A 110751-nucleotide genomic window follows, 5' to 3' on the forward strand; every position below is an offset into this window, starting at 1 on the left:
TCTTTAAATATTATCAAAGGAAAGGGAAAGGGAATAAAAATATGTTCAATGTGGGCTTATGAAACCAACAAGGGTCTTAGTGTTTGAGACACAATACAGAACAGGCTCACCCTCATTCTTATTGTCCAATCATTTCACTTTTACACAGAATGGTTTTTCTTATTTCCTAAAAGCACAGTGTTCCTCAAATACAATTTTAATCCAAGTATTACATTTTTTTTGTCCAAACATGGCTTTTTAATAATGTTTAGGGCCTTGAAGGTGGCAGTTATAGTTTGTTTTCTATTTTGCCAGTTAAGTTGAAATTTTTTCTATGAAATATACATTGGCGATCCTGTAAGTTTCCCTGTAAACCTCTCATTCACTTTGTCCCTTTTTATGTGTGAACCAGATGTTTGTAAGGTATGAAAAAGGGTTCTCCTTGGGACACTTTTGAATAAACATTTTAATACAACTTATATGATTTACATTCAGCCTCTTTCTTCTCAGCTCATTGTGCTAAAAGATGACATCATGGCAAACCAGCTTACAGCCAGCAGATGGACACATTGAGTTGCATCAGTCAGAGCAGAATACTGAGGGATGGGCTCTCCTTCCATGTGTTTTTTTGCTTCCAGCATGCAGTTAAGCTCTCCATCTACTGCAAATATGTCCAATACCATTATTTTCTGCATTAGTTTTGCTACTTCTCAACCCTGTTTCCCAGTTTTCCCAGTGTTTAGTCATGCAGTTCTATGAATTGCGGAGTCTTTTGAATAAAAACACACAAACACGCTCCCCTGACACTTGGTTATACTTAAAGGGTCCAGAAACATGACTTTTAAGAAAGTGCAAATAAGCAACTGTTTGGTAAGTTCACCATATGAACTTTCATATACAGGGAGCATAACATTAACCTCTGCAATTTAATGCAATCCAATACAGTAGCTCTGCCATGAATTCTGTTTTTAAAAGGGGTATAATTTATCAGTTATACGTTAAAGCAGGTCAGATCAGAGAGGTGATAATTCTAATATGTGTGTATTGAGGTCAAGGTGGGTATCCTGTTTAAAATGAATGAGCTGGCAAAAACATAAATTCTCAATGGTTATGTCTGATCAGTGTACATGTAAAGTCATAACATGTTTTGTCAGAAGTTGTTTTTGCTGCCCCCAAGTGACCAAAATCGATTATCCCAGGTTTAAAATCAAAATTCTACGGTTGTTAATATATTTGCAACAAACTTTTTGAGATTTAATCCACAGTAACCGGGGCCTGTACCACCTGATTGGGCTTCACTCAGGTTTCTAACCAGGTTAGATCACCATTGTAACCATCATATTATGCCTATGGCTCTGGAGCAGGTCTTAGTACATTCAAGTTTAATACAAGATCCTTACAAGGACAAAAGAGTTGAAGTAACAAATACAGTTTGAAAAGTATCAAATAATTTTGCTGCTACAGGCTTTAATATCTCACAGGTTTTAGAAGAGAGCCTCTTATCAACAGTTTATCACAAACCAAAACAAAACAAAATTCACAAATAAAGCTGTATTTCAATTGCCAAAACATTATTTAATTCCCAACAGGATTTCTTACAGGGTCTATGATTCTACTCTCTTACTCTGTCACTGTAGCTCAGATTAACATTAAGAGACTTTGTGATGATAACTGGAAACTAAACCCTGTGGTGTGTTTTATAAGAAAAATACTGATAAATATTTCCCATTATTAAAAATGAACACAGCCTTTGGGCTATTTTTTTCTCTTTGCTTTGGCAGCAGTGACAGTCTGAAATTGATGTAACTTTTTAACACAAAAAACAAACAAAGAAAATCTCGCTCAACAGATCCCTTATAATAATAATTCAGGGACAGTAGATCCTTGGCTTCACTTCAACATTTGGAAATTATTTGTAGTGTTATTACATTGTCTCATTCTATATATAATAATTTTTCTAACATTTTAGTCGTTGGAATATCACTTTGTTCTATCACTACAACTGAATTTACCCACAGATATGCATGTTTATGTACCTTATATTTTTTCTGCCAGATAACCCAATATAACCAGACTATGTTTAGCCTCCTTTGCAGTACAGGACCATGGAAACATAAGCAAACAACTCCACATTACTTCTTCATTTAAATTTTACTAACCCTTGTCTAGCTGGACAGTAATTTCACATTGTTTCCAAGTGAATCCCAACCAAATATAAGAGTAAACACAGTACTAAGGTACAGAATATCTCAAGTTAAAACTTTATCAGAAAAGTGGGTGTTCACTTTAGGCTCTGTCGCTCACAGAAGCTGGTAAATAAAGAGGCTTTTTGGGGCAAAAACTAAAAGTTAGTTACAGATTTTCACCTTATTTACCTCATGGATTCGCAAGTGTTAACTTCAATGTCCAAACAACTGACTAATTTTATTATGTAAATCATTAACAGAGTGATCCAGGGCTGAATATTGTGGACTCTCTACAGTCAACACAGCCTCTAGGGATACCAAGTTTTTGCAGTCCTGCTAAAAGAGCACAAGGTCGTCTTGATTCCTTGGCTGAAAATGGCCGTTTATTTATTTCGAGCTGGCTGCTCGGCCCGCTGGAGAATTTGCTGGCACCCTGGAGAGCCGGTACTTGCCAGATAACTCCTACACACTACTACTGTACACAGTCAAATGAAAGGGAGGGAGGGGTGAGTCTGTGCTCTAAACATCTTCTAGTTTCGGCTGACTCCATTAAATAGGCCAGAGTGATGCTCTCGAGATAGCTCGCAACACAATATGTCTGAAAATATTTTAATTATGCAGGTGTGCAGGCTTTACTGCGAACAGAAATCAGGCTGCTCTTGATTACTGTCACCATGAATCTGATTTGAGAGTTTAGGGCAAAAAAATGCTTCGTGTGATGCACTATTATGAATCAGGTACTAACAGTGGTTTGGCATTATTCAAATCATATTCTGCAAATCATTTTACAAGTCAAATAATTTGTTAACATGTCAAAATGCAGTCTCTGCTCGGATGTATTCCACACTGTAACAGCTTGTTTTTCAATATGGCCACTCTCTACACTGTGTCCATCAATCATTTCTATGGGGAGGAAGAAGATGAATATTCCTTCTGACTGCGCCCCAGTATGTGAAAATATGAACCTATTTTTATATGACTGTATCTAAATACGGCTTAAACCTCTGTTTAAGCCGTATTTAGATACAGTCCTGACCTCCCTCAAGGCCACAAAGTCGAGAGAATCGACAGCGTGATTCATGGGTTCACAAGCATATTCTATTCTTGGCAGTGCTGTGGTCTTTCACCATGATGCCATACTTAGTCTGTGAACATATTGTTGCTGGATGACAAATTAAGTTTTGTCTATTACAGGATGGCTCGGAAAGCAGGTGGTATGGGAAAGAAGGATTTAGACAGTAACAACACGGGGTGTATAATATACAGTATTCTGGACAATAAATCTAATTCTTTCCTGTGCCCAATGGAAAAATACAGATTTACATGCATAACATCCACTGATTATTGGTGTCTTTTAAAGATAATAAAGTTTTAATTCCTTTACACCTGGAGGTATGTTTTGTGTGAGTGTTTTCACAGTCCATGTGTTGCTCAACGCAGAATACAGTTACACCAAAAAAAAAACCAAACATTTCTTCTAAAGACAGCAGCCTTTTGTGACCAAAAATTACACTATGAGATTAGTTGTGAACAAATGCTGTAAATTAACAAACTTGCCTGATCTTTGTCGCCATCTCTTCACTGCAGCCATCAAACATGGTAAATGGTAAACAGTCACTTATATATATATATATAGCTTTGTTATCCAAAGCGCTTTACAATGTTGATTCCCACTCACACACACACACCCTGATGGTGGTGGCTGCCATCACCTGACCCACCAGGAGCAACTTGGGGTTCAGTGTCTTGCCCAAGGACACTTCGACATGTAGCGGGGGATCGAATCAATGGCCGTCCATGGTCAACTGCCTTACCAACTGAGCTACAGCCGCCCCGTTGACTCTTAAACAAGTCAGCTCAAACCCGCTACGAAGCAGTGTAAAAGTGAGGGGAGCTACAGATTCAGGGGAAAGTTCTTTTATCACTTTGACCAACTCTATTCAGATTATCATTATTAAAATAATGATTATAGTATACATCAGTTTAATATTGTCTCTAATACTTTAGTTTGCTGCAAGCACATATGTAAAGGAGTAGAAAAATTCTAAAGAAAGCTGGATTTATTGACGTCAATGTAAGTTTTTTATATTCCTTTTTATTTTTTTTAACTACTTTTGAGAAACATTACACAATTTGTAGTTCACTTTCATTTCAGGTTTTCTGTGAGGGGAGACTACATTACATCAACAGCACTTTAGTCCCAGAATGAATGAAGACTGCAGCTGTTGTAATGATGTCATTTTTAAAAAAATCACACACGCCATTATCAGGGCTGGTGGAATCAGTGCTCCAAACACATCTGAAGAGACTATGAAATGACTAGAGCTTAAAGTGACAATGGTTTCATTTCTTTACCCACTAACCGTTGAAGTTTCTTCTCGCTTCAGAGCTTGGTCATCTTGTCACGCTCTGTCACCTCAGCCAACACTCCCTGCAGCCTTTGACCATATGAAACTACACTGCAGTTTCCATCCATCTACCTTTAGAGAGATGGCTCAGTAACTGGTAATAACAGCCAATATGACAAGCTGGTGATTTTCATTATTGGAAGTCACCCACTTGAAGCTGAAGCTGGTTCCAGCTCAGACGGTGTTGTTAAATGGGGCAAGCTATGTGCCTTTGACTCCTCTGGCTTCTATAATCTTGGTCCAAGTCCCCGACTGAGCTGGAATCGCTTCAGACAGCGACATAACTCACGCCAACTTAGAGGAGACTCATGACTGATGGAAACAGTTTCTTTGCCATCTGCCAGCAGTGTTCACTACCGATGGAACAGAAGAGCGAATAAATACAGACATCCACAGTCACTGACTGCTCTACCTGGACGGCTGATTCTGATGCATCATCCTTGATCTCTGGCTGCTGTTTTTTTCATGTTGAGGAGTTTGGAAATCTGCCACGTTAGCGACACTTGCAGGTAAACAGATGGCAGACTGATTGCTGTCAGATGTTGGTTGTCCAAGTTCTGTTTAGACAAAGAACACCACAGCTGAAATGTGGGGCTACTAGGATCTATTGAACAAGTAATGTGGATTTAGTTGATCCTCCTATTTTAAGGACTATGTAAATCTGTACCTTGCTTTGAACATGCTTTTAATTATACCGTTTAGCCTCAAAATGTAAACATCACACTGACTTGTTACCAACTTTTCTCAGGACAAGTCCAACATTCCCTCTTCTTTTGGTTGGTTCTGCTCTTTTTCTACACCTGCGGTAAGTACGTGTCTTTAGCATCTAAATGATCCACTATGGCCACCAGCTTGTCACTAGTAGTGCACTGTGGGTTTTTAGCATTTTTCTGCTTAAAACAGTTGCCATTTGTGGCTGAAATGAGTACGGAGAGGGTGAACAAAAACAGTAAAGTAACGAGTATTAAAACCAAAACAATGAGCTAAAAGATGCTAAAATGGAGGGGGGGGGGGCAGCAATGGGCTCATCACTTGCGAATAATCCCTTTAACATTATGTATCATCACGCTGACTGTCAATAAAGGATAATGCAGAAAGACCTGATTATGTCCTGGCTGCTGGTAGGCCGTAGGCCACATTACTTGATGCCTCAGTCTTACATGTCTCCAGTTTTGGGAGACAACAGATAATGGGAGCATCTATATGTGCAGTCTAGTCCCTGACCTGACACATAAAACGATTATTTTCTGTAAAAAGAAGCTTAAAGTAGTCAGATTTAATCGGCATCCCATTGTGTCTAATAACTGCACAAATCCAGACATATTATTAAGTATTTCCCTCCTTTTATGTTCTTTCCACCATCACCCCGACTCCATCTACCACCAGAGGGCTCAAAAATTCTCACTGGGGCAGGCTTAGACCATCCTCACAGCGTTCTGCCAGCATCTGCTTCAGTCTCAGTCACACAGTCATCACAGTCTGCATACAACCTTACTAATAAATAATATTCATTGTTGTGGCAAAGTCTGGTTTAATGTGTCTAAATGATGTAAATGCTCCTTTCCTCTTGTTCAGAATCCAGATCTGAACTGGCTTGAAAGGCCCATCAGTTTTCTGATCCTCTGATGGTTCGCAGTGGTTTGGTGAGTAGCACTGACTAAGATTTGCCTTTATTCTGATGCTTTGTATCAACCCCACTTTCCGACTGACTGCTACACGTGAATCGTTTTCAGACATCAAAAGCCTCAAAAAGCCACAGAGGTGGCGCTGCCTTTGATCCAAGATGACACTGTGACTTTTTAGCTTTGGGATGGCATTTGGACACTTTGATTGATGTACAAAGCGGCTAGTCAGCAGATAGGGAGACTAAGTACGGACGTCACAGGCTTACGTAACACTGTTTGTTAACTGTTCATTATTTACCAAGCTACGGAATTACCAAGGCCACAATAATGACCACATATAATGTGCCGAGGCCAAAAAGTATCCACCCTACATGAAGCGTCCTTGAGCAAAATACTGGATCATTTCCACTTTCACAGGATGCTTCTCTGCAGCTCAGTAGAGCATCAAGCACAAGGCTGGAAAAACCTCAATGCAACAAGCTCTTGTCTGTTACTATTCAGACAAGAAACCATATTGTGTTCTATAGTGCACAAAAGGAGAACCTATAAAACCAGGTTCAGTCACTGTTTCATCTTTATTGCGTTTTTTTATAAACTGATTTATGTACCTGATCCTCTCAAGTCCACTTAATTCATTTATTGGCTTCGAGAATGTTACCTTTTGCTCTGGAAAAAAGGGTTTGTGAGCAAATAATAGAGATCAGATAAAAAGCAAAACATACCTTTGAAACAGCTTATGAGACAATAATGGTAGAAATTTGATGAATGTTTATGCTGGAATATAAATCTGTACTGGATGATGAGTGTGTCCACAGAGTTATGCTGTTTGTCTTGATGAGCATTATGAGGTCAAGAGGTTGCCATAACGGAGACTTGCCTGGCTGATTTACGGCAGCAGACACAAATGAAGTTTGATCATGCCTGGAAATTAAAGATTTGGAATGTTTCCCAAAAGCCATGTCTCACTTTGAACCCTAGCCGCCTTTCAGCCTGAATCCTCCACCACTTTTCTTTTTTTTGGCAGCATGAGTAGGAATGCTGTATGCTGTTTTCCAGAAAACATGGTCAGGTTTGTACTAGATTCTCAAAGGCAGAAAGGCCTCTCTTGACTAAATGCAGGGTAAAGACACTGTTCACTGTTGTCTGTAACAAAGGCAAAGATTTATTCAAGCCTTTATGGAAAATGACTCTCTGTCTCTGTTAATACCTTTCACACTAATATTCTGCCGTGATATCCATAAAAGAGATGGCCACTCAACTCATACATTTTACATTAGTGAGCAGTTGCCTCTGGAGGCCTGTCCAGTTATTCTGGGTGAGCTCCTCTGGCGCCATATGATGGCAACTGAAAATGAAGAGGGCGTCTTTGGCTACTAGGCAACTGCAGCTTAGTGCCAACCAGTAACAGTCCACTAGGAGTTGCAGATAAGATCTCAGCCTCCCCTAATATCACTAAGTCTTGTGTTTTTTATTAAAATGTGGAAATTACATGTGCATGTAATAAGTGAACAGTGAGCCGGCTCCTTCTTTCTAAAGAATGGTTTCTTGAGTCAGACATTAAAGCAGATTGGTGCGATCAGCTGCCAAAGAAAATAATGCTTTTGATGATGCTTTTATTTTTTATCAGTCATTCAGTTTTTTTAATGGGAAGACTTAGCAAAACACTCAAAGTCTTAATGGCCACACAATGACTCGCACCAATTTGAATGAGACATCTACAAGAATGAGACAAAGTGATGGTGGAGCACAAAAGATGGTCGATGGATGGTGGTTTTATAAAGGTGGCGGAGAGGGATATCAGTACGTCGAAATGACTGGGAGGCAGAGTGTGGGCATTTTAATCACATTTTCCCACCACAGCCTCACAAGTGACAGCTGAGACAAGACACTCTCCATCCCCCGCTATTAACACACACACACCCATGTCCGTCAAAGACGTCAGCCTTTTGTTCTGAGTTTTAACTGTATAATTTGTATCATCTGGATCTTTGTCTTCATGTCTTTATGGCTAAATTTATTCATGATTACATATTCAATTACTCCTGTTTTTGATTATTACTCAATAGTGTTATCCAACAGGTCCTGCACGTACTTTCAGACACTATTTTTACAGCACCCTCCTGTTAGGGTGACGGTAAATGGTTTCACAGCGAGGAGGGGGGGTTAACCCTGTGCACTGTGTTGACATGCTGCAGGCGGTGGCCTGTTGAATGTCCAGCTGAGCCAGGAATGTGGAGGCCCTTTAGGTGAGGCAGCACTGGGTTCTTCTCAACAGCTACAGTGGTGCTAGTGCTACTGGTGTTTTAACATCACGGGATTAACTTCATGTCATAGTTTAAATCATTAAAGTACAATTATCAGCCATAGAACATCCAACTAAAAACCAAAAATAGTACACAACCAGATCAGTAAGTAACAGTGGGAGGGGTTTAGTTCAGTGACAGGCTGAGGATCAGCATAATGGCAACAGGCTAAGCTGCACCATTTGAGGACACTTTCTCGTCAGGCCCCAGTGGTCTCCAACTGATTTATTGCTGCCCCTTTGACCACCTGTGTCTATGTTTAGTTACACTAACTTTTATGAGCTTGTTGAAGTGAAGGCGTGCTGTGGCACTGTTGTCGGAGCTGGATCCAGACACTTGGACCAACCTCTGCCACAACTTTACATTATGCCCTTCCATAGGTTTGGAAATATTTGCTTAGATTGCTGGGAACCCTACAGAGATAGGCATGTGCCACACAAATACTGACATTCAGTGATTGTTTTTTTTAGGCTAACATAGCTCACAGCTGCTATTGCTCCAGTGCTACTATTCTACCTGTCCAAAGTGGATTCTAAGTAAAGTAATTGGGTAAATTGACTGAAGTGCTGTTCAGATTTGACATACTTGTACTTCATTTGAGTCACATTTCTTTATACTCTACTAAAGGTTTGATAGTATTGTGCTTTTAATAAATGTATTTTTACAGCTACTGTTAATATAAGTTAACAAAATACATTCTCAATTTAAAAACATTTCAAAAAAGTTGGGTCAGGGGTAACAAAAGAATAAAAATGTAGTTTATTCCCACGAAGAAGAAGATAAAAAAAAAAGCCTCCCAGATAAGCTGCGTCTATTGGAAATGAGGCTAAGGCGAGGGTCAGCTGGAAAAGACTACAAATAGTTCAACTATTTAAAAATTTCTCATTGCAATTGCAAAGAATTTAATCACCTACAGCTCATAATATAATTCAAAGAGTCAGAGAATTAAGAGGAGGTTCTGTATGCAAAGGGCAAGGCCTAATACAATGCAGACTGGCTGTGATCTGTTGGCCCCTGTGCAATACTGCACTGAAAACAGACTTGGGTAGTGGAAACCACTATAGTGGAAATCAATGCATTGACTCTTTTAGGCAAAGTTTAGTGAAATCCAAGCTAAAACTTCTCCAAGTGAAAAAACAATCATGTATGAATAAGACCCAGAAAAACTGTCTGCTCTTCTGAGTTTGAGCTATTTTCCTCCATGCTAAAGAGGACAGGGACTATCTGACCTGTTATCAGCACACAGTTTAAAAGGCAGCAGTTGTGACTTGTGGCGGTGCATTAATGCACGCAAAATGGGTGACTTGCAAATCTGGAAAAGTGCAATTAATGATCCACAATACATACATTTTGAACCGACATATGCTGTCATACTGTGGATGTCTTTTTTTTTCTGGAGAGGCTATGCTTACAGCACTACTTCCTCTATAACTGTATCATCTCAACATGCTAAACATAATTCAACAAGTTATTAATAGATAATGATGCAATGCTCCCGTGATAGGAGGCGATGCCTTTTAAGTTCAGGTCAGGTTGGGGTTGGATGAATAAATATTCTGACAAAAAACTCTAGCTGCTCAGTGAGCTTTGAAGAGATGGAGGATAATTTTCAGAGCTATGTGGAGCTATAGGTGCAGACAAACCCTTTTATCTCACTGAGGAGGCATGATGCTCTTTCAAACACTGCAGGCACAGTCTCATTATGCCCCATGCTCATTCATAATTTACACAGTGTGATGGAAAACAATTTAACCTACAGTATGTGTGATTTACCTTTAGTATTTTAAAATAAAAAATGTTAATAAAAACTTTTTCCAAACTTCCTTTTTTTAATATTTCTGTGCATCACTCCTCTCCAGCTCACACATGCAGTACTATAGATACTGTTTGACACTTTGATCAGTAAGTGTTATTACTGATTAATTAATTATTTAAAATAACACTTTCTTGTAACCTCTGGCCTATCAATAGAGCCCCAAACTTTGAAAAAATCTTCCCAGAAGTCATTCAAGAAGCCAATTTAAACACATTTATTAATAAACCTGCAATTTCCCAGTAGTCAGCTGTTTTAAGATCTGTTCTCAAATTTATTGTGTGAGCGTATTATTATTATTGTTATAAAGTAATTTTTGTATCCTTGTTTGAAATAGCTTATTTCTAGTCTCTGAAGCGGTTTCTCAATTTTTGTTAGAAAGTTTAAATTTTAACATTCAGTATGTCTATGAGTATGTCCATTTTTGCAGCATAAACTCTTGGAGCTTTTCCCCCTCTGCTTATGAAACCTTTAAACTTTATCTAAGCTACACAAATTGCTCTTTTCAAAGTAATTTATGTCCTTGAAAAAAGTAAACAATAGAAATATATTGCTTTGCTTACGGTTTGTTAAAATAAACTGTAGATCTGACTGAAAGAAAAAGACCAAAATCTCAATTATTAAACTCTTAAGTATAGTAACAAATCCTACTTTTTCTACCTGAAAATTAATTAGAATAAAACAGCATTTCAAAAATGCAGTACTCTGTTTTGCTTTAAATACTACAGCTGAGTGCTAGAGATAATCAGTCAGCTTATGTAAAATAGAACAATATATCAGAGCTCATTATCTACCAAACAGGTGAGAAGACCATTAAAGCAATAATAAAGCATCCTATATCAGGGCTTTACCCTGGAGAATATGTTCACTGTATGTGGAAGCTTTGCACCCACAGTCTCAGATTTCTGTCCTGCCCCCGACTCATGAAAAAAAAAAAAAATTTTGGCCTAAAGCTTGACGTATAGGGTCCATATGGTATGGTTTACACTGGGGGAGAAACGTGCTCTCTCTCAAACTAGCTTTCCATTAAATGCATTCCTTGCTAACAGCCTGATAACAGCACACTAGTAGGTCCCAGCACTCCGATGATGTGACTCATCACTCAGGTGTGTTTACAGCCTATTACACAAGAAAAAGAGGCTTCTCTGGAGACAGACTCCGAAGCTTTGTAACACATGTTTCAAGCTCCAAGAAAAAGTCATAGCAACTCATCCTCTCAGGCATTAACTCACCCCAAAGTGTCACAGATGATGACCTTTTCAAACACGTGCTTACACTTACATAAACGCACAGGGAGAGAGGCAGAGATGGGAAGAGTGAGATGGTGTTCATGTTCACGTGTGAGGCTGAAAGGTTTGAGGTAAGCCGTAGCCATCAGCACGGTCATTTCACTTCACACAGAACCATCAATTACATCCCACCTGTACTGCTAAATTAACTGCTTTAGTGCAGCAGCTGCACAGCCAGGAAAGACAGTTATTTCATGTCTTACACAGCCTGACAGATTAGAGGGATTCTCCACAGCTTATTTAACTAGTCTTGTTTCGTTCAATACAGACATGTCTTTGTCCATTATTCTACATGGGTATCATTAATGTGATGAGTGTACAGTTTCGTCTATAAAGTGGATACATGAAACCTGATCACTACACTGCTTTGTGTACAGTTGACACACATGAACAAACGTGTAAGTCTGCTCTCCATTGCATTCCTCAGCACAGGTAAAATAAACACATGCAAGTTTTCTGCAATGACACCATCTCAAACATTTTTATAGCTGCTCCTTGATGGTATAGTGTCAGACATCTTGGGACTACAGGCATGAAAATAGACACCTCTGCTACACCTGTGAATTACTGAAGGAGCAGAAAATAATCATGGTATAACCAAGTGAGCAGAGAGCTGCGAAGCCTAAATTAGCCAATTCAAGTGCGATCTGGGCAGAATTTGGTGGAGTGATAGGTGGAGTCTTCTCCTGTTAGCATGTGTCCACTCTGTTTATCCTTGAAGAACACTTTCAGAGCCATTTACTTCTCACGACTAGAAAACATCAGCAGACCAAAAAACGTGACAGCAATACTAACGTCACTTCATTTTATATCACCCAAACAAAAGGTATTTGGGAGTCATTTGATTGTGGACACAGATATGAAAACCTATTCTGTGTGAGAAATGTATATTTTATTTCCTTAAAACGTTATTGCCAGTTGACATTTTACTGACTCTGGGACAAAGCTTCTCTGTCACAAGGTTGCAGACCCCATCAGTGCATGATTGTCCTCAGAGCATAGTGCACATAACTGAAGAAAACATATGCAAATGGAGAAATCACAACCAAATTAAAACACATTTTTAATGTGACATCACAGTTGCAGCCTAATGAAATGGTGCAGAAAACCAAGCTAAATAGAAAATCTCTGCAAGATGCAAAGAACAAAAGAGAAAAAAGACACAAGCTAGCTCACACTTATGAATGGATTACTGAACAGGCCTAAAGCCTCAGAAACACAATAAATTCAAACCTGACACAACAGGACACAGAATGACTACACAAAGACATAAAAATGTCCACACGCAAATACCACGCAGACCCAATTTTACAAAAATAAGAGACAAAATCAAATAAAAACATTGGTTTACTATTCTTTCAGTTCCTAGATAAGATGTGGATGGTATTACACACAATTTCTGGCCAGGGGGCTGTTGTTTTATAGCCTAAAGTCATTAATAATGGTACTGAGCACCTGGAAGATGACAGGAATGTCACATTCCAACCAGTGACCCCTGACATCCTGATCTCCTTGCAGACACATTTCTTCACTCTTTAACACCAGACCCAACAAGTATTCTCATAGACTGTCATGTCATATCACGTCACTTCACTGTACAGGTTTTTCATCAGACCTTTTTATATAAAATCGCATATTGACAACAACTTGTTAGATAACTGAATTGTTTCTATGTGAATTCTGAAATTAAAATTCTATATAGTTGAGACTGTTGATTGGACAGAACAGGTAATTTGAAGATGTCCACTTAAGCTTGGAAAAATGTGACATGCACTTTCCACTATTTACCTAGTTTGCTAGTTGTATTTTTATATTTACATTTACATTTACTTTTATTTTGGTAATAACCTGATGAATGGTTGTTAAATTATTAACTCTCCTTTCTGTTTTTGGTCTACCATAGCTCTTGGGAATTTAATAGTTTATCTGCTACATTAAATGTTCTGCTGTGTTCGCCAGATAGTTGCAAACTTCTGTCTTTTGTTTAGTACTGAGCAGGTAGCACACTGTTTATTATAATGACTTAGCTGTTGCTGTAGAAACAAAACTGATGAGAGCACCAAGAGTCATGCAAAACTGTAGATGGTAATGTAAAACCAAAACAGTGACTTAAGATTGAGCAACAATTCTCCTATGGGGAGACTCAGTGGTAAGTCACGGAGTCTCCCCTTTCACAGTACGTGCTCAACTGTCAATATAAAAATATTGATTAGAGCCATTGTAAAGAGTCTCAACCATAAGTAATTATTTAGACACATTCACAGATTAATCAATAATGAAAACAATCATTAACTGAATCCGTAGCACTGTTGCAAAAAAAAGTGAAATACACCTTTTCACCTATCTGATTTTGACAGTGCTAATGCAGAAGAGCGGGAAGGAAGTATCATTATTGCGTTTGCTAAGCCAATTTCCTGAGCTTGGGTTCTATCCATCTTCAATGTGAGCTGAGTGTTCAATCTGCAGCTCTGGATGTGGTATCGTGTTACAATGCTGGACTACATCGATGTGATGTGACGTCTGAGTATTATATTGCTGCTAAAGTGTAGGATTTGCTGTAATATTTTATGGGACTACAGAGGCTAAGAAATAGATTTCTCTAGACTAAAGCATCTCTCCTGTCCTCGGCCTGTGATGTCTCTCTCCGTCTTTCACCTTCTCCCCACCACGCTCGTCTCACCTCTCCGGGGACAGCAGGCCCAGGCAGACCGCCAGCTGGCGGTGCCCCACTGGGGATGGCAGCAGGGACACAGGGAGCACGGTTAGATGTAGTATCAAAGACAGCAGGGGCTCCAGGGGGAAGATTCTCCAGAGATGTACCAACATGCCACACCTACCACTGCACTTACAGTAATCCCCTCTAAAGTTTCCATACGGACTGCTGGCATTATTTTTTTGTGCCTCTGTGGGGATTTTTTGTGAATGGTTACATAAATCTTTGTATGCAAGCGTGTGCGGGGGTGATAATGATGTGCAAGCATATGTCTGGGTATACCCAAGATATTGCTCTCAATTTCTTCTGTGTGCATCTATGTGTGTTTCTCATGTGTGTGTGTGTGAGTGTATTACAGGAAAACAGTGACTAATGTCTGCCCTCTTCTCTTCCGTAAGCTGATCCGTCCCCGAGGCGAATGAGAGGGCACCAGCTTTTCTCTGTTCAGAGATGTTTAGAAATACTGTAAAGACAGCACATGAGCCTCTTTATTACAAAGCAGCCACACTCTGCAATCATGAACTCAATGACGCCTATGAACAGCCGCTGTTTTGGGCAGTTACAGCATCTAGCTCTGGGTGCTGTAAGGTTAACTTGGCGTCCATTACCCAAGCCGCAACATCCAAGGGAGATGACCCATGTAGTGCTCAGAAAACACAAGCTGAAACTGGTAGCGAAGCATTACTCATCCTGTGTAAACATTGAAACTGTGGAGAGTCGAGGCAACACAGACACACGTTGTAGGAAAACAATGCTGATACAGTCACAGTGATGATGTAATGAGTGTGCACTGTGTATGACAGTGGGTGCTGGTTATGATAATAATTTAAGATCAAAGACACTTTAAAGAAAAACTATAGGTTCTTTGTCCCAATGCACGAGTGCCCTTTCTTGAATAGAATGTCAGTAGTGCTTTTCTAGTGCAACAATATTGTCTGTGGATGTAGACAGGGTCACAGAAGGTGACCCTTAATTTACCACTGTCATAATGAGCACAGTGTCTGCTGCATACATAATTAATCAATCACTGTTTTCTCCATCGATAACAGCACGACCCTGGCCCTCACCTTGCCTTTGAATGGTGGTTGCATTCACTTTGTTGCTCACAATCGCCGTGTAACATGTAGCACGCTCACAGATAGGCGCAGGAGTATGGGAGGAGATCATATGTGTTGCATGAGAGCCAGTGGTGGATAACTCAGCCATTATCAAGCCACACGAGAGTTAAGCTGGTTATCGCAACTCTCACATGGGGGATGAGAGTTTTTAACCAGTTATCATGATGATCGTCTCCTCCAAGATGCATTTAGAGAGCTGCAGACTTAAGGGGGAAAGGAAATGTCAAGTAATGTATGATAAAATTCTGCAAATATACCTTTGTTGCCACGCTTTCTAGCAACACACATTCATCTTTAGCCCAGTACGAGGTGGTTGGAATAACAAGAAATAAAACAGTACACAAGGGTGAGAAACTAGCAAAGGGAAGATCTGTTCACTCTATTTTTAACCCAGAATTTTAATAAAACATTCCCCCAGCGCCCATGAGCTACCGTTTTTTTTATCTTTTTTCTCAATGAATTCATTGAGTTGAAAGAAATTTAGGCAGTAGAATGAAAAATGGTGCATAGAAGGGGCAGGTTGGGTTTGGAGATTAATATAACAGAGAGAGAAGTGAGGATCTCTCTTTAGTCCTCACTGCATATTGAGGATGAAAGTGATGAACAGTGCTGTCAGTGTGTAATTACTAATTCCTCTAATGAGTAAGATAACACATTGTGGATCTGTTGTGTAATTCACTTTATGTTGGATGTGTACAATAAGAGCCAATTTGTGTCCTCTGCAGCTATAAATGATGTTGTTTTCCACTTCAGACCCATTTTAAATAAAGTCTATTTTATGCACTAGTTTGCACTTAAATATATAAATGGATAAATCCTTCTATCACCTTGATGAAAACGCTACAGTCCATGCGCAAAACCAAAATCCAAAACTACACACACGCGCACACACACACGCGCACACACACGCACACATGCTTCAAGCCAGAACAAGCTATTTGCCTTATTGGGAGAACTTGCTCTTCAATGATGTGCGCTTACTCCATTTAAAAACGTGACTACTGCGAACGGACCTCTGTCCTGTGAGGCGAGTACTTGTGTGGGACAATTGATTTTTTTATTTTTTTATTTTTGCAGTAGGTCGGGGAGGTGATGTGGGTGCTGCGCTTTTGTAGCTCAAAGGGGGCTCGGGGTTGTGCAGATAGGTGATAAACAAATATGTGACAGCAGCAGTAGCAGTGCTCTTCCTCTGTGGTGTGTTTGCAGTGTGAGAGGCGGTGAACTACAGGAGTTGTTGTCTCGGCTCCTCACTGCCCAGTTTGACGGCCTGCCTGCGTCCTCGGGGAGGAAGAGCTGCTGTAATTGGTTTCTCAATGAAGGATCATCAGCAGCTCCCGGGAGGGTTGGTGGACTAGCGTTGCGCTGCTCCATCAATCGCCCTCTTACCGGGTTTAAAAGACCGTTTTGCTCCTTTCTTCTGATAAAAAAAAAAACAAGTGGGCAGTGAAGAGGATCCTCGGAGCATCATCACCCTGCGCGCATTTAGAAGCGGATTTGTGTCCGTCCTCGCAAACCCGTGCGAGTCCTGCTGGGAGTTTAATCATTTTGTCCATAACGCGGAGAATCGCTGAAAAGTTGAACGCAGATTTTAACATGAGTGACCTGGAGGACGACTTTACGAAGATCCTGCTGCTGAAGGAAGAGAGGATACGAGACTTGGAGAGGCGCCTGGCGGATAGGGAAGACGAGATTCAGGAGCTGAAAAGAAAATTGCACAAATGTCAGTCTGTTCTGCCCAGCGCTCAACTTATTGGACCGAGGACCCGCAGGGCGCAGGGCATCTCCGCTGAGCCCCAGACGCACCAGGACTTGACGCGGCAGTCGTTTCGGAAATATGCCAAGTCCGACTGGTAAGACTGTTTCAGCAGGGGCTGACTTAACTGCTCTTCTACGCTTTGTGACAGTTTTATATCTCATCTAAATGATCTTTCTGAGTGTTGTTTTTTCACCAAATGTGTGCCATCGACGGCATAAACACATGTTATTTTGAATCCCAAGTCTTTCTTTAACAGCAGTGGGGCGGATTCTGTCTCTACTTTGAGTCACACTTTTTTTTATTGTGGCACTTAGGTGACCTGTCTCCACACAGTTGTTTCTGCCTGGTTCATATCCTGTCTTTTTTTTTCTTTTCTAAATGAGAGATGGAGACGTTTGCCATGAATGGACGAGCACTTTCATTCTTGGGGCCGATGACGCAGCTCAAAGACGAGCTTCGGAAAGAGCTTCTAATTGATCAGATCCATCATGGCAGTCCCACAGGACACAGGCAGGAGGAAGTGAGATGCATTATTGGCTTTTAGTAGCTGGACGCTGAGGACCCGAAGTGCATGTCTGAGGATATTTAATACTCCATTAGAAAACGCTTTGTTTGACCATATGCTTCCTTCATCACCTTTAGGTGCTCGTTTTAGATTCACAGTAAGGTGGTGCTGATTCTGAGGGTTTCACGTGAGGCCTGCACCTGATTGACATCAATTAGGTTCCTACTTCAACTTAGTTTCAGTCTGCTTGATTTAGCTGTGATTCAGCTGTGAACAAAAACTTTCTCTCTTTTAATATTCTTTATCTTGTAATTTGTTTTCATCGCCATTTCTACTTATTGCATTGGCATCACACCACACACTCGCAGAAATGATTCTGACTCTATTAATGCAACAGGGAATGGGATTAATCTGATTAAGACCAACAGATAATTTCCAATCTTCATTTGCGTCAATAAACTGCAGGCAGGACAGGTCCCTATTTGCACTCATTAAGTGATGCTCAACCTTCAGACATAAAAGTCTAAAAGAAAAGGTCTGGAGAAAGAAAAATGAAACATGATGAGAATGAGGTAGAGTATGGTGGTCATGAATGGCCCTGATTAATTGAGAAATACTGACTAAAAAAACCTTAGAAACCTATGCTCATCAGCTGAGTATTAGGGAACAAATAATCTACCTTTATGTGGTCATATGCAGTGAAACAGAAGTAAACTTCTTTGTGTTTTTGAAAGGCACCGGCGAGATGATGTGATCTCTCTCTATGGTGCCAGTTTCTGGAGGAGGGCGTTCACCTGGGCCGCCGTGGGGTCGGAGATGCTGTGACCCCCATTAGTGTCGGGACATGGCACCGACCAGCGGCCCGCCCAGCTCATCGGATTACCGCAGCATGAAGCAACGGATCCTCTTTCTATTGATCTGCATAGGAAAAGGGCTGAGCTGGATGGTTAGAGAGGTGAAATTTAAAGCGCAGAGGTGCTTTGAAGGACAGTGGGAGGGCCTTTTTGATGATGGGAGGATGCAGGGATGTAACAGTGAACTGCAAAAAGCCTGAAATTTCCACGCACCTGCAGTTTCCTGATATGAAGTAAACTTTGCGGTTGCCCAAGCTTTTGTTCCCTGCACCATTCCCCCATCAGAGATGAAAGAAAATGTGAAGTAGCTCACAGGGAAAAAGACATCGTGATGTTTTGGGTGTCTGCATTTATGTAGAAACTTGAGAGCTGGACGTTTGTTGTGGCTTAAACATGTAAATTGCTGTTTGTTAACCGGATGTTCCTCACTGTTACTTTACCACATATAAAGTGTCACCAAACGCTGGTTTTGTACAATTCGCACGTGGTGGTGCCTGAAAACAAGTGTGGCATTTGAACACTTTCACGTATTTCACACAGGACTGCTGAACATGTTAATATTTGCAATAAGAGAAGTGGTTTTTTTTCACACGGTACAAACAATCTCTTTCTGTAACACATTGATCAAATCACCTATTCGTTCAACAACAGTGTGTATTATTTGGATCTTTTTTTGCCTGCAGAGCTGAATATCCTGCTAACTTGTGGTTGTTGTTGTTGTTGATGATGCTGCTAAACCCACCACAAGAGGGCAGCTGTGATCTTTTATTAAGCCACCTGCCTCCCACCAGTGTTTACATGTTTTTTGCCAAGAATAAGATTCCTTTCACTACCACACACACTAAAACAATCTATGCAGCCAAAAGTTCAATCCGCTTTTTGTCCTCACTGTCAGCCTGTGACTCCCCACCCTCCCACCACAGTAAATATCGTTTTACCCTCAGTAACTCCTCATCCTATCAGATTGTCCTTGGCAGTTTATCCTTCTCTGAGTGTGTCCAGAGCGTGTGAGGCCAAATGTTGTTCGCAGAGCTTCAGATGACTCACTGGGATAATGTGGACAGACACCAACGGTGCTCAGAGTCCAGACAACACAAGATTAGATTAGGAATGTGGAGCTGCTGTGGGGAGTCATGAGCCTCAGTGGCTTTTGTATTTTAATGTCTGCTTCTTCTGTTTGACAGGGTATAAAAATATCACCGTTTACCTTTGGCACCTCCACAGTCTCCATACTGGAGTCTTCACTGGACAGGCATTTTGGTCAAAGTGGATTTTTATATCTACTACCATTGTTTAGAATTAGAATCCCCACCAACAGATTCAGATCTTTGATATCTGCGCATTTGTTCATGTTGGCAAAATACACAAGTAGTCAAACACAATCCAAACAGCACAGCGTAATTTCCCAAGAGATAAAAAAAAACAAAACGGGTTATTTATTTTACTTTCAGGTTCATTAAGTTTCCATCACCTTCAACTTCCATTAAGTCTCCGGCGCTCATCTATTTGTAACTCAGCAGCCTCAAGGCGAGTTACTAAGGTATGATGACAGCCTTCTCACTGGCACACTTGCTTTCTCACCGAGTGTCAATTTTTCATGAGAGACAAGCGCAGCTCCCTCTGGAGTGGCAAACTGCACTGTACCACAGATTCCTGTAGGCGCCCTTCTCACCATGCGCTCTCTCCGGGTCGCAGCCTGACGCACTCGGGGAGGACGGTCCTCTGTTGTCACACTGGCGAGGGAGGGCGGGAGAGAGAGAAACAGAAAGAGAGAGAGAGAGGGGGCAAACTTTGCATGATTGTGACTGAGGCGCATTATGGGCTCACCTAGGCTATCGCGTTAACCACAGAACATACCTTCGCTTTAATTCCCAACATCTGCTTGTGACGGACGACGGCGAGGTCCCCCCCACCTCAGGAGTCAGGGGCAGCATCATCTGAAGCTGTTCATGTTGGATAAAGTTTATGAGCAGCGTGGCAGAGGAGCGAGGATAAAGACTCGACTGCATACCTTTCGATAAACTTATTGGGAAGTCGCTCGTCGCCACCAATTGAAATGGGCACCTTGCGCGACCTCCAGTACGCGCTACAGGAAAAGATTGAGGAGCTGCGTCAAAGGGACGCGCTCATTGACGAGCTGGAATTGGAGCTCGACCAGAAAGACGAGCTTATACAGAGACTGCAGAACGAGCTGGACAAATACCGCTCCGTTATCAAACCGGCAACCCAGCAGGTCCACAAGCAGAGTGAGCTGCACGAGCAGCAGCGGACGAAGAGGCAGGCGATATCGGCAGAACCCACTGCCTTCGACATCCAGGATCTTAGCCATGTCACCCTACCTTTCTACCACAAAAGCCCACAGTAGGTGTTAAATTCTAACCCATAATATTCAGGTTAGGTCGATCAGTTATCTGTTGCATGGACTGTTAAGCTCCAGTTGGAGTTCATTCACCTTTTGTCATCAGCTCATTCCTGTGCGTAATGTGATGTGCGGAACATCAGGTATAGCACCTGTAGCACATATGGCTAAGGTGCTGTTCTCTCGGTAACCCACACACACACACACACACACACACACACACACGCACACTTGGTACAAGGAAAATATAAATGAAAATGCTGTCTTCAACAGTGAAGGTGAAATGGCTGTTTTCCATTGAAAAAACATTAGTGACAGTGACAGTTATCAGTAAAATTATGAGCTTCCTTGTGATAAAAGGCTGAATGTCATTTAGTCTGATCACAGGCTAACATGAAGGAGAAATTAAATGTCATCCAGTGAAGGGGAATTACATCGTCAGAGAGCTGGTGGCAACAGTTCTGTGTAATGTACCCTTATTTTATACAAGCAGCAATTCAGTGACAGGCAGTCTTAACAGGCTCTCTGTGCATGTTTACCCTTGTCTAGAACTAGTCTCTCTCTCCATCTCTCTCTTTCAAACTCTTTAGCAAACACATCTCTTTTGCCCAACTTGGTCTGCAACATCAGATCTGGCTCTCAAACTGGCACTAAAATAGCTCTGTGCTGTGAAATAATGCAGCTGTCTGTTGAATTTGAACATAAAGGTTTTATTATTATTAACCAAGACACTTACCTCCCTCGTGGACAGGAGGAATATCTACTCCTACTACTCTGTATCTACTATATAAACAAAATACTGATTGAATATAATCAATGCATTTTCAAAACTAAATACACATTTGAAACAACAAGAGAGTCCAGTCACCTAACATGAGCATAATGTAATGTTCCAATTTAAATTATTGATTTTTTATCCACTACATTTGTCTCCATCGTGATTCTGATGCTTAATCCCTAGGAGGAAAAAAATGGCCTTCAGACAGATACTGTAGATCTGTAGTGTCAGATGTGTCATTATTCAGTTGACATGCAAGCAAACAAAGCCCCAAGGGTTTTATCAAAGAAGATTCCAAAAAAATGAAGGAGGTTATTTGTCTGAGTAGAAAAAAGGCCATTAGTCTTTGTTATACCTGTCATCTCCATGTGTGGGGAGAAACACAGAAAGCAGACTCCTTTTGTGTTTTCCCTTTTCTTTTGTCTCACTGTCATAAATTCATCCTGGACACTGGCTTGGAATGGCAGATGAGGAAAACACAATAGAGTGGTCATTTCATTATGATAATCATCCCTAAACCTTTTACTGTTTATGCCTACTTCCATTAAGAGATTTTGCAAAGGGGCTTTTGGAGACGAGAAGAAAACGGTATCTCCAAAACTCTTCTATTCCTGCATTTTGCCTTCTTTTTAACTTGCACTGTGTGAGGAGTGAGACATTTTCACCAGTGAAGAGTTTCAGTCGAATCATCTGTCAATTATAATGAGTAGTTTGAGATTTTTAAAAAATGGGGGATGTGAAAATTAACTTCTCGTCACCAACAGGTAGTTTTAACTTCCTTTGAAGACTCTCATTTAAATCTCCGATTTCCTGCAGTGCATCAGCTACACCTTTTCTAAGCATCTATTATAATCAGCTTATGCATAAAAGAAAATGAATGAAAAACATACGATCGAGATGCAGACCACCTACTGGTGAATAGCAATGACTTGAGCACATTCTCTTATTAGTTCCGTATTATCATCATCATCATTTTTACTTGAGCAAAAGTTCATGTTTTCTTTAGATAAACAGCAATTCAGTCAAATCTAAATTATTTTGTTTTGGTGCATCTCTTCCAGTTCAGGTTTTGCTGGGGCTCAAACGATGATAAAGAGCTTTTCTTTTGTATACAATACTTAAATGCCCTCATGGGAAAACAAGAGTGCAATTACATTTTAATTTTGTTTTGGTTACTGATGTGTAGTGATAATGCCTTTTGGATTTGGCCAAATGTTTATGTTTTTCTTTCATTTTCCCCCACTTCATCTTCTTGACAAGCATTCCTTACACATACGCTATCCATCCTTCTCCCCCTGGCTGCCTCGTATTTCTGTTCGCCTCTCCCTCTTTTCTGCCACCCCTCATCTTTTCCCCGTAAAAGAGCATATTTTCTCCTTTTAAGGAAGGCTGAACTTGCTCAGCCCCAAACTTCACTAGTGGATAAAGGCAAATATATCATCCTCACAAAGGAAAGGAAGGCAGATGTTTTTATAAGGGTCTGCTTGGGAGACGTTCCTCATCAGAGGCTTGAGTTGGGGGTCTCGATGAGGGCTGCAAAGGCCAGAAATCTCTTGGGTGTCACAAAAGCAGGGTCAATGAGCCACATTTCCAGAGGACTAGAGGTCAACTTTGGGAAAATAATGTCTTTCCAGTTGGTTGCTGTTTGTTTAGATAATTACATGCAGAGTCTGCTGTGTCAGCGTAAAATAAAGGCTGTTTTTAACAATTACAAACTTGAGCATTTTACACCTTTATTATGGTTTACTTCCTAAAACCTAAGGAGATATTTCAAAATGGAAAACACATTAGGATCTTCATCTGCTGAGAAAGAGAGCAGGGTTTGGGAAAAAATCTAAACATACTGTCGAATGGGAATATTAAAATAGGTGTGATGTCTCAATCTCTTTTCAATTTGCAGCAGTAGCTTGTCCTGAGTCTCAAAAGCAGATTTAAAAAAAAGATCTACCCGGGAATGCCTGGATAATACTCGTTGCTCAGTTGGAAGCAACAACTGCACCATCCTCGGGTCATCAATTCACTTAACCTCCTGAGACTTTGGATGATTGCTAACCCACTGTTTCTACTGTTTTCAAACAGAGGAGAAGTTACAGAGATTAGTATATCAATTCCAAAATATAGGGTTAGGAATAACCCTGGAAGTAGGACAGTATAGTACTTTGATTTATTTGTGCTTTTAAAAAAGAAATAACTTAAGTAAGCTGTGTTTAAGAGCAGACTGGGCAACTACTCAACTGAGTAATAGTGGTCTTTAGTAATTCTTCACATTTTCCCACAAGTATGTCCGACACTAACAGCAGAGTTGTTTGGGGATCCACTGGCCTTTAAACCCTAATTAAAAATTCATCACCCTGTTGCAAAATACATATTATGAGAACAATGTGCCGATATTTTAGCATGCTATTTGGGATTTAAACCGACACTAATCATCGAGCTGATGGTGTAATAATGATGCACTTGAAATCTGTAGATGCTGGCCAAGGTTGAAATTTGTGTCTACATGCCAGACATTGAAAGCTGCTTTTCAGCCTGAGATTGGCGTCTCTCGCAGCTTCTGGAGTTTTTTTGTTTTGTTTTTTATCTGAAGGAGCAAGACTGTTCTCAAGTGTCTCGAGATTTAATATAGAGGTATTCATGTGACCTCAAAACATCAAAGTAAGCCCTTGAAGAGAAGTAAAACATTGGCAATAAAACATTATCTTGTGAATGTGCAGAGGGGTTCATAGAGCTTGTTGTTTCAAAAACACAGACATCAATGAGGCACCTTTCTGGAGGACTTTTGGAAAATAATGGATTTGTAGTTTAAAAAAATTAATCTTGGGCACAGTTAATATTGTATCACGGCAAACATAGAAGTTTTAGTGTTTGTATAGTGTGTTTTGTAAAAGACTGCTGCGAGCTGGCAGAAGGGCAGAGGAGCCTGTGTAGAATGGGTGCACTGCTTCATAAAATGCCCTTCAGGTTATTTGCCCTTTCAGCTATAAGCTCGTCAGGTGATCAGCATCAACAATGCACCTAGAACTCAGTTTCTGAAAAGGGCATCAAGCACAATACGGCACGAGGCAGTTCACCAGTGCCTTTGAATCCTACTAGCAGGGGATAGAGTGTGCTGTCATTTTTATGAATTAGGCTACAAAAGCTTCCCATGTCAGTAGGAGGGGACTCTTAGTTGGATTAACCCTGATACATATTATTAACCTCATTCATCCAGCTGACACGCTGTCAAAACCAGCCCCGCGGCACTCGGTCGAGCAGCTCAGACTCTGCCGATGACATGCTTCAATGAATGAGTGATCTTGACTCACTGTTCAGGATCTGGTCTGCCTCAGATTTCTCTCCTGTCCCTTGACGCCTTCTTTGTGTCAGAGAGCATCAAACTGACTCTCGCTTTGACGAGTTTAAACTTCACTGCATTTGGTGTGCGCTTACCTGTTGTCAACACTTGGATACCATTTATGAACAAATGCCATGATACTTTGAAAGGATACGTTGACATAATACCCCCTTTCAATTGCCTAATTCTATTAGCCTTGCTTCTTCTTTTAGCCTGCCTGACAAAGTGCTCTTTCACCTGCACAAGGAGCTCCACCTCCACGTCTGCACATTGGCTTTACAGTTAATTACATTTTCTCCCTTGCTTGCAAAGTCATTGCAAAAGAAATACTTAGCTGTGGAATGCCCTAATAATTAAGCAGTCTGGGGGCCAATTAGGCTTTCTGAGGACACCCCTGATTGGAAACAATCTGCTTCCACCAGACATGGCTTTTAGTATTTCTTGACTTGTTGCAACAAGGAATAAAAGGTTTCACCTTAACATCTTTGAAATTTGGACATGTTTATGAAACGCTTTTGTGCAACTTGAATGAGACCTTAATTGCCTTAGAAATAAACAGCATTCCTGCCTGGTTGGCTGGCTGACGTCTTTCTCTGGATTAGGGTCTAAGCCCCTCTTACTCATTTCTCTTTCTTATTCTCTCTCAATATTGGAACAGATGCCAGTAGTTTAAGACTTTGTCCAGGTCAGTTCTTGTACTGTATTGGGCTAATTGTGTTTTACCTTGTCTGCAGGTCCAAGGATCTGATCAAAGAGGCCATTCTGGACAATGACTTCATGAAGAATCTGGAGCTATCACAGATCCAAGAGATCGTGGACTGCATGTACCCTGTGGAGTATGGAAAGGATAGCTGCATCATCAAAGAGGGTGATGTGGGCTCACTTGTCTACGTCATGGAAGGTAAAAGCACACATGCTCAAATACAAAATGTCTATTCTGTACAAATCAATTGAAAAAAATCCATGGAAAGGAAGCAAAATAACCCTAAAAAGAGGTATCTGTAATTACTCTTCTCCAAATGATTCCACTGGATCTGCAGAGCGGTATTTAAAAACCTCCTCATGACAATGAGGAAAAAGACATGAAAGGGCATTATTGATGCAGGATGATGATCTAAACCCCAAAACCACTCGACAACACATGACGTCATGACATCACCGTGTGTTTCTAGTTTGAATGTTTTGCAATGGGTGCTGGCGAAGCAGTGTGTGAAAGCTCTGATGACAGTAACAGGAAACATTCCCTCTGGTGATAAGGGGATTTTTGACTAGTCATACTACAATAAAGCCTTCAGACAACTATTATCCGGGACAACGGATTTGACCTCAGCGAAAATGGTCCAGTCAATGCCTATAAAATAACCGATATTAATATAGTGTACAACATTCAAGCACGTAATACAAATCAACATGTGAAAAATGTATTAATTAATATGGCTCAGTTAAGTTCACTCAACATACAAGGGAATAATAGGGATTTAAAATGTTTTAATTTGTTAATACACTAACAGAATAAAGAAATCAAAGGCTACAAGCTTGAAATTTGTTGGTTGGTATATAGACGGTGACATTTAAAGGTTAATATTTTCCTAAGAAAAATGCTTATATTGATTGTTGCCCTTATTTTCCATGTCCTCCACTTTGATTATTGGGTTAGTAAAGCATTTCCTTTACCCGCATTCAGCCATATATGGCTAAGAATGAATCTTGGACAAAATTTAACTGCAAATATGAAAAAAACTATTTAACTAAACTAGGAACGACATTTTAGTTTAACACAGCCTTTTTAAGACCATAACATCTTAAAAATGTTGAATGGTGGATTAATTCCACAGACCTTATACTATTTAACAAATATGAGCCCATAAACTAAGCCTACTGTTTAGCAGCACGTTAACACTGCCATTGCGAGCAAGTAAGGATGCTGACAGATTGCACAGAGCTTATAGAATGATGGGCTGTCCCAGTACCTGTTCATGTGTTCGTGTTCATGTGTTAGTTCCTCCTACACTGTTTTCATTGGAAGGACTTATTACTGGTAGCCTGCAGGAAGAAGTTGGAATTCTAAAGTGGATTACATGTAACTGAGACAATGTAAATAACATGCAAAACAAAATTGTAAATCATGCAACAGTGACCTGGAGTGAAAGCAGTACAAAACCAGGAATGAAAGAAGAGAGAAATTTGAACCTACTATCACCATTAAGTCCAGTTAAAGTTGGGAATGAAAACAGGAAATAGAAAAGGTGACGGTCTAACAATCTATTTTTAACTGAACACCAGTCACTCGTTCTTTAGGTAGTGAATACATTTTAATCTCCCCCTGTAATAAAGGCCGTGAGAAGATTGTATCAGTGATGACTCGTCATGCTAGTTCACAAATGAGGAAGTGTCACGCTGATATGATGAATAGGTTCCTCTTGAGCGCAACAGAGAGAAAGAAAAGATACAAATCTGTTGGAGAAATAATTGTTGAGGGGCTTTGTGATTTCCTTTCCGACAGTGATGGAGGAAAGAATTACAGTGTAACTAGAAATAGGGCTTCAATTCAACATCAGTCATATGCTACTAATATCAAATGTTTGCATGATTATTTTCCATTGTGAAATCCCTATGGCGAGCCTAACATATTTATCTTCAATAAACACCATCTAACTCTTTCCTATTACACTGTTTCCATCCTTTCGTGTCCCATTGTGTCCCTTGCCTACTGTCACCCTAGCTGTCCCTGTCTCGACTTGTCTTGAAACAAAATAATAAATAAATAAATAAAACTGTTAGCCCACATTAGCCCAAAGGGCGATGACTTTGTGCCAAGGTCTGTGGAAGCCCATCGTAGCATGTGACTTTTTAATCCCCGTTGACAGGATGTCTGACTGTTCCATGCCAAGCCGAACACACAGCTGCGTCCGCTTAACATTGTTCATCATTTTCCTAAACAAATGAAGTGTTGTATCGTTCCCCCTTTCAGACTTGGCAAGCTGATCATTAACATATTACCACTGGGCTGACGTAGTTTGTCATGTATCATGTAGTCACACTAAACACAGGTAAAGTACATGGATACTAATACTGGTTGTTAAAACATTGCTTTCACTTTAAATGTTCTGGAAACCTTTAAGCAGGTTCTAACTGACTTTATCCCAGTGACAATCCAGACCCACACTACACGGCCTACCTCGCCCCCCTGTTTAAACAACCTCGGAGCAGTTAGCCATTGTTGGTGGTGCACCTGATAATTAAAGAGCAGAAAAAACAACTGCAGAAGTTGAATGACTCCTGGCTTGCTGCTACAATGAGGCTGCCTGCTTGGACGAAGCTGCTTCAATGATGTTTGTTGTGTTTTGGTTGCATCCTCTGGGCTGACACTGACAGTGGTCCTCTTTAAAATACTGATTGCAACTGTTTCCATGGAGATGAGAAACGCCTTTGATTGGCTGTGTTGTGCGTGAAGATCTGTACAGGTGCCTAATGATGATAATAACTAGTATAATCACATCCAATTACCATCAAGTATTTTCCTGACAGAGAAACCCCAACGATTTTCTTTCATAGTAATCATTTAACTTAATCTAATGAATTTGTGGATGCTAATACAAATAGGCCCTTTAAAAACACGTTGCAGTTGGACACAAGAGTGTTGATACTTTTAAGAGTAAGCTTATTAAAGCTGTGTAATAAAAATATTTGCTATATTCTAAGTTTAACTTAAGATTGAAATCCAGTTGTAAGAAGGGAACTATATGCTACATCTATAAGGTACATTAGGTATAAAATTTCCCACTGCTCAAGCAGATGCTTTTAGATATAATATTTAATTTTGTCAGCGGTCCAAAGCCCAAAGCCATTCAATTTAAAATCAGAGGAATCCAACAAATAATCCCTTTATGAGAAGCTGTAACCACAACTCTGGTTATTTGACCAAACAAAAAAATGTTCCAAGTTACATTACTTGTCATAGACCAATTGATGATTTAATGGTTTGGTGTTGTTATTGGAAAGACAAAATCAGGGATGTGTTTGTACGTCCTAACTTAATTAAAGTTTAAAAAACCTTTGCACTGTTAACTGGTAACTCGTGTCACTCCTGACAAGGTTTTCTGTTCCAGTCTTTTCATTTATACATGAATATTCACTTAACTACTACTGTGAGAAACAAGCACATTACAAAAAGCCTAGTCATAAGAATTCAGGCATGTGTGACAGTTCTAAATTATGTTTATGTTTTTTTTGTTATTTTATTTATTTTAGGGAAGATGTAGTCATCTGACTTCACTGTATATTTATTAATTTAACTAACTGTAAGGCAGAGGGCAGCCAAGGTGTGGACAGAGTAGTAATATTATAGTATGAGTCAGCGCCAAACCCCAAGTGTTCACAGTACACTGACAGTTTTTGACAGGCTACCATATTCAATGCAACCATTGATGCACTGTAGAGCGTTTTATTCAGGTGGAGGTGCTCAGGGATTTGAGAATATGCCCCGGATTTGGCATTTTCCAAAAACAAATTAGATGGAGTCCCAATTATTTTATTTGACCTGCTGTTAGATAAGGAAAATATATTATTTTGACAGACTCCTCTAAGAAGGTTTGAGGTTTAAGTGGCATACTTTAATGTTGCCCTGTTTTGAGGCTTACACAGAACCACTCCTGATAGTCACATTCCTTTTTCTGGTGCTTTTACCAAGATATACCTCTGAATAACAATGAATACTGATGTTTACACATTGTGGCTCCATACTAGCTTCTCAGTATGAGGCAAAGAAAACAAAAAGATAATTTTTGACTTTCAAGACGTTTGGTAGACGTGGTTGTACTGTATGTTTAGGCATTAAACACTGATCCGTTTGCATGCATCTCTAAACAAATATAAATTACATTTGAAAATGAGATGCACATGTGCATTTTTACAATTCAATTCATGCCATATTATATCCTGCGATAATCCTCTTCTGCTTCAGCTTCTACTGTACTAGCACCTTATTAAATGTTAATAAATATTACCTTGCTATCACTTCGTACTCTACCTTATATGCTGGGTTAGTAAAACTTGATATCAATTACAGACTGTACTAGGTAGTGTAAAAGTATAAAGTAGCCACCAGGCAAAATAATCAACCGGCCAGTGGGTCAACAAACCGGTCTACTACCTAATCTCTAAGAGACAAATGAATGGCCCTGCCTGAGACCCTGGCAGCTGTTACGGTTTAAAGGAATCATTCTGACACCGTGGTATTCCCACTGACTTCTTCAGAGGAAGGCTTCCTGTGCTCACTGACCAATGAGGTGGAGTAAAGGGAGATTGGCTCCTCTATCATCTTGAGCACAACGTTAAGGTGTAATCAGTGGGGGCACCTGAGTGTGACAGGTGTGGACACCATATGAAGAGCAAATTAGAACTATTAGAGTAATAGTATGAGACGTGATCCTTAAATACTGTAGCTACTGCTGGAAGTTAATTATTTGCTGATCTTTGGGATAATAAGCTGATATAAATTAGATAAAGCATTTGGGTTACAAAAATGTGAGTGCACAAACCCAATGCACAGTATTGTTGCCTGGCAACTTAACTAATGCAGAACTGAAATTGTTGCTGCTGTTGCTTTCAAAGTAGCATCTTGGGGGAAAAAGGCTTCGCAAAATAAAAATGTTGAGACTGAAAGATTTTTGGTCGGATTGGCTGCGGAGAATACAGCTGTTTTACAGGAGCCAATTGTGGGCCAATAATGAACTTAACCCACTGCTGAGGCTTAGAGGTAGCTCATCTGCTACTATCTCAGAGAACTCAATTTCAACTAGGTAAGATAGACTGTGTGTGTGTGTGTGTGTGTGTGTGTGTGTGTGTGTGTGTGTGTGTGTGTGTGTGTGTGTGTGTGTGTGTGTGTGTGTGTGTGTGTGTGGCTTATGTAACATGCCATGCAATACCATTATTACCACTAGATTGACTCATATATAGCTGGCCCTCTTCCAGGCCATCAGCTTCCATGATAAGTCTAATGAGGCTCTTGGAAGGTTATTAAGGCAAAATCCTAGGGTCTGTAATTGGAATGACATTTGAAAACTCTAGTTATCACACACACCTATCAAAATGAACTGTCAGGATCAGGGCGTAGTGTTGTATGTGGCCACTTACATACTGCATGGTCGCCACTGAAATTTCAATCCCCTAGTGACACAGAAGCAAGTAAAACTATGAAACAGCATTGAAAAAGTTGTACATTGTTAAATGAAATAAAATTATAAATACATTTCTAATGGCTAAATGTCACAAAAAGATATACCTTCAATTTCTTACAGCTTTAAAAAACTACAGTGTGTGTGCCTGTGTGTGTGAGTGTTTGTGTTTGTGTGTGCGTGTGTTTGTGTGTAAATCTTTTTATTCACTTCACTGTCAGCATTGTTGTTGTAATAGATTTAGGCACAAAAAATCAATTATTTTGAAAGAGCCTGCAGGAAGTATTTTTACTTCCTGCAATCTTGCGATTTGATTTCTAATTTAAAGCTGAGATCGTAACAGTGATTAGCCACATGCAAAGCCTCCATGGATCAGTGCTGCCTCGAAAATAGATTTTCTTTTTTACTCTGGAAAAGCAGAAAAAAAGAGAAACTGTAGACAAAGAAGTAAAAGCTAGACGTGTTCTACTACACACAATTCAGATGGATTATTGGCTTTTAAAAAAGCAGGCAAACCTCCACCTGCATTTTCTAACATACAATAGACTAGTGATCAGAAATACTTTAGTCTATGAAGACTATAACTTCAGCTAATGTAACATTACCTACACTCAGGTCTGCATCATATCGCCTGAACATCAAGTGAAAATTCTCTTTGTCTGGCAAGTGTCTTTTTTCATTTGCCCTCAATGCCCCTAAGCTTTTCCCTTTGTCACTTTCTCTCTTTAATTCACTCACTTTCACACACACACACACACACACACAAACTTACACAAGTTATCAATTGAAAACCTCTAAGTATGAGACGAAACCAGCGACATTCACATTTACCTCTGACATCCCTCTTCACAATTTACTTACCATCTTTCTCTACATGATCATCACATTCGTTTCCCTTTTGCTTTTCACCCCCCAATACATCATTTTCATTCAGTGTTTCTCTTTATACTCCTTGACATTCTATCGTTTCACTGTCTTTTCCTACTCTCAGCTTTATTTGAGATAAGAGCTGATTCTCATTTTAACTACTCAGAGTAAGAATTAAATGAGCAATTTGTGAATGATCCCTGAGCCTTTATCCCTTTTGTGACTAAGCCTGCTTTTGAGAGTTCCTCATCTGGAAAGACAGACAGAGAAAAAGAGATCATGACTGTCATATGCGAGAAATTTTATGCAAATGTTTGATGCTTCATTCTTTCCTTGGACTAGTATTAAGACATTAACTATACTAGGCTGTATTATTGACAATTTACGAATATTTGCGTGTGCGTGGGGGGGTGAATGGTGGTGGTGGGGGGTGTTCTTCATATGCTTGGAGCAATGCAGAGAGTCTGCAGTGACTGGATAAGCTCAGTGTTCACTGAGGTTCAGACTGAGGATACAAGATAGAGCACGAGTAATCTGTTCTGCTACAGTGATGGACAAATTCCATCCTTCACCCCTAGATGAGTACACACTGTATACAGTACATATTCATGTGACATAGCTGCAGATATAAAGAAAATATTGCACATATTGGTTCAAACAACAACTGATAGCAGTGCGACTGTGTCCAGCCTTGAAGATATTGAAGTGTAGCTTATTTACCTGAAGAAGTCTGAATACCATGTGCAAAGGCCAGTTTCATCAATCTGTGTCACTGGAGTGAAGGTTTACAGGTCCTTGAGATAAAGGTTCCTTTAAACTTCTCTTCTTTCACTACCTTTTATTGAGCCTCCTGAGTTAAAAGTCATCTCTTTGATCTGTTTTTGAACTTTGATTGCCTTTACCAAATACTCTCAATCCCAGCATGGGAATACATTCTTTTTGTGTAGGGTACAAATTACTGTTATGAGCTGGCTTACTGTGTGTGTGTGTGTGTGTGTGTGTGTGTGTGTGTGTGTGTGTGTGTATCTGTCTGCATAATTCTGCATACGCTGAAGGAACATTTCACTCTTTTATTTTAATTATCTCAATTTTCTGAGACTTGAAAAAAGGCCTTTTAAAAAAGTTTTTTAAGAATGATCTAAGGGATTGTGAAAGGCTTTCATGAAACAAGGATGTTAAATTCTCGGCCACTGAGATCTGAAAAAATGGAAAATTACAAAGGTTTTCAACTCACTATGAAAATACAGGAAATTGTTCCATGCATGGTAATGTCCATCTGCCACCAGACTGAAATATTGCAACAACTTTTTTAAGGCTTACCATGAAATTAGGTTTAGATATCCCTGCTGCCCTGAGGATAAATGTCTGTAATCCCCTAATTTTTCCTGTCACTGGATACAATTTCATGCATCTAGTGAAATATCTCATCGCCTAATACAAGGATTATTGGATTGACACAAAAGCTTGGATAGATACATATTATGACACGTATCCTCATAATGTATGTCTCCTGTTTCACCACAGACAACTATTGGATGGATTGCCATGGAATCTGTTTCACACGTTCATGTCTCCCCCCAAAGTTAATTAGAAAGTCTTGCTGATCACTTGAAAATTAACAATATGAATTTGTACTTTGGTTTATGTCTAATGAGTGAAATGAGTGCTGCCATTTTGCTTTGGTTTGCAGCACAGACTAAACAATATGTCAAACATCAGCATATTAGCATTTAACTCAAATCTCTGTCTGAGGGCCTTATACAGCTGCTTGAGTGACTGGAGGCCCTTAGTCTTGTTGTGTAAGTAAATACATACACAATTGGTCTAGCTAGCAGTAAAATCAATGTTGTAATAATCCAATGAATCCAAATTTTCCTGTAAATGTCTTCTAATGTCTGTGGTGATAAAGCAGGCTACTGAAATGAGAGCAGAAGTGAGACGGAGCCATTATTATAGTGCTTTTCATGCCATATTAATTTGTATTCTGAGGCTGAAGCTGTCTAATTAAGTCTGGTCTGCATGAAAAAAAAGGCCACAGTATGTGCATGGATGCTAACTGCTAATTACAACTGTGTGATTTGGTCTGTGAATACAAAAAGATAATTTTCACTGCCCCCTGCTCAGGCTATCAATCAGCTTGTCAACACTGGAACCATAATCAGCGTTTGATGACTCGGAGAGTTGCAGTCTTATTATACTGTTTTAATGAAAACAGAGATCGGAGAGAGTCTCCAGTCAAGGGAATTTAGCTGTCTTGTCTCACTTCATGTCTTCCTTTACTACTTCCACTAAATGGAAGTAGCCTTCAGTGTGAGCCTGAAAGGCAGAAAGCAAGGAAGGCATGTGGCACTACAGTAGGTTTTTGCCGAATCCATGTCTCCAAGGTAAAATGATGTAAAAAGGATGAAACCAGCTGTCCTCTGTATCCTGTAGACACACTGTTAAGTATATTTCGTCTTACAAACTACTTGTACAAAGCTGCAGGATAATTTTCCATCGTGCAGATGGTAAGGAGCTTTGCAGTGTGCCTCAGGTGAACGGGAAAAAGATGTGAAGCACTCTCATCTCAAATGTTATGATGCACATCACTGCTCACCTATAGCATCAGGTGTCCTCCCTTGTCTTCCTGTGTCTCTCTCTATCCTGCTGTCCCTGTTTTTATCCTCCCATTTTGTCTTACTTCTTTCTCACCCAACTTCTCTTGCCATGTTCCCCCTTTTGTTCCCTTGACTTTGTTCTTCCTGTAATAAAAATGGGATACTTTTAAGAAGAGTGTTTGACGTCAGTTTGTTTTTAGCTCTCATATCCAACCCGCAGAGTACTGCATGAACACAAATCTGCCTCTTCTTGCTGCTCTTGTCAAAGAAATGGGTGGCAGCAGTGTTTCTTGACAAGACCGAAAACAAAGGTGAACAGAGTTTACTCCAGCCATAACAATTGACAGTTGTTTCACTCTAGTCTGTCTGATATTTGATTCAATTGTAAATCCTGGATCTACTCCTGTGCTCTCACTAGTTTGCACAACATCATCATGGATTTCAGCTGTGCAGTACCGGAACAACAATCTCCTTTATCCAGTGTCGTTTGGTTAAAGTCCTGAAGCAGCGAAAGACAACACAGAGTGCTCCTCAGATTTGTTGACAAAAAAAGCTGATAACAGTCAACAAGCACATAGTTTGGAGATGATGCAGATGTGTGGCTCTGTGGAACAGGGAAGGAGGACTTGGGCAAACACCAAACAGTTTTCTTTGTCTATCTTAGTTTCTTTGCCTTGAAAAGGAGATTCAGAGTAAGTGGGATAACTAAACCTACTATTGTACCACACAGGATTAGCTGTGACTGCAGAAGAGACGTGAACTGACACTCTTGTGTACTCACATGACTATTTTCAATGCTGCTGTCTAAGGTGATGATGGCTGAACGTCTTTCAGCGTTCCTCTGCACCTCATCGACCCACTACACCCTCATCGACAAACTACAGCCTCTGACATAACATACAGTTTAAGCAACATCTCTCTTAAGTTTTAACAAAAATGTACATTTATATGTGTGTGCAGATGTCAGGCCAATGACCCATTTTATCACTCAGCTAAAACAGATTTATAAATACTGTTACACTGTTAACCAGTACATATTCTTGTTAAATGCTACATGCTGTGATTGGAGCTAGTGGATGCCAGCCACCTGTAGTGTATGGTAAAGGTTAGCAGAATGGGATGTGGCCGTCTGCTGCGAGTGACAGACTCACATCCTGCTGATGCCCATTTGAAATACAGAACACCAACAGTGCTTGGTGGCAGGCGCAGAGGTAACCACTCACTGTCTGACAGAATCTTTTGTTGTTTTCCACAAGTCAAAGATGTTCTTTGTCCCTGTTTTGGCAGCAACCAGTTATCCATCATCATACAGCATGTATTGTTTCCGTCTGCAGTTCTACAAACAGGGATTCCCTTAAAAAACAACACTCAGTGTTTGTTATTTCTAGTGCCAGCATGGTTTGAATTTAGTACAAGTCTTTCCCAGTCTGAGCCATCCTCTCTGATTAATAACATAACAGCTTGTACTGTCTCTCCCTCAATTTCTGCATTTGTCTTTTTGTTGTTGCTGCTGGTTCCATTCACATCTGTATTTTCTCTAGACTTAATTTGGTTTTTAGTTGGAGATAAAAATAATGCATTTCTTGCACACGCTTGAACACTGCCACAGAACAACCAGTTTTCACTATTGAACATAATCACAGTTGTGTGATCGGAAAAAAAGATCACTGAATAAGGTCTGCCATTAATTAGCCTCTGACTCAAACTATTTTTTTTATTTCCCTTGAATATTTTCTTCTCTCAAAGTAAAGTTGACTGCTGCAATTATTTTCAATCTGATGTCTGCTCAAATTTTGCATAACAAGGAAGCTTTCTACTTTTTTTGAGAGGTCAAATTGTGTTCTTTGAAAAACAAGGTGGAAACACAATTTACTCAGAACTGATGCAAATATCAAAGGCCACCATTTCAGGTTTATTTTAATCAAACTGTTAATAAATTCCAATTTATGAGATCCTTCCAATGACTTCTTTAAAAGAATTGAAAATTAAGAGGATATGGTGATTTTTTTTGAAGTCTGGAATTTTCTGAACCCATTTCAGTCCCTGTTGAATGGATCCCACGCTTGACTAGAGGAGATTTCAGCATCAGTCTTGTTTCTCCCATGGCTTTTTTTCCTCTACAAAACCTTCAGCTGCTAGAAAGAACATGACTATTTTTCTCACAGACATGTCATTGCTCATTTAAAGTTAGCATGGCCAACTCGAGCCCCCTACCACCTATTGTACACTAAAGCGCTCGGTATAATGACCTCTGTTTTTGGCCAGCGTGATGAAACGATGTTGTGTTTGATCGAGCATCATTGTTCCTCCATTGTTTTTTTGTTTTTTTTTTTGGGGGGGGGGGGGGGCTGCACCGGGTAATCTGATCCCTAATGGCAGAAGAACAAGCTCCATCAGGATGAGATGCTGCTGACTGTGTGTTATCCTCTTTGGGATTTGAACTCCCCCACATCCTGTTTCTTGATGTCCACTTTGTGCTGCTTGAGAAACATTAAAACTGTCGATGGACAGGGAGGAGGAAGAATTTAACAGTATCCTGTCTCTGACCCCTGAAACTGCTTTATTATTCAGCTTTATTTATAGACAGTTTAATGACTTCAATGTGAAAGACTCCACGTGGACTATAACAGATGTTCTTTTTCTCCTAATCTATGCATTGGGGGTGGGAGTTATACAAAAAGGTTGATTCGTTATAAAAAATGCTTTCATGTGTAATCTAATTGTGTTAATCATAGCTCTAGAGTTTTGACTGGAGACAGACAGTTTAAATGACTCCTTAGAAGGAACACATTTATGTTGCTCTTCATCTGTGTAGTCTTTAGCACCAGGGTGAGATAAAGTCAACTCAAAAGACACCATATGATTTGGAATGCAGCCAGAATCACATCTAATCTTGAGCGAGAGTCAAGTCTGCTCCAAGGTCTGTCCTGATGCCCTGCTTTGTGAAGCGCACTACTGTGTGCATTCAAATGATCAGCCATTATTACAGCTACACCCCCTCAGGGGAGGCAGACATGCTGTGATACATCAATAGTGAAAACCCTAATAGCAGTTAACATTATACATGCAGTATTTTAAGCATTCTGAATTTTTCAGCTCTTTTAATTTCCCCTTAGACAACCCAGTGCAGCTGTTAAAGGGCATGTACCGTGCTTCATCTTATCGACTACCCAATGAGAGTGTGGGTTTGTCTGTGTTGTCGTTTGAATAAGATTTTAATAGCACTTGCATATGAGAGGTAAGCTTGTGTCATAAAGCAATGTGATAAGGGAGGTCTGACCGAAGACCAAAAAAGCGGAAATTATATGTGCTGTGTTTGTGTGTGGATAGATTCATGCAAACTTGTGAACAACAGTGAAATAACATCTTTCTTAGAATTTTAATACGTGAGTAATTGGATTACTTAATTTCCCTCATAGCCTGCAGTCAGAGCAGTTTTTGCCAGTTTTTCATGTTTAGCTGCCTTTGTCCTTACATGAACTCATCCACAAAAAACTGCTCTTATTGAATCACAGACCGCCCTTCATTGCACTTAATGATATTCTGGGCTTGTGTTCTTTTGAGGCAGCAATGATACAGTACGTATAGACACAGACATACTATATGTATATTGAATCTGGTTCTGTGTTTACATCAATGTAGAGATTTTTTTTCCACTCCACTGATTCCTACTGAAACTAAAAGTCCAAACACTGTTGCTGATGGATTAGAACTTCACAACAACAATTTTTACTTTGCTCATTGAAATATAGTAAGGCTTAATAGGGACATCAGACTCTATCAGCGATGAGAAACAGTTACCTTGTTCAGTCAGAGCTCAACATGAAACCCTTCTACAACTGATTAGATGAAGGCAATATACAAAATGGGTGCTTTTGGTATGCACTTGCAATTCTCAAAAACTGCAACAAAAACAAAACAAAACATGGCAGCTTTTGCAAAACTACAGGCAATTTTCATCTCAACTATTCATCATCCATTCTCTGTCTGCGGGAGCCAGGTTTAATAATTTGCAACAAAGGGCTTGGGAGTGTAGTTTTGAGAGGTAACGGGTCACATCATCATCTCAACACCACTCACAGTTCACTGATTAGTCTGACACATCTATTGATTTTCAGTGGCTGTTCTCCAGGTTTAAATCTTGTATTGAACTGAGTCAATTAATTATAGTCTTTATAGACTTTGTTAGGATAGACCTACACTAGAAAAAATTATTTCTACCGTCAGTTCATGTGACATTTTGTAGTTGTTCTTGTAAACAAACATGAGCTTTTCATTTTTTCCAGAGAAAAAATCCTGATGTGCACAGGAAGTGATCCATTTTGTTCTTATGACAGCAACAAATATGAGCTTAGTTGGAAGCTGTAAAAAAAATAGAAGCAAAAATATAGAAAGACACAATTTACAATGAGTAATTTTTATGTCATGTTTTTAGGGTGACTGTCTGTCTGTCTGTCTGTCCATGCTCTTCTTATGAACACGACATCTCAGGAATGCCTTAAGAAAAGTTATTCACAGTTAACATCAGCATCTGCTTGGATACAAGGATGAACTGATAAGCTTTTGATGGTCAAAGGTCATGGAAACCGTGAACCCATGCCGGTCCCATTCCCGACAACACAATAACTCAAAAATGCCTGGAGGGAATTCTGTTACATCTGGCTTAAAACATCTATTTGACTCATGAGTGAACTGATTAGATTAGACATACTAAACACATACATGTAAACTGCAAATAGTGGGTGGAAGTATACAACTGCAATGTAGTAACTGTAGTTTGTGTGAATACTGAGAACCAAAATGTTAAATTATGATGGTGCTATATCAGTACCAGAATTTTGGGTATTATTACTTTAACTGAACATCTTTCTGTCTTCTTGAAGCACTTTCATCTGAACAACACTGCTTTGTGTTAAATAATTCTTTATTTGATCAGGCAGTTAGTTTAATATAAAGTAACATATGTGCTTATCAGATTCAGACTTAAGATGTATCATAATCAACAGTCCTGTGATTAGTCTGTTTAATCACTGGACTTGAAATATTTGGAAGAGGGATTTAAAAGCGCTATTTATTCTGTGTGTACTTTTGAATCTAAGAATCCTCTTTTTTAAAAATGCGAAAGCAGCTTTTAATAATGAAATTTCCATCCTTCTCTTGTTGTTTCTTCATTCGAGTCGAAAAAGAAGATAGTGTCACATGGAGGCTCTGACACAAAAGAAAGGCTGTTAAACAGGAGCACTGAAAACAGCAGGGAAGAGGACCATAAGATGGTAAAATCTGAAGTGCATCACACTTCCTAATGTGAGACAAACAACAAGGTGGAAAAAGGAATTAGTCTTGAAACATACTGAGGTTTTTTTTTTTTTTTTTGTGAAGGAAGTTCATGGCCTAACCTGTCAAACCATTTCCTCTGTGGATGAGTCACCTGCGCTTATCATCATGCCATATTTCATCAGCTGCCTAGAGCCGATTTTACCTGTTTTGTTTGGGTTTTTGCGCTCTGTGAATCTGTGAGTTATGCTTCTGCAGAGGAATGCTGACTGTCTCGAAAAATATACATCCTTGATGAGGCTTGTCTAAACCCAGTGGCAGCAGACAACCTCCTGTTTGACAGGAGCGAAGAATCGCTCACTCTCTTAAAGAAGCAAAATATAATTTCCTTGTTGTGCACATTAGACACGTTCATGTGTATGTTTCTTTGCATGGACTCATGGTGAACTAGTTTATAACAAACCATGAAAGAAAATGTAGAACAAATTTAAAAAAACATCTGTTTCACCCGGGTGACAGTGTAAACAAACCTAGAAAACTGTGAAAAAACTTGTAAGACTTGGATGTGTTGATATAAATAAACATGCCAATGACAAGATAGACAGAAACATTATACGAATTTAGTTTCCCAAGCTTTACCATAATATTGTGCAAATATTATAGTCAATTTTATCCCAAGACAGTAAAAATAAATACATTGATAAACATAACCTCCTGACAGGATATGTTATAGTGAAAGTCACACTACAGTACATTTCAGTGCAAACATATGTTTACTTTAAAAACTTTGATCTAGATGTGACCGTGTGAATCCAATGTTTTGTCATCATAATACTTTTTGAACGCCTCAGTCCTGACAACATTCAAAAATTTTCTCATACCCTACTGTATACTGTATTTATCTACTGTGACAGTCTCTACCTTAGGGCATACTCTACTGTGGCTGTGAATTGTAGATTTAAGTAGATTTTTCTCAACTTAGTGCTGCTGCATGGCTATATAACAGCACTATGCACAGGCCTTGGGAGGAAGCCAGTAGCCCCTGGGAAATACCACATTCCAAAATAATCTTCTTTTTTTCTAGCCCACTGAGTCAAAAGCACACTGGCTGGGTGCCCCCCGAAATGTAGCGAAAGCCTTCAGCGCATCTATCATCCACTCCATTTCATCAGTGAAACTTTGTTTGCTGCACATTTAGACTCTCACACTTTGGTAATCAGACAGAAAAATAACTGAGTATTTTGAATAGCAATATGCCTGATTTTGTACCTATATTCTTGTGCATGTTTCAGATGGGAAGGTGGAGGTGACGAAGGAGAGCCTGAAGCTCTGCACCATGGGACCAGGAAAAGTGTTTGGAGAGCTGGCAATTCTCTACAACTGCACCAGGACCGCCACTGTCAAGAGTGAGTCTCCACAGACATCTGTAAAAACATCCAAAGTGCTTGCATGAGCCTGTGTTCAATATCCACATTCCCCAGGTGACAGATAATGTCTCCACGTCCGACACACACACACTCTCACCAGTCTTGTCTTGCTATAGCGGATCAGTGGTCTTTCTGCCTCTTAAATTATCCGTCCTGCTACAACACAGAGAGATGGTCACACTGTCCCTGTATGAATAGGTGCATGGAACACAGCGATAGCATTGTTCCTCTGTCATGATGAACCCCGCCACCCCATCCCCATAACCAGCCTGCTTCTACACAACACTCCAGCTAAGTGTCTTGTGAGACCCCCAGTGAGCTGAATGTCAAGGTTTACTGCCTCTGCTCTCTCATGTGTCAAAGCTCCAACTATGGAAAATGCACAGTGGGTGAGTAGGTGGTCTATCAGACTGGAAATCTGAATAGCCCAGTAGTATATGGAGACAAAACTGAGTAAGGACAGGACAGATGGTCTGCCATGCACATTTGAGAACTAGTGTGTAATAAGAGAGCGGTCAGAATGAAAAATATGTGTTTATGTCAGGCAGGAAATGGGAAAGAGTTAGAAATGTGTTTTTGGATAGAATAATAAATTGACAAAGGTAAGACGAGATAAGCTCTGATGGGTTAAAGTGTCCATGTGCACGTACAGCAAATGTTGTTTAAATTAAAATAAATGAATATATGAAGTGTTGCGAATAGCAACGAAGAATATACTGCATAATAATTCAGTATAATCACTATTTACCTGGTAAATAATTCCACACTTGGTGAGCGTCATCATTTTACCCGGTTTGGGGTGAATATATTTGTGAGAGCCAGGTGTGAATGAATGCGTGAAGAACGGGGGCCCTGTGGGCCTGTAGACATGGTCCGGGACGTGTCAGTTCAAGTGTGGAAGAAACTGTCTGGACTATTGTGGCAGTGAGGTTGTGTGACCCTTGCTGACCCCTTTCATGTCCCATAATGCCCCACCACTGACCAGCCAACCTGACAGAACTCTCAGTCCCCGTTGTCATGGTAACAAGTGCCCACAGGGACATGAGCCAGCTCTTATGGCATAATATATCCCCCTTCCCATTGGCGACAGGGTGTCTGTCTTTTTCTTTTGGTGCCTGCCACCTGCCCACAGGCATGTATGTCCCATCAGGGTCTTTACAAGTGGACATCAGTGCTTTGCTGGTGAGGTGGCTGCTTAATAAAAACTCTACATGGGACAAATGATGTAATTGTACACATGGCCTAAAATGAGTTTACACTAACAGGGTCACTTTAACTGTCTCTGAGGGTCGCTGTCTTCATTTTAACATAGTTCTCTACACAATATATATGAGGGATTTAAGCTGGCACGTTGGCTACTAGAGTCAGTCATTTTAAAGCTACAATATACAACACAAGCCGGTGCTCAAAACCACATCACTGTGCTCTGTTGTGTTGTTGTTGTTAAGAAAAACTGACAATAAATTAAAATGCTGCAAAATGTACTTAGAAAGCAGAATAAGTTTTAAACTCTCTGTTTGTTCAGAAGCATGAGCCTCACTCAAAAACTTTTAGAAGAGAATATCTCTGCACTGCTGGCAGTCTGAGTCACAGATAAGGCATTAAAGGAACCTCTCCACATTTAAGTTTTGGGACATATTTCAAGTAAAATATATTCAAAAAAGTTATGTACTTTAATTTAATCTGTGTGTTGAACCCTGTACAAGGACATATTCACAGTGTAATTCCATTTTACATTGCTTGGTCTCCTAAGTCATATGCATGAGTAATTATATCTTGGCAGGAGTTTGATGATGAACCTGCTAATGTAGACTCAGTGAAGCTCATCCTAAAACTGTGTATAGTATCCTCTCTTCATCCCTTGACTCAGCAATAAATTACAATATAATGACATTATTGCTATCTGTGATAATGAAGAGATTATTGAAATCTGTCCCCCATTAAGAAAATTCACAGTCATTATGTGCCTTATCATCATTTAGAGACAATGTGTGCAATTTGACTTTCTTCTTCACAACTATACGAGATGTAACTTGAAATTAGACTACCAAATTTTGCGAATGAAAAAAATTTAAATATTTAACGATAAATATTTAATGATAGTTTAAAAAGCTTCAAATATTGGAGTCCAACTGCTTATAGTCTCGAAACACCAAATGGTCCAGCTTAGCCCATTTACTTTTAATTAGTGGTCACCATTTGCAAAGCATAGAACAGACAGACTTTTAGTCTTCGCATTTTATCTTTCCTGTCTTCCGGGCATCATTTGGTTTATTTTAATTTCAGAACATTAGAAAAATCACAGACTTGAAACTGGCTTCGTTACGGTAATTCATCAGAGCAAGCATTGTGTCTGCTCCTTTGCCAAATCAAGCTGCACTTGCAGTCTTACCACAAACGAATAACATGACTCTGACAACAATAAGCGCAGACATAATGTTCACTATGAAAGATTATATATCACAGACGTAATTTTCAATTCTCTGCAAGTTGTTTATCAAATGGCACTGTTATAAATAGATCATGGAACGCCTGGAAAAACGGAAAAATATAACCTGGAAAATGGTTTGAAGAAATGGAATAAACATTATCTGTGACTTATAGTAAAATCTAGAATATGCAAAATGACAATACAATGCACAAACAGAAGCACAGTGAAACAAAAAAGCATTTTTTTTTCTTACCATACACCTTAACAAAAATCAACTGTGTTGGATCAGTTTTTCTGGAAAGTGTTTTAATTAGCAAAATGTGTAAGCATCAATCCAATTACTGTACACAAGTTATATGGATGTATAGCAATGCCTAGACATAACTGGAGCGTTTACTAAGGAATACAAAGACTGGTTGAATTCTTGCATTTGCATCATGAAAAATTCTTGAAGGTAAAGAAAAAATTTCTCTGTTTATAATTCCACCACCCTATCCTCCATCATACGAAGAATTAAAGTGTGTGCACTTGCTTCCAGACAGAAATCCTGTAAAGTCCTGCGCTGACTCAAGCTTTTCAAGTAGTACTTAGTCGCAGGTTGTGTAGTACCACCAACAAACTCCACAAATCAATATGTTATGTTTAGTTTTGTGATACACTTAAGTGTAGAGTTATGGCCACTGTAGGGGTTTGGCTCTGCCAGCCTTAGCAAATGAGCTGGGATTTGACATGCAGCCTGAGAGAAAAATGTTCTCTCAGTTTACAAAAAAGTCCCCTTGCCCTTAAATCAACATCATATCATTTTCACAAGAGGCAAAGATGCTGGCTGCAGAGTACAGAGGGTAGAAGCAAAAGACAAAGGGAACAGGTGATGAATTCAGGACAGTGGTGACAGCAAAATGAGTGAGCCACCTCAAGGGAAGTGAGACAAAATTGGTATTTCTGTGTCTGCAGACAGACCAGAGAGAGGGATAGTGGCCTTCTGCCTAAAAATACTCTTTTATACAATCAAAGTGTCACTGTTTCATGAAGACTTGACAGCATAACAGGATGCAATTCAGCATGAAGCGGCATGAAGCTGTGCAGCAATTGACTGAAGTAAGCATTACACCATCAAATGACAGCAGCAGGAAGGAGATAAACTTAAAAAATTTAATTATTGTTGTGGTCCAGTTTGAAAATGCCTATTTAAGCTATGTAGTCATAAGCAGGTAGTTGCTAAAAATGTAAATCATGTTATGAGGGCTTACAATAGGCCTGCAACTGACAACTATTTTCATGATTGAATAATCATAGTCATATTTTTAGTTGTGTGGTTTAAAAACAATGAAAAACTACTGTCTGTATGCACTGTCTTCTACTGTCTGGCATTATTTCTTAAATCTGACTCAGGCAATAGTCAAAATACTTTAGTTTTATATATTTTAGCTGCCAGTGGATTAAGCAATTAAATAATTGATAATTGAAGCAGGGTTTGATGAACACAATTCCTTACAGGCTCATCTAAACTGATGAGAAGTCAGTCAGTGCAACTAACTTGATCTAAATGCTAACTAATCACAAGCAGATGCTATTTTCTGTCCTTACTCATAAGCATACTGTTCAGCAGCAGCTCCAAATGACGTCTGCATTATTCTAACCAGTTGTCTCTTAGAGAGCGAGGTCACTGCCAGTCACTACTAACATAATCAGTGAGACTGATTATCTGAGCGCACCATCTTAATGATAGTGGTTGAAAAAGCAGCCTAAGTGGTCACTGCAGAAACTGTGCTTTTAGTTAGAATCATAATTGTCATTGGCATGTAGACGTTCTGGGTCACCTAAACAGACTCCAGGTGTGGTGGACACCAGCATGCATTTGAAAGGAAGTCCTACTTCACTGAAGCCACCAAGGAAATGCACATGATATGTAAAAACACACGTTTCACAAGCAAATCTTCCTGTAAATCTCCCTCACACACATGCATGGAGAATTTTGCATAGTGTAAAGAGTTCTGACACACTTATTATGTCATGATGATCAATGTCCAACATAGCGTCGCCATTTTAACACTGTCACATCTCTTGTTTCACACTCCCATGCATACCTATTTGTTTAGAGGAGTGACTGGAAATTAAATGATTGGGGATTAAACACAGAGCTGTGTTTGCATAACAAGTGAAAGAGCAGGTAGTTTTCTCCTTTTTTGTATGAAAATAAAAGTGACTTTTACAGGTCAGAGCTAAAAAAAAATAGTGGATTGTGTTATTATTGTTAGTAACCTGCAAAGGCCACTCAATACTGTATATGTACAGTGATTTTTTATTTTATTTCAAACAACCCATCAGACAATTACTACAAAAATGTAAGATGGTGAATTGCATTTTGAAAAAATTTGAAGTGGCTTAGGTAATTTGTAATTATGATATACACTGTCTGGCCAGTGGCCACTTTATTTGGTACACCTGACCAATCTAATGCAACCCAATACAGCAGCTGTGCCATGACTTCTACTTTTACAATGTTATAATTTCTCGGTTTTTAAGTTGAAACTGTCAGAAAGGTGATAATTCTACTGTTTTTTATTGAAGTCATAGTGGGTAGTGGAATGGTACTGGACTGCATTATAAGGAAAGGTGGTTCTAAAGTTTTGGCCCCCTCATTTATTTTAAATAGGGCGGCCAAAACATTAGAACCATCTAAGGCATCCAAACAGGATTACAAATTGATGAGGCATAAAAACCAATAAACCGCCAAGAAAGGGCTGTCACTCCAACACCATAAAACCACACTGCAAATGAGAATATACAGAAATCAAAATAAATATCTAAAGGAAATTGGATACGTGGTGGAAACATTGAACATTTGCCTCCTACTGTAGCAGTGCAGCTAGCAGTTTCAAGAAAAGTCAAACTTGACCAAAGCTACTGAAAGGGGGGAAAGAGACATTGCCTAAACTTCAGTAACTCCAAGATCATAATGTCTCATATGAAAAACAACAAATAACACGGTCTCATAATTGTTAAATAATAGTCAGTAAGATTAATTTATTTGGAACATAATGATTACAGGTACAGGATCCAGTGATGTGGTGTATATATCCGATGAATGACTGTATGAAAACTAATCTACACATATACAGACTGTGTATCTGACATTCATCTCAAATTGACATTTCTTTTTTCCTAATATTATCCTTAATTTTAATCTTATCTCTTTCATAGCTAACATAGCCCTGACAAACGAATGTAAACACAATTCATAAATCCTATTATTGAAGATTTTTATTTTCCATATGTTAGCTGTGCAAGCCCTGGTTGAATCTATTCTTGAATGTGCATGTTGGGTCACTATGCACTGTGCACCATCAAATTCTCCTAGTCGCTTTTTTTCCCCCCCTCCATGGTGGAGCATTTGGTCCTATGAGGTTTGTCTACTGAATGCTAGAACCTTCTGATGACACTCTCAAACACACACAGGCAGCACAGACATGCATAACTATGTAGTTTCTGACGTGCGCACTCCAGCCTGCATTTTGACAGGTGCTGTTTTAGAGGTGAAACTGTCTTTCACCCCAGCATGCTCCAAAGATTAAACACGACAGCCAGAAGAGGCCTAATGTCTGGCAAAGCTATACAGTCGGCAGTCAGACACACACAAACAGTGATTTTAGCTACACAAGTATCACAGTTTGGTATAACAGAAAGCAAGTTAAGCCACAAAAGTACAGCATTATTCTGTAGATTTCCTTGGAAGGTCCTTGTAAGAGAATGATAGCTCGGCTGGATAAAAAAACCCTTCCTTCCGCTGGGAGTGTGCAAACAATCGTCTGTCTAATCAGTCTAAGAGAGGAAAATGTGCAGGAGAGTTTGTGTTAATGTGAGAGAGTGTGTGTATTACGCTACGTCTGCTCAGTCTCAGGAATCACCCTGTTCACAGTGACTGAGTCTTGTTTTGGCAGAAAGAGAAAAGTTACAGATGTGACTCTTTGGAGAACCAGAAACCCAGCTAAACATTATGGCTCGTGCAGAAAGCAGAGAATGGCTGTGTTTGCGGGAGACTGTGGCCTCTATGCCTCTTGCTCCTTTACTTTTGGGTCCACTTGGTGTCTGTGTCATATTTATTTCCCTGGTAATGTGGTTTTGTCTGTGGCTACTAATAGAAATGTCTACTTACAAAATATTCTTGTTATATCTCAACCTTTTTTTTCCTGATCATGAAATGTGAGATGACCTTCAGCTTTTACCCACCAGTATGATTCCACAGTATCAGCACATTGTCTCCTTGGTCCCTTTCAATCATAGGTACTGCTTTCATGTTTGATATGGTCCATAATATAATGCAATATCTGCTCTGCATGCAGGGTAAAACAATAGCTTTTAATTTAGTATGTTTCACTGTGATTATAATCAAATTAATACAGGGTATAAAAGCACCCTCCTAACAAAAGTCATTCTGTCTGTGCCTCTTGAAAGCCAGGTTGAGTACTTTCAAATTGCACTTCAGACATAATAATTACTGTAAATTTGGTTGAATGTTGCAACACAAATACAGTTATTGGCTCTTTCTAAACTAGCCTTTTCACATGCTAACACCGGAAATATGTCATCTGTGTTTTACCTTAATTCCAATAATTACTGACCTTTACCCACTACATTAGCTACATACATTTAGCATTCACTTACACAGCAGTATCTTGCTGATGATCTAATGAAAGCACAAGTATTAGTTTGTAGCAGCACCCCCTGCCTTGGTCCTGCTTCCAAAGAGCACTAATAAGCTGGGTATAAGTGCTACACTGTTCTCTTTAGTCAGCTGAATAAGTTATCTAACATGAAATGTCATAAATGCAGTCATTCGTGGGGGTACCGAGGCCACTATGGTCTCTGCCTGGAGGAGTCAGTCATTCTAGCAACATTTACCTTGCTACAAGCTACATTCTTGGCGCAGGCAGCCCAAAGACAAACTAAAGTGACAATAAAAGAAATCAGTGACAGTACAGGTAGAAGATTTAGCACATTAGTCCCGGTGTTTGTCAGGTTATCTATATTAGTGTGATTTTAATGCATTCAGTATTTTCATAAAGCACATTTGTATATTGTTTGCTTATCTCTATTGTTTATTTCCATTAAATAATGTAGATAGTTCAAAACAGTGTAATAATCCTTTTATTCAGCAGACATTAGACTGAGTAGTTCCTCTAGGAAATTGCTGACCCCTTTTCTTAACGCAGCCTAAACTGCCAGATTTCAAGGCACTTTTAACACTTTTACAAAAAACATTGATGGTGCTATTTTTCTGTTTTCTGGTCTTGCAGAATTCATAGCCAATCGGTTAAGTTAAGTGTTGCAATCGTGACATCATGTCTTCCTGCAGGGACTGACTGATATGCAAAAATATGGCCAGCCATCTATCTATTATCTGTACCTTCACATCCTGTTCAGGGTCGTGGGGGGCTGGAGCCTCTCCCAGCTGTTATTGGTTGAGAAGCATGGTACACCCTGGACAGGTCACTAGTCTATCTCAGGACAAACACTGAGAGGATAATGTGCATGAGAGTGTGTGTTAATGTGCAAACAACCAGACAGACGCCCAAGCACCCTCACATTGACACCTAAGAGCAATTTAGAGTCACCAATTAACCTAACATGCATGTGTTTGGACTGTGGGACGTAACTGGAGTACCCGCAGGAAAGCCACGCAAGCATGGGGAGAACATGAAAACCCCACACAGAAAGGCTGCAGCCGCCAGGGGATTCGAAAGCATTTAGCTTTTCTAAGTAAGAGAAAAGCCACATTTGCTAAAGAGCGTATACACTGTACTGCTGAGTGAATGGACAGATGACCTCAGATTGCTGATGGACAGCGATGTCTCGAGTATTAGGAAGAGATAATGTATACAGTGGGGGATTTAAAACCACTGCAGCTATTAAAAGAAATCACAAATTAGATTCACTGAACCCAAGGTGGTTGGGCACAGACCTGAAAACTATCATTAGGCAGGGCAGGTCTGTGAAGAGTTAGAGATAAGGGCTATTAGAATCAGCTAGTGGGTGCACTCTTAACATAGAACACAAAGGCACCATATAATCTTCTCTGTTTACAATCTTAGGCTATTGACAATAATTACAAGTGCAACCAAAAGCAGGGAAATAAAAGACAAGCTAGACATAAAAATGCAAATGTACAAACTGAGAGAAATGGCAAATGGTTGAAACAAATGTTTCTATGGTCATGTCACAGAGGAATGCAGACAAGCAATTAGATAAGCAAATAAATAACGTAACAAAGAGAACTGAAACTGCACTACAGAAAGGAGCATCATTTGCTAATGATTGCTTAAAAAACAAGGCTCACAAATGTGCATTTCGTTTCTTGTGACTGACATCTCTATAATGATATTTTTATGTAAAACAAGGCATTCGACTTTCAACCCCTTGTGCTTTGAGCAGACAGCCAGGAAAGCTACATTGCCATCTTTGGATAGTTTAAAAATGTTGAAACAGAGAGAAATGCTTTGGTAGAATTACAGTGTATATGTTTATGTGTTAATGGTTGCATGAGTGTGTGTGTGTGTGCGTGCGTGCGTATTTGTTTATGTGCATTTGGACTGGGGGCCCCTGCTGCTGCTGTTGTTGTTGTCCTTATTCTCAGTTGAAGCGCAGGTGTGAGCCCTGAGCGAGCAGCTCTTCTGGGGCTCTAGACATCTTGAAAGGTTAAAGCACCCAGAGAGAGGCAACCTCAGACAGCAGCAATGTACAGCCAGTCTGTCAGTTAGTCAGTCAGTCAGTCAGTCAGTAAGAAAACAGCCCTGCAGGTGTAGCTTTAAACAACTGCTTTTCATTGGAAATTTATGCTAATAGTATCACATGAAAATATGAAATGGATAGCAATATGAACATAAATTTTACTGACAACTTATTATGGTGTGATTAGGGGGTTTCTACTTGTTTTGCACTACCCTGAGAACATTTCTTTGTAAACCAGTGTACAAACATGGGAATATTGCAAGCAACAAAGGCCAGGACTGAAACCATGGTTGTTGTGGCTAAGCATCTTAACCACTGGACTACCAGATGCCCCTATTATTCTTACTTCTGTTATAACCTGCTTTTGCTGCTGGTCAGGTTAAAAAGCTGATAAAAACTATCTATAAATGTATCCAAAATCATTCAGACCACCTTTCAAGACATATTCTAACAACGTAAACTGAATCCATCTGCCCAACTCTAAGTGCTACTAAGTTGGAAAGTGCTCTGTGGAGTAAGCTTCTACAAGGTCTTTCCCCTGCATTAATGGCAGTTTTGGCTACAGTACATGGGAACATAAATGAAAATGGCTCTTGTTCTTCCTGATGCTTAAGAGTAGCACCAGCAATTTCAACACATTGCAGTAATAAAGAAGGGTCCTTAAACTGTAACATGCATTTGCAGTGTTTAACTGAACACCGACCAGCTCAAGAAATAAAAAATCTCTGTGGGTAAGCGTGACAATCTGTATAGAGTCAATAAAACCTTTGTTTCATTTGTAGTTCATAAATACAAATCCTCCATGTGCTTGGTTGAGATTGTGGACAGTTGTTATTGCTAACTGTTAACTGTTTTAACTAGACACTAAGCAGTTACAGATGCATTAACAACACCCTCTGGAGATGAGCAGGGCTCGGCTGAATTTGCATTCAGCCTGGGGAACCTGTAATGATAATTACAATCTGGCGAACAAAAGCACATATAAGTGGCTAAGCAGAAATGACTTACATACTTGACTGTTTAAGGTGCTATAGGTTTCATGAACCTGTTGATCTTTGAAAGCTATGTTATGCAACTTAAGCATTTGAACATGGGATCAAAAATTCAAGCGACTGCTGTGCCTCCATCTGCCTGTTCCACTATGCTCTGCTATATTCTGCACAGCTATTCAGTTGACAGACATAATCAAATTACAATGAATAAGAATGCTAAAATACACATACTTTAAGCATAAATACTTGAAATCCCCTGCTGCCAGTGCTGCTCTGTAAGTCTAACTTCAAAGAGGCATCAACAATTTTTCTCCACTCTCCACAATTTGATAAGATTTGGAACATTTCTACAATAAGGAAATAAATGAATGAATGAAAAAAAAAACACTATACTAAAGCTTTAATGTGAAAGCAATTTTCTAAGGGAGATGTTTCTTTTTACAGTGTAACATAGCCTTGAGTTTGGATTGATGAGTTTGGAACATAATGTGCTACATACTGTATTTATATAGAATTTAGCTTGATTTTCAGGCGCAAAGATCAGAAAAATGTGGTCCATTGGTCTTGGACACATACCGTGTAGCCGTTAGTAGCAAAATTGTTATTCACTGATGTCAAACTAATCTGAGAGAAGGTGGGACTGACCTTTCATCCAACAATCACAATCACTGTTATTTTTTAACTAGTGAAAATACATCCTGTACAGAACATTCTGTATGACTGACAGTGACTGCAAGGACAGGATTGGAAGCAAAAAGCTGCTTTATATACATGGCTTTTTTTCCCATTTGTAGAATATGTCGGGGAATAGAGTAAATAATACCGGCTAATGACTTATATATACTGTGGCACTGTATATTTCTTGCAAACAATTGCCTTTCCTACTTTCATTGCAGTTCTCAAGGAACAGTGTGTCTAGCTTCTCACAGCAGAATAAGGCAGTGACAAAGCCTAGATGTTTGGTACCATAGGAAAATAATAAGAGTGGCAGGTGGAAAAGCAATGGAATTTCTATTTGCTGAGTTTCATCCCCCCAAACTAACTTAATTTCATGCCCCATGAGAATTGGATGTGGTGATCCATGTCGTAAGATATTTTATTTTTTATTTCTACACAGTAATTCGTTAACCCATTATGTATATACTATAGGTGCTTAGCTTTGTAGGCTACTAAACACTTGTCCAATCAAGGCTGACAAATATTATTTGTTGTCTGAATTATTTTGATTGGGAAGTGAAGATTTGGGGAAATGCAACAGCTTTTCACCACATGCAACTGTGGTAACTGCTGTGAGTGGAAAATATTCAACAATTTGCATTACAGGAACAGATACTGCAAGACAAATATGTCAGCTTATGTTTTGCTCATTTGTCAACATTTTGTGACTTTGCAGATATCACCTTTGTCGACATTCTGAGGGTCGTACAGTCCTCAAAAACCCAAAACAAAAAAAGTACTTTCTGCTAAGAATGGCAATCAGCTTTTTGTATAAGCAAACGTTACATTGGCAAAATTCCACATCTGTAGGTGATGACTGGTAATGAGGACAGGCAAGTGTGTGAAATATGATTTTTTTTTTCCTTTTACTCTTTTACACTCTTACTGTTAGGAGTAATGAGTTAATAATGAATGATTTTGGATACAGTAAGTGTGACTTAAACTGCTTGAACTATGCTAGTATTGGTTGCCAATAGCAACAGCATATTAAACTGAAACTAACTGCATGTGGCAGAGTAATAAGACTGTATATGAGTTGACCAGAAGGTTGGAGGTAGGAGAGAGGATGGAGTCTGCACAGGAAAAAAGACAAATATTAAAAGACTTGCGTAAACATATTATACTCTTGAAGTAATGAATACAGGTTTGATTTTATATCTGAAAAATGCCAGTTTTTCCACTCAAGACTTTTGAACACTGAGGAAAATATCTATAATCTATGGGGGTTGGTTTGTTTATTGTTGGTGCACGTATACATTGTTTCCTCCCATAATGAGTAGTTTCTCTATAGATTTCATAGACACTAAGCTTCACATTGGTCTCCTGTAGAGTACAAAGGCTTCCTGCAAGAATAATTGCCGTTTCATTTACAAAAAAAAAGGCATACACACATATAAGTACAGTGATTATGCATGCACATGCTGGCATGAAGTCACTTGCTCACACACAGTCAGACACAAAAACATGTATTCATCACATTCGGGCAAAATGATGGTGGGAAATATCACTCCAGCATCGCTCTGTATTTTTGGGTAAAGAGATTTGATGTTTTTGCCTCAGTGGGTTGCAGAACATCAGCTTTGACTGACAGAAGGCCTTATGTGATTCAACAGTGGCACAACGAGTCATTCTTTCTTACTGTCAGAGCAGGAATAAGAAAATACTTTTGTAGTAATTTTAGTGTAGACACTGCTAGTTAACTCATTCACTAGGATTCTATCTTGCGATATTACATCAGTAAAAGTGTTTGACAACGTGTGACACATGGTTTTACATTGTTCTCAGGATATCTGACTTCCTGGAAAATCAATAATTTGACAGATTTCAGTGTGTGGTTTCAAGTAGTCCACAGAACAAGCATTACAAAGAAAGGTGATATGTGATACAAACTGGACTGCGGCCTAAAAATAACCCACTTGCTGATGAATAGCAAACACACTTCATTTCCTCCATTTGATTTTCTACCGCCGGGGAGACTGAAATTTATCAGGTTATTCAAACTGATTTCCTCTGTGGCAAATAGTTTCAGGTTGATTGTATACAGTGATGAGGACAACAAACAATTAAAATGTACCTCGTACACCGATGAGAAAGAATCTTTTGCTGAAAAGTTAATTTATATCCAGCAGATAGTGGAGAACGAAGATGTTTTCATTGTTCCTTCATAAAAGCACTTGGCTTCCCACAGACGTCATCAGCTCAGATAGGGGTACTTACGTAATGACACGGGAAATAAAATTTGTTGAAAAGAGGAGATGAATTACTTGTAATGAAAATGTTCTGAACAATATATAAGCCTGATTAAAGGCTGTTTAAAAAGAACACTATGTTAACAGTTTTCTCAAAATTCCTTTGGTATAACTAACTGCCCTTTTCGTCTGTTCCTATTCATCTTGCTGTTTTTTAACTCTTCCTTACTTTGCTTCTTGACCACTGATCCCCCATCCCTCTTCTCTTCACAATTGCAGGTGAAACCTCTTTCATTAAAGGTGCTAGGTTTTATGAAGGCTTTAGTGTTAAAATTCACCACTTGAGTTGCAGTGGCAGCCTACCCTCTCAGCTTTGTGTGTCTACATTAATGAACACTTTTAGACACATGAAATGAAAATACATGGTATTTCACCACAAATGCATTAGCATTTGCCATTCTTATCTACTCTAAAAATAAAAATACTTTCCCACTAATGTAAGGTTTGCCAGTTTCTCCATTCGTTTGAAGACTCTGTTGCTCTTGGTCCATGCGTTTTGTCCAGAATGTAATGTCTCATTGAATATTTAGTTCCCCCAGGACTTTGTGGACCTTTCTGTGATTGTTGTGCCCTAAAATGCCTGATTTTGCAACAGCTGTTTTTTGCTGAATTGTAATGCATAATGCAATATTTTAATGTTTTTAAATGCAAAGTCACACAAAATTCATGGGGGGTTGGTTGATCTTTGGAGAGAATGACTATTGAACGGATAGCTATGAAAGTCTGGACAGATATTGGTTCCCTGACGATGAATTATACTGACTTTGGAGATGTTATGACTTTTCTAATAGCACCACCATAAGGTTGACATTTGTAGTTCAGTATGAAATCGCTCATTTCTAAGTACCTCAGATAGCCGCAAAGGTTTCTACAGATACTCACATTCTGCAGAGGATTGATAGTAATTTCCCTTCTGTGTTTTTTCACTAGTATGTTTTCACCTATCCTGTGAAATCTCTCAATACACTTAAATGCGTGGAACAAAATTTAATTCACCGCTCTCAGACATGTGCTGTACATTCTTCGGTGATTCAGACTTTTCCTCTGGCACCACTTTGGTGTTGACATTTGTGCATTTAACTATCTCAACATCCATAGAATGTATTTGCTGTACAGTTTTTCGCAGAGAATAAATTGGAAATAACTTTTCTCCTGACATACCCTCTACCTCCTCATCTGTTCTGATTTTTATTTTGTTTAATACTTTGTATAATTACGAATTACCTGCAAAATTAATATACGTATATTGTCAGTCTCATCAGCTATATTTTCTTTTTAGCATTAATTATCAAATGCTAATCTAACACATGCTCTACTAATATAGTGGATGTGGTAAATATTTACCCGCCACACATCAATTGGCAAGCATTTCCATTGTGAGCATGTTAGCATACTGATACCAGAATTTAGTTCAAGTGTAGCCCAGAGCCACATGCATGGTTGTAGTTTTGTTTTTCCTCACATTGTTCAAGGTTACAGTACTGGTAAAAGCAAATACTCTTTGCTGTTACAACGTTGCCTATGATCGCTGATTGTCAGCAAAGAAAGCATACCTCATGTGGAGAAGCTATTCTTTAAATTATGAAAGAGGTAGATGCTAATTGAGCGTATGGTGAGGTCTACTGAATTTGACTTTATAATATTATGCTCTGGCTTCTATAAGACTTAAGGATCCCTGCTCAAATTGACCAGGTCTTTAAGCTGGAAGTTATGGTCTGCACTTATATAGCTCTTTTCTACCTATTGTCACTCAAAGCACTTTAAAATACTTCTTATTCACCCATTCACACACTTATGGGGGACCATAGGAAGCAACTAAGTTCAGGTTCAGCATCTTGCTCAAGGACACTTTGACATGCGCTCTACCTTCCTGCACCACAGTCGTTAGCAATAATATTAGCTTTGTGATTGCAGATTTACTAACTATAGATGTACCACTGTCCTTTCAGGTGAATGGAATACTTATTTAAACCAACCAAACTCATGAAGTCTAAATCTGTACATGTTTATGATGAATGTCCAAACAAGATCAGCTGTAATTGATGAATACAGGGTGGGAGGGGGGGTTTGTTAATGTTAGAGATGAGTGGTAAATGGTGTTTTTGTCTTAGGACTCTTTCAGACAGAAAGCTAAAAGCACACCTTTAGAAATATTTCTCTTCTAACTGCCTCGGACAGGAAGGTATCAACTGAAATGTAACAAGATTGTCCGGTCTATGCTCAGACTAAGATTTATGCATTCAAATATTATGACTCCCACAAATCTTTATTATTGTTAATTATGCAAATGGCTAGTGGCTTTTGAAATTAAACTATTTATGTCACCACTGTTAAAATAGAAACACACAATAGAGAAACAATTCATTTATCTTTAAAACAAAATATGGGCTATGCTCTTTTCTCCATCTGGCATAGTATAGGTGAAGATAGTGGGGGGATGGAATGTGGGAGGATTTCTCAAGCAGCTGCTGCTCCAAATCCATGGACTCCTGTCTCCCACACGGTGCGACTATTGGCAGAGCTGGCAGCTGGAGATTACATCTGATTAAGCCAGCTAGTTCTCTGTGTTGGGAGTCACTGAAATGTGAAAGCTGTCAGAAAAGCACATGCTACATAACCCTAACTATAGACATGCAATGTTCAGTTCACAATAATTATGTAAATTCAATGTTTTAGTTCTTTAGAGCAACAATTTTAAATAGTTAAACGTTTTCCTACATTTGTTATTGTCCCTTTCAACCTTACTAATAATAAATTTAATTAAATCTATAATTATGAAAATTATTTCTGTAATGTTTTGCTTTTCCTTTATGCATTTTCTGTGAGACTGCCTGGCATAAATGACCTGTCCTGCTTTCTCACGCTCTAAAGAGCTCATCCAGATGTAATCAAACCTGGCTGATGTTATTAATGACTTAGGGGGGAAAGAGATTACACTCTTTCGCCCTGGAGGCCTGATAGCATTGCTCTTTTAACACTTTCTGAAACCAGACACGTAGGGAACCTCCAAGGAGGTTAATTCAGGTGGCTGCCTTTTTTTAGCATGTACAGTATGTGACCAGAGAATAGTTTTTATTTTCATTTTATTCGACTTTACAGGGAAGAAACTCACTGCCATTTGGCTTCAAATGACGGAACAAATCAAAGGAGTAGGGGAGTCACAGGTTGGACAGTTTGAAAAAATTTATGGAATAATGGTAAAAAAAAAAAAGCTAAACACCCTCAAACCCAAATAATATAACAATTTCAAAGTAAAAATTCTTATGGTGGGTGCTCTCACTAATTAGTCTAGAAACGCTAACTCTAACAGAGCTTTATAACCCCTGCTTAATCATCTATAATTGCTAAAATGATAAATCACAGTCAAGCACATCCTAATAACTAACATGCTGATTATATTTCTAAGGTTATCTGACTAATTTCCTTTACTGTGGGACAATAATTTGATTACCCCCATAGAAAACTCTACAGTTGGGAAAGTGAACAGTGAAAATGTACAGTATTATGCGATGCAGTTTTTTCTCCTCTGGAAAACAAACCTACAGGCACATTACAGTAGACATGTAACACACAAAGTTTTCACTGCATCTATGAGACACTGTGGTGAGAGAATCAGTGAAAGCTTTTTTTCCGTATTTTCTGATGAACACTATATGTATAGGGACATAGGGACATTTATTTTTTGACCTTTCGGCTTATCCCGTGAGTTCAGGATCACCAGAGCGGATCATTGTCATCATGTAGATTTGGCACAGTTTTTACACTGGATGCCCTTCCTGACGCAACCCTCCCCAATTGTTTTTTTTAGCATGTACAGTATGTGACCTGAGAATTGTTGTTATTCTCATTTTATTGGACTTTACGGGGAAGAAACTCACGGACACTTGACTTCAAATGACGGAACAAATCAAAGGATTAGGCGAGTCACGTTTGACAGTTTGAAAAAGTTTATGGAATAATGGTAAAAAAAAGAAAAAAAAGCTAAAAGCCCTCAAACCCAAATAATTTAACATAGAGTATATGTTATATTATATGTGATATATGTTATAATACCCCATAGAATATTGCATTATACTGTGTTATTACTGTGCGCAAAAAATATTTCCTTCCACACTCACTCATCAAAACTTAGGTGAAATCTTTATTTAAACAACATTTTCTTGTTGCCTTGTGGTGCTTTTGGAAAGGAATGTATTTTCAGCAGAACTTTATTCTTCAGCAGAACAACCATGGGTAGGATTTGATTAATTTTAGACCTCAATAAAACGTAACGCTCACAACAAAAATTGCTGTTGCAGTAACACAGTATGAATGTTTCTAAACCCCACACTTCCTGGATGTAAATTGTCATGTACAGAGCAGAAATGTTGTTGTACTCATCCTATATTTATATAATTTACCGGGCAAAAAATAGATTACAAGAACAAACACACATTGAGCATTTGCATAATGTCCCAGGCTGAAATTCAGTTATAGCGAGTTATGACTGAGGCAAATGGATGGGTGACTCTTTCAGCGTATACTTGCCTTTTCCTGTTAGGAACATTCATATGCATATAATCTCTCATTGTTTTTCTCAGGCTAAAACACAGATCCCCTCTTTTTGGCCTGACATGGTAAGAAAATGACCTAACCAGTTTAGGCAGTATTCACAATCAACACAATTGATATATATCTGTAAATAATGGGGAGAACTTAAAGGAAAGGATTACAATCATTGCTTCAAGGTGAGACAAAGAAATCATAACACGCAGCATGAAGGTGAGAAAGGATTACATTCAGTTTTGGTGGTGGTTTCACTGGCAAAACAAACAGTAGTCAGCAGACTGTATATTTATTAAATACAAGGAGTAAAATTCAAACACAATTCTGTCAGTTAACACACTTAATTGCATATACAAAAAGCAGTAATCAAATGTTTGAAGGTTTCTGAGTGAAGCTGCCATTTTCACCAGAGAATTTTAATGATTTCTGACTGATTTGTATGTTTCGCAGCTTTCTCGTTTATTGTCATTTGAAAATGACTGGTGGGCTGTGCAAAGCATAGCAGAGCTTAAAAATAAAATACAAAATAAGTGCATCTGTATCAAGAAGTCCCAGTTACCAATAAATCTGAAACCTGGCCAAAAACTACACCACGAAGACAAAAGAATGCTCCAAGTAACTGTAAAAGTTTATTGAAAAGCAGCACACAGGGGATGGATACAAGAACATTTCCAAGTCCCTTTGTTGTCGAGATAATTCCATATAATTTTTGGACTGTGACTATGCAAAAAGTAGTGAGAGGCCACCAAGACACCCATGACTCAGGAGTTCCAAGCTTCCACAATCAAGATGGGAGAGTCTATACATTAGCGCAACTGTTGATCAGGTTTTTATCAGTTATGGGAGTGTGACAAAGAAAAAATCAAAAAATCAATAAATAAAAATTCAAATTAAATCTTACCTAGAGTTTGATGTGTAAGACCCTGAAGTCAAATGGAGCATGTTCCAATGGTTTGTAGCAACCAAAATTTAGCTTTTTGATAATCTAGTCTGATTATTATCAGTCTGATTATTATCAGACTAGATACTATGACTGGTGAAAAACCTGGGCAAAAGTTGTTTGCACAGTGTCTCCCATTTCAGCTACTTAAGGTTGTAACTCCTTTACCTGAGTCACAGTTGTCGCTCTAGCACGGTCACTTAATTTTTGTGGACTATAAGCAGCTCTAAGCAGATTTACTCCAGTATCATGTGGCTTAACTGTTCTCCCAGGGAAATTCAGTGACTTAGAAATGTTGTTGTATCCATCCTGATTTCTGCTTATCAATAACCTGTGTTCTTTTGTCATCACGGCATAGTTTTTGGTCAGCATGATCTGATTGATCATTAACTGGACCTTAACTGGATCACTGCACTCAAGAGGTCTCCAGGTAAATAACTGTGTGACTTTCAAAACCCGCTGGTTGCACCAGCGATGATTTCTCTGATGAAGATGTTAAATAAATTACTACTTTGTAGAGATCTGTTTTCACACTGACTGTCTTTGTTCTGCACTTTTTCCCCCTTTCAAAAAATCAATTCAATTCAATGTTTTCAAAAAATAAAAGATGAAAGTTCCGTTGGGGGTTGAATACTTTTTAAAGGCGTAGTTTTAGCCTCTTTTGGGTTGCATTAAACTACATACAGTATGTGTTTTTGTTTATTTCCTTTATCCCCTGTATACTGCATGCACCTGTGGGTTTCATGTTGTATGCATTTACAGTTCAAGACTCAAAAGTGTAGCGGTGGAGCTAATGGTCGGCATCACTTGAGCATTAAAACAGTCATCTGCACCCTTGCTACAGGATAACAAGCTCCCTGCGTCTCGCTGCAATTTAGTCAAGCCTCCAAATAATACATTTACCTACTGTGGTGCCCCATACTGCTACTTTCTGCTAAAACACTCAATTGCACACAACATAGTGGGCAATGACGTCTAACCTCCCACTCTTGTTGCTTGGGGGTCAGATTAGAAGACTGCTTTAATAAATTCTACAAATCTACCTCCATACACCAGGTCTGCTGAGTCTTCAGTGTATGCTGTGGTGCAGTCATTTGGCCATATTATCTTTCCAGAAATAACTGTTCTGATAAGGCACAACATAAGTTAGATATGGTTGACATGTTTTAAAATAACACCTCTGGAATGCTTGTATGATTGTTTGGCTTTAGTAGTCCAATGCATTGTTCCATTAGTATTTTAGAGTGTTACTTGTCCATGTTTCATAATATATTAATTGCTTAATGTTTATTTGGGATGCTTATATCATATGTTTTATATCCTTCTTCTGTGAGTGTCTCTGTGCATGTGTATCCTGTATGTGCCCAGAATACGTGTGCATTCTGTGTATCCAAACAGCTGTGTCTGCATACATTTTTATCTCATGCTTTGCATTCTGGGGTTCCTAGTCCAAGAAAGTGTTTCCAACTAAAAACAGCATGGGGCTGTGTAATGAGGACATTTCTCCAGTGGACTGGCCTTATTTTAAAATGCTGTAAAACCATTGGTCTGCAGAGAGGAAGTTTTCTGATGTATGCGGGAATGCATCACGCATTCATGCATGTGTATGCACAGTACATAAATAAGAGTATGTGTACAAACATGTTTGGGTTCATGAGGCACATTTAAGTTCATAGTATTTACCACTGACAAATCCAAAAATATTTCTCAAGAGCTGCTTAAAATGTGGCATCTGCCTTACTGTTATCCTGAACCAAACTTCATTCTAATAGCTAAAAATATGTATTGCTGAAGAGAAGACAATTGGCCAGAATATGCAAACATATCCTCACAGGGACAAAAGAAACAACAACCCCATCTATTAACTCGTAACTTTCGTAATAACTTTCCTATGTGTGTGTGTTTGTGTGTGTGTGTCTCTCCACTGTGTATCATGTGGGAGAAAATATGTCAGGTAAAGTATTTGAACACAGCTAAGCTAAGACTGATCACGTGACCTGATTCAGCTGCTTTGTTACCATGGCAACGATGGTTTTGAACGTGCTGAGTCACTCACATATGCTGAAGACAGGCTGTGAAATGCTCAGACTTTGCCTCACAAAATGTGAAAGTATTAATCCTATTAACAAAATAAAAAACTGTGAATAGCAGAAGGCTTGAAATGAAGGCAGGGTGGCGATTTTAAAACAGCCCCAATTGTGAGTTGAGGAGAATTTCCGGACCTCCGCTATAATAGGCTCCAATGGGAGATTCTCTCTGCACTCTCTACCTTTCCGGCCAAATACTGAAGGAGTAAGTCCTGTCACTATGAGAGTTACATGTCCTGAAAGAACACATAATACCTACGTTTTAATGTATAATTTGTTGAAGAAAGATGATAGTTGACTGAAGAAGAAAGAGAAGGAAAATAAGTTGATAAAAGTTGAAGTTGAGAAGTAAGAGTGCGTGTGATGGAGAAGTAAAAAAATCACATAAAAGTACCTTAAACTAAAACTGTGATTATTTAAAAAAACATAAAAGATAATAAGTCCTCTGATTTGCTAAGTTTGAATCGTCTCTCTCGGCTTCTGAAGTATGCCATACTAGGTTTTTTTTCAATTAATCAATCAGTCAATCATTTGTTATTGATTTCTCGACAAACAATCAAAAAATCCTGTCGAACTGTAACTTATTCTCTTTTACATAGTGACTATATTTTATCACTGTAAATACTTTGTTAATAAAAAAAAGTCTTCAGACAGTGTGTTGTACTACTACTCATATCCCCTTGTCACTACCTTTTATATTGGCTGCTTACATTGAGTAATAGAAAAAAGGAAGAGCCTATTAGCATGGAGTAAGGCAATAAAGCAACATATGTTTACTGGAGTCTGGTGAGCCTCAAAATATTACAAGGTGTCCCTACACAGCATGTGGAGTGGGACTCCCCCTGACACAGAATAATAGATGAATCCAACACATTAGGCAGTCGAGACAAGTCCTTTTCTCCTTCCTTAGTGTTCAGCTTCTCATACATCTCATCAAATGCCTTTTCCTTCGCTTTCACAACCTTTCTTGTGTACTTTCCTCATCTCTCTTACTTTCCCAATCCTTTTTCGCCTGTCTCTTTCCTCTTATGCTTTCCTAAACATCCTCATTCTGCCACCATGTCTCTTTGTCTCCCTTTCTATGTTTGGATGTCACACCAAATACATTCCTAGCTGTCTCCCTCACCACAAGAGCTTTTTTCAAAGTGGAGTACTTTTTTTACCTTTAATAAGTTTTAGTGTGTACTTGTTACTTCAACTCGAGTAATGGATTCGAAGTGGTACTTCTACTCGTAGTGAAGTATTGTTTTAGGCAAGTAAAAGTACACTTTTACTTGAGTGCTGCTGCTTTACACTAATGTGAATCCTGCATTTGTACTGATGATTGTGACTTCTCTGTTAAAACAGATGTTTATCACACTCTATTTACTTCAAGTTTTATCATTTGGTTATAAAATATCTATTTTCTCTTTATTTATATGTAATCTTTTTTTATTCACCACAAAAAAACAAACAGAAAAACAGTACAAATCACACAATACAAAACATAACAGCATAACAGTGTGACAGACAAAAAGACAAGACATGTGTTACCTATGTACAGTGTATGTTCGCTTGTGAAGATGCAATGGGGTTGGAGAAGTGAGGAGTGAGGTAGTGAGGGGGTAAAGGAAAGCTACAAACTACTACTAACTATTAATAATATTGATATTAATAACAACAATAATAATAACAACAACTATAATCATAATCAATTGCTACTGCTAATAATAATACTAATTATGGATATTAATAAGAGTGATGGTATAATTATAAAGCTGAATATAAGTATAAAAGATATTAAAAAACTGATGAGCAAACATCCTTAATAAGCTGAACGTTTTAAAATTTGAACTTTGTTCCATAGGGAAAATGGAAATCAGAAGTAATAGTATAATAATAATAATAATAATAATAATAATAATAATAATAATAATAATAATAATAAAGATTAGATTATCATTACTGTTCACAGTAGATGAAACCTCTAGCAACACGTATTCATGCAGAGGTACTCCTTTTTTGACCCTTATTTGATGTATTTTTTAAAACAATATTACTATATGTCCCTGTAGCCACAGGGCTCCTTGGGGATCTCCAGATTTGCTTTTGGGTCAGACTGTAGATTTTCTCTATCTTCTTTCTTAATATTCCTCACCATCTGCTGCACCCCTGCACAAGAGAGGCACTGAAGTTGAAATAAGAGCCTCTCTTGCAGAAGATAATGAAACTGACAACTGATAGAAAAACCAGCGGTTTTAAATGATCATAAACTCCCATTAACAAAGTCAAGCACTGAATCTTGAATGCAAAATCTCATAATATACAACTGATAATCATACAAATCATAGCTCAGTTAGATGGAATATGGACTTTTGATATGTTTTGTTATACCGTTTCTGCACCAACGACCCAATTTCTTCTGTGAAATGGGTTTGAATGGAGAAACAAAATGACATTCAGTTCTGGGTTAGAGGTCCATTGCTCTGATGAAAATGCACCTTGCCTGGTTTCCAACAGTCTGATTTATCAAGGGAAACATAATCTGATCAAAAGTGACTATAGAGGACCACAAAGAGGGCATGGTTAAGGCTCAAGAATCTGAAAATGGCAAGAAAAAGAATTTCGAAAGACCCAGATCTAAATCTGTTAACAGCGAGGTCTAAAAAAAGAGAATTGAGACATGTAGTGTAACAAAGATGCATGCTGGGCATCTCTGGCACTGACTGAATTTCATTTTGTCCATTCATATCAATGGAGAATTACTACAGCAGCAAATGCCACTCTCCAAAGACAAAACTTTGTCTTTCTGCCTGTATTATGATTTTGTCAAAACACTTGAATGCTCTGTCTTTTGTGTACAAATGGGACAACCTGCTACATTTACATAGCATAACAACACATTAACCTCAATTTAGTCTGTTAGCAAAGAGAATAATATTTTGGATTCGGTGCTCAGTGCCAGCACAGATTGCAATCATTGGGGGAATAATTATTGCTAAATTGCTTCAGGAAATTGTACAGAAAAATATAAAGATAGCCATTTGTGATGTGAAAGTTAACACAACTGTTGTCACGTTGTCAGATAATTGTCCTTAACCCAAAGAGCAATCAGTGACTCAAGGGCTTAAGCTAATGAAGGAAAAAAAAGGTTAAAAAAAAAAAAACTTTGTCAAGTCAGGCTCCTGACCTTAAACCAATTAAAATGCTGTAGCATGACTTGAAGCAAGCCATCCATGGAAGGTATGCCAAAAATACCAATTAACTAATACTGCTGAGTAAAGAGTAATTGTGCAGAATACCTCCTCCCACCAAGCCTTCAGCAGCTACAGGAAACTGGGGTGATGGTCATTGCCCGTAAAGAATAAACACATTTCACATAGATTTTTTCCTACCTAGTAATTTCAGTTGTTATACAAACTCACTCAGAATTTTCTCCCTCATATCACATGCAAAGACCAGACTATAAATCTTTTTATATTTCAAATATAATATGAAATACTTTAAAGTTTAAAGAATATTCTCTGTATTTATTCTGTGCATGCAGAAAGCAGTAATGTGTTGCAGGGCATATACTATGCATATATGTGCTGTTTTAAAATACGAATTGTTTGGAGGTAAAAATCTAAGAACTATATTTTATGATGTGTTTTCTTCTTCCCAGCCCTAACAAATGTGAAGCTGTGGGCCATCGACCGACAATGTTTTCAGACGATCATGATGAGGACGGGCCTCATCAAGCACACAGAGTATATGGAGTTTCTGAAAAGGTGAGAAAACTGTCCCAATGACAGACAAATGGCCTGAATAGGGCTTTGATCTACAATGCAATGAATGAATTAACAAAATGAATTTAGGAGAATATGTCTGAGCTGACTCTTTGCGCCTCCTTTTCCCCAATAAATTATATGACTGTGTTCATTTCTGGTCTCCCATTAAACGTTTCATTAATCCTACTGCAAATATACCTTGTACCCTTTATTATCTGTTGTACCAGAGAGCCTTTATACCCTAACCACTTCTCTATAAAGAAGCTTATTATCATTTAAAAGGGCTACAGGCTCTTTTTTTTTGTTGGCCTTCATGAAGTATAGGATAAAAGACTCATCAAAAGACAGAGGGAGTGCATTGTGCAGTGATCAAGATGCATGAGATGCAATTACAGTATAAATCACTCTCACCCCATCGCTGTTCAGCCTGTTTTTTTTTTTCCCCATCAACTTTGGTCTTTTTAAAGACGAAAATTATATCATATCTTCCCTATATCACATGCACCACTCCATTTTTACACAACTTTGTTTTAGGGTAGAAATATAGAAATTGTATGTACACTTGTATGGAAGAGTTTGGGCAAATTACACATTTTGCTGATTTGAGAAATAAAAAGAAAATACAACCCCTGTAACAAATACTAAACTAAAAACTATGGCACATGCACAATCTTAGGTAGACAACTAAATTGAGTTCTTACTTTCCCTTTAACATCTGTTTAGGCCTAAACTATTGGTTTACACTTACTCATCTTTAAAAATAAATTCAAGTTCTGGGGGATTTTTAGGCTATTTGCGCCATCTGAACCTGTTTCTTTAGGTAGGTCGTGGTGGATTTTGATGTATACCCTCCCCTGCTTTGTAGGCATCACCTAATTTTAAGATTTTCAGCCAGTTTCTAAGTGGAACCCATGGCTCTTGGATGTTACCAAGAAATGTGAGGATAATATGTCAGCTCTGTAACTGTCAAAGGCTGACCATTTCTAATAATTCATCATCTGCCTTAGTGTAAACGCATCAAGGCTGAGGACTTAATGATGTCCTGAAAAGGTCCTAAGTAAGAGGACACCCAAATATGTGGACATGCCCCAATTATTGTAAAATTTATAAGTCTTTATTATCCTTTAATTATCCTTTCAAAATCTTTATAAAGCCATCATACAGCTCACAAAAATGAAAAACTATTCATTTTTAAGCATATGAGCACACAAATGTGGTCAAACCAAATATTTATGTTCAACTTTAATTTAAACACCTTCACTGGTACTGAACTTGCTTCTTTTGGATCTAGTTTGAGTAATAAATGTAGATGAATGCCATTAAAGTTTCCTCTGAATTCCCTACATTAAAATATCTCCCTACTTCTAGCTTTCAAATATCTCCAGATGGCATCACTTGAAGGAACCTTCAGTCCAGATTTTGTTGTCTTGTTGCAGTTTGTCATAGTCAACCTGCTTTTCCAGACCTCCTCCAGATTATATTATCTGAACTCCTAATCATGAAAAACTTCTCCAGGTGTTGTCATCTGGAGGAGTTTTTTTAGCTAGAAGCAGAGAAATATTTTAACACAGGGAAAGTAAAAGCTAAAAGTGGGTGAAGTCGCCCTTTAAGAACTAACTGCCTGATAAATCTGTGCCATTGAACTGATCAGTTTTTCTAGAAATTCAAATGATGATGCTCTTAAATTATTCATGCATGTAGCTCCCAGGTGTTAAAACATCTCAAAATAAGTTAAACCAATATTATACATTTTTATTTGGACTTCCTTCTATACGGACAATAGCTTGTCATTTTAGTGTAAATTTGAACTAACACCGGTTAAACAAAAACAGCTTTCCTTAGAAACTCATGAGTCTATATTTGTCTTCAGAAAAGAATGTTATTCACTACAAGATATAGCCAAGAAATTTAAAATTTCTTTAAAAAGGTGTACACTATAGTCTCCAGAGACATACTGCTACTGGACACAATCAGGACGGTGGTAGGCCTGAGTGCGCATCTGCCCAAGACAATAAGAAGCAATAAGCCAAGTACTTATGAGTGACTTGCATTGTTGACAAAAGAGAAACCAATGTGCACATACACCGGGTAGAAGATTCAGGTCAGCTACCCTCAGGGGCAGAGTTGCCAAGAAAAAAACCACACTAAGTTTGGCGAATTGGAAGAAAAGGTTGCAGGGGGTCAAGATGCACAAACAGTGAACTTTTAAATGACTGAAATAAAGTCTTGTGGACTGATGCGTCAAGTTTGAGGTGTTAGAATTCAACATGTCAGACGAAGAGCTCATAAAAAAACTGATAGATGACAGCCTTACACCATCAGTGAAACATGGAGGTTGGAAACATGATGATGTGGGGATATTTGGCAATGGGAGAGTGGGCAATCTGCATCGTGTGCAAGGCATTTTTAATCAGCATGGATACTACTCCACACTGAAGAGGCATGCCATTCGCTCTGGGCAACCACTGACTGGGGATAATTTTATTTTTCACCAAGCCAATGATTCTGAAATGGGTTTTGTAACAATTATCTGGAGAAGAAAGTAGCTGCTGGAATATTGGCTTGGCCACCTCAAGCACCAGACCTGAACTCTATTGAGTTGTTGTGGGAGAAGCTGGACCGAAGAATAGGGGAACACTGCCCAACCAGGACAGCAGGCATTTGGGAAGTATTCCAGATGGCCTGGGAGCAAATCACTACTGAGCATCTGCAAAACCTGATCAGTAGAATGCCACAGATTTATCAGACAGTTATTGCTGCAAAGGGCAGTTTTTTTATATTGGATGTTAAAGTTTACATGCACATTTCATTTGATCATTTATCTGTGCTCAAATATGCTTAAAAACACATAATGTTCTTTTTTTATGTGTTTCAGGATCTATTACAACCATTTGATTGAACAAAACCAACAAAAGATAATAGAAAAATACGTTTTTAGGTGTTTCTAAACCTTTTCTTGTGTCGTTCTCAATAGATAGATATTTTTATGTGTCTGCATAAGGGATCGTATTAACTTTAAATCAATAAAGCACGCACACCTGTGTTGAGTAATTTGTCAAACAAACAAACAAACATTATAAATCAGGCTGTTTTACCTTTTTTATGGCAGGTGGACACCACAGAGAACCTGACTAGGTCGTATGCCTGTAACTTCAAAACAGCCTATCTGACTGTTCCAAAAATAACCCCTATTTGTTTCCTGATGTGCACCGTTTACAGTAAAGGTTCCAATTCTTTTTTTCCTTCTCTTTTCGGCCTTCTCCGATACGTTCAGGGTCGCCACAGCAGATCATTGGTCCGTGTATTGATTTTGACATATTTCTTTCCTTCCTGACGTAACCCTCCCCATGTTCTACCAGGCTTTGGAGGAGTACTTGGCACCGTGCAGCTAGGGATGAGGATGGGTGGTTTGGGGTTCGGTATCTTGCCCAGTGACACTTCGACATGCAGTCGGGGATAGCGGGGCACGACCCTATGGGTGGGTGGCCACTCTACCAACTGAGACACTGCCGCTCCCAGTAAACAGTAAAGGTTACATTCAGCAATAAATCTAACTGGTAAACATTGGATCAACAACACAGTTTGGTAAAACACGCCCTTGCTGTTTATAGCTCTTTTCTTACTTTCAACATTTTCACTAGATCAAAAATTTATCCAGCACTTTAACATTATTATTTTCAGATTTGCAATAGAGCGTAACACAAAAGTGTACAGTACCCTTTCAACAGACTTTAAGGCATACATTATCAAAAAAAGTAAATCAGATATTAGATCAGGTCGGATAGGAAAAACTATTAATATAATTTTCCTGTCATAGACTGAAGCTATTTGTGTAATGGCTTTGGCTAAAAAAAGACAAGAAAACATTTCTTATCTCTTTCCTGACTGAGCCTATGCTGTGTGGCAGCTCTTGACTCTCAGGACCTCTTGCATAACAGTCTGAGATATGTAAATATTTAAGAAATATATGTACTGCTGGCTTTGGGCTCATTTTATAGGTTTGGTTTATAAAGGAGTATCTAAGGTGTAAATCCGAGATAAATAACATTAGCATTTTTTAATCAAAATATGATTATTGGTGTTCATTTTACAAAAGAAAAAACACATACTGCTCCCTGTTCATTTTCTACCCACTCTTCAACTGCTACAAAAATATATATTTGCTCTCACAAGTTGTGGATGATAAACACAAATGAAAGATTTACAGAAAAATCCCAGACTGTAATCCAAACAGGATGTAAGGGTGCCTGTATTATAAATTGCTCCAGGAAGTTACTTCAAGGGTTGCATCTAGTAAACTCACTACAAATATACACATTGCTGTGGATTAATATTTGCAATGTTGGTGGGCCCTTACTCAACTCTCTGCTCCTTTCCAGTTTAGATAAACGTATATCTATAAACCAGAGAATACAAGCACATAGTTACCTGGCCAGTGATTCGAAAAAAGGCATGAAAGCTGTGCACAGGAAAGCACTGAACAAACCCCTTCCTCAAACAAGTAGCCATTCTACTTGCTCTTCCAGGTGTTGAAAGAAAGAAAATTGAAAGAAAAAAAAGACAAAGGAGAAAAATTAATTAATTAAATTAAATTAGCTATCCAGCGATATGATAATAACTGTAGCAGGTTAGCTAACCCTGTCAACAAAGCAACAGTATAGGGATCGACCCAGGGGCTAGAGCTTGACTTGGGGGTTGAGTCAAGATGGTGTAGATTACTGTAATAAAGCATGGAAAAAACGTGTGGTGTGAGGGGTAGCTGGAGAAAGAGAAAGAGAGATGATATGGGGCGATAAGCCCTTTGTGCACTAGCACAGGTTCATTTTCTCCTCTCCTTGATAAACATTGAGCCAGTTTTATTTAGTTGGCTCGATAAGAGGAAGATAGTGTTCACTGAGGCTGCCAGGAAGCAAACAAAACAAACATTAGAGCCTCATACGGGTGTATTCAGCCTTAAGATCTGTTGTCCTGCTGTGTAACTACACACCTTTACCAGTTTATGTTGAAATATTTACATTGGCATACTATATTACACTCAGAATACAGATGACGTGTCTTTGCTGCATATGTTTATGCAGTTCACTTTAATTCAGAGAACAGGTTTGCTAAATATCTGGTCGACTGCTTCCAAGAGAATATAAGAAATGCCGCTTCGTGCATCTTTTTTTATCTGACAACTTAAAGGTATACAACCAGTAATATATTTAACATGTATAAACCTATATAAGCATGTGTAAAAGCCCTTTGTTTTCATTCTCCTGTAGTGTCCCCACATTCCATGATCTTCAGGAAGATATTCTAAGCAAGCTTGCTGATGTTCTTGAGGAGGTAAGCATCAAGGTCACAACTAAGCAATGGCTAATCTACACATCTTAACAGATTTGTATACATTCACTATTTTATTGCCATTGGAGGAGGGAGTAAGAAGTGAAATGAGGACATTTTCCAGAAAATGTGCACCCAAAGCAGCTGGAGATTTATTGTGGGCTTTAAGGGAACACTGTGAGGACAGTTGGGATTTCAAAGCAATAGTTGATCTTTAATGTGCACTCAGTGTGGTCATGTTGAACTAAATGGTCCACCTACGGCGGGACAGGTAATTGCATGAATTTGTTTAGGAACTCAATATACGGCTGCCAGAAGCCATTTGAGGTTTCAGAGAGGTCAAACAATCTAAGCAAGCAGGGAACTTCCTAATGCACTTTATTTCTTGTTGCAGGGTGACATCCATTTTGACATGTCGGGATAGTAATGTAGTTCTAGTGCTCTTTATAAAACAGATTATGTTTCTACCCTCTTTTTGTTGCCTTCAAAGTTTAGCATTACTTTAAATGAATATGATAATCAGATGTGATATGTAATTTGTCATAGATGGACCAAGATGTGCAAAATCCCTGGTATGTTACATTAACATCAGTTTTACAAAAACCTTTTTAATTTTGAGATGTTTCTAAATATTACATTTCCACCCATCTGCACGGCACTTCGTTTGATGTTTTTTCCAGCATAATTTATTTCAGCAATCATTCTCATTTACACTTTTTAATGTTTACTGATAAAAATTTCAATTTGTTAGACTGCATTAAAATATAGTTCTTGCCTTCTCAGTGACACTGTCTAACCACATAACCAGTATGTAACTAAGGGCATGATTCTTTTGCTTTAAAGAAAATATAGTTTCTTACTCTACAGAACCAGACCACATTGTTTTGTACCTACTAAGTCAGATGGTATCAACGTTAGTGTAACATTTGTACAGTGAAAATGCACGAGGTGCCGAAAAATTACTAGAAAATGTAATCACCACCAACAACTTGGAAAAAAGCTGACCTAAACTTGATATGGTCCTTCTTTGTTCTGTAATGAGAAATGCAAAAACATAATCAAGGTTACATACCACCAAAGGCAGGACATTGTACGTTAAATACAACATGACATCACCTAAACAGACAAAACAATTTAACTCTATAGAGTCATAATATGCAACATATATACCCTTGCAATGCTTAAGACATATTTTGTAAGAATGTGAATGAGCATATGAAACTTTTCCTAATATTGTAAGCACCAAAATCCAGATTTACCTACTTAATACTCTTCCCCAATACTATTCCCCCCAGATTAAACTCTCGAAATATCCATAGGTGGGTAGTGAATAATATCATCAAACGTTTGTGTTATCTTGAGGTTCAACAACTGTGGCGAACTTAACCTAAGCCAATTTCAATTTGTACAAGTTGCTAACAACCAACTAATGCTACATCCCTGGCAAACGAAAATAAAGGAGGAAAGCCAAATTTTTTGTTATTTACCTGGTTACTTTACAGTTACGGTATGAAAACACGTGAAAACACGTGTTCTGAGTGTTACATCCTGTCGTGGTGGTTTTCGTCTTTAAATGCGCGTTATTATCGCTTCGCAGTGGAAGGAGACGCAGAAGGAAATAGCTGGATCGACGTTCCCTTCAACCCGGCTGTGTCCTCGTGAAGCATAGGATGACATAATTCTCTGTCAGCGAGCATAAATCTAACTAGCCCTTTGTACCTTGTCGGAATTCTTGGAACGCTAATGTTGCCATCATCAAGGCGCACAAATTCGGATAATGCGATGCAGTCGAAAACAAAGCAATGCAACATGACTGTATAATGTTTCTACTGTACATATGGTTAAGTAACCACAGAGCCACTTCATCATTTTTACACGTCATTTAGTAGAGCATTTTTCCATCGTCACAATATAACCGTTACTGTTGCTATGGCCATAGACGTGTCTGTAACTTGGATCGTGGCCTGTATAATTATTACTTAACAGCATGGTCAGGAATATGTTACTTTATTTAAAGTATAGCATGTACCTATTATTACAACATGCAACAACTTTGCTGTAACTGAGTAAAAGTAAAATTGGTGATAGTGTAAAGAGCTTCCAATTTAAAAAAACAGCAGTGTAACAGTGTAACTCACGAGAAGCAGTTCAGTACATCAGTGACTCAGTTGGCTATTGAAGGGCAGGAAAACCAAGAAAAAGAATTCTTTGGGCTTACACATAACTTCCTTTATAAATGAGGACAACTCTATCAAGGAAAAGAAAGGTTTGTGGGGAAAATACACTGGCTGAAGGAGGCAGCAATATATGTCACCCACAAAAAACAATGTCAGAGACCAAATAGAAAAGTCTAGAGAGGTGGTAAAACTGTAAAGGGGAACTGTGGCTAGTGGAAGTAAGCACAATCTTTGGACTTTTGAGAGGGAGTGAGATGATCATGTATAACTTACCTGAAATATTTGTTGGGATGTAAAACAGCCCTGTGTGATGATGGATGATGTACCTGCCATGACCTCCACTCTTATCAAACAACCCTCACATTGCTGCAATGAAATCCTCTTTAACCAGAGGCATTCGAAAGCTGCAAACTATTTTGACAGCAATTAAATCAATTAGATAATCATTTAGTGTGGGGAGAGGCACGGCAGAGAAGGGGCACAGCTAATAGTAATGATAACCCTCTGAAATATAAATGTGTTGCCTGACATGCTGAACATGCCCGTGAAGGTGCACTGATTGTGTTTGCATTATTGGCTGAGGAAGCTATCGTTTTGAAATGGATTGGCTTAGCATTAACCCGCCTCACAGGTAACACAATGGCAAGTTTGAAAGTGACAATAAAAGAATTAAACAGTTCCTTTAATGTATTTTCTTTGGTGTCAATACAATAATCAACAGATTGGTGGTAGTTGGTAAAGTTTCTTGCATTTATAAAAATAGGTTTTACCTTGTATGTGCAGCGGTTTAGTAAGATGGCGATGCAGGGTGATCTAAAGATTAAATAAAATTATTTATTTTTTATAGATAGGTTTTTAAGACCACATTATATTAAACTTTAGCTCATACCAGCACCTTACTGTCAGAGAGAAGTCCTGCTTCTGAGTGACGAATGAAGACATGAATCCTACACACAGTGTGAATCAATATAAGGTACCTTAAGTGATGTAAGGTCCCTTTTCTGAGTGAAATGGTATGAAAATCAAAACCTAGTTGGCAGTTATCAAGCACAGGGTGAAATCTGCTTATAATCTCACAGAAAAGACAGATCTCTGTCCACAGTTGTTTGTGTATTTTAGTGGAAAATTGAAAACCCCACCAGAACTAGTATTATGAAAAATGGCTGGTATCCAGTGGTCCTCACTGGAGGTTTAACAATGACATTTTCTGCTCTAATTTTCTACATCGTGACATTACATAAAATCCACATCTACCACATAATATAAAATTATATCACATCCTTCTTCTGTCCGTGTTTTCTTGGACTAGACGCTGAACCCCAGGTTGCTATGAGAATGTGCATGTGAACGAGATGCAACTTTTAAAGAACTTTGCCGTAGAATAGAAAAGCTTCATATAAGTGCGGTACATTTACATTCACTGAAGGTTATTTTTAACACAAATATTGAAATACTTTTTTCTTTATATGTTTTAACCTTGTGTAACCACCACTAGTGCAGAAAATAGCTTTAGCACCCACCATCCTGAAAAGGGTTTCTTGGTATAGAAATCTTATTGATGGACTTGTTTCCTGTATTACCTTTACTCTTAGAATGGAGCTGTATTTGCTTTCTAATTGGATGCAGTGCCATTCATTTATTCATTCATTTTCTTTACCTGATTATTCATATTCAAGGTCACAGAGCATATCTAATCAAGCGGTGGGTGGAAGGCAGAGAAACACCTTGCTTGCCAGTCTGTGGTATTAAAAAGAAAACACATCTAATTGTGATTTATTTTACAGCACCCAATTCAGCCTTAGCGTTAGTTCCTCTGAAGACTTTTTCTCTCTGCTGAGCGTCTGGTTTCAAATTTGAGAATGGTGGAAAATAATCCTAATTTGCTTGGATTTCTCTTCTCTTCTCTTCTTCTCTCTTCTCTTCTCTGACAGACACATTATGACGATGGAGAGTACATCATCAGACAGGGGGCCAGAGGAGACACCTTCTTCATCATCAGTAAAGGAAAGGTGAGAACAGCGCCTCTTGCCTACAGCGAAAATAATCACCACTGACATCACAGTGCAAGGTAACATGGCACACATGGCAAAAGACACCTATCTTTGTAGCAAAATAGTAGTTTTGGGTAGAAGGTGGATGTCACCAATCATTTTTGGGTAGAGAGGAGAGACAGAAGCTTAGTGTCTCTCATCCTCTCTTGCAGCAGCAATAGAAGTATCTAGAAAGGAGAATGCAGTCACTTTCATTTCACCTTTCTGTCATCAGTGCTGGCTTCCAAGCTGAGCACAGATGACACAGTGTCCCGTCCAGATTCAACACACTTGGACGAATTTCATGTGCTTGTGTTGTTAACATGTTTTGATGCCTAGATGACTGCTACCCTTCCTTCTCATTTTCACCATGTTTCTCATCCTTTTCATGTTCCTCCTTCCATTCTTCCAAATAGTCCAATTTGCACTCTCAATCTCACTTGCTTCTGTTTCTCATTCTCTCCCTCATCTTTAATATAGATATTTATCAACCATATAATTCTCAGTATCTTAAATCCACAGTCTTTTTGGTCTACATTCATGAAATGTGCATATAAGAGACTGTGGACGAAGATTTAAACATGGCTTACAAAAGTGGAAACTTGGTTTTATTAACCAAAAATTCCCTCTCAAGTTCTAATGAATAAAACATTTTCTAGCATGTTCAGGATGTGTCACTGTAAAGGATGAAGATACATTATGTTTGCTTTTTTACTATCCTTTGACCTCAGCTCATTACACACTGTCAGCACAACTACATTACACACAAGAACGCTCAATGCAGACATATAGACAGACACCCCTGACCTTTCTGTGTAGCGATTTCCTCACCTCTCACTTTGTCTCCATCTAGACCTCAGATAGTACACTTTGTCTATAGAGGAAATTGAAGCCAGGTTTGGGTGTCACAACAAACACACAAACAATATAATTATCCTACACTTTTTACACCTTCTCTAAGTCCCCCTGCTTTTTTTTCAACTTTTATTACATCATATTAGGTCACAAATAATTATGCTGTCACTCCAGGTGTATACAGCATTACAGTATTGTGGTGACAAACAGACACACTGCTACACCTGTGCAAAACAAATGGATCAAGATAAGGTCCTTCATTAGGTAAAACAACTGTCTCTTCTAAAAGAATAGTGTCATCAGTCAGATTTGTAAAAGCTTGTGGCTCTCAAATGTCATGTGGCTAATGAAGTGGTCAGTAACATCCCCCGAATCCACTGTGTGTAGCAGACTAACCATGAAAAGAGATATCAATCACACCAGTGCTTGTCCCGTGTGTAATAGTGTGATTTACTTGCCATCTTTAGAGAATATTTACATGTCAATTTTTGTTGGAGTACTGTGTAAATGAAATGCTCTCCAACCTAAAACAAACAAAAATGTTTTTTACTTGACACAGATTTTAAATAAATAAATAAAGTGAGGGAAAATACAAATGGTCTTTTTCCTCACTTTTATTTCATCGTTCTTTCTGTCACCCTGCTCTTCTTTTTTCAACTCTCGTCCCTCTACATTTTCATTTTTTCACCAGGTTAATGTGACAAGGGAAGACTTGCCCAACGGAGAGCCTGTCTACCTGCGTAGCCTTGGAAAAGGCGAATGGTTTGGAGAGAAAGCACTGCAAGGGTAAGATTGTTCCTAATAACACTGCCACTTCCAATTTAGATCTCCTCTTCACCCATTTCTGTCTTCACTGGCTTGCTTTCTAATTTTCTCCTGCAGCCTTTTTTTAATATCCTTCCTCTTACTCTTAACATGCATCTATTCATTTTAATGTGCTATCAATCAACCCAGCCCTTATCAGTTCTTTTTTTTCCACCAGTCACTTGTTGACAGTCATGATAACTTGCAAAATGTTTGGAAATGCTTAAAGCCGGGCGCTACACACTTTCAGGCCTAATTTACTGTTGCTGTTTCAGTTCCTTTTTTCGGACACAGACATTCTGTCTGAGAACCTAAGAAAGCTTGTTATGTTTGAGCTGATCAAGAAGAATGAATATAGACTGGAATACAAATCCAAATGTTTTAAATCAGATGTTTTGGGTTTTTTTTGTTACTAAAAACATGATGATCATTCCTCGCTAAAAGTACAAAGCACAGTATCTGAAGGCACTGGTATTTTTCTTCCAGCCCCCCCTTGCAGAAAGTAAGCAAATCTATTACAGTGACACACTCTTCTCTACAAAGCTCTGTTTTGCCCAGATCAAAAGGGAAAAAAGTGTCGTTCAAGTGACAGCGGAGATCTCTCACAACTACAGAAGTGACGGCCGTCTGTGCTATATTTTGCACGCAGCTATGTAGCACAGAAAAATTATAGAGAAGAAAAGTCATATATTGATAGTGGTCTTTTTTTATTGACATATAGAGTACGCCTATATACTTCTTTTATTTAGACAATATTATCTATGTTTCTTTAATTCTTTTGTCTTCTCTTTTCCCATCTTGGTTGCCACTGCATCAGAATATCAAGGACATCTCCATGACTATAATAATGAATTTTCACCCTCCTTTGTATGTCTTTTATGAACATCTGTGTGATAAGTGAGCATACTTGCTTTTACTAACACAGCCGCTCCAAAAAAACAAGTAATGAGCTAACAAAAGCCAAGCATGCACAGCCCCCCACATTACAAACATCTATACAATGTAAGTCTATGCCAGGAACATGTATCCTGGCTGTAACGATGTCCTGAGCCAAGTTTGAAGTAGCCAGGCTGTATATATTATAAGGATAAAATGATTCATGGCTACTGCTAACATTTGGTGCCATCTAAGAAAACACATACTTTCACTGAAAGAACACTTCACTGTAATAAAAATATTTTATATGGCTTCTGGCATTATAGACCAGTGCCCTGAATTTATTTTTTTACCCTGCTGTTTGTCTTGTCCTGTCATAACTGTGCGCTTCTGTGAACAGTTATTAAAACTGTGCTAGGGTTAAATAATTTGAAGTTTGTTATGTCTATGAGGGGTCAAGTAGAAATAGTGAGACATATACACTCAGGAGGAGGAGCATCTGAGTGCATGTATGCAAAACCAGTAGCGTCAACATGATAAGATATCGCCATCTTGTGGTTGCTGAATGTGAAAACTGCCTCAGAATAACTCAGAAGCTCTAATCTCACCTAAGGATTATATAATAAACAAATGAAAACACAAAAATTGAAGATCCAGTATCCTGTAATAAAAAGTGCAGACTACGTGCTGAAAAGCACACTGTAAATAATTAATTTTTAAAAGGAATACTCTGGATGCTGCGTGTGATGTTCAGTTGAACAGCTGGAAGTGCACAGATGGTTGTGCTTTCCCCATATGTTGGCGATAATGACTATACGATATAAAAAATGACAGAGCATTGAAATGCATGTTGGACATGTGAGGCACAAGAAGCTTGATCTCATGTCAGTGGAAGGAGTACAGTATTTGGGTTTATTGAAATTTTAAGAAGGTTCTGTTTGATTAATGACAGCATGACACAAAGTACTAATTTATAATGGATTTAGCAGCTAAGCTACAATCATGTGGAGTTTGAATTCAGTCATGTTATGTTAGTGTTGTTAAAATACAGTGTGCAGCTCTTTAGAGCATCCTCAAGAGCATCTTATATTTAATCAAGAAAACATATCGTTTCTACATCCCACTACAACACATTGCTCTCCCCACCCCAGCATCTGCTTGGTATTGTTAGCATCTGTTGTCATGAACTCCTTTTGTCTTGGAGTGTCTTGAGTGAGACAAATCAATTTAACTACACCTTTGATGGTCAAGCATGTCTCGTAAATTTAAATGATTGAGATGCTGGCCATCTTCGAACCATGCTTTTGATCAGAGTGCTTCTAGAAGGGCCTATCTTTCTAATTAGAAGTTAACCGTGTGTGTCCTTGCTTATGAAACTCAATAGCCCTTACTCAAAGGCTACTCTGTCCATCTAAAGATGTTGCCTTTGATGTGTGAGAACAACATATTTAAAAATCAATTTTTAAGTCTATATTTAAGTCTGTTATTTTGCCAACCACAGTGGCGTGTAAGAGATTGTATGTGTATGTTAAAGCAGCGGAAGAACTATCAAATACCATGTTTTCTTTAAAGAGCTTGTGTATCCAAAGCTGTGAATAAGTACTAAAGTGTATACTCATCTCTTGCCACTAGGTGGATGTTCCAGGAAAGGACAGATCTTCAGTCTGAAGCTGTTCTGTGGACATAGCCAACAACATATCTCATGTCACATTCTCCCAATTTTGGCCAAGCGTGAATTTTCAGTTGAGGTGTAGAACCTTCAGTGGCACAGACAATGTGCAACCCGACCTCTTCTGCTGAGTTTGTTTTTTGCGTCTGTGTACTTGTGAAACTGTTAAAAAACTGTGATGTCACTAACAGAAATGTGTTTAAGTGTCAGACCACCTTGAAACCAACAATAGTCCTCTGAGATCACCAAGAGAGCCTTTGTTATTAGTGTGAGTGGGTTGTCTCAAGTACCAATGAGAAAACTTAAAGAAGCCAGAATGTAAAGTTTATCTGGTTTCAACACCACCCAGCAGTTTTGGTTGGTTTTTGGCAGGGTTTACAACTGTGGAAGGTTACCTACCTGCTCAAATTTCTCCTGTTCTCCTGCTTGTGAAAGAAGCAGTAAATCAAACCCCATGTGGCAGAGGATATGCATGAAGGTTTTAAACGGTGTTAGCAGCATAGCTCTAGGGACAAGCAATTTCTCCAGTCTTTCTATCAGCCCATCGCTGTAGCCCATACTGAACTTAGGTCAATCATTTGTGCATGGATTGACTTAATATATTGTACACACATTTGAGGTCCCCGGATGATGTAACTTCTTCTCTTGCCACCATGAGGTTCACTTTTGTGGTAAATTTAAATTTGGTGCACACATTCCTATAGCCTTGAGGATGAATTTTAGTCAGTGGTGGCAGAATCTTAACTTTTTATAAACGTTCTAATCAGGATCAGCTACCTTGCATTTTCGTGTTTTTTGAAAATAAGCAAACATTAAAATTTATAATATTGTCATTGTAAGCGTGTTAGCTTGCTGATATTAACTTTGAGCTCAGGCTTTCGTACACTAATGGATCTGTGGGCTTACAAATATTTTTGCAGCCAATGCAAAGGCTGAGCCAGAATCAACAGCTTCGCTGGATGGCTCTGCTATCAGAGATTGTTACAATGGCTTCACCCTTTCCCTTTCATTCAAAGCTAAGACCTCAGTTTTTCAGTATCTTATCTTCCATTAGTCACTGCTTTAACTTCTGCCCCTTTACTGTTAATCTGTATATTTTACATTGCTGCTGTATAGATACCTTCTGTAGACAGTTGGGTGCAGAGGTTTGAATCCCTTCATTTTGACATTTAATAAAGAGGAAAATTAAAATCTCTTTTTAGCAACAGAATAATTCAGTTAGAATCCCCTTATATGCCATTTCAATGTGAGCTGATGCAAACTTAACCCTAATTCTAAGATAATGTACACTCAGCTAGTACAAATGCTCATTAATGATTAGAAGTAAATGATCAAGTGTATAAAATAATTAAAATAATGAAACTTATAATTTGACTTATAAGATTTAACTTGAAACAAATGCAAACTGTTGCACTTGTTGAAAAATATTTGTTGCTGAATGTGCATTAAATATTAAGTTTACTTTTTTGACATCTAAAAAAAAGAAGATGCAAACATTTGCACCCTACAACTTTGAAAACATTTTTTAAGGCTGTTTGAGAAGTACTTCTTATAAGTGAATTCCATGTTTAAATTGGTCATACTCTGCCATTACTTTATGGTTGATGGGGATTATGCAGAAACGTTGGAATGTCCTTTAGTATTTTGTTACCAACATGTGTTGTTAACATGAGTTATATACACAGCTTTCTTAAGCTAAACTGGTTGTTGTGGTCAATCAATAATGCGTCTTCTTCTAGCCCCAGTACTGATGCCAACTTTAATCCCCCCTCATTGCAGCACGTAGCTACTGCCACAGTGTTAGCATTCAAGTGTGCGTTATTTTCATAACCCCCCTTCCCAGGACACCAGACCGCAGTTCAATTACCAGGTTCATTTTAACCATCTATTGGAAATCAACACCATAGGCTCCCTCCTGTGTAAGTCCAAAAGACATTCCAGACACATGCAGCTGTTTTAGTGTGTCTGTACTTGTGTATGTTCGTGTCTATTTTCCAATTTCTTGTTGCGCTGCAATTAACAAGTGCAGAGGCTTAGTAGATGACTTAGGCTCAGCAGTGTGCAAATGAATCATTCTGAGCGATTACGTTTCACATAACATCACTAGTATCAACACAGTGACACTAAGTTATTTTTCTTCAGTTACGCTCGAGCAGCAAGGGACAGGTGTAACAAGCTGCTCTCTATTATGAAATCCTTCAGGTCTCTTAAGCATGATTCATGCTTGCGTAACTACAATTTCAATATAGCCTTTAGTGTTGTTTTGTTTTGTTAAATCACCATGGTTAGTAAATGACACAACAGTATACACTTTCTTTTATGAGACAAATTACCTCATGTGACAGGTGCCGTCTTTAACTGTAGCTTATTATCACTGATGAGAAAACTGCACATCAGTTGTATGTGTGTGTCTCTGTATGTGAGAGGGTCTGAGGACTTTAGTTTAAATACATAGTACCATTAGAAAGGGATCTATAACCTGTCGAAGCATAATGTTTGGGGTCAAACTGTGAACCTTTGTGCTTTTTCTCATTCTGGAAACACGTTAACATGGTCAGTGACACAAATTACATAAAATTTAATTTCTCACCTACAAATAGTCCGGATTTTAAATTTTCCTTTTTTTTCTCGCATGTCACAACTTCTTTTTCTCTTCTGAACCTTCAATTTTTGTTATTATTTTCAGGTTTACGTACAACATCATAGATTGTCAATGTTGTCTCTGAATATTGGACGCAACTTATGTATTAGGCTAGTTAGCTTAGTTAGAAAGAGTGTTCTTTTTTTAATCCTTGGCATTCTTGAATAGCCAATAAATACAATTTGAGAAATGTATTTGTATTTCTTTAGATAGATGACATGAAATAAAAAAGAATCTTCCCAAATTACTCAAAATAGCCAGGTAAATTTGTAGAAATGGCAAAATAGCTTTTGAAAAGTGAATACAGCTGGCAGATTGTCACTGGCAAATTTGCAGCTGGCACGTTATAAGCATTTGTGCCTCAACAGCCCTTAGTAGAACAAGTTGACACCCTATTCAGCTTCTGAATATCTGAATAATCAACTTAAACCAGTGTTATGAGAGGCAGTCCTTGCGTTTATGACCTACTTATTTCCTTCGCTTCTTACTTAATAATTTGCAATGAATATCAGTCACCCTCCTATGTGAACACACAGTAAAAAACTTGTGCAGTGTTAACCATTAAGGACTCATTCCCACTGATTGTCACTAATGAAGAGTCAATGTGTTCCCCAAGCTACTGTAATTATAAAAAAATTAAAAGCAACAACTGTGTTGTTTATCACAATGTCCTCATCCAGTTTATCCCATATGTTGTTCCTTTACCCAATAACCTGGTTATTAATACTGATCTATTTGCTTATGTTAATGGCATTGAATGATGTTGTGGACTTACAGATGAACAGGTGGTGTAAGGTTTGCCAGAGTATTGTGATAAGAGCATGGATGAAGGTCATAAGAGTTTATTCGAGGTGAAGGGAATACTGTATGTGCTCTGCTAGCCAGGGGGCCACATTGGTCATTTGTTAATATGTCCTTTGTCCCTTAAAAATACTGCCCTGCTCTACTCTGCTTTCTTCTCTTCTCTTCTGCAGTCCTAACCTTTCAGATTTTGTTGTTCCCCCACCAGCTGCAACCTTTATCCAAAGAGGTCAGCAGAAAATGAGAAGTAGAGTGTGCATGAAAGTGTGTATGTGGGGGGTGTTGTGAATGTGTGTTTTTGGATGAGGGAAGGCAGAGGGAGTTGACATGGCATGAGGTGGGAATTGTCACCTCAGCTTATTGAAATAGGTTGCCATATGTGTGAGTGCAGATCAGACACAGAGAGTGATTGTCAGTTGTTTGTCTTCTATTAATTGATGCAGTTCTTTTAGAATCCAAAAGAGAAACTACTTTTGCTTGTTCTCCAATGGGACATTAGTCCTCCAGAATAAGGCCTTTTTTCCCTCTTTTTTGAAAAGCTGGGGACTTGAAACGATCTGCTTATGGGACATCCCCTGACGAATTGCCTAAGTCTTTCTGTAATATTTTACAGTAAGAGTGGATAACACTACAACTGGATTGGAGACTTACACACAAGTACTACAGACGTGTCTTTTGTTAGAGGGCTGCCCTGGGCAGTGTGCTGGTTCAGAGTTAGAGCTTATCGCTGTGGGACTCTGTCTGCGAAAACGTTTTACAGTTAGGAATGGATTCTTGGGATACAGACCCAGAGGATTCATGCGATTGGGGCGACTCTTCTGAAGAAGCATCATCTGAAGAAGATGAACTTGAGGCCAAATATAAAGAGTAATGCCAATCATGCAGAGATGTGTGTTGCCTGTTGAGAGTGTCATTACGTGCTGGTGCTGTTCATGGAGTGACAGGACTTGAATGAGATGTTACTAATGTTCAAATGTTTAGTCTTGACTGGTTCCATTTTCCCAACTCTGCTAAAGAATTTAATATTAAAAATTATGTAAGCTGAATCGAATGTGTCAATTTTTCTTTTGTGCCTGATTCATTGTTTAATCTTTTTTTCCAGAGAAGACATCAGGACGGCCAATGTCATTGCAGCAGAGGCTGTTACCTGTCTAGTCATTGACAGAGAGTAAGTATCCATGAAATTAATTCCTACAGAACACAATGACCTTTACATTGTCAGTGCTTTTTGTTTATTAGCATTAAATAATAGCTTTGGAAATTTCCTAAATTAATCATATTTTCAACAATACAGACTGTAGAAGCTACAATGGATTGAATTTACAAATTGTTGTTGTCTGTTGTCAGTCTGAAACCTGGATTAGCTTATTTGTCTGTACCACAGACCTCTGTTGTTGTCCAGAAACTATTAAAAGCCAGACACACCACTCCACTGCGTGAGCTGCTTCTTCATTCATGAGGGATAAAAATATTTAAAAAGTATTTGCCCCAAATGCTCCAAATCACCATAAATCCACCAAGAGATCTTGCACATGTAGACTATAGATTGTAGAAAGTCTGGATGACTCATATGCTTTGTCTTTTGCAAATAAATGTCAGACAAGGTTTTTCATGGAAAAGCCTATTCAAGTATAACCCTAAATCAAAGTTCAACATGAACCCACTTCAACACCTCTTGGCACACATTTGAAACACACTTTCTATTTTCCAAATAAACATAATCAAGATTCTAAAGACAATGTCAAAAATATCATATCTGAAGAATTAGGTTATGCATTTGCTGGATCAAGCTTAATAAAAAAACTACATTCAAAATCTTAAAAACACATTTTGCTCTAAAACATTCAGCTTTTGCTGCTGCAACCTTTACTTTTAGATTATGTTAATTTATCTTGGCATACTTTGGACAGCTGTTGCTATCCACCTGATGCTTTGGAATACGTTTTTACGTGTTATGTGTGATATGTGTTACAGTACATTTTACTTTTTGCTGTTAAGATGGACTTGTTACTTATAGCTACAGTAGCCATACGTCAACAAAGGTTTCATGGTCTCGCTTTAAATAGCTTGCAGTGAAATTTAGGAGTTATATAAGACAATAATCAATTGTCATCACATTAAGTCTGTTGATTGATCCAGCTTATATATGTTCAAGGCTCAAATAATTCCCATGTGGATGTTTTTTCACACACACAAAAAACACGCTAAAAACTTACTTTGAACTTACTGTGTTGAGTGAAGTCAACAAGGCAGGTGGAAAATGTAAATCCTAAATCAACTTGAGTAAACCATTTATATTTAGGTTGGATTTGTTCAGGGATGACTAACAGGGGCTATTTTGTTCACTGATGCCTGCCAGGAGATTATTAGATAGCATAACCATATTTTTCAGCTTCACATTGTCCTTTACACTAATCTCAGCTCAAGCATTTGCAGCATTCTTCTTTTATTGCAGTAACATGGATTGGTGTGTTCTTTCAGTGTTTGCCATGTTTTTATAATAAGATCATACTTTTAAAATATTGTAGATCCAAAGTTTATATCAGGTCACAATCTAAGTAAATGGTTACTCCCTGAGCATCTCTATCATTAAGTCATGTGGTGAGAATGGAGACAGACGGTTTGGGCGTGGAGAGAAGATGGTATCATCTTACCCAGGGCCTCCCTCTTGCCTCAGGGAACATAGTGAGCACAAATGGGCCATCGTCAGAGCTAGTAGAGAGGATAGTGAGTGAATCATGAAGCACAGGTGATTACCACTGCCTTTTATTCTGCCTGTCACAGCAGCAAGTAGCTACAGTAATGTTCTCACAGCTGACAAAACTAGCATGTTGTTTGTGTCACCAGAATCCGGCTGGTTATGGTGCAGAGGCAAGATTGTTAGTATGTGTGCGTTCAAGAAACATTACAGCTTGAGAGGAAACATAAGAGCTGTGCTAGAGAAGAAGGAGGTGGTAGAGACAGTGGAGCAGGGAAGGAGAATGAAATTAAGTGGCAGGGAGTCACTGATTCTGTGCAGTAGATAATATAGGGAGTCAAACATTTCAATAAAAGCTGAGCTCGGGAACAGTCCCAGCTCACAGGCATTATGGTCTCAATAGGAGAAAACATCAGAGGTATTGCATCTTCTGGCTGACAGTTTGATGATCCTTGCATGAAAACAGTCTCAGTTGTTCTTCCAGGATGTTTGGAGTCTTTTGCATAGGCATTCATACTTGAGAGAAATGAGTGAAAGCGTAGTACTTATTTTTCATGAACCAGATCCCCCCACAAGTTCAACTTTGGAGAATTTTAGTGAGTTAAAAAATAAATAAATAAATAAAATCTCCTGATAATATGGTCTGTATTCATAAACTTAACTAATCAAGTTACCTTTTGTAATTTTAAATTTGCCTGAAAAGAAGGTGGTTGCACTGTCTCTTTCAGTTAAATACTTTTGATAGTCTACTAAGTATTAAATTGATAGAAATATATTCATGTATGTCTCCAATATCCGTAGACTTTTTTCACTCAGCACAGTATGTTTTCTATTCTATAATTCATTCATTAAAATATTTATACGCAGCTTCTACTTTTGTCTTTAAAATTCCCACTTACCCATCTCCTATCACGCCGTTTTACACCTCTTCAGTGTAGCTGTGTCTTCTCAGCTGTTCCGAGTGATTTTTAGAAGCTTGTCTCTAAAAGCAGTCTAATGAATATTTAATATTAACCGGCAGTGGTTTTTATGATGGCCTGGCCATATATTGCACCAGCTTTTTATACAGTTTGCTTGCAGTATACAAACTGCTTTATTTCCCCTAACCATAAGCTCTTTATTCATTAAAGGTGGAGAATATGTGCATTACTATAGGCTGAGAGGACTGTATATTCCTGTATAGTAAAGTAAGCCAGAAGGTATTTCGTTATAACATTTCCTGTCTGTGTTACAGCTCATTCAAGCACCTGATTGGTGGTTTGGAGGATGTGTCCAGTAAAGGCCATGAGGATGCTGACGCCAAAGCCAAGTAAGACTATTAGAAATTGTTTTTCTGCAAATTAATTAAAATAGTTGCTTTATGGTTTGGGCTTGATTTTTATCTTAATCAGTTCATTTTCCAAATTAATTTTCAGTCTCAAAAAATGTTAATGATACTACAATATTAAGAGTCCTCAACAGCTCAAACATTTCTTAAAGAAATACTCTCCAGGCCAGCTATTAATGCATGGTTGCCTTTAGGTCCGTTACATAAATAGACAATACCTGGGTGGCAGAAACTTGACGCTATGACTTCCCTCTATATGTGGAGGCATTAATATGTACTTTATTTATTGTCACTATGGAAACAAGAGAATAGTGTTGTAGAGAGGACAGGGTGCCTTGGCAGTGAGGTAGCCATCTTGGGGTTTAGACAGCCATGAACTGACAAAATCTGATACCTTGCTCTCTTGATGCTATGTTGTGAGTCATGGTGAGGAGAAACAAGAATACAGTAATGACAGTTTACAGCGAGCAAGAGAACAGGAACAACTAACAGAAAGGGAGAGTGTGAGAGAGAGATAGTTGAATGGATGGAATGAAGAGAGACGGGGGAACAGGGAGGGCGACAAAGCGGAATGGGCTTCTGTTCGAGCCTTTGAATTTGTAGCTGGCTGCTGAGAGTGTCAGTCGTCTTTGCAAGTCATTGGCATTTAGTCAGCAAAGAGCAGAATATAACACCAGTTATTGTGTTTAACACAGGCACTGAGGAAATGAAAAGGATGTGTATAATGGGGATGTGCAGTAGCTTGCCTTTGGTATTCAGCCCTGCCTCACTGATGAGTGCAGGATAGGAAGAAATGATCACTGTGCATTCACTTCCAATCCCTTGGTTTTTAGCAAAGTCAGTTTCAGATTGATGTATGCAAATAAGCTACAAATAATACATAGCTATTTCTATCAACCTCGTTCTCTACTGAACCTCAACTCAAAATGGAGACATTTTCCCTCCGGCAATCTACTATCACATCAAAGCTGTTTTCACCCTTATTAAGGTAGCTTTTCCTGACGTGCACTCTGTGCGTGTCATCTATTGCTGGCACTCCCCACCCAGCAGAGCACATTTGTTTCTTGGTGAGGAAAGCCTGAGTCAGGATCCCACAGTGATAGAAACTAGTATCTCTAATTAGTTGTAGCGAATGAGCACCATGCAGCAGTAGTGTAACTATACACAAACTACAGGTACTCTCTGAGGTTGACAGGTCTTTTCTTCAAAGTCTACCTCCCTGCTATGTGCTATATGTGAATATTGTTTTGATGCCACAGGTTCTCTCTGCAGGAGAAGCCTCACACATTATACAAAGGAGAACGCTTACATCCGAATACGATTTCAAACTGTAAAAACATCTGAAATTATCTTATTTAAATGCCCCGGGACACATTTATATAATTAGTTGCAGAAGTCCTCAAAAAAGTTGTGGCACACTTGTCCTGCCTATGTTGCACACATCTGACCCAGAACTGCACATCCCTGGTTTGGGTCTGGCAGGGTTATTCCTGATGTCTGTCTCCCCTCATGTCTCCCCTCATCTTTATTGTTGACTGTCTTATAGGCATAAATATACTTACAATGTACTTATGGGTCTGCTTTTTGTTTTACGTATTTTTAAATTTCCCAAATCCATTACAACTATCATTAAAATATCTCTGGTGTTATATTCATGATGCATGAATACTTTAAATCTCCACTTACTGCTGATCATGGCCCAAATTCTTTATTATTGAAATTTGGGTATTCAATATGACCTGGTATGACTCAGTATTTCTATATCTGTTAATCAAGTGTAGATGTTTAGTACACAAGAAATACTAGTAAATAAAAGTGTCATTTAATGAAAGTCAACTTTAAGGTCAGAGATGCTTTTCTCTCCCTTGAGTAATGCTAGACTAAGTCGAGCCACAGGAGAGGAAATGAGGATAATGGCGCACGCGCGCACACACACACACACACACGCACACACACACACACGCATGGGGATTGCATCATTTTTCATGATCTCATCTGCACACTGATACAGATTATCTCCCACTTGGGTGCCTGCAGAGAACAATTTGCATCATAGGGCTGGTAAAGGTTTCACCATATAACAGTAACATGTTATTTTAGCTTCATACAAGGAATCTCAAAAAACACATACTCTGTAACTAACAAGGGTTATGTTGCTGTTTTGAATGTAGCTGACCTCTGTGTTACGTTTCATTCAAGGTCAAGGTTTTGACTTCTATTTAGGGTGGATGTATGGTTCCAGTTGCTGTTTTAGACATCTAGTTTTTCCAGCTGTGTGCATAGACAAGTGCTGAATTTTGAGTATTTATGTTGCTGTTGAAGCAAATATCTCTGCTATTCATTGGCTCCCAGAAAGCTCACTATATGTGACCTTGAATAAAAACATGTTTTTCCTGAACCAAAACTATTTGAAACAATTTATTGCAGTGAACAAATAAGTTGAACTGCTGGTTTTTACTAAATCTGGTAACTTAAAAACAAATTCATCATTGCACAGAGTGATATATAGGTTGATTCCTTCATTACCTATTAAGTAGAATAACATCATTCTGTGGTATAGCTTTAAATGACAAGGAGTTTTTTGTGCATCAGATTATTGATACTTCTAACAGAGCAACGCTGCCACCTGCTGGCTAAATAAAACTACTGTTAAACCTAATTTACAGACTCTTACAATGTAAATAAAAATGATCCCCTTTCCTGATCCTTTTATATCTTGACAGAATGTACAAGACCCACTTCAGTAACTTGAACCAAACACATGTCCGCACATCGTAAATTTTATGTGCAGGTTTCTTTGTGTGCACTTGTAAGTCCATGTATGGATATGTCAGTCACCCTGGCCTTATCAGTAATCCTGTCCCATATACTTTAATTTATATATGTATTCTTAGTTCCTTTTCTTTGTCCTCTTCTTAAGCAGAGTGCATTTTTGGCATTTGGGATGTTTTCTGGGATGGCTTTCATTTGATTTGGCATGGGGGAAGTGAAAGGATCACCAGCCAATCTCACATGATAGTAGTATTGCCTTTACACTCACAAATAGACAGTGACTGTCCTGGTAACCCGCTGTGTTTCTGAGAAACACCATGCTCAGTAACCTGCCAACACGTGGCACCATAATGCCCACTGGCATGCAGCTTATGGAGAAGGTTTTATTGCTCTGTCTGGCAGTGTAACGGATGTTTGGCGGATCTAATGCAATTCCCTTTCCACAGCTCAAATTGACATGTAAGCTTAGGATGAAGTAAGGCAAAAGAGGGACATCTCATTTGCCATTGTATTCTTCAAAATCAAACCCGGAACACTGCTCAGAAAATGAGTCATTGTTAAAGTTTGATGTAAATAAACATAATCCCTGCTGCTCCACTGCTGACTTATCTATGCAAGTCTTCCTTCCAGCGGTATTTTTGACAAATGTCTTCTGTTGGCATACAACTGTACTATTTTTGTGTGAGAAAAGGCCTGATGTTGAAGCGATAGTCTGTTTCAAGTGACCCAGAAAGGCCTGTCCAGGCTCAGATCTGTCCTAAGCCCAATGATCCAGAGATGGAGCTGATGAAACACTGTCTGGATCAAACAATAAGTAGAAAAAACACAGAGTATCTGGGGATAAGAGGTGGACATGTGGAAACAATCTTGGCTGCCAGCATGTGCAGGTCAACAGTGGCATGTTGGAGTGTATGGTGATAGAGCCAAGGCATGTCTTCTGAGCCAGCTGAGTAGTGAGCCTTATCAAGTGACGGATGTCCCTTCTTTGTTCTTTCCTATCAAGAGTGGGGACAGGCTGGGTACAGTTAGTCTCTGTTCAGAGGTCAGAGTGGTTTGCCAGGGGGCTAAACTCAAACACATCCTGTTCTTGTGTTCATATTTATACATCCACATCCTCAATAACATCCTCGATAGATTACTTTGAGTTAAATCCTCTAAGATTTGCAAACAAATGAGCTCAAAGAGAGACGGATATTTTGTCTCAGGTTGTTGAAAGTGGATTATCTCTTCTTTCATCCTTCATCTCTCCTCTAATCCTTTTCCCATTCTGCCTTTTCCCCATTTTCCTGGTACTACAGGTATGAAGCAGAGAATGCTTTTTTTTTCAACCTGAACCTAGCTGACTTCAACATCATCGACACTCTTGGGGTTGGTGGCTTTGGACGTGTTGAGCTGGTAGGGGTCACTGCACTGTGACGTTAACAAGAATGATTTCTTTCTTTCTTTTTTACATCCTCACAGCTAGATAACAGGATGATCAAACTATTGTGAAGGATGGCCTTTATATGTCAGTTGATCTTCTGACGGCAGGTTCAGCTCAAGAGTGATGAGAACAAAACATTTGCAATGAAGATCCTGAAGAAGCGGCACATTGTGGACACAAGACAGCAGGAGCACATTCGTTCAGAGAAGCTCATCATGCAGGAGGCCCACTCTGACTTCATCGTTAGGTACACTCTGCGTCATAGAAAGGCAGTATATATAATTAGTTGTATATGTCATATGGATCAGTACTTTATTACCTCAGGGCCAGTAGGACCTGGCCTTAATTACCAGAGTTTTCTCAGTGTAGCTTGCAGATTCTATCGTATTAATAAAGGATTCCTCCCACATTCAGGTCAAGTATGTTGTAAACAATTTGCTTTATGCTATAAGTGGAGATTGAATTTGAGTAGGAGTGTTTGTGTGTTTACAAAACGCTCCAGGGATAATTTGTGACCTGTGCAAGATGTTTTTTCTGCTTTAATTTCTGTGTATCCTCAAAGAGCTTAGCTTCCTTTGACCCTGAAAAAGAGTATAGTGTGTGTGTGTGTGTGTGTGTGTGTGTGTGTGTGTGTGTGTGTGTGTGTGTGTGTGTGTGTGTGTACACATTTGCTACACATTTCAGATATAATCTAATTGTGTGTTTTCAGACTCTATAGAACTTTTAAAGACAGCAAGTACCTCTACATGTTGATGGAAGCTTGTTTAGGAGGAGAACTATGGACCATTCTTCGGGACAAGTAAGCTCTATTTCACCAGGTCAGCTGTAACAGAAGTGTTTCTGTTAATGCTAGTGATAAAATGATTGATTACTCCAATGTACAAAATTACAGTAAATGACTGCACTGTGCATCACTGTTGGACACTACATAATGCAGCCAGACTTTTTCTGTGTGTTAATATGCTGATTCTATTCTGCCTCCCTGCTGTGTGTTCAGGGGATTCTTTGAAGACTCAACCACCAGGTTTTACACAGCTTGTGTGGTGGAGGCTTTCGCCTACCTGCATTCCAAAGGCATCATCTACAGAGACCTCAAACCAGAGAACCTTATATTGGACCACAGGGGCTATGCTAAACTTGTAAGACATCAGTATGAAAGCATCCAAAAACACGTCTAAATCACATTGTTTTGTTTTGTTTTGTTTTGTTGAGAAGTCTAAAATTGCTTCTCATATTCTTATAACAATGAAATCAAAATGATGAAATCCAAATTGAGTGTTTGCCTCATGTTGTGTGACCATGTGTGAGGCTGTGAATAAATATAGTAATTGAGGTTAAGTTGGGTTCTGTGTTTTTTGGAGTATGACCATTCCCTTACGCCCTCTGGAGAAGCTAGCTTGTAGTTTTTGGCAGAGCAGCTGCTCAACTCTTTCTGTCCATCTATGCCAATCACATACAAAACTGCACTGTTGGGAAACAGTTACAGTATTTCCATCTTCACTACTTTTATAAATGAGACTGAGTATAACCTGATGATGATAAGGACAGAACAAAATCTCTTTTTTGTTCCTTTAGGTGGACTTTGGCTTTGCTAAGAAGATTGGGTTTGGAAAGAAGACATGGACCTTCTGTGGGACGCCGGAGTATGTAGCACCAGAGATCATTCTGAACAAAGGCCACGACATCTCAGCTGATTACTGGTCTTTAGGAATCCTCATGTTTGAGCTCTTAACTGGCAGGTACACACATGTCTGGGCATAAAAACCCCTTTGTATTTCATGTGGTGACAGACACAAAAAACAACAATAAATAAAGACAAACTTTGAGAATTACTTCAAATGTGAAACTTTAGCACATACGCATTTGAATGAGAAAATAATCCATACTAATGCTCTTTTTACTCAAAAGTTTTATTTTTCCTCTGTCATGTAGCCCTCCTTTCTCCGGCCCTGATCCTATGAAAACCTACAACATCATCCTGAGAGGCATTGACATGATCGAATTTCCAAAGAAAATTACCAAAAATGCTGCCAACCTAATCAAAAAGCTATGCAGGTATGTGTTGATGCCTCGAGCAGTTTAACTCAGTGTTTTATTTAAATGTTCTCGATGCTGAATCATCCAGTGTTTTTTTCCTACTGCAGGGATAATCCTTGTGAAAGACTGGGAAACTTGAAAAATGGTGTCAAAGACATCCAAAAGCACAAGTAGGCACACTTCTAAATGAATATAGTTCTCTTATTTATGAATTTCACTGTCCAATTCATTGTATTTATGTTGTTTCTCCTTTTAGATGGTTCGAGGGCTTTAACTGGGAGGGTTTGAAGAAGGGGACATTGACGCCTCCCATTATCCCAAATGTAAGTGCACACTAACGCCCTTTACATGCACTGAAGTTACCAGGTTACTCAGAGAGACCGGCTGTGTAGGGGAGAAACTGAGTTAACATGCAGTTAAGAAACCAGATTACTGGAAAGCTGCATGTACATGCAGGGGAAGAGTAATCTGATTTCTCCTCTTAGGGAAGCATGGCTCATAGATTTGAACTGTATTTTGTTCTGACTTTCTGTCCCTGTAGTTAGCTGCAGGGTGAGAGAGGAAAAGAGACAGGAGAGAGAGGCATGGCTGATACACAAAGCTAACTGAACAAAGAAATCCACGGTGGAAAGTAACTTATCCAGGTCTCTAGCACTTTGAGTTGCTTGCCTTGTTGGAGCTTTTGACACGTATATTTTCAGAAAAAAAAAATACCCCCCTCGTACATTTTGCTTTGTAATAGATCTTTTGTAGTGTATTTAAAATACATTTGTTGTAAACTTGTGTAATGTATTTTTCTGCCCTTCTACCAGGTTACATCAGCTGTTGACACAAGTAACTTCGACAGCTTCCCTGAAGACAACGAGGACCCACCTCCTGATGACAACTCTGGCTGGGATGTTGATTTTTGAAGACTTCCCCTGCCCTCAGAATTAAAAGGAACTCTTCTTTTTTTGGCCTGGAGGCCATCTTGAGGAAATGACTGTGTTGTAAAAAAAAAAAAAAAAAAAAAAACTGCATTAAGAATGAAAGAGAGGATGCGGAAAAGAAGATAATGGCAAACCCTCTGGGTCACCGATATGCCTTTATTTCACTGTGGCTGTGGGTCAAGCATTTATAATGGGACTGCTGTAGCACTTTGTTGGTCTTACACTCAGTTCTAGAGGCAAAGGCAAAGAAAGTGCAGGGATGCACGCACACACATAAAACACATCAGAGGCTGATGATGAAGCCAGGTTTTCCCCATCACAGGGAAAGATTGTGTGTGACTGAATATTCGATAGTCTACATGTTTTGGTTCTGGGATAACAAAGCGTATAAAAAGTGTAATGGTAGTCTGCTCAAACGAGAGTACGCTGGCGACTGATATGTATTTTTTATTTGTCTCTGCATTATTTGGTGATCTATTTGGTGGACTGGTGGACTATGAGAATTACTGCAGTTGCTTCATGGTTGACAAGCAGCTGCTTGCTGCAAGCTCAGATAGTTTCCAGAGATTTACACACTACAGTTTGCAAGTTAAACTGGTTCAAGTGCTCAAGACTACCCTGAATGTGACCGATTTGTTAACGTCCATAAGCTGTAGAGTATGTGCAGTACCTAGTATTTGAATTTACAAGTTACATCTCTCACACATGAACACAACCAAGCTAAAATCAAATACTTAGTACACTTTATATAAGATTAACCTACCTTGAAAAGCACAAGCTGTGCATTCAGTGGAAATAGACGTGACTCTTCAAGTGCCCTGCTTAAAATTTATTGAACCACACACCGACACACATGAAATGTCAGCTAGTATTTCCAAGAAGCAACGTGTCATTATGCACTTAAGACCATTAACTGAGAAAATCAGCAGTTATAGCTAATTTTAAGCTTCAGAAGATGAAGTAACACACTTTTTTGTTTTTTAATACGCTTCTAATCACGCATATGAATGCTTCTGTACCCGCATATTTAATTTAGATTTTAAATCACCCAAATGCCTCTTCCCATTTAACCAAACCAGGTGTCTTCTGTTCACTCCTGTATATTTCTGACATAACTGTGAACATGGTTTCAATGTCTTTGGTGCTGTTATGGATAAATTATAATAAGCGTTAGTGAGATGACAGTACTGGTTATTGTTTTTGTATAGTTATTTCTTTGTGCTTGATTTCTTTGTAATGTACTTGACTTCCTTCTTTAGAAAATTGGGGACTATTTGTAATTTTGAGTGAAAACGTGTTTGATATCACTCTACACCGTGCTATGTTTTGCTCAGTGGTATCCTTGAGGTTTTTAAACGGTTCATCATTACAAATTAACAATCATCTTCTTCTGAGGCACAATGTACTACATCCACTTTATCTTATGAATAGGTTGACTCATCATTTTGTGACAACTTTAAAATCACAGTGAAAGAAACAAAGGAGGGTCATATTTTGTGACAACTTTGAGCAGTAGCACCATGACCTCTTACCCAGCTCATCACCTCATGCCCAAAAATCAGAAGAAATGTAAGTGCCTTAAATCAATGGCATACAAATTTTATCATCACAAGACCTTTTTGATGCTGCATGAACACATACACACCTCAAACAAACGTATGTGTGCTCTTAGATGGCTGTTTTTCACCCTTTGTTATAGCTATTAAACATATTAATCAAAATGAGAGAAGTCATTTGACGACTGACAAAAGTGGATATGAAATTATTTCCTTAGATTTTTCAGACGGGAACGTTTCTTAGCAGTTAAATGATGGCTGCAATTCTTTCTCTACATACAGTACCAAATGCTGTGATCTTCTAGAGTCACAACTATTTTGACATAAACTAAACCCAGCTCTTAGAAAACTCCAGCTTCAGTCATGAAATCCCAGCCTGTAGAGTTGGCAAGAATAATTTACAGTTTTGAACATTGCACAAATAAAAAAAATCAATATTCTTGTTTACCACTGTTGACAATCTTTGACTGTTTAATTCCATTCAACATAACGTATTGCCATCCTAATTCTCGTTTTATTGTTTGGTTCATCTAAAGTTGAACAGCTTAACTCAATATTCACAGACACCCATTTAAATGGCATAAATCCCTGTTGATGGAGAGCTAAAAATGTTCTGTAGGCATACCATTAGTATTTTCCTGTACTAAGGGCAGGTTCTGTCTATCACAAAGCCTTATGTATGTCATCATTTAAGAAACCACTGGTTTTGAGTCTTATATTGACTGACTTCTGCAATGTTACCGGATATTTGCCTTGTGTTATGTTGTTTATTCTGCTGTAAATTGATTTTGCAGTGCAGTGTGAAAGATTTTTAAAATTATAGAGTAAAAACAAAAATACTTTTGAGTGGCGTTTCATTGTTATTTTTAACAACTCTGAATGGAAGCTTGGGCTGTGGCCACGTTAGTCTGCTATTACTGCCACAAGAGGGAGCTGCAGGTGACTTTCTCAGTGCCTCAGCCTGATCTGAACCCGTTTAGGTAGCCTAAGATCTAATAATCAGTCCTAGAATTAATGTCATCCATTTAGTGGTAAGTGCACATGATTCAGCTTCTCTGGTCTCAGTGTTATTCGCACAACAAATCTGTTCGGGGGACAGGAGAAGGCTTCAGCCATAACAACAGGGTGACACTTCAGCGAGATCAAAGAGGATCAAAGTGCATCAAAGGAGCTTCCCTTACCAGCGCTGACATTTAGTAAAGTGGAGATAAAAGCGATACTTCAAAAGATATACAGCAATTCAAACGCGCAAAGTGATACGGTGTGTTTGTCCAGAGCGCATCTCTCTCGCAAGCTCACTCCCATGCACGCACAGACCATCTCACACTCAGGCTGCAGGATGACCAGCAGATGACGTCCAAGCGCCGAGAGTCTGTCACAGAAAAGCATAAAGGGCTCATCTCCATCGCACACACCTGAGCGCTTCTCTCAGTACTTTGGAAACTTTGCCACATGTGACAAATGGACAAATAATTACTGTTAGAATTAAGTCTCTAACCCTGACCTTTCCTAAAACAAATGCTGTTTTATTCCCTTCTGTGACTTTAAAGCGAATCTTGCCAAGAGATAAAACACACTATTTCACAAATGTTAGCAAATGCTGAGACAGGTTTAGTGACAACGATGAAGTGACCTGTTTCTACTGGTGTATATATACAAGGCAAATGAGCTACTTTTTAATTTAATTTGAACATTTGAAATGACATCTGCTCCCAAATGCTACTATTGACATGTCCTGCAGTGGGGGAACCCAAAGGGTCACGACAGATCAGAGATGCCTTTAATCTCCGAAGTGCCAGTCAAGCCTGAAAGGCCTCTCCACGGAAGTCCATTAATTCGGTAAACTTTTCACACCCCTTAATGGTCTGCATATCCTACACATTGATGTCCGACACTGGTGTAATCAAGCACACTTTGGAGAATAATTGCCTCCTTTGCAATCAGAAGGATCAAATGAAGTAGTTAATCGAGGCAAGAAACTTCAATCACTATCTTCGCACAGCCAAAGGGCAGTTAGGCTACTTGAATGTCAAAAGAAACTGGAATAATCAAACAGCTTTTAAAGAGACGGGTAACGAGGACACCCACACAAGTTTTGTGGAATACCTGAGGTTTCAGTCCCCCCCTCCTTTGTAGCCTAAACCATTATACTTCAAGTTGAATTACTCCACAGTGAAATGAAAATCTGTTAATTTATTTAGATTCGTGGTATCAATATTTCGGAAAAACTAATTTTAAGTTCAGCATTGATCTAGAACACATGAAAACACATGGCAAAATGAAACAAAGCAGAGTAAAGTATACAACTGATTTGCCATGCTGTGCCTTAAAATATTAAATAAAGCATTAAAAAAAAAAGGCCTGATGAAGTTTATTCATTTTTCTGTTCAATAAAATGTGATTCTATATTAGTTTTATACCAGCAAAGTAGATAGAGCAAGTCATCCTTGTGAGTATACTCTATTTCCAGTAAGTGTCTCCATTAGGATTGCAGGTCATTACCATAACACAAACACCGTGTAACTGCACGGAGAATAGATGGTCATTTCCGTACAGTGGGGCTCTCTTTGAAATTCCACCCTCCGCCTTTGTTGTGCACGGCGAGGGGCGGGAAGACAAACAGGTCCACATGTATAAAGAGATCATCCCGGGACTGTGAGGCAGGAGACTTCCATGCGTCCTGCCCAAACCCTCAGGAGACGTTTGGATTCAAAATTTAACTCCGCTTTGGACTTTGTCATTCGCTGTCATTGTTCCAGGGAAACCAGGAGGAATTTTTTAATATTTATTTTTCTCAGATATTCAGAGGAGAATCATGCAGACACCTTTGGCGCATCGCTTCTTGGCTGTGTATCTGACGCTGTTTGGATACCTCGGAGACGTTTACGCGGGAACAATCCTGCAGAACTCCAATGCCATTAAAAATTTGCCCGGTGCTTCGCCCGGCAAAGGCGCGGACACGGTCAGTCCGAGTCCGCACACCGCACTCTCCGGCAGCGTAGGACACAAATTACCCGGAGACACCTTGCAGGTAATTAAGTTCCCTGTGCGTAAAAGTCAAACCTGTGCGCCACAAAATCCCTTTACTTTGTGTACGTTTTACAAGTAATATCTCACTGCCCGAATAACTCATTGCTTTTGTTTTGTCTCATAGCAGTCAGGTGTTTGCACAGATGATGAAGACTGCGGAGATGATGAATTCTGCAACGACGCCCGAAGCGCCTGTCTGCCCTGCCGTAAGAGCCGGAAGCGTTGCACACGGGACTCCATGTGCTGCGTGGGAAACCGATGCAGCAACGGTGAGCAGACACAGCCCATGTTAAAAAAACACGGACTTAAAGAAGCTGCTCACACTGTCTTAGCTGAATTGCCTGTAGTCAGACTCTTTGCATGTTTACACATTCTAATATTCCAAGATGTGGTTGGGTTTACATGTGTTGTGGTAAGTACAGACTAAGTGTTTGTTTGTTTTTTTGTTTTCTTCTTTTTGATCTATCTAGGTGTTTGTCAAGCAAATGACTCAGATGTAACAGAGGAATCCATCATCACTGGCTTGCAAAAACAAAACAGCACCTCGGAGCATCACAAGAGGCCTCCCACTGGCCACAGCCATCAGCCTCATGCTGTGAAAGGTAAGTCCTTGAGGAATTATCAATTCAATTCTTATTTTGAGTAACTTAATTAAGTTACTAGGTTAAACTAACCACACATGATGTTTCGAATTGGGTTTTGTTTTACTTGCTGATTGATATATTTGCATCTCACCCTCAGGTCAGGAGGGGGATAATTGTCTGAGATCTGCAGACTGCTCTGAGGGTCTTTGTTGTGCCAGACACTTCTGGTCTCGCATCTGTAAGCCTGTGCTGACGGAGGGCCAGGTGTGTACGCGCCACCGCAGGAAGGGCACCCACGGCTTGGAGCTATTCCAGCGCTGCGACTGTGGTGATGGCCTGGCCTGTCGACCAGACAAAGAAGAGAAGGATCAGAGTGTCAGCAGGACTGCAGCCCGGAACCTACACACCTGTCAGAGACGTTGATACAGAGACACTGATACAAACTCATGGAGACACACACACACACACACACACACACACACAGCAATGCACAAATGGAGCCACACACTCAGCAAACCCAAAAATCAGTCACAGACACTGATGAACACTCTTCAGTTTTGAATAGACCAGAGATGCTGACCTACACATAGACACCCAACACCTAAGACTCTCTTTCCTGCCCGAGCTGCTGATACAAACACAGCACCCGGAAGCATAGACACGATTTGTGGAAAAGTGATATACTCAGAGGGATGCGACAGAGCAAGACGGACTGATCAAATTCCCTATCAACAGATGAGAGGTCAGAATTTAGGAAGTGACATTTTAGAAGTCTTGGGAAGATCGATTTATGTCGTTGGTAATGGCAGAGCCGTTTTGTTTCTCTTTTTATGGAACTTAAAGCCTCAGTTATTGCAGTAAATTACTGTATTGTAAATATTAATCTGAAGGTGGCACTTAATTGAGCTATTGGATTTGGTCAACACCAGTATTAAAAGGATGTGGTGCTGCATGCATTGTAAATGTGTTATATATTGTTTTATAAGATAATGTTATATATAGAAAATCTGAATATATTTGTTTTATTAAACATTGTGTGATAACCTTACTCAGTCTTTTTGGCCCCTCATTGATGTTAACAGTTTATCACATATACTGTAAGAAATCTCCTATGGGGAATAATTTCAGTGGGAATTAGTTGAATATTAAATTTTCCTAACACAGGTATGGTCTAGATAGTTTAGTGCAAATATTCAGTTAATGGTTGGGGGCAGTGGGAAACATTTGTAGCAAAATAACCAACTCCTTCTAGAAAGCAACAATCACTTTGTGGCGTTTAATTTGTAGCCCAGTCGTCAAAAATCAGTGGCTGCGACTGAGTGCATGGTTTAAATGTTTGGCTCCTCAAACTCATTACACACAGTTAGTGAAATATGTGCAGACACACGCTCACAACAGAACATATAACTTTAATGAGTCTTTACTGGAGCCTCAACAGGCCACATCCTGCTATGGAGGGAGCTGATGCTCCATCAGGTCTATGTCATCAGACAAACTTTAAAAACAGGACAGGATGCTGCTATATCAAATGATAACTGCAATGGGGTAATGACAAGTTATGTATGCCCTGGTGAGTGTTTGCCACCTAACCCTTTGGTGTTGCTGGATAGTTTCTAATTATAACTTCCCTACCTTTATGTGTAGCAGAGCAGGGAGCTAGCTACCCAAGCTAAAGCCTCTAATTACTTACTTACATGTTACTCAATCTCCACAAGGATTCATGAAACCAGGTACACTGCAGCACTGTTGAGTTTTTGTGATGCAACCTAATACAAAAATGAAAAGGAGGGGGAGGAGGGGGGGTTCCTGGTTCTTAGTTTCTCTAATTGCACTGCACACCTCATTTCCTGGCTGTTGTGCAATGGACATGCTCTAATATGTAGGCTATGAATCCACCCAAATACACCTTGATGTCTGTAATTAGACCTACTCAGATTAAAAGATGGCAAGGAAATTACTGTACTTTCTGCTTGATTTTTGTGTCAGATCAAAAGGAGCAGAAGACACTCCTGATATTTGACCGAGCAAAATAACCTCTTCATCTGTTTACATCCATTCACATTTATTTGAAGTTCGTTGGTGGAGGACAACGTGATGTTTACTCTGTGTGTCACTAAGGATCAGTGGTGAAAAATAAATAAGAACATTTACTTGTAGTTGCTGCACTTAAGTACGTTATAAAACTTAGGTACTTGTATTTTACTTAAGTACCTGTATTTTACACATGTCGTGCTATCACTACATCTCAAAAACAAAATTTTACTTCATCAACTTTTACAGCTACTGTTAGCAGTATAGAAAAATTAAAAGCAAAGCAACACCACAGTTGTTATACATAAAAATAAAACAGCCAGTAGACATTCTGCCCAGAAGTCGTAGAACTACACAAAGTCAATACTCTAGTAAAAGTGCAAGTGCACTAATAAAGGTACAACCTTTAATTCTTTACTTAAATTGAAGTACTAAGTACATGAAAAGAATGCATATTGAACAGCAAACATCAATGATCAGGCCTAGTCCTGATTTGTTTGACAAACTTTCAAAATAAAATATAACTGACTCAGATTTCTACAGAAGCTTTGTGTGAATCACAAACAGCAGCTGGTAAGTTGAGACAGTTAATCAATAACAAACATACTATTACTTATTATTATATATTGAGTATATTTTTATTAACCATCTAATTCTGCAAAAAAGTAAGTAAAATGTCCAAAAATAATGAAGTTCAGTACAGTACAGTATTTCTTTGAAATTGTACCATATGAGTCACAGGTGATGTTACCTCCTCAGTGATCTCAGGTCATACGCCTGCATGATGAGTGTAATGATTTTGCTGACTGTACACTGATACATTCTGAGTATTTTTACACGCTGTAGTGGTTTTGATGCTTAAATAAAGAATTTGTTCCATTTGTTCTAGGATACATGCATTGACATCGAGACAAGCAGACATACTGAGAGAGACACACTGCACTTAAACAATTTAGTGTCCATTCTTTAGCACAATTAAGAATAATAGGAGCATTGTCAGCAGTACAATGTACCGTGCAGGCTCAGCCAAGTCATGTTTGTGGGGGTCCTGGAATCTGTGTATGTGTGTGAGCCTGTCATCATTACTCCAACCACAGACTAACACAAGCCACAGGCACATGCCCTAACTGAAGGAAGGCCAGCGAGTGTGTAAGTGTGTGCGTAATGGACTCTAGAGAAACAAAACAACAGCATCCACGACAACAGACACACACAGTCATGTCCCTACATGCAACCTAATAACTATTGCACACATAAAAACACATTTTCACGTCCACACATGCACACACACACACACACCCATATATGGGTGAATCTTGGGGTGTGTTAGCTCTGGAGTAACAGCACACTTGCCCATGTGATAGTATGCTGCCCATAACTTTTGGTGTTGTCATACCACAAGAATGAGTCAGCATTCCCACTGACATGCATTTTAATGCTACTGTACATTTTAGAAAACTGCAAACACGTAACTACAGCAGATGGTTTTCTAAACAACACAAGTGCATGCTATACATGTTGGATACATTTTTGAGTGTGGGTTTTATTTGCCACACAAACGTAAAACACGACAGGTGACCATTTTATTTGATTGAAATGCATAAAGTAAATTGTATTGTGACAGAACATCAACCCTCCTATCTCCTTTCACGATCTGAGGGAAACAATAAAGCTTTTCTCTGTTTGCGTACCTCGTGTATCTGCAATTGTTATTCTAACATTGCTGCCAAACCTTGACAGACATCCCTCAGTTAGGAAACCCAAGAGTGAACCATCAGGGATGAAAGGCTATAGAAACGAAGCTGTGTACACAGAGGCAGTGCATGTTTTGTCAGATAAAAGAGGTGGCATACCTCTGGAATGAGCGTTTGGATCAAAAACCAAACTCTTATGTAAACACAATTTCACAGTGAGGTGTCAAACTTCTGGGTGCTGGCACTGATCACTTCATTGAAAACAGGGACAAAGCTCGCCATTCATCGTTGTGGGATGACAATCAGCTTGATTGGGCAATAAGGGGAAATCTCCCTTTCTTTGGGAAATAATAATTAAACAAAGGAGAATTCATTGAGCACAATGCATTGAGTGTGTGAATGCAGGTGGAGAACAGGTTCCCTTTGCTGATTTAGCTTCTCGGTGATGTCAACACAACAGGGGAAACAAGGGTTTTCACAGAGTGGGGTGATGATGCATTTAATTTTGATTGGGTTTCATGTTACGTTTCAGGTTAACTCACCAGTGACAATCTGTTCCCTCTCCTACGTATTTGCATATCACATTTCACTGCAGTTTGCCTTACTCTTTGGTTACCTTTTGGTTTGGCAAAGAGTTGAAGTAATAAACTTGTATTCCAAGGGGAAAATAAGAAGACCAGCATCGCTAATTTCTTGCTAGAATCAAGAAACAGCTAGTGTGGCTCTGGCTCACATGCATCAGAGAATAATGTGTTTCAGGTACAGCATTAATCACAAACAGTTTATTTGCCCAGCGCTTCTGTGCACTTTCTCAAGCTACAGGGTAGTTTACCAGGTACAGTTTGTGAGCACAGGTTTTGTTTTGGTCTTTGTATAAGCACAATGCCACCAAATCTGGCAAAATGTTGAACCAAGTTACCACACCTGGCAGTTAATCGCCAAGAGAAAGGTCCAACACTCAATTCCCACACCTAATTACACTTCTTTTCCTGTATGGATTGAACAAACAACAAACAATGTGTTAACTTGTTAACATCTTGTTTGGAGGTGTCGTTAGGTCTATTCAGTTTGGCGAAAGCCAGTCTGGCCTTTTTCCTCTGTCTTCTGTCTTTGGGCTTACGTCAGTCAAACACATGGCTCTAGCTTCGTCTTTTAAGCAATATTTTAACACTGACACTGAAACTACTTTCACTGCTCAGTGGTAACAAATTCTGCTCACAAACACCTCTGAAGCTCACTAATAAACAGATCATGTGTTGGTTGTTTTATTCATACATTAAAGTTGATTAAACAAATTAGATATGACGTGTTCATTTGCGAGATTTACAGGTCCTGGAACAAAGAGAGCACAGCTAGCCCTTATCCTCTTGACACTAACTGGCCTCTCATCTAACTGCATCGACCCCTTAGACATATCTGATTAGAGCCAATCACTGCCGACATTAGAAGAGAAGTAGGCTACACCCAGGACAGTGTAAGATACCTGTCATGTGTCTCAATGACACAGAGATACACTACTTACCTAACCGGAATGTTTTTCTTTTTTTAGAAAGGAAACTTAAACGTGTGTGGAAACCACGCAGGCCGAGGCAAAACATAAAACTTGGTGCAGACCACAGGTCGAGCCCATTCCCTCTTTGCTGTGTTAACTCCTGAGCCACTTATTAATAATAATTATTCTCCTGGGAATACATGATTCGTCTAAGACATCACTGTCATGCAATTGAAACATTTCCACATAATTTGTGTGATCATGATGCCCAGTTTGTCTCATCCTGTTGTCCCAGGGTCAGAAATGGGTTCACTTATTAGGGCAGGCTCTTGGATCACTGGTTTGATCCTTCCTGGTGTTCCTTCCATCTGCTGCTGACACCTTCTCAGTGATCTCAGGTCATTTTCTCATGATGTCATACCATGGTTGAATCCTCATTTAGCACATGAAGGAAACTGGGCTGCTCTGACTTCAGCTGTGAAAGCCAAAGGTTGTTAAGCATGCTGGGCTAAAACAGAGACAAGTGGTTTTATTATTAGGCTGCCTATTACAGTAACACTGCAAGAAAGCCGATGTAAAGAGATACATGACCACAATATTTTGTGTTGTTATCCTCTACTGCCTTCTGGACTTGTGTACTTTTCTTCCCTTTGCTACTGGCTTTTTCAACAAAGCCACTGGCAGCAGTACTAAAGGACCATGTACTGTAAGCACTTCAGTTCATCCTCCACCACCTGCATCCTTCAGGTGGATTCTCTTGCTCTCTGCAGTTGCTTCACGTGCAAGGTAACCCGGAGCTTACACAGCTGCGACCAATTGAGTGCAAACAAACAATATGCCCATTGTTTGTACAAATAATATCCCAATATTCAATGTCTGCCTACTCTGCCAGACAAGAAGGGAGGGAACAGATGCACTGGGGGGTGAGTTACAGCTGGGGATAAAAATGCCTACTCTTCATTATGGTTGGTCCAGAAGCTTGCTGCTGGCGGTCTGGGGCTGGGGCTAGGACAAGGGCCAGGGCCAGAGCTGGCTCAGCTCCTGGCTGCTATGTAAAGTCTGCCTCAACCACAACCACATTGCGCAAAACTGCTTCACACATATAATTTACTCATTATTCACAAAGTTTTAGAAGAAGTTGAAAAAATATACTCCAGAGTGAGAGAGCTGCTGGAAAACTAACACGGACTGAGTCGCTATTCAGTTTAAAAAAAATAAATAAAAAAAAGAAGTTATATCCAGTTATATAAGACTGAAAGATTGCAGACTTATGGAGTCACAGTCAATTAGCACAGGCGATTAAGTAGAAGTGACCACAAAACTTTATGCTTTGAAAAATACCATTAGGTACTGAGAAAAGACATTTAAAGCAATGATGATGCAAACCCCAGTATTTGCACAACATCCGTGTGCTCTGGTGGTGAGCATGCCTAATTCAGTATACAGCAGACTACTTTTTTAGAGTGGGCAGGAAGGAGTCGTCTCTAGGCCCTCTGTTCATCTCATAAAACAAATAAGTTTGTCTAAATATCTCTTTGCTTAAGTAAGACCATCACTAAACATGGGCACTTCCCATCACACTAGCAGTTCAAACATTATCTTATCAACAGTCACCAGACTTTAATCAGTGACTTGTCACCTCTTTTGATGCCACTTTAACCCTACCCCCACACCCATCCCGAACTCTTTAATGTTGCTGCTTGTTTCCCCTCCTTTCTAAAACAATCCACTAAAGAATAGATGGCTGATGCACAATCTCATTTGTGTAAGGACTTTGCAAAGGTGGAGTCCATGCTAATAGAATAAAAAAGGAGGAGGCTGGGGCTTTGATCTCTATGGGGGGTAAATGGATTGGATTGTCTTGCCCCTGCTGGTGGGGCTAAGCTGGGGACAGTATGACTGGCAAGGGGTCATATCAAAGGTGGTTAGCTTCAGAGGGTCTTCTCAGTGACACATTAGTACGTCTATCTAAATGTTGATTTGTTCACACCAACATCTAAAGAACCCTAAATGAGCTGACCAAGGGAAACAGACAGTGAATGCAAATGATCAAGTTCACGTCTGTCTACAGACATTGCCCCCATTTAAACCTGTCCCAGGCAGACAAGCTAAAAAGTCTGGATACACAAATAACAAATGTGCTTTATGCCCTTGTGTACTAGTTCTTCCACTCGCAGGACCAAACCTTAATAGTGGAGCATGCTCATTGTCTACACTGTGGGTAAGAAAGTGAGCGGGAACACCCTATAACCACAGCTCACAGCCATGTTGAGGTTGCTGACTGTGTGTGTGTGTGTGTGTGTGTGTTCCTACATCGTGGGTGGGAAACATCATATTACTGTCACTCTCACAGCTGACATTAAAAGAAGGGTATAAATCACACACACACACACACACACACACTCCAGCACCCACTGTCAGCCACAGGCAGAGACAAATAATTAAAAGTCTGTTGTGCGCAACATCTTTTCCCTAATTTGCTAAACTGTTGACATGCCAAGGATTCACTCAAGTAAAGTAAACCACAACCTACTCATGCATCTGCTGGCATGCACTGATTGTAATATAGTCCATCAAGTTGAATCAATATGCTAAAAGTTCTCAAACTTCAGTGGTGCTGCTGATATTTACCAGTAATCCAGGGTAATACTGAATCAAAGGAAATATTTCCATTTAATATAAGGATGCCAGTTTTGTTACACTGAATTCATGAAAAGGGAAAATTAAACTCCTCGCCTTGTGTCACAGTTTGCCATTCCCTGTGTGCAAGGCCCAAATGTGGGATTGCAAATAAGCATCTCTATTTTTAGGGAATTTAAGAGCAGTAGCACCCGTCTGGGTCATTCCATATCATTAGAAGTAGCTCCAGAGATGAACAAATTCTCTTGGCACTCAAACATAATTCTGCTCTTTAAGCCTATAGTACCATAAAATCAAAGCCAAGCCATGGTGTTATTTTTGAATCTCTACTGAAATTTGGGTTGACATGCTGATTGAAAATGCCCACTACTTTGGTTATCTTGTGCATCAAATGTCTAAATCAGCACATTCTCGAGGGGCTTGAATTGTGCTCAAAAGCCTCAGTCTAACCTCCTGTTACTGAAATGTACATTTCAGCTTTCCTCTATACTCCGTCATTAACCATGCTAGCTGTCTTTTAGGCACTTTTCCCCGTCTTTGGCTGTTGGTAAATATTTGCTAAAATGAGATTGCATTCTGAAATTGTCTACCAGTGTCTCCTTCGCTTAGTAGTTGTTGTGAAAGCATCTATTGTCTCATTTAAACTGACCACAGAGTGTATTTTGGTGATGTCGGCAAGGGTTGGCTTCTTTGCAGCTCTAATTAGCATTCCTTCCAGATAAAACAATGATCACTTGAATACGACTGAGCTAAGTTTGCAGGAAGTGATCTGAAGAGCTGATAGGAACATATGATTACCAAGCAGCTAACTCCAGTACTCATGCATAATGTTTTAATTTGGCACCCCCCCCCCCCCAAATACACACACACAAAACCCCATTTTGTCCCATCACTAATCTGAAGTTATCTTTAGACTACAGCTTTGTCCTGAGGCTACAGGCCTTATCATTTATTGATTATGTCTCTTAGATTAAAGGAGCAGCTTTCATTTCCACAAGAATGTGCCTCACTCTTTGTGTCCATATGGAAGCATTTGTCGGACAGATGGGTTATTTTCTCCTCTAGACAAAGTCCCACTGGTCAAAAAGGGATTCACAGGAACCTGGTAAGTAATTGTGCTGTTGATATCCAGTTGTTGCTCTCTTTGAAGTCCGACTGCCAGTTCATCTGTATTTGAGGAATGAAGGGGGGGGAGGCATTAAAAAAAATAATAATTACGGTACTGGGGGAAAAACAGTCAAGACAAGCATATAGTGAAGCTGAAAATCTCAACATTAATCCCACGAGCCAGTTTTACAACAAGTCATCTTAATTCCTTCAGACAATTGAGGCTGTCAAATGGCTACATAACACTACCTCAAACCCCCTCAAGTCTCCCAGACTTAATTCCATGTGCCGAGAAGCTGAATTGCCTGAATGTGGGTTACACACAAATGATGGACATTTTGTCTTGAGGTAATTACTAATATGCCACTGTTGTTGCCCAGGCTGCCTGTATCTGGGTTTTGGTTTAAATGTTGGGTTTATTCTCCCTGGGCTGTGTGGTTTGCAGCAGCTTAATCACAAAGCCACAAGCATCTCAACCATTTTGATAGGAGCCAAACTGGGATGGCTTCATATGTAACAGTGTTTTTGCTACTCCTACATATAGCAGCCTTTTCTGCAGAGTCAGCAGGGTGACAAAATAGAAATAGTTCATGTTGACAAATTGAAAAGGTGCAAATAAAATGAAAATAAGGCAATTGTAGACTGTAAAATGTTGTGAAATATCAAGCAAACCAGCAAAAGTGCAGGAATGAAAATAGTGTTTTGACATCAGGGATTTTAACGATTTGAAAATTTGAACTATTGAAAATGTATTATTTTGAGGTTAACAATCTACAATGTGATAATGTTGCCATTTGACCAGTTTTATTGGTCACTTGATCCATTTGTTTTCTTGCTTAGACTAATGGAGCCAGTGACATGAACTGGGGCATCTGGAGACCGTTTTCAAATCCGTTTCAGGTTTGCAATAGAAGATGAGTAAGAACCCAAAGCATGGCTTAATGATTAAAGAGAGCAAAGTGATATAAAATCTTCAAATGGACAACAAGAAGCACAAGCGTCTGGGAGATAACACACAGGCAGCATTACTATCAGCCTGGGGCAAACTGTCCGGCATCCAAGTGTCCCGATCACATACATATCACATCGCAGATATTTCTCAGCACACAGGTGTTTACAATCCTTTCCAAACAACCTTGTTTACAAAAACAACAACATTAAAAAAAGCATTGCCAGAAAAAAGTTACAGGCAACAGGGCAATTAACGCCTGTGTAGCTCACTGCTAAGGGTTTGGGGCTCAGTACCAAGCCTGCCTTTTATTGAGCGTTCTGCTTGTGAGACGTCCAAATGTTGCACCGAGGGAGGTTTTGAAGCATTTGTTCATTGGAGACACAGAGGCTTTTTTTGTGTTGTTGTGCTGTACATGTAAATTACAATTTAACTGATGACTTTAGAAAACTTGCTCCTGTTGACTCCCACGGTGCTATCTCATAAACTTACTTTTTTTTTTGTTAACTTGCTGCACTTTGGATGTTGTGCAGGAGTTGAGACATTACTGAGTCAGCCCTGTGCCAAGTTTGGCACTCGGAGCTGCAGTTTTTCCACAGAGGAGAGTAGCTGAATTATTTGAAAAAGCTAATGAGTGGCTCTTTTATGATAATGCTAAGGTACATTTGTTTTCTTTTTAATTTAAAGCACTTTATATGACAGGTGCTATAAAGTTTAGATTTTTTTTGTAAATCCAGTTAAATTCTTGTTTAACACTTTCCATGTTTGTGTTCTAAGTCTCCCTCCTCTCATTTTATCACATGCATCCCCTGTTTAGTCACTCTTTACCACTTAAATGTTATGTATCACTGTGCCACTGTTAGGGGCGACTAACACTGCGACTGTGGCGCAGGAAGGTAGAGCGGTTGGCCACCAATCTCACAGTTGTTGGTTCAATCCCCGGCTCCTCCGGTCACATGTCCAAGTGTCCTTGAGCAAGACACTGAACCCCAACTTAGTTGCTCCCGGTGAGTGTTGGCCAGCTGCATAGCAGCTCCCCCATCGGTGTATGAATGTGTGTGTGATTGTGAGTGTGATTGGGTAAATAAGAAGCAGTGTAAAGCGCTTTGAGTGCCAATAGGTAGAAAAGCGCTATATAAGTGCAGACCATTTACCATTCCCTCTTTTCTTTTCCCCTCTTTTACTTCCCTTCTTTCTCTGTTCTCGCTCTCTCTGATCTGTCACACACATTGCGAGGATGCTAACCCCTGCTCCTCAGAGAACTGTGAGTACATCGGGAGGAATGTGTGTCCTTCCTGACATTACAACCCTTTTTATCAACTAACAAGGGGAGTAGGAGGGGAGCCAAGAGGAAGAGAGGAGGTTGTTGAGATGTTAGGAACGTTTTGGGAGCGGGACAAAAAGAGAGCTCTTTGTGATTGCTTATCTGACAGGATATGAGGCAACTCAATGGCTTTGGCATTTGGCAAAATAGCTTCCTTCAATGGGCACTGTGGCATCCCCT

The 110751-nt window shown here is 39.0% G+C and overlaps 3 protein-coding genes across 7 annotated transcripts in view; all 3 read left to right on the forward strand.

Annotated features, from left to right (window-relative positions):
* Nucleotides 1–458, forward strand: part of LOC137134164 (phosphatidylcholine:ceramide cholinephosphotransferase 1-like) — a 22028-nt gene extending 21570 nt beyond the window's left edge. For both annotated transcript variants that reach the window (XM_067518729.1, XM_067518721.1), the window contains exon 6: nt 1–458. This exon is cut by the window's left edge and continues 2227 nt beyond it. The gene's annotated coding sequence lies outside the window, so the exon portion shown is untranslated.
* Nucleotides 459–16513: 16055 nt separating this feature from the next.
* On the forward strand, nt 16514–96566 carry LOC137134175 (cGMP-dependent protein kinase 1). 3 transcript variants are annotated; one of them, XM_067518746.1, is made up of 18 exons: nt 16514–17284; nt 25755–25921; nt 41227–41340; nt 65695–65800; nt 71065–71128; nt 75234–75311; nt 76879–76973; nt 84081–84146; nt 86911–86985; nt 91074–91170; nt 91306–91445; nt 91908–91997; nt 92196–92337; nt 92774–92937; nt 93131–93253; nt 93343–93405; nt 93492–93558; nt 94048–96566. In XM_067518746.1, the coding sequence occupies exons 1-18, from the start codon at nt 17028–17030 to the stop codon at nt 94144–94146; spliced, it is 2007 nt and encodes a 668-aa protein (XP_067374847.1). In that variant the 5' UTR covers nt 16514–17027; the 3' UTR covers nt 94147–96566. The 3 variants fall into 3 exon arrangements, with proteins under 3 accessions (XP_067374847.1, XP_067374841.1, XP_067374856.1); XM_067518740.1 differs by lacking the exon at nt 16514–17284 and adding an exon at nt 19644–20910; XM_067518755.1 differs by lacking the exons at nt 16514–17284; nt 25755–25921; nt 41227–41340; ... (2 more) ...; nt 75234–75311; nt 76879–76973 and adding an exon at nt 81073–83845.
* Nucleotides 96567–98360: 1794 nt separating this feature from the next.
* Nucleotides 98361–102127, forward strand: LOC137134191 (dickkopf-related protein 1-like). Of its 2 annotated transcripts, none has more exons than XM_067518774.1 (4): nt 98361–98751; nt 98878–99019; nt 99221–99352; nt 99492–102127. In XM_067518774.1, the coding sequence occupies exons 1-4, from the start codon at nt 98536–98538 to the stop codon at nt 99755–99757; spliced, it is 756 nt and encodes a 251-aa protein (XP_067374875.1). In that variant the 5' UTR covers nt 98361–98535; the 3' UTR covers nt 99758–102127. The 2 variants fall into 2 exon arrangements, with proteins under 2 accessions (XP_067374875.1, XP_067374867.1); XM_067518766.1 differs by having other exon boundaries at nt 98365–98751; nt 98875–99019; nt 99492–102124.
* Nucleotides 102128–110751: the final 8624 nt, after the last annotated feature.

The sequence above is a fragment of the Channa argus genome, chromosome 1 (genome assembly GCF_033026475.1).
Source record: "Channa argus isolate prfri chromosome 1, Channa argus male v1.0, whole genome shotgun sequence".
NCBI lineage: Eukaryota > Metazoa > Chordata > Actinopteri > Anabantiformes > Channidae > Channa > Channa argus.

Excerpts from the sequence above, each read along its gene's own strand:
- LOC137134175 (XM_067518740.1), top strand. The coding sequence starts at position 20,606 with ATGGGCACCTTGCGCGACCTCCAGTACGCGCTACAGGAAAAGATTGAG. Across the intron at positions 84,147-86,910 it reads TGTCTAGTCATTGACAGAGA|CTCATTCAAGCACCTGATTG; the intron begins GTAAGTATCCAT and ends TCTGTGTTACAG. Across the intron at positions 92,338-92,773 it reads ACAGGGGCTATGCTAAACTT|GTGGACTTTGGCTTTGCTAA; the intron begins GTAAGACATCAG and ends TTGTTCCTTTAG.
- LOC137134191 (XM_067518766.1), top strand. The coding sequence starts at position 98,536 with ATGCAGACACCTTTGGCGCATCGCTTCTTGGCTGTGTATCTGACGCTG. Across the intron at positions 99,020-99,220 it reads GGGAAACCGATGCAGCAACG|GTGTTTGTCAAGCAAATGAC; the intron begins GTGAGCAGACAC and ends TGATCTATCTAG. Across the intron at positions 99,353-99,491 it reads TCAGCCTCATGCTGTGAAAG|GTCAGGAGGGGGATAATTGT; the intron begins GTAAGTCCTTGA and ends TCTCACCCTCAG.